Source organism: Cinclus cinclus, chromosome 2, assembly GCF_963662255.1.
Source record: "Cinclus cinclus chromosome 2, bCinCin1.1, whole genome shotgun sequence".
NCBI classification, from domain to species: Eukaryota; Metazoa; Chordata; class Aves; order Passeriformes; family Cinclidae; genus Cinclus; species Cinclus cinclus.
Window position 1 is genome coordinate 62,301,304 of NC_085047.1, and position 144,179 is coordinate 62,445,482.

General features: G+C 37.4%; 1 protein-coding gene across 2 annotated transcripts; it reads left to right on the forward strand.

The window, feature by feature from the left end:
* Nucleotides 1–256: 256 nt before the first annotated feature.
* Nucleotides 257–92,772, forward strand: TDRD3 (tudor domain containing 3). Of its 2 annotated transcripts, none has more exons than XM_062487760.1 (14): nt 257–436; nt 41,299–41,383; nt 45,075–45,140; nt 48,436–48,596; nt 50,672–50,813; nt 55,940–56,011; nt 56,467–56,616; nt 57,334–57,474; nt 58,385–58,541; nt 59,154–59,279; nt 67,114–67,952; nt 69,877–70,002; nt 89,015–89,151; nt 92,510–92,772. In XM_062487760.1, the coding sequence occupies exons 1-13, from the start codon at nt 396–398 to the stop codon at nt 89,132–89,134; spliced, it is 2,226 nt and encodes a 741-aa protein (XP_062343744.1). In that variant the 5' UTR covers nt 257–395; the 3' UTR covers nt 89,135–89,151; nt 92,510–92,772. The 2 variants fall into 2 exon arrangements, with proteins under 2 accessions (XP_062343744.1, XP_062343745.1); XM_062487761.1 differs by having other exon boundaries at nt 89,018–89,151.
* The last annotated feature ends 51,407 nt before the right edge of the window (nt 92,773–144,179 follow it).

Genomic DNA, 144,179 nt, shown 5'->3' on the forward strand with positions numbered 1-144,179 from the left:
TTACAGACGAAACGCGTCTAAACACACTTCCTCGACGCTCCACGGCGGCGGCAGAGCCCTGAGCCGCAGGAGCAGGGCCGGTGCTCCCCGCTGCGCTGCCCTCACTCCTTCCCTTCCCCGCTATGGCGGCGGCAGCTTCCAGCCACCCGCCGAGTCGCGGGCTTTGTTCGTCTCTGCCTGCGCCGCCTCCGCCCCTTCCTTCCTCCTTCCTTCCCTCCACTCCCTCCCTCCCCCCCTTCCCTCCCTCCCCCTGGCCGTCCCGAGTGCCCGGAGAGGCCCGCGGGGCGGGGGAACGAGCGGGCCCCGCGTCCCTCTTCCCCCTCCGAGCGAGTGCCGGAGGTCCCCGCAGCGCCCGCCGGCCCCGAGTGCTGCGGGTGAGCGGCGGGGGAGGCGCCATGGCCGACCGGGCGCGGGCGGCGCTCTCCGAGTCGGGCTGGTAAGTGGGGCCGAGCTCGGCCGCACCGCCGCCTCCGCCTCCGGGGGTGACTCCGAGCGGCGGGGCGGGGTGGGCACTGCCCCGTGTTCGAGGCGTGCGGTGCGGGGGGGAGTCCCCGCCCCAGCTCCGCTCGGAGCCCGTCCGTGGCGGGCAGGGGGTTTGTGCAGCTCCCGGTGCGCTCGGGGCCTGGCGCTGGTTCGCCCTGGAGGGGAGCTCCGGGCCCGTCCCGCCGGCCCCGCTGGGATGGCCGGCACCCCTATCCCGGGGCCCCCCACGAGGCCCCTCGGGATCGGCGGCGGCCTCCCCGCCTGCCCCGGGACCGGCCTCGCCCGAGGCCTGGCGCCCGCCCCGTAGTGCTGGGGTTTTGTTCATTGCACTGCGCGCCCCTGCAGCGAGAAAGGCAAGATAAAAAAGTGAGGTTAAGGTAGGGTAAAAGAGGCGCACATGAGGCTTAAAATTCGGGTATTTTCTGCTTAGTCCCAATCGTTGGGCACACTATCCATTTTGGAACAACGTGTTTCAACAAGTTGTGCTTTTCAAATACCTACTGCAAACACTTATTTGCTAGCCTAGAGGTGAGTTTGCATTGTAGGAAGTTTTTGTTTTGGTTTGGGGCTTGTTGTTTGTTTGATTTTTTTTTTTTTGAAGTGATTCACTTATGAGTCAACAATGACTTTTTTCAATAACTACTTGGAAAGTCTTTCACCAAACCTAACATTCAGTGCTAACTGCTAAAGTACAAAGCAACATGTGCAAAGTTATTTCCAATGGCCTTTTGAGACTATTTCTGCTTTACTGTTTACATTAGTAGTTGTCCTGGATCGTGGTTTCATGTATGTCCAAGATGGAAAAGGTTAAAGTGGGTATCATGTGATTTAGAATAAACCAGGGTAATTTACTCGGAAGGGATCTATGACAGTCTTCTAGTCAAGTTGCATGCTGACTTCAGGGCTGACCAGATCTTGGTATGTTATCAGGGGCACAATAGATTCTTAAACATTTGACTGGCTTGGGACATTGACCACCACCTGAGGAAAGCTCTTACAGAGTCTGACTGTGCCCTCAGTAAAGAAATGCTTCCTTATGTCCAGTTTGGACCCTCCCTGACACAGCTTTGAACCATCCCTGTTCATCCTATCACTAGATCTCAGGTAGAAAGACTCAGCACCTCCCTTCCCACTTCCCCCACTCAGGAGGCTGTAGAAACAGAGCAATGAGGTTTGCCCCTCAGCCTCCTCCTCTCCAATTGAGACAAGCCAAAGTCTTCACCTGCTCCTCACAGGACATGCCATCCTCCCTGTTTCAGGACCTTCACATAGTTTGCCAGTTGTGTGCATGGTAGTCCAGTTAGGGCTGCCCCAAGTGCTGAATACAGTGGAATAATCGGGTCCTTTAATCTCTTGGTGATGCTGTGTGTGTTGGGCCAGCTTTTGCCATGCTACTTTGTGGTAAAAGTAACCAAATAGAGTAATTAGGTGTCCTTTGGTATGCTTCTTGAGTAAGTGTATCAAGATCCAAAATATTGTTGGAAGTGGTACTGGAGTGCACGATACTGTGCTTGCTGGCTATTTCTGAATTGAAACAATCATAACTATTTCTGCTACTTTTTTATAACATTAGCTTATTTAATGTGACTTGAAATTTGCCCCTTTCCTCTTCTATACTTAGACCTGTCTGAAAGTGCAAAAGTTTTCCATAAAAGTAGCTTTATTTTCTTAGTTTGCTTTTATTGCTTCTATTGCCTATTCAAAATGTTTTCACAGTTTTCAGCTCTTGAGTTGTTTCACTGCCTTTTCAGCTGAATGAGTGCCGCTGGTAAATGCCTTTCAGGTTTTGGCAGCACAAATATGAGGTGCCTGTGAAACAATCTGTCCCTCTGCAATGTTTGCTGCCCTTCTTGGGAATGTAGACTCTTGAATGGCTGTAAACACTTCTTATTCTTGCAGTCCTGTAGGGTGGGAGCCAGAGGCTGAAAGTTGATCAGGCAAGTAATGGGCTGATTATCAGGTCCACTGGAATTATGCCTTGACCTAGTTGCATTTGGAAGGGTAGTATAGAAGAGGGAGAAATTAATACATATACTTTTGAGGAATGTGAGGTGGAGTGGAAAAAGAAATAATGATTTGGAGATCTTGCTTAGCTGTGTTCATGTACTTTAAAAAGGCATAGTAACCTGAACAGCCATGCTTCTAACTGCTTTGCTGTTGCTCTTGCTTACGATTTTTCTCATATTATTAGAACTTAGAGTTATTTAACATATCTGTGAGTGAACCTTCAGAGGTATTTAATGTAGTATTATGTGTCTGACTACACATAATTAATTCAATAATGTTTTGTACCAATTTCATTGTTACTGTTGCAGTCATCTGGTGTTGGAATGATTAGTTTTCTAGTACAAAACCAAAACTGAGTTTATATGTTAAAATCTATCCCTACTTAAACTGCAGAAGCACTGCATAGCATGTCAAGTAAAAAAAAAGATGTCCTTGCTTAGCTGAAAATCTGCTGGCTTGTGAAATACTGCCTGTACTGATTGGATTTCACTAAGTTTCTTAATCTTACAAGGTTAGAAGAGTTATGGTAGACACTTGTTTATGTCAGTTTCTGCAACTAGAGTTTACCTTTTATGATTCTGAATTAAAAAGGAAGTTATTTTTCAAGTAAAACAGTAATAAAGTGTAGTTAATACTGAACAATAATTATATATCTATTCCCCTCCCCCAACCACTTATTGTCAGAGTAATCTTATAAAGCTGCCTGGGAATTTGTAATGCTTGCCTTCAGTATATTGATTATATTTTTGTCAGCTTCTGAAAGGTAAAGTAGCCCTACCTAGTAAATGTAACAGTGGTAAATAAAGCTGGGAGCATTTTTTTCCCCCCCCCTTTTGGTGATGATGGTGTTTTATGAAAATGAGTAAAAGGCCCTGTAGTTTGTGCAGAATTGTAGTTTTTCTGAAAACAGATCCCTGCAGCTTTCATTAAAAACCCTCATTTTTTTTGGTGCTAGTTCTTTTTGTTGCATACTACACTGTTCCTTGGAATGAGATATTGGCTCCAGCTAGGGGAGAGATAAGGTGTTTGTATTACATGTCAGTGGAAAAGATATTCTGTCTTGGAAGAGAAGTTCTGTATTAACTTTTATTTAATTATCAAACATGAGGAGGACAGCCAAGTGGCAGAATTACCTTTTGGTATTGTTATAGTTACATTAATGAATTTCAGTACCAGTTTTCCAGTGTTATTATTAAAATATGGACCTTAATGGAGCATGAATTAATGACTCCAGTTTTATTACTGGAAGTAAAGTCCAGAAGAACTGCAGAATACATCCCCTTTTGTAAACAATGAGTCGTGAAGCACTGCTTACTGGCTTGCAACAGATTTTTTGTTTTGTTTTGTTTTTGTTTTTTAATTTCCTAGGTGGCATTTCACAAGAGAATGTGACAAGCCAAGACCTCTAACAGTGTTCCTAGATCTTTGCAGAATTTGGGAATTTACTACCTAGAAATGCCAACATACTGTCAAAAATGAATAATATGCCATGGCCTACAGCAGGTTTAGCCTATGGTTCACAGATCTCAGGTCTGGTGATTGATCTCTGTGGGAAAGCAAGAGGTGCAAACTAGATAAATAAAGATTTTTGTAGTAAAGCTACTTGTACTTGTGAGTTTTGTCAACTAGTACAGTTTATTTTTTTTTGCAGTGTGTAATGCCATAAAAATTAGTAACTCTGTGGCAAAAAAAATCTTGTAACACATAATATATTTTGAAGATTATGTAAACAGTGTTGTGACTATGAAAAGTTACTCCCAGAAATGAAGAGGAAATGGAATTGTACTAGTTGTAGTACAATTTTTGTACTAGAACAAAAGAATACTGCTTAACAGTCCCTGAGAAAATCTTTATATTAATGTCATTGTGGCTGTGTATTCTTTGTAAGTGGAGAATATTGAGTTGATGTACAACAGACTTTTAAACTGAGTTTTTGGTATTTCAGCAAGTGACATGCTGCATACTGGGTAACTCTGGGTTTAGAATTGTTTTGTTTGCATGCGTCCTCTTGTAGGACTAATCATCTGATATGGTCCAAGCTCTAAGGCAAAAGTAGGTGTATGCCTGGAAACAGAAGGAAGTTCTCAAAGGGATAACTCTAACACCGCTTTCTAAGAGCACAGCAGGCATTTGGCAAAGTAGTCAGTTCCAGAATTCTGCAAGATTATCTGCTTTTCCCTCTTGTTTTTTTTTTTTTTTTTGCTCTTCCAATAAAATGTTTCTGGAAATCACAGCTGAAGTTGGTTCTTGCATATTGAGCAAGCTCAGGCAGGAGATAAGATTTTCCTTAGAAGCAAGCATAACACACATCTCATATTTCACAGGAAAGATGCATCTGTTTTGGGATTCTTGAGACTTCTTTTGTGATGTGCAAAATTTTGTTTGGTTGATACGATGAAATCCCAAAATGACAGTACAAAACAAAAAGCCACATAATTGCATCTTTTATTTGTTCAGGTGTATCCCTTACTGACAGATCTAATCAGTTTTTATTCCTGCTGGGTCACAAGTAATGGGTAGTTAGAACTTGAATTCTTCATGAAATTTTCACTCTGGAGGAGTGCAAAAGGTCCAGCATTTTGCATTCTGTTAAAGGAAGCAACCCCAAGAAACTAATACAGAAGCTGTTTTTTTTTTTCTTCTTCTTTTTAAAGAAGATGCTTGGTGTTTGAAAAATAACTGTTACTCAATGGAATTTTTACAACTACAATAAACAAATTTAGTGTTACAATTAAAAGGTGAAAAAAAAGGAAAAAAAAAGGATGGGTAAAATAAGGAGATGGAAGGAGGTAGGGGACTACCATGTTTGGAACACCTCAGCTTGCGGAAGAGAAAACTGAAGGGGGTGAACTTAGTGAGGTTTATATAATCTGCAGGCAGGACATAAAATGGAAGTAGATCTCTTTCTCACCAAATCCTACCCAGTTGTTGCTCACTGAATGCTGCAACTCTACAATTGGAAAGCACTTAGTGCTTATTGGAAGTCAGTAGCAGATTGGTTTAAAAGTGAGTAAAATTTTTTGACTAAGGACTTCAACCAAAGCTTATTTGCCAAAGACAGATGGTTATCCTGTGGGTAATTGTGGTTGGTTGAAAGATGAGAAACTAGATAGATAAATGATTGCTTTGCGTTGGAACAATGTTAGCAGTAGGTTTCTGCTAGGATTAAGGGGTTCATTATATTAAAGAATAGTCTTAAGGAATGACAGTACTTGTGGCACTGTAGCAGTTTGTTGATCTTTGGGTATTGATAAAATCTGAACTAATTGGGTACTTGCAGCAAACTCTTCCAAAGCTGTTGTCCAGTTCTTTCACATGCAAGTGTAGTTCAGTTCTGGTGAATTCTGAATAATGCTCATACAGGGGAAAATAATGCAAACCTGTCAACACAGTGATGAGCTCTAAATTTGCTCCTGTTACTTACATACATACATACGTGAGAAGGGCAGCGGTCAGCTGTTGGGAATTGTTCACAAAGAATTAAATCATTGTTAGGTAATTATGTTCATCAGTGGTGTGCTGAAATCATTAACAGTGTGCGTTAATGCAATCATCCCAGCACAGCAATAGTTTCATAGACACTGAGAAAGTTGATGAGAGGTGGGGAAGATACTCTGTGCTGAGAAGATGAAGATCTTTATTCTAAGAAACAGAGCAATAGGGGGAAAGATGATAGAGATCTCTAAAATCCATAGATGATAAAGAAATGATGAATAGAAAGGAAGAGTAGCTGTTTTTCTTAGGACAAGAATTGGGCCACATAGTGAATCAAACTTGCTACTTGGTGAAAATTAAAGTAGCTTGTCAAACAATGTGTAATTAAATTGTGGAACTTATTTGCCACATGATATTGTGGAGCAGAAAAAGTATGAGTGAGTTAAAATTATAATTAGGAAAAGCCAGGTAGGAATAGTTGCACTGAATACAGAACTCTAGAGGGAAGTTGGACTACCATCTCTAAAATGGCTGATAGCCAGGAATTACTGTGGACTTTTTGCTGTGGATTGCATTCTTGACCTGGATCATCTGCCTCAGGCCACCGTTGACAAAAACAGAACTCTCTATGGCTGTGTTAGACAGCCCTTGACTGCATGAGTTAAAACACCATTTATGTTCTTATTTTTACATTGTTAGGTAAGTGATATCACATCATAGTACTGGCTTGATTTACCTCTTCCTTCAGAGAAATTTTGTCTCTCAGTGTAGTGTAAATTGTATTTTGATAGGGATTTGAGGGAAGGATAGAATAGCAGCATGCTTGATTATTATTTGCCTTTTACAGAAAACCCAAATGAACTTCCAAATGAAAGGGTGAATTAATAAAAGCAGCAGTGTATTTTAGAAGTCTAAAGTTTTCTGAAAGTTAGTATCTTACCATGTGAGCAAAAGTAGGCTCTTTTAAACTTGCATGTTCCTGGTAATTTACCTTATTAGTCAGAAAGCCTGGGTCATCTAGAATGTGGAAATTTAAGGTATTTGAAGTAGATGTGGCATATAGATGGACCAAGTCTCAGGACAAAGACCTTTGGAAAGGCTTCACATTCTGAAATCATGTTATAAGACTCTTGAGACAGATTTTTTTTTTTTTTTTAATCTTCAATTTCTGTGTGTTCGCATTCCCCAGATGCTGAGTACTTGATCAGCAAGCTGGTGGGAGGATAGTTGGTGATTTGGGGGTAAGGTACTGTTATCTTTCATACTGATAACAGAATGATATTCATTAGGATTTTCTATGTGTATATTTTGTGTGCCACTGCTGGTTAAAATAAAGCTTTATGTAAATAAAGCATGTAGGAGTACATAAGAGCAAGAAGCTGTCCTGAAGTTTTAGTTAGAGAGAATTACACTCAGAAACATTGGATATTAAATAGCTTATACATTGTTTTTGTTTTGTTTTGTTTTTTTGTGATTGTCATAGCAAAAAAAAATAAAATAAATTTAAGACTGATTCTCCTAGCTGTGCATATTGTTCATACTTTCAGGAATAGTACATTTTCTACTTCTTTAGAGAAAAAGCAGCATATTTGATTCCAGTAAGAGTAATTCTAATAGAGCTGACAGGAAGAAAGAAAGGCTCTCTAGGGGGATGAATTGTATATGCATGTTTCTAATCACTTTTTATGTACTTAATGTAATGCATAGTCATGAGGTGTCAGATTTTAGGAGGACTGGACAGCTCTAGGACTGATGTACAACCTTTGAGCTTCTTTGCACATTTAAGGAAAAAGAAAGAGGTTTAAATAATCTTTCTACCACTGGTAGGTAATTGACACATGACGGGTGTTCTTGTATTGGCGTAATTTTGAACCCTTCATTTTGGGAAATGTAGCCTAGGTTTTGGAAATGAAGGTGATGGCATTAACTGACAATAAGTGAAGACTTACTGGAGAAAAGGCTGCTGAACTCAATTATTTGTGAGGGAGTGCTGTCTCGGGGCAGTGGTCAAGACTGGCTTTTTCTTTCTTGTTGTTTGTCTCCTAGTGCTCCAGGAACAGCTTGAGCTTCTAGTGCTGTGTCATATCTGAAGAAAAGCTGTTGAAGAAAGCCAGAGGAGAAAAAGCCATGTGTGTTAAGACAGCTTCAAGATACTCTCAGTGGCGTGGCAGCTGTGTCTTTGGCATGGCCCCAGCCTTAGTGTATTTGTGTTCAGTTTAACACTTTGGGGTGGTTGGCAGCTTTTTCTTGGGAAAATGTGAGTTAGAAAGAGTGTTTGTGGCTTGAGAAGAAAAAAAAAAAAAAGAATTTTAAGAATTTTGTTACATGAACAAAGTAAACACTCCACAGTGTTGTGACTTTTGTATGTCAAATTGCTGTTGCCAGTTGGCCTGTTATGAATCATGGAGTGACAAATCTTCTCAAGGAGCAGAGAGCTTGCAAGAGCTCTTGTCCAGCAGTTTCTGACTGCAGGGGCTGTTTCTAGCATCTGCTGTTTTATAGCAGTGCTGCTTGCTGGAAGCTTATCTTATCAAAGTTTGGAGTTAGTGGGGTTATCTTGGGCACATCTCTCTGTGTTACCTGGAAAGTTTGACATTTTTGCATTGCAGCTATTACTGCTAGATAACAGTGTGCCTATGTTATCACTAAATCTCTTCTGTTAAGTAGTTGTTAGAGACTCATGTTCACTTGGTTTTTTCATTCTGCTGAAGTTTCACTGTGTTATATTCTTCTACTAGTATAAAACACAATATGTATCATCTCAGTGTTTAAATACTTCCAGATGTAAATCAGGGTACAGCCTTAAATCACAGGCTAGAAGTGTGCATTATCCAGTACTCTTATGAAAGGCATTAATAATATTATTCTCCTATTTAATGAGGATGTGAAATCACTTAGCTCTGATATTGATGGCAGTGTACTGAATAGGTAAAATACATCTTTCAACAGCAGGATCATCTTGTTTCATGGTATTGCTTGTTAGAATGATAGAATGGAAATTGCCATTTATTATAGAAGCACATTTCCATTTCTTTTGGTTGATTTTGCCATAATTTCTGTTAGGTTCGTTGTACAGTGGGAGCACAGGAGACTTTAAAAGGCATCAGGGCAGTTAAGTTTACTCAGAGTTTCCATGTACATACTATTTTTTTTTAACTGTGATACTGTCCAAGACAGTTTTAAATATAAAGCAGAGGTGAACTTCAAACTACTTTTTGGAATTGTAATGCTAATGAATTTTCTTAGTGCACTTTCTGATACACAGTTGAAAGTACTAGCGAGTGTGAAGTTTTCCATTTAACTCTTATTTGGAGAAGAGCATGAGGGGGGAAAACATGAGTGAAGGAGCTAAAGAGAAGGTGGGTGATTTTCAAGGGTCTGTTTCTGACTGTGCAGAGTAGTGATTTCTGAACAAGGCACACTTTGTGTTCAAGTAACAAGCTGCTAAGTAATGCTGAGAGGATACTTATGTAAAAAATATGATCCATCAAGCTGCTTTTCATTGAAAACAGAATGTATAATGAACACAGTCATGATTCTTGGTTTAAAATCTTACTTAAAATTGTGTTTTTAAATTCACATGTAAGGTGCGATACACAGTCATGTGTGTAGTACCCAGGTAGGTTTTTATAGATTAGAGAATTGCAGTTCAGCTAGTGTAAGAAACAGCCTGGAATTTTGCCTTTTGGCAAATACTTGCCAAATACCTCTGCAACTTTTCTCTTGAGTACTATCTACAATTTTTGATGCAAAAACCCATCAGATTTGTTTGTAACTATGAAAATCAGAGTAAATGAAGGAAGTGGATGTGTCATTGGTTATGCTTAATATTTTAAGCCAAACAGGTTTGGGTTTGTTTAATAGTTAAATCATTCTTGAATATGTAGCATAAAATTATTTCAATCAATGTTTGTGTAATTAAATGATAAATAACGGTTTGTGGTAATCTCTTTCTTAATGGCCAAAGAAATCTCCACTCCGAATTTGGTCTGAAAATTTCTAGCAAACATTTCAGAATTTCATTTTGAAGAACTGTCAAATATAGAGAGAATTGCTATGGAATAAGCAAATGAGGAAACAAGAACTTGAAGATGTTTTTATGCTTGAGGTGTTATGTTTTGTAAATCCATCGAGTTTTCAGCCTTGATCAAATAACTGCTGCAGAAATTTGCAGTTATTGCTCATTTATGATTTTGGACACTTAGGTAAAAAGATTCTCTGTGGTTTTGAGATGGAAAAGATTTCCTTGGAGAATGCTGCTGAGGCTTTATCAGTGTGTAATTTTCTCTAGGTTTGGGAATGGGGAGAAGGAAAGAGAATTCCTTTCTAAACACTACTATAGTCTCTGTTCTGTTTTCTTAATCTATGTTTTTTTGGTTCCTGACTAATCCATGCCACCATATGATAATAACATGAGGAAATGGAAAAAGCTTAATTTAGTCTAGAAGAGTAATTGCTCTTACACTTTAGCTGTGGTCATATTTTCCTCATGCTGATGCACTAGATATGAACTTAGTGCTTTATTACTGCATAATTCTACTCTTAAATGTCTTCCAGTATTTTTTTCTCTGTTCAGAATAATTACTGTGTGTCTGTGTTGTTTGATTCTTAAAATCATAATTTTTATCTTTTAATAGCAACAATAACTGACTATCCCTCCCCTTCTTTCTGCCCCCCCCCAACTTACTGACAGAACAGAAAGTAATTTTCTGTCATATGAAAAGTTTCTGTGACTGACTTTGGAAGGAAGAGAAGTGAAAGCTTAAATTAGAGGATCATTCAAAAAAGCAGGAGAATAAAGAACATACATTGTTCTCTGGTTACACATCATTTGGCTGGGAGGTTAGATGAATCTCGAATGTTAGAGACCTTAATTTAAATATTTTCTCTTCTTGACCCTGCAGTGCCCAAGTACTAAATTGAAAATATTAATTAAAGCTAAGAATATGAAATAAATATTGATAGTGAGCTACTTCAGCACCTGATTTTTGCCTGTTACTTCAAAGAACATTTTCGTAAACAGTATGAAAGGAACATCATTTGTTGTCTTACCATGGCAGGTTTTTTACACTTTATTTATAGCAGTAGTAGTGAAGGGCAGTGCATGTTTTCTCTTGTGCAAAGTGGTCTTTAAATTTTTACTAACTTCGAAAAAAATATTTTCTCTATTACAACTCTGGGTATAACTATAAACATTTCAGTGAAAGAATCCTACCAGTTAGGAAAAGTATGCTCCTGATAGCATGTTTAGACTGCACTTATGAATGCTTAACTTGGTTTTGCAGTAGTTTGGATGATCATCTTCACATTTTTTTACAGTCCTATACTTGGATTTCGGATGAGAATACTGTTGATAACATGCTGATGTTTTAGTTTTTGCTAAGCAGTGTTAATATTGTCAAGGACTTTTCAGCTTCTCACTCCACCCTCCCCATAAGTAGGCTGGTGGTCACAAGAAGTTGGGATGGGACACAGACAGGACAGCTGGCCCCAGTTTTCCCAAGGGGTATTCCATATGGCATGTATGTACACTGACCATCATATGGCATGATGGCCAATGAATATACTAGGGGGAAAGCTGATGAGGGTCTGCTGCTTGACATCTGGCTGGCCTTGGCCTATAGGTAAGTAGTGAGCAACTGCACTGTGCATCACTTAAGGATATATTAATTCATTATGATTATAATTTTTATTCTTTTACTTTTGTGTCCTATTTATCTTTGTTTCCACCCATAAATGTTACTTTTCTGCCCCCATCTTTTTTCCCTCTTCCAGTCTGGATGAAGGAATGAGCGACTGACTGTGTGGTGTTCAGCTACCTGCTGGTTAAATCATGACAGTCCTTTTTTGGCAGCTAGTAGGGGACATAAAGGTTTGAAATAGTAGAAGATCTGACTGGAGCATGTTGAAACAAATTTGTTTTAATTGTAGAGTTATAGAATGACTTGGGTTGGAAGGGACCTTAATGATTACCTAGTTCCATCCATCCCCCTTACCATGGGCAGGGACACATTCCAGTAGACTGGATCACTCAAAACCACATCCAGCCCAGCCTTGAGCACTTCCAAGGATGAAGCATTCACAGTTTCTCTGTGCAATCTCTTCCAGTGTCTTACCACGGTAAAGTTTCTAATATTTCATCTTCATCTGCCCTCTTTCAGTTTACAGCATAGATTTGTGTGTGCAGAGCCGTGTTGTATATCAGCAATAGTTGCTTTAAACGTCTAAGTGTATATATGTTGTATAAGTAACAATACTTGCTGTATATGTTCCACGTTGTGCTGTTCATCACCTCCGGGTGCTGGGTTGAGGTTTTCATTGTGTTGGATTTTGTAGCGCTGGCTCCCGCTAAGGTCGTGGTTGTGAGACAGCGGTGGTGCTTTGTGCTCGCACTGCCGTGATCCCCGAGCTTCGGGAGCCACCTACGGGAACCTGGAATCATTGCACTGTGCCGCTTTCCTTCTCACACAGCCTTGGCTGCAGGGGAGACGCTCCTCCATCTTCCCGCTCTCTTCCAGGCCCATTGCATTTCGGAAGGAACTTGTAGTATCCTCGGCATGTTCAAACCAGCATGTTCCTAATACCGTCTCCTGAATGTGTTTCTGGTCTTGTTGAGGCCAAACAACTATTTAAGACTATGACACAGACATTTGCCCCCGGGTTTGGGTAGCTATGAGTGGTAGTAGGGTGTGTGGGATGGTACAGCCAAATGCCTGGTACAGTGGTCACCTCTAAATTTTGCGATTTCACCCCAAACAAGGGCACGGAGTGGGTGTTTTGTTTTTTGGTGAGTGTGGTGTTTTATCCTGCTGGATTAAACCACAACACTGATGAACTGCAACTGGATATAATCATTGGAAGTCTTTTAGAATGCCACATCGGTGCAGTGGTGTTTTTATAGTTTTAGGAATATATGAATCTCTGTTGCTGTAGAACTTTTCAAATTAATTGTGAACAAGTCTCTCTGTGTGTTCCTTTACATTGCAAGAGTGCATGCCTTCATGGTGCTTACTTTTGAGTCATATTTTGTAAATGTGTCATAAATGTAGTCTTAAAGGCCTGTAGAAATGATTATTTTAGACAAAGTAGAACAAAAGTAAACAGGACACCTTTGCAGGGTTGAAAATAACTGCTCTATATCCAGAAAAAAAATATGTATGAGTTAAAATTATACAGTAATAGTAATAGTAATGTGTATGTTTTAAGCATTGACGACCACAGCTATAAAAAGAAATTACTTTCTGCCTGGCATTTAAGTTTTAATGTACTTCACTGTTTCAGTAGTGATGCTCATCTTTCATCCTTTTCTTCTAAGCGGATTGTAACTTCCTTTTTTGTTTGTGCCAGTTTTGATATATAGGAGGGAGGGATGTGCCTTGGGTGTGTTGAAAAGCTTTTTTTTTTTTTTTTTTCAGTTAGAGCACTTGAATTGATTCTCTAAGAGCAGTACCCACTATAGCAGCTATTCTTGGCATCTTTGTGTTATAAAATTCTGTTTTAAATGTTTCAAATAAGACTGAAGGTATTTTCTTTGCATCTTGCTTTTTGAGTCAGCAAACAGTGGGCATGTTAAGCTTTTATTATTTCTGAAATTAATATGAAGTGTCTTGAAGCAGAAGTAGTCCAGGTCTTTCACGCTGGTATGGAAAACATGCTTTAATAACAAAATAGCCATTAATAATGTTTCCAAGTTCAATTTTGTAGCTTTATGGTTCAGTGCTGCTTTTGTGTGGTAATAAAGTAAGATTTTACAGCTTGAATTGAGAAATATTAATAACCTCATTCAGAAGTACAGCTGACAAGCTAAATAAGGTGATTAAAAATGATCAAATTGATACTTGGTCTACTAAAGATTTAGCCTTTTGTTATTTATATGTAAGAATATTACGTTACATATGCCAGTCTCAATAAGCAAACTTTTAAGTATCCTTGCTGGGAAAAAATGTAGAATTTCCTTTGGGAAATTATTTTTGGGAACTAATTCTTACCAAAATTGTAGGTTTTCCTTTTTTTGCTCAATGTATAATTTTAAAAAAGTTTACTTGGCCAGATTCTGAAGAGGCTATCCTAGTCCCAGCCCTTGTTCAGAGCAGGGATAACTCAAGCTAGGTCACCTTGTTCAAGGTCTTGTCTAGTTGAGCTTTGAATACCTCCAAGGTGGCCTGCTCTAGTGCTTAGCCACTCTTTGGAAAAATATTTTCTCTCTATGTCCATTTGAGATTTCCCATGTTTCAACCCATGTTTCTTGCACTTTCTCCTTTCACTTCACAGCACTCTGAATTGGCTTTGTCTCCTAAAGCTGTGTTCAGATGGTGGGCAGGGCAACAACTTCCTTCTTTGGTCTGTTCTTTGGGATGAACAATAGTGCTCTCAGTGTCTCCTCCCATGAACATGGGCAGCAGCCCCCAAAACACCTCAATGGACTGGCTTCAGGTTGGGGGTGTTCTGTCATAATAGGGACCCCTGGCACTGGACATGTTACATTAGACATGGCGTTGTGCTGTGGGAAGAAAAATAATGACAATTTTTGATTTGCTGACTAGAGTCTTGCTGTTGCAGCCCAGGCTTTACTGCTCTACAGGAACCCTGCTTTGTGTTCAAATTGTTCCATACCGTGAGCCCATGGAGCTGCTTTCTGTTCAGCTACTCCCTAGTCTCGGTGGTTGGAAGGACAAGTATGGCTCGACTCAAATTGTTGAGCTCTGTGATGTTCATTTTGGCCAAGGAATTACTATGGTGGTACATCTTGCATTATTTGGATTTTACTAGCCTGTCATTCTCTATACTCTCCTGCTATCCCTCCCCCAAAAAATATTTCTGTTGTTTTTCTTTTTGTGGAAAGTTGTGCATCTATTTTAAACTTCATTGTGGTCATGTTAATAAAATCTTGACATGCTTATGGCAGCACAAGCTATGCTGATGTGAAGAAAAAAAAAGTAATGTGCTTCTTCATTATATAACATATACTACATGGAAAGCAAGTGCTTTATTATAACCATTGCTAGAATGACTTTTTTGCTATGACTGCTACCTTAATTTCTGATTTCTCTTTAATTTCTGAACTGGAACGTGTGGACACCAGCTCAAAAGATCTCTTCATTTTAAGTGAAGTACTATTTTGAGTTGACTTTGCTACAGGTCCAAGAAACTTAAATCATTCTGTTGATGCACATCTTTCCTTGCTTAGTCTCTACGGGGGATGATCTTCAGCTGTCTTTTACTGTGTTGATCAAAGTTTCTATCCCAGAACTGTCTCTAATCAAGTGGAATAACTTATCTTTGTAGAGAAGCTTGAGAGTGTGACAAACGTGCAGAGATGATGTCTCAGAATGTTTCCCCAGCTTTTAACTACTGGGTTTTTTTCAGCAATTTCCTCAGCTAGATGTTTTCTTTCTAGTAAACTTTTGATGAACTTCTTTTCCATGGATTTGTGCAGTTCTTTCTGGAACCTATGTTAAATTTTAGCAGCCACAGAATAGTGAATGACACCTTCATATGCTGTCTGAAGTACCCTTTTCCTAAGTTCACCCAATTTCCCACCTGCTATCTTAGGGATGGTGAGTAGCCAATCCCTTTTTATCTCCCTAATGTCACTTGCAACCATACGGATATGTTAGATACCCTCTTTGGTCTTTTTTGTGGTGAAGAAACCTAGTCTTTCTAGTTAGTCTTCAGAGGAAAGGTGTTCTGTATTTTTGATCTGCTTTGTTACTGTCAAGTAGAGAAGGGCAGACAGGAGGGAGAGTTTAGGAAAAGCAGAGGAGGAAAAGGATAAAGAAGATGAAGGGAGATACATATTCTATCTCTGCCATTATAGAGGAGAGAGTACCACATGATGAGAAATGTGACGTGATACAGTTACAGTATTATCCAACTTCCTACCCCTCAAAAAAAGTTAAATACCAGCTTATTAAGCTAAGTAGAGTGCATGGTAAATTACATGAAAGTTTCAAAATTGCAAATGTATGGTTTTGCATGGTGTCTTTTAGCCTGTCGTATTCTTGTGATTTTGGGTAGAAGAGTTAGGTGTAAGAGTGACAGCAGTTATTTGCTGTTACAAGAGGTAGGACTTGGCTTGCACAGTTCTGTGAGAATTGGTGGCTGGATGTGGGTATGTTCCTATGCAGAATGAAAAGGGTTAGTGTTATCATGCCATCTTTCTGTGAAGATGATATACCTGTTTTACTGTTTGACAGATGGATGGTGTCACCAGTTCCTACTTCTCAGCTGAGAGGTGGTTATTGCTTGAGATGTCTTATCTCTGCTGGTGCTTGCTTGCCTGCCTACTCCCATCAGGAGTTCCCATAGGAATTTAATTTTCTACAGGATGCAGATGTATATTTGACTATGTACTTTTTAGCATAATACTGCTTCCTAAAGGTTGTGGCACAGACTTGATTTCATTATTTATTAGTCAGAATATTAGAGCATAAACTTCAAAAGTCTTGTAGAGAAAGTAAATAGTCCAGTTTTGAGTCATAGCATCATATAATTACTTGGCTCCATTGATGAGATGAAAAACAAGTTGAAAATAAGATTTTCAGAGCTATGGAAATCTAGAAGTGTGGTTATCTTCAAGTTCCTAATATTGAACTAATTATTGCAAACTTTCCCCTTGACTCCCATGATAGGACTGCTGCACTGCCCTTGGTACTCCCCAGCACCTGTGTACTATCATGCCTTCGTTTCCTTCATGTGGCTTGTCCTACCCCAGAACACATTTGGCTTCCTCTCACGTCCCTCTGCATTTGGCAAGCACCAGCCTGTGTTATGGCTGGTTTGGAACTAGGCGAGTGCTTCAATTGACCAGTTGATCGCTCCTGCTGGAGATGGATGACAGCCAAGTTCTGTTTCCTTTTTCCACAATGCAACTGCTAATTTGTATTTCTTGCTCCTAGCAGGCAGCTGATTTCTGGGAAACTTAGGGGAAACTTAGGTGTCTTTTAGACCTCTCTTTCTTTGTAAAATTTGGCTAAAATTGGCTTGCGTGATTAGAATTAATCTGTGTGACATGGCTGCTGGACAAATGGCGTAATATATAGTCATTGCTTTTCTAAGACTAATTGAACTGCATTTTAAAAACTTTTCAATTTGGTCACTAAAGCAAAAATGAATAAACTAGACTTCATGTGAAATGGTTTATCTATTTAATCTTTGAAGTGTTTACTTTTCCCAAGTACTGAATACAAAAGGAGGGGAGATAAATTTGGCAAAAGTGCCTGTCTCTGCCTTATGCTCATTATTTTAGCAGCTGGAGTGTTTCAGTCTAGGTAAAATGGATACCAGCCCAGGCCCTGGGATTTGAGATGTGTGTTCTGCCTCCTGTGCTTTGTGAATCTGTAATACACACTGTTGTGAATAGTCATTTTTCTTTGATGCCATTCCCCAGTTTATATATAATGAACTTTCTTTGGAGTTGCCTCAGGATCTAAGGAAGTTAGTCTGTGGGTTGGTTTAATTGTATTTTTTTCCCCTTTGTGTGTATTTTAGCATTTAGAGCAAGTTCAACAGAAGGAAGTGACAAAGGGTCAGATACCTAGCCCTGAAATTGTGGGGAGATGCTATGTTTATGCAGTGCTCTAAGATGAATTTTAATTTTTGTGCATGATGTTATTTGGTGTTACAATTATCCACTGCAGTTATTCTTTGCTAGGACAATGTGCAGCTCTGGTAAAATGTTTTTAAATCTCTTCATGCTTTCAGAAGCAGAAACTAAGCTCTTCATTCGAGACAGGTTGAAAGTGACCCTTTCTTGAAATATTGAGGTAGATAAAATTTCAGCAGGTGCAGAAAGGTTTTTATCAGAATTTGTCCAAAATTAAAATGGCTGAGAGGGATGATGTTCTCTTATGATTTATTTTATTGAACATATATGGTTTTTGGCTGATAATTATCCTGCAGATCAGGAGACAGTAATTTTTGATGGGGACTGTCTTCACAGATTCAGCTGAACTTATCTTGATTTATTCAAAATAAGGAAGATGATGGTCCTGAGTCTTATTTTTAAAATTTTACTGCTTCCTAACTCTCATGATGAGGCACCATAACTTGTCCTAACTCCAAGTTAGTTGTATTCTATTCTCCCTGGCAATCAGAATGTAGCAGTTGTGAATTTAACTTCTCTATTTATTCTGATGCATTATTTTGGCTCTCTAACACCTCCCTCAGCTGTCAGAGATCAAAAGCAGGTGTGTACTAAGGTGTTTAGCTCTTAATACTTCAGATGGAAGTAGACTGGAATTTAACTATCTGTAAGGAAAACACAGAACCTGAAGTAGTTGAGTGGGCATGGGTGTGTATTAATGAAGAATGGCAGAATTGCCAGTAATTAGGACTTTCAGTTAATCAGAAGTGCACTGAATAGATAACAAGAAGACGAGTCTCCTCTTATGAAGTTTTTACATGTGCTAACATATTAGATTCAGTCAAGTACCCTAAAGCAAAAAGAGAAAAAGGAAAAGCATTTTTAAAAAGCAGCTAGTTGTCTGACAAAATGGCTGTCATACTAGTTACCTGTTCATGACAATAAATACATGCCTCCTGTTGCTCCATTTTTCCTGCATATCCTTTCAGAACTCCTCTGAAAGAACATCAGAGTGCAGAAAAAAATGGTCATAGTTGAAGTAATGAAAAAAGAAAAAGCAGAGAAAAAGAAAAAAGAAAGAAAAAAGAAAAAGCAGAGACAACTTTACTTATTTTCTCATTTTCTTCTTTGTTCTTCACCCTTATTTCTCCTCTGTCACTATTTTTATCAGCGTCCTTTGCATTTGTGTGTACCAAAGCTTGCAGTTTTCAGTTGTGTGAGGAGTTAAAAGGGATGGTTTTGGTCAAGGGAAAGCTGGAGTGTGTAAATGCTGCTCATGACTGGAGGTGAACATCTCAAGGCTTAATGCCTGTAGAATGCCACTCTGTATCCCAAGGCTTGTTCACAGATTACCCCATCTCACTGCACTGGTAAAATAGGTGGAGCTATGAATGTACTTGTCGTTAGTTATATAAGTTTTGATGATATGTTGTTATTTGCCTAATAGAAGATGGAACGGGAGTTAATTCAGACCCATTAAAATTTTCAGAATTAGGAGCAGAATGTATGAATTTATTTTATGTCAAGAATACTTGGATGTGTGCTATTGTGCATTTTTGTGAGGTGGGACTCTTCACAGTAAATTTTGTGATTGCAGTTGTTAGCACAGAATCATGAATTACATCTACCCATTAACCAAACCTCAGAGGAGATACAAATATATGTGCAGACAGGCAAAATGCATAGCAAAAGCTGGTGAAGAACCAGGTGGTGCTTGGTTGAGGAAGAAGTCTGTGAGTAAAGAGTGAGTTCTCTGATCAAATTGGTATGGGCAAAGCAACTTTGAGATCAGCACTGTGACTCATGGCCATTTGACCAGTCTGCATGAAAGCCAAATTTTCTGTTGTCAAACCATTAACTTCTCACTAGTAAACAGAATAATAGTCTTGCCAAAGTGTAGGCAGTGACTTGATCTTTCAAAGAGTTATGAGTAATATCAGAGAAAAGGGAGCAAATCGTGTTTGTGGAGAGGGATGTGAAAATGGTCTCATGAGAAGCATTTTTTAAAATTTTATTTTTGAGCAGACAATGTCTAGATCCTTAAATCAATAAAGACAAAATAAATAGTGGGCCATAAAGGGTAAGCATAGGCTGAATGTGCAGCAAGACAGAAGCCCTTACTGAGTTGTTTAGTTAGGTATTCACAGTTTGTCAGTGGAATATAGAGAGGGGGAATGGGGTGCCTTCTATTGAATCTCTTCATGAATTATATTAACAGTATTTTTCTCTGTTCAGTGTGAATCGAAGAGCTCTGGTGTATGAAAATACTTCTGAGGTCACAAATCTTTTAGCATGAATATCCATTTAGCATGAATATACCTTTAATAAAATAATTGAATAGTTTGGGTCAGAAGGGATGTTTAAAGGACCTCTAGTCCAGCCCTCCTGCCATGGACAGGGATATCTTCAAGTAGACCAGGTTGTTCAGAGCCTCATTCATGACCCTGAATGTTTCCAGGGATGTGGCATCTACCAGCCTCTCTGAGTTGCTGTTCCAGTGTTTCCTCACCCTCATTGTAAAAAATTGCTTCCTTATATCTAGATGTAATCCCACCTCTTTTAGTTTAAAACCATTAGCCCTTGTCCTGTCACAATAGGGCCTGCTTAAAAGCTTGTCCCCATCCTTTTTATAAACCTTTTCACGTATTGAAAGGCTGCAGTAAAGTCACCCTGGAGTCTTCTCCATTCTGAACAACCCCAGCTCTCTCAGCCAGCCTTTCCTCACAGGTGAGGTTCCATCCCTCTCATCATTTTTGTGTCCCTCCTTTGGAATTGCTCCAGCAGGTTCCAGTGCTTGGGACCCCATAGCTCGATGCAGCACTCTAGGTGGGGTTTCACCAGAGCAGAGGGGCACAATCACCTCCTTCAACCTGTTGGTCCCACTTTATTTGATGCAGCATGGGATACCATTGGCTTTCTGGGCTCTTAGCACGTGCTGCCAATTCATATCCAGCTTTTCATCCACCAGCACCCCCAAGTCCTTCTCAGCAGAGCTGCTTTCAATCCCTTCATTTCCTGCCCTGTACTTATACTGGGGGTTGCTCCAACCCAGGTGCAGGACCATGAACTAGGCTTTGTTGAACCTCGTGAGATTCCCACAGGCTCATTTCTTGAGCTTGTCCCTCCAGATGACATCCTGTCCCTCAGGTGTGTTGACTGCACTGCTCAGTTTGGCGTTGCCAGAGGAGAAAAATGGTAAACCAGATGCTTTGCCTCAGCACAGGCAGTGAAAGTGCTCTTTGTCTGCCTCCCTGTATGTGTTACTGAGTATCTCTGTAACAGTTCACTGATGCTCTCCTCATTTTCAGACAGTGTCTGAGAAAAGACTGTTTTCCATCAGATAGGGAAGGTTAAGAAGTGAAAGGGTGGGAATTCTGACCAGGAATCAAAGCAGAGCAATGGAGAAAGCTGGAGTCAGGATTTTCAGAAGTGTGGATTGCACATTCAGTGCACATCTCTAAATTCTTATCAGAATGAGAACTACTCAGGCCAAAAAAAACCCCTGTAAGTGTTTCAAGCACGGTGTTCAAAGTTAAAGCTTGTAATTTTGATAGTTCTAACTAAAATCTAACTGGGCTCAATTCCATTTTCTGAAAGGTAATGTTATCTCACCTTATGGAAGCCCTTGAAGGCATGTTTTATTATTTAATATTGTTCACTTGGATTCTATGATCACAATATCCTTACAGAAAAAAAGTAGCAAAAAATTAATGTTTGTATTTTCTTTCTCTTCTACATTATCTGTGTCTTTAAGGTAATTTTTGTGTAGTAATACATAGGTTTTGAAAACATGTAGTTTTTCGATCTAAACTATTAGATACATTATTGAGAGCTTAATTTTCCTATTCCTGAATTTTCTATCTACATGTGAAACTAGTTATAAAATCAACTTCAGAAACTGCTAGAGGCAACATAAGATGGAAGAATTTTTGTGGTGCACATAGGATGAAACAGAGCAGAAATTTTAAGATTTTGCATTATTGTTACTGTGAACTGTCTGCATACCATTTGTTGCAAGTTTGAGTCACACAAAATGGAAGTTTTAATGGGTTTGTCTGTTTATTGAGGAAATTAAAAGCAATTTTATTTTTTAAGTAGATACCTGATTTTGTGGAGTTTTACTGTTGCGTGCATTATTTGCTTGTCAGGGGTTTATTTCTTAAATGTTGAGTCAGTGATTTACTTTTTGGTGTAAAAATCTTCTACACTGGACTGTGCAAGCAGTTCTGTGCTGTTGGCTGTTGCGGTTCTGCATGTGCTGAGAGATGGTGACTCCCAGAAGGACATCATTCAGTCATCCCGACATACGCTTTCTTCCTTCTGCCTGTTTCTGGAATCTGTGGCAGCCGTTGGTGCTCTACCTATATAAGTAATTCAGTGTTGGAAGTAGCTGTTTCCTTGAAATCATCCAGATGAATTTGTGTCATATTCCCGAGTCAAAAAGTTCAGACAATGGTGAAGGGTGGTAAAATGGTGGGTTAACTTCTTGGGCAAGTCCTCTACAAGACTGACTATTGTAGCTGTTTCAGTCTTCCTATTAGAGGAAAAAAAAGGAAGCATAGATTTAGTTCCTCCTAAGGACTTTTTCTTTGACTGTCAGGAAACTGGGGCATTTCTTAGGATTCTCAGAAGAGTTTGAATGTGTTTATATGTTTTCTTTAATTGCTGCTTATAAGGACAGAATTTTGTTTTCTCTAATGCTATGATTCTGCCCATTTTGCAGAAGCTTTATCTTTTCTGATAATATGAAAGCTCTTCTTGCAATTGGATTCCAACAGTAGGTAAATACTAGCCCGTGCATTTCAAAATGTAGCTTTTGTGCCCTTGTCTTGATGCCCGTTGTCAGGAATGTGTAGCCTTGGAGTTACGGTCCAGCAGTAGACACAAGTTTAATTCTCTGTCCAAATTTAATTGCCTGAAATTTAGATGCCTGTGTTGAGCTGGTTACTCTTATATCTCCATTAAATTTACAGAAATAATTATCTCCAGAAGGCCATTCATCTCTTTCTAAGCTAGGTGTCCAAGATAAGAAAGATAAATTGCTGTGGTGATTGCAAATGGGGCAGGACTCATTCCAATTCAAATATCCAGCGTACCCTCTACAGCCAGGGTCACTGAATCTCATCAGAACTATTCAGATGGCACTGGTTAATTGCAGAGTGCTTTTTCCTGTTTTTAACTGTCTAGATTTTATTTTTCTCTGTATGTATTTTTTTTATATTTACATTTTTATGTATACATGCTGGAGGTGTCCAAAGAGGAGGAATGAGTCTGGTGAAGGATCTGGGGTAAAAGTCTTAAGAGTGGCTGAGAGAGCTGGGGTTGTTTTACCTGGAGGAGGCTCGGGGAGACCACTCTCTACAACTGCCTGAAAGGAGGTTGTAACAAAGTGGGGGTCAATCTCTTCTTGCAACTATTGAGTTGTTGGACAAGAAGAAAAAACATAGTTTTTTTCCCAGAGAAGGTTTAGGATATTAGGAAAAATTTTTTCACAGAAAGGGTGATTAAAACTTGGAGTAGGCCTCTCAGGAAAGAGGTTGAGTCTCCATCCCTGGAGGTTTTTAAAAGATACGTGGATGTGGTACTCAGGGACATGTTTTAGTAGTGGACTTAGCAGTGTTTCATTGATGGTTTGACTTGCTGATCTTAAGAGTCTTTTCCAATTGAAACAATTCTATAATTTTTTTGTTTGCTTTTGGAGTGTAAGGCCTCTCTTTGTGTGTTTGAAGCTGTGGAGTTTTGGATCCTGTTATTTGCTTCACTTTTTAGTTCTTGAGGTCCAGTTCAGGGGTGCAGTGGTAGTTCATAAAATGTTCCTTTTCATATTTTTGAAGTAGTATTTGTTTTCTAGGTTGGTTACCCATAGTTAAGATGGATGTATGATACAGTCGAGTGATTTAATTTTTTTTTACCATAGCGGACAGTATTAATTGGTTTGGCTTTTTAATTATGTTTTTAATTATAGCATCAGATGCAATATATCACTGTATATAAAATAAATGTGCTTTTCTGTGTGGCATTTCCTTGGAGGTTGTGGAGGAAGATAACAGAGGAAGGACTGTGGTTTTGTGTATGTGATCTTAGCAGTATTTTTGGATGCAGGGTATAATAACTATGTTGCTCCAAATGTTTAGTTGTTGATTCAAAAGACTCCAAATTTGCTCATAAAAGTCCACTTTTTGTCTCTGAATGCTTCCCACCTCAAATTCAATTTTCCCTGCAGTACTTTTGTGAGGCAGAGATGTTGTTATCGCTCTTTTATGGATGGCAGCTGTGGCAGAGGCTTTGCTTTTCCATTGTGAGTGGAGTGGGCAGCGTGCCCACACGAGCCAAGTGCCAGGTTCTGCCAGCGCGAGGGCTCTGCCGTGCTCCCTGATGGGCAGGTGCCTAATGCTGGATGAGGCTGAGGGCTGCCAGGTGTCACACAGCACCCTGGCCTCTGGAAACTGGTGCTGTCTCACATGCTACTACTAGGTGCCTCCATAGACAGCTCTTTAACTTGAGCACGCAAAAATTTCAAGGTCCTTGTTCGCAGGGTACCTTAATTTTTGGCATGTTTCTGTCATTTCTGAATTCTCTAGTTCCCTGTGGAAGCGAAAATCTTCAGTCTGAACTGCAGTTTTTTTCACTATTTGTTGATTACTATCAGCTGGGAGGTAAATTTATTTTTAAAGTAGCAAACTTTGTAAACTATAGCTATTTATACAAAGAAAACATTTTTTACAAACATAGGCTCTTTTCATTTGTAAAAAGCATGTTAGCATTCTTTTGTGTTTAGACTTAAAGCATGACAGCTTGCTTATTGGGTTTGTGTGGCAAGGTTTTGGTAGCTGGGGGCTACTGGGCTGGCTTCTGTAAGAGGCTGCCAGAAGCCTCCCCCATGTACACAGAGCCAGTGTCAGCCAGCTCCGGGACACACCTGCTGCTGGGCAAGGCCCAGCCCTTCAGCGACAGTGGCAGCACCAGAATGGTCAGAGTTATGTAGGGGGGAAAATTACTGTGTCAGAGCAAATAGCAGCCAGAGAGAGGAGTGAGAATGTGTGACAGAAACATGTCTCATAGGTACATGTGCATCAACAGAGATGTGATTTATTCTCTATCAGCGGCTAAACTTTTTTAAAGTCTATTGGCTGGGAGAGTTAAGAGGTGTCGGGAAAGGGAATTTAGCATCCAGTAGATAAAGGGAGGAAGAGCTGGAAGCAGAGACACTCTTTCCTTGAATATGGTGACTGAGTTTTTTAAGGTGTATTATTAGATTTATGAAAAAGGTTTTTCTTGGTGTCTGGGAGTTTTGCTTATTTATTGTTTGAATTCTTTCTGTGGTGTACTAGCTTAGTTTTGTCTAGGAAGTTTTTCTCTATATGTTGAGCCTCTCAGATGTGGCTACTCCTATGCTTAGTGTCTCTTGGCTTTATGGATTGATAAATCTTCAAGAATGCTGTATTTTTGGGTAAAAGTGGGATATTATGCTTTGCCATAGCATGATGTTACCTTCTACTTAGCAGAAGGAGATTAATGTTAGTATACAGCTGCATATCTCCAGCAATGAAAAGCTGTTGAAGTATGCTGAAAATGAATTTGAGTTTAGTTTATGCCCTTGCTGTTTTAGTAGGATGAGAGTCAAAATAGACCTTTGCTGTAACAGAGCTTGGATTAACAAGTGAGCTTTTTTCTTCATGGGTTGCAACAGGGTGGGTTAGAACTGACATATTTAATAAATCTTGGTAAAAAGCTTGACAAATGTATTTAAGGTTGTGAAGCCTCTGTACTTCCAGTTAAAAGCAGGCACCTCCTGGAAGTTTGCTGGGACTGGGATTGGGGAAAATGGTGCTGAATTGCCTAAACAGCTTAGTGTTTGTACAAGCTAAAGTATTTTTATTGCAGAAATATATTCTTTTGTTCAATGAAGGAAAGGAGTGGATTTACCTTTTGTAGCTAAAGGTGGTTGTAGCTGCTTGAACTACCTGCAAGCTGCTCTTTTGATGGCAAAAGCATACCATGTCTCTATAGAAAAGATTGTGACTGCCACTGAGAGGTTCCAGATAATCTTTGCCCTGAATTTCACTACTACAAATAGACAGTTTCCTTTTTTTATTTTTTTTCCCCCCTGGGGAAAAAAGATATATTCATTCTTTTCTATTGTACTGGTACAGTCACCTGAATTAGTCACAGCAAAAATTTTGCTGTAAGATGCTGCCAGCAGCTACTTGGCTGCCATCCCACAACAAGAATAGACTGCATCCAAGTTCTGATGCCAAATCATGTGTGGGTTAACCTTTGTAACCCATCTCAAATCAACACGTGCTGCCTCTGGGGAATAAATCTGGTCTATTTATAGGAATACTCTCCCTGTATTCGATATCTTGCATGCAAACTATGCAATTAAAGCCTCTAGCAGTTGTTGCTGAGAGTCTCCCCACTGTGAGGCAATGTCTGTGAGAAACTACCCTTGTAGAAAGCAAATCCTTTTTTCACCTTAAGATTCCGCATGATTGAGTCATTGAATATGGAAGTATCAGTAAGGTGTCTGTCGCTGAAATAGTGTCGTGCAGGAACAAGTTATTGTTCCTGTCTGTTCACTTTCATTTGGCATGTGACATGAGTGGTAACAGAAAGATGTTGTGACCTGTGGTCCAGGGCGTCATGCGAGGAGAGGACTGTAAACACTGGCACTGTAAGCTGACATCAGTGAAACTTGAGAGGCCATACTTGAATGCCAGCCCTTAACACAGAGTAAAGCTCCAGCCTTGAGCAATTAGCACAGAGGGAAAGTTTAAATGACCATTGTTCTCCAAAATCTTGAACAGTAGGACAAATCTTTTGAGGCAAAGATTGATGAATATTTTGTGTTGTGATTTTGGATTTTTTCCCTCCTGTAAAATTTACATTAGTTAGTGGTGAGAAATATGCCTTTTGCCCCAGAATGGAATTCCTTATATCCCCCTATATTAAAGAAGCATCACAGGGAACAGGTTAAGACAGGGGTCTTAGTCTGTGAAGTACTCTTCCTTCTTCATTTTGTGTCTTTGATCTGTTCATCTGCATTATCTCCATCCAGGGTAAGGTTAAAATTATATGCCTGTAGTTGGGTAACGAGATTACTTCCAAAATGCCTGCTTTTTAATTTATGTAAAATTGAATGATTCACACTTCACACTTCTGTAAATGTGGCAGCAGAAGAACACTGTGAGAAAAGATTAGTGGGCTTCAGCTATTGTTACTGCTCCTTTAGGTTTTTTTTCCCTGTAAAAACGGGAGTCTTAAAACACTCAGACAAACATGGTGTTCTGTAAACACCATGTAAGTAAGTTTAGTAATTTTCGGTGTTTTTGTTATAGACAAACATGTTAGTATGACAAGCAACTGCAAACAGAAATTTAAGGAGCAAGGCATGACAAGTTTTGACAAGGAAAAAAGCAATACTGTCTTGTTTATTTAATGAAGCTTTGGGGTTTTTTTAGGTACTTAGGAGAAAGTGTAGTTTATATACAGGAGGCACAGTTGCGTGTGAGATGGGGGATTACTTACAGTATGAGACAGTGTGTAACCTGAAGGGTTGCATGCACTTCAGCAGCAAGTCTTTGGAATTTAAAATTAGTTTTGAAAAGGGTCTGGAATAGAAGAGAAGCAAATGTATTTCAGTAGGCTTAATGCAGATTTTTTTTGTGGGTGTAGGTAGGAGTAGTCACCTGCATATCATGGGTTCATGAGAAGTAGTTCTGCAGGAAAATATTTTGAGGGTTTTTTTTTTTCTTTTTTTTTTTTTTCTTTTTAATATTCTGTTATATACCTAGAAAGTATGATGCAGTATTATGCTGTTGAATAGGGTATAAAAAGCAGCTGTCCTGGTTGTTAATTATGGAGTTTGTAAAATATCTCAAAAGGTTCTTTCAGCTTGGTCAGTGCTGTAAGACATTATCTGGAGTTGGTGTCCAGTTTGGGTAGAGCACTGCATGAAAGCTGTGTGAGTGGGGAGAAAGGGGGAAAAAAGTCTAAGTAGAGAACTAGGAAACAACATGATCTTCTAGAGAAAGGCTAAAAGATATGGCTGGTTTAGTCAAAAAAGAGAAACCTAAGAAATTCAAGTCTTCAAATATTTTAAAACTGTAGTCTCTTCTCATAGATGTCTGTAATACTTGAAAGGCAGTAATGCTTGAGGCGTGGCCCAGGAATATTTACCTGATTTCTGCACCCAATTCTGCATCATCTTCTACAAAGTACCTTTGGATAAATTTATTTTGCTTGTATGATTAATGTATGTCCAATTCTGAAAATAAAAATAGCATTGAGTAGATAAATTGCCATATGACTTAAAGCCTAGAACATAAATTCTGTATCTAAGAGTGTAATAATACTGCAGTGACATGGAGAATGGTCTACTTTCAGGGAAATGTATTTACGTTGTGCATCTTCTCTCTGAGAATCTTGTGAACTACCCACTTGAAAACTGTCAGGTCATATGTTGGTCATAAAGCCCTGGTATCTTACATGCCTTCTTGCATATTATTATATAAGATCAGCTAATTTTTTTTTTCTGCAGTGTTGCAGTTTAAGAATAAGAACTGTGTAGACCCGTGGGGAAGGGGAAGATAGAAAAGGGGAAGAAATAGAAATGAAAAACAGTGATTAACTCATGGATGTGTTTATGTTGGAGCTGGTTTTCCTTTCCTGCTCTGAATTTTGATTTGGTTAACGGAATTTACTTTTTCCTGCCATGCGTTCATGTTTCAAATTTTTAAATGTTTCCTTTTGTTTTGGCAGAGAACTAATTGTTGTCTTATGGTAGACTTCACTTTTCTATGCAGTGGAATGTCAGAAGCATCACAGCCTCACTTTGTACCTTGTAATAATAATTTAGCATAAACACTATAATTGCTGTATTTACCTTCATTTTTTTTAGCTGGAAAAACATAGTTATAAATTTCATGAATTTAGAAGGCAGTAACATCAGCTTGAGAGCAGGAGGAAAAGAAAAACAGCATTAAATTCATTAAAAAATGTAATAACCAAGGTGGTTGTGGAACTATGTATTGACAAATCTGTGCTTATGAATATGCAGCCCTGAATCTGACAGTGAGATAATGACTTAGCCGTGTGGTTTTATGCCCTATCAAGAGGAATTTTTGGTATTTTTTATGTCATCAGGCTACTGCTGGTAATACTTAATTACTTGATAGCCTTACTATCATCTTTCTCTGCATCCTGATTCTAATCTTGCCTTTTTTTGTGCCTGTCTTGGATAGGAGAATGGTTTCTGAGGATGACAGACCTGTATCTGGTCAAGTTTTTCAGTGCTGACATCTAATTAGAGACATCAGGGATGGTAATATTTGGGGTGGTGTGTGTCATCCAACTCTATCATTTGGTTAATTAAGTGGTAGTGGGAACTTAACTTAACATGGGATGACTGATGGTGTTGGTAGACTGCAATGAATTGCTGTGTTCCTGCCAGGGACTGAACAAAATCACCAAAAAAGATCTGTCCAACTGAATCTCCAAATATCAATTGCAAAATTGCATTCAGATTGTTAAAAGTGGTTTTTACAGCACTTAGAACTTGTAAATGGTACTCTTGGGGGAGAAGAGAACAAATCAATATTGGTGACAAGAAGACTCAATTTCCTACACTTGGCTGTGTGATACTTTCTTACAGATCTGGTTTAATGTTGGAGGTATTATGGATTCTCAATGCCTTCCCAGTTAATTCATTAGTTTATCAAAATGCATGCTAAGTTGCTGTACAGTAAATCACCACTTCATTGTTTCTCTTGTTTATGCTGAGAGCTGGTCTTGGTTAATTCTTGTCTGGCTTTTTATAAGAAGCTGAGGACTCTAATCTCTTGTATAATCAGCTTGGTTACACAGAGGCCACACAGGTATCAGCTGTCTGCTGTATGTCTTATAAAGATTAGTGACTGGGACATTGCACTAGAAAAGAATTGTAACATTTGAAAGCATATGTGTTAAACCTATGCTGAAGCAGCAGTGCAAACAACACTTCATGCTCTCAGAAGGATGGAAAGCCTACCTCACAGAGTGTAAAATGTGGGATTTGGTGTCTTTGTCTTTACCAGTATTAGCAACATACTTTAGATTTATCTTGTAATTAAATATAGAATGTATATGTTAATTAGGTTATTTGCTAAAGGATTGCCAATTCAATTTATAGAAGCTAAACAGCTTTTGATCTAATGTATGAAAAAGCATACAAACAGAACTGTCCAACAACATAATCTATGAAATTGTGTCATAATTCCAGTTGCTTTTAAACCAGTGGAAGTAAAATTAATTGTATGTATATAAAGCCATCATGGAAGTAAGAATTAAGTGTGTTAACCAAGGACAGCATAACTTAAGGATTTTTAAAACTAAGCCTGTGTTTTTGCATCTTAAAATGTAATATGCTAATATGTAATATGTTCAAGAGTTGCAAATTGCATTGAGTCTTTGAAATAACAGAAATTTTGATTCTAAGAAGTCTCTGAAAGTTGTTCTGATTAAAGCTTGTGCTCCAAGGAGGACTCTAGATTAGATCAGCTATGCTGTATCTATCTTTGCTTAGCTGTATCTTGGGAGAAGTCTGTGGATGGAGGTTCTGCAACTAGTCAGGACAATTTGTGCTGCACAGTGTGACCTGTGATGGAAGTCTGTGTTAAAAATTAAGCAACTTGAAATTTTATAATAGAAAGTTACATGCAGCAACACTGTTACTTAGTGATTATTTGATTTGCTTTGTTTTATAATGTTGTGTCTTGTATGATTTTCAAAACAGATCCTAGTATTTGTGATTTGGACTGCTACTGAGCTATGACTTACTGTCCAAAATGACAGCATGTTTTTCATTAATGATAATTAAATTAGAACTCAGGACTGTGCACATTGTGTGAGCTTTTTTTCCCTTCTCATTGTGCAGTGCTTTGTGTTTATTAATGCTGAAATTCACCTGATGGCATATTTTATGGTCACAGAGAGCAGTAAGCTATAGATTTGAGGTGTCATCTACAACTGTATAATCAGCAATTACCAACTTGCTATCCAGTCCTTTGCCTTAAAATCTGTGGTATTCTGTGCAAACCAGAGGAATATATCCAGTGTTAACTAATCCTCTAGAAGAGAGACGACTGCGTTCATACCCTTCCTTTCCCATGTTTTAGTATGTGAGAAAGGATTCTTTCTTCTTGTGCCTTAATTTTCTTTAAGAAGCTTTGGTGTAGGGTCTTGCCAAAGCTATTTCAGCAAGTCTTTCTACCCTCTCTTCCTTGCATCCTTCTGCTCTCCACTCATTCTCTTCATCTTTCAGAGAAGTCTAATAGCTATGGGTGGGACATCTTCCATCTGCCAGAAATGTTGTTTTCCCCCTAAAGCTTCTCAGGAGGCTGTGAATTCTAATCTTTGTTATAGCTTATATGAGTTTGCTCATGTGGGTCTATGTAAATCCTAGGATTTCATGTGATCACCATGTGTGATGTTTTATTGTTTTCCATTCTTCTGGTAGAAGTGTTCATTTAAAACATGTCGGCAATTCTGGATTTTAGTTCCTGTAGAGCTATTGGGTAAATATTTGCTGATCCCTGTGGGGTTTGCTGCTACTGCTGTATATATATTCTATGGCCTTTTATATTATAATACCAATTTGACAAACTTGCTTAGATATGTATTTGAACAAGAACTTTAGTTTGGAGAACTTCCAAATCTCTGTAGATATTTAGTTTAGAAATAATAGAAAAAAGAAAAACAAAACAACCAAAAATGCAAAGAAAACCAGCTTACATAGTATAACTTTTTTTTTTTCCCAGTCCTTTTGGCACTCATTCATTTGGCATTCTTGTCACCTGTCAGGATTCTTCTGTCTGCTTTGAAATGTCTTTATAATTAGCTTTTATCAAATTAATCCTCCTGAATATCTTGTTCAGTCTTTCTTTTGACTTATTTTTTGTTTGGTTGATATAATTAACCTCCCTTTTTCATTTGAAAAATGTCCTTTAATATTTTGTTTTTAAATATGACATTCACTACCTCTTAACTGTTTTGTCTAAGCTGTCAGTAATAATGGCCTTTGAATAAAGTTCTCTGGGAAGTCACAAAAACCTTGAAACCATGTTTATTTCATAATGAAATAATAATGCCCTACTGCTTAAATATAATTTTTATTATTATCAAAGTTTGTGGTTTGTCCTGGGCTTTTGATGTATTTTTTGGACTTGTTTAACCAGCTTATTTGCTCAAAGATTCTGTATATAATGATATGGTGAAGTGAGAGCTGTACTATATATAGTACTTTTTAATCTTCACTGTAAAAAGAGTGTGTAGCCATTGAAGCAGAATAGCGATCTCAGTTTAATTCAGGCACTCCTTGTCTTACATACATGGTAGTGAAATAACTAACTCCTGTGCCTGCATTCCCATGTGATTGATGATTATGGCTCCATTATGGAACTTGGTTGGTTACTTCCAGCAGAGAAAGTTATGCTCTGTGTCTGCTGTGTTAATGCAGGGCTCAAGAAGTGGAAATAAAGTAATGAGTGAGATGGGCAAAAGTTCCTTCTAGATTGATGCAAAGCAGCTGGTGATTTCATCTTTTATTTGGGGGAAGTTCTGTTTGCTCTCTTCCTTTCAATCTCCTTCATTCCCTACTTCCTAATTAGTGCTTTGGATTTTACTATCTTTAGTATGAAAAAAAAAATGGAATGTAAATTACCTGTCAAAGTATCAGTAGATTTTGCAGTTGTTTTAAGTTGGAAAATTTAATGGCTTTTTACTTACGTAGTAGTTACCTTTGCATATACTCACAGTGCTGCTAGTGCAATTTAAAACTATATTTAAAACTCACAAATAAGACCTAAAATTGCAGCAGTTTTAAAAATCTATCACATGTAGACTTGAGAGCTTAATTTGTAGCTTTTTTCCTGACCTTCAGTTATTTCTCACCCTGATTGGAGATGCCAATGAAGAGGTGAACATTACATCACTCAGTGAAGTCCATCTAATTTGAGCTTTTTGAAAGCATAAGTAAATAAATTAATTGTCTGTGCAGCCCTTTCAGAGAGTGCCCTGCTTAGCGGTTTCTTGTCAGTTCAAGACAGGCTTTTCCACATGCATTTCTCCCTTGTCTAGTTGTCTGCTTGTAGAAAAACTGTAGGTATCCTGAAACCAGCTTCTTGTAGACCTGTGTGATGAGACATTCTCCAGTTACTAGGATTTTTGACTCTGGGTCAGGGCTTTGCAAATAATTATTTTGAATTCTTCTGTTGAGAACTGAATTACAAAGGAAGGTTGATTCTGGTTTTTAGTTTTGTGTACATAGCTTTGGTAAAGCACTTGGTGAATGAAGTATATTGTATTTGTGAAAGCAAGTGGAAAGTGAGGTTTTTGATGATGATGTTATTAGAGATGTGTAATGTGGTTGTAAAGGTAAACAAGCTTTATGTTTTGTTCAAGAACCAAGTTTTTCCTTTTTAAATTGTGAAATACTTGTTAAAGATGTGCTGCCAGTCTCATACTCTTAAGTATTCCCAGCAGTAGGAATTTTATGGAAAAAAATAGGCTTAAAAAGAGAACACATCACGCTATGGGAGGTGTGACTGTAAAGACTTCACTAATGCAGCTGTTAAAATATCGTAAAATTCGTGTTCTGTGTGCAAGAACTTGATGAAGAGTGTTCTGAAAACTTGCTTTTGTCAGAGAGGCTGGTGGAGAACCCCAAAATAATACAGGTTTTAGTAATTAGAAAGAGGAGAGTGGTGTGTAGGTCTAGAGAAGTATGACAATGACTGACTGTCAGGCTAACCCAGTAGCAGACTTGCATTTCTCCCTGCATGTCAAACATATTAAAGATTAATTCTAAAACTACCACTGTTTACTCCAGCTTTTACATGCCAATAGTCCTCGTTCTTTGGAAATGGATAAGAGGCTGTTTTGATAAAGGTGACTAAAAAATCATAATAGAAATATGACTTGGAATCCCTTGAGGGATTGCTGGGGTGCCCTCTGCCACTGACACCAAGCAGAAACCTCCTTACCACCAAATCCTGTCTCAGGACTTCCTGACCCAGGGATAAGGCAGCTCTCCTCTCCAGTGTTACTGTAGGAGGGGTGGAAAAAACTCCTTGTTAGGGAGAGCAGTTCCATCTGGGCTGTTTGCCTCTCTGGTGTTGGTAGGAGGGCAAGGAAGTGTCTCCACATCAAGATGGGGTAGGCTGGCCCAGGAGCCAGAGGTTCCTGGAGAAGCACAGTGGGTGCTTGCGTTGGGCCTCACTGTCTGCTGCTGGACTACTGTTGCTTATGCAGTGAAGTAATATTTATAGTGCTTGATATTGCATGTGTTTAGAACTGTAGTGTCCCCAAATGACTGGTCTATATTATCCCATTCCCACTGAAAGTCTCAGGTAGAAGGAAGCTGGGAAGAAGCTACTGCATTAGTGTTGTTAAGGTACTGAGCTTTTGGGTTTTGTTTTCATTTTGGTTTTTCTCCTTTTCCTTGGCACTGAGAATTTCCTTAGGTCGGGATTTTACTGTCAAAACAGATTTTAGTGCTAATTAATATGGATTTGCTTTCTCACAATAAAAAGTAAAAAAAGGTGGGGACAGTAATGACAGTCATTCTGCTTTTATTATGTAATGTAAATCCCAACCTTTTTTGTTTGTTCTAAAAATACACTAACTTTCTTAGTTCATGCTTTTATTGAAAGTCAAGTGTCACAGACATCTGAGAGAGGTTTAGGCCTTAAGTTTTGTCAGCTAGACATCTGAGAACATGAGCTTGTGAATGTATATTTTATGAGTTCCTTTCTGGGGTTTCAGCTTGGCTTGGGTTGGAGATTGCACTTAAGGAAGTGGTGTATTCCCAGGAGTGAAAAATTAGGTAGCTGAGATGCAAGTTTAGCTGCCTGGGGAACTGAGATGATGCAGTGGGTGTGCACCAGTTTTAGAAATGTCAGTAATATTTTAAAGACAGACTTAAATACCTTGGTGCCTCTTAATCTAAATGCTTACCGAGTTGTAACCAAAATTCTATATTTCTCAATGTGCTTTCTGGATGATTCAAACTGGCTTTTGCATAAGTGCACTTAAAACTTAGTGGATTTTTAATTGTGATACAATACAGTCCATTCTGTTATTTTACCATTTTGAGTTTGCATCTTTAAGGAGTGAAATAGGGAAACAGTTTAGATTAAGTTCCTGTAAGGCAATTATAAAAGTAGTTTGTGCTAGGAAGAATGGCTACAGATGGTTCACTGTCAAAACCTGAGGCTACATGAAAACATCTTCTAGGTCATGCTTGATTTGATACTATCATTAAAAACCTGGGCAAAGTACTAAGCTCAAACATGAGATAATGCTCTGTAAAACTGCAAAGCTGTGAGTGCTCAGGTCAGAGTTCAGAGTGTTGTTAACAAATCCAAGAAGTGATAGGAAAACAAAAACATAGTTTATAGCAATAATCATTGGTGTATGTGCAAAATACAGAGGAAGATATACCAAATGTACAAGACAGAAATAAGATATAGGAAGTAAATCTTTAAATGCAATTGCAAAGCAAAAAGGCATTTCTTAATGTGAGAATATTAGTAGTAAGATTGCCAAGAATGTCACTTGAATCTAGGTTTGTCATTCCTTGCAGATGTTTGCCTTGTGGATAAAAAAAAATTGACCCTAATTTTTCCCATTAGTTTTTTTAAACAAAAAGCTCAGAACCTGAAGGGAAGAATAGTTTCAGTTGCTTCCCAGTTATAGTTATGCCGGTGAAAGGATAGGAAAAACTTTCTTCAAAATCAGATTTTTTGTACTTGGATATTAATATCTTAAAATGTGGTTTGTTTTTCTTTTTTAAGCTGCTGTAGTGCATAGCCCCTCAGTGAAATTTCTAACATTTTATGTAATTCCTTTACACAACTGAAATTCAACAAAACATTTTGAAGCCCTTAATATTAAGGGAGTTCCCAAGTTTCTAAAACAGTTGGCATGGCGATAGTGAGCGTTTTTCTGTTATGGAACAACACTGACACCTAGTGGTGGTCTTGTACTACCGCGGTCTTTTAAGATGCTCTGCTTAATTGCTTCAAGTGTTCTCTCTTCTGTTGAGGTGTTATCAAGAAAAATTTGAAAGCTCTCTGCGATTTTTTTTTTCCCTTTGAAAACCTTATCGTTGTATGGCACGATTGTATAAATCTGCTTCTGTAGCAAAGATATGTAAGTGAAAATAGCTCTATAAAATTTACTATAAAACTCAAATGTTGATTTGTGTGGCTGCACTGAATTAGAAATGGTAGTGTAGTTTGTGTTTGATGCTAATATCACAGTGATTTTGTAAGAGTTGCAAATCTGAAATGGATGAGTTTTATAGAACATATTTATTAATATTAACTTTCCTTATTTACTTCTTTCCTTAAGGACAGCTTCTACTTAATAAGATGTTAATGCTAGAGATGGTAAAAGAAAATTGCAGAGGATTTGTAGGAAAATGATCTGATAGAAAAAGGAGAGAAGATTAAAGATTTGTGTTTGTGCATGAACTGTTAATTACAAAGAGAGAAAACATGCTTTTCAAGAAAGCTTCTCATGAAAAATAAATATTATTAGGATAGTTGTTTACCTGGTGGATTTAATTATAGAATAAAGCTCTCATTTAAAACCTTTTCTTGTGTGTGTGTGGGTATACACGTGCATGTTTGTCTGCAGATGTAGTGTTTGATCCAGCAGTATAGAGCATACAAAAAAATGCATCTTGCTTTCATACCGCCAGTTTCTTCTGACATAGGTAATAGAGTAGCAGTACAGAAATCTATCTGTTCAGGCCATATCAGGATGTAATTTGTTCTTTATGAAGTAAAGCAGAACATAAAGCGAGGTAAATAGGAGCATAGGTAAGATTGGTACTATGGTTATATCCCATAGCAGTGGGAAATCCTGAAAAGGTGAATGTGCACCTATAATGTACAAAAGTGGGTTATTAAATTGATGTTATACTTGATATGAAGGAACAGTGGGAAAACAGCTCTGCCTGTCACTGATGTAATACCTTTTGTGTGTATTGCAAAGGAAAAATTACTAAAATATGTTTTTCATAGAAGCTTGTTGAGAACATTTTGACAGAAAAATTGCAGATTTGGATTTATATGTGAATGGTTTATGTAGAAAATGCTGATTCATTATTAATGGTTTTGTTTTAATGTCTCATTTGAAGGTGGGAATGCTGGTACTTTCTAGGAGATTTTTTTGTGATAAAAGCTGTTGCTAAGAGGATTGTACTGCTTCATGTCTCAGATGAATGGAGCTGGAGTAAGAGGGAGGAATAGGTGAGATATCCCTCAGGTTTCAGCAAGCATAATGCAAAAGAAGCGCGGTAGAAACATTTATTTTCCTTACTCTTCTGATCTCCTTTCTCTTGAGAATGCTTCACAAATAACCATCTCAACCATTTGTGGAAGCTTTATGCCCATTTGGTTGTAAACTGTTTGTTTGTTTTGTTTTTTTCCTTCTAATTTGTGTTAATGTTCCAAGGCCACAGAATCTCTATGAGTCCTGCAGGACTACTTGCTAAAATTCCCTTGAAATCAATGTAGTTGTTTTCATAACTTCAATATGTAACTTTTAAGGTTGTTTTAAAATGTATAAGAAAGAAGTGTAGTGAGTGCTTCATTTCTTGGAAACTAAAGGTACTTTTAGCGTATCTTAGTCTGGTTACCAGTCCTCTTAGTGGGAGGTTTTGTTGTGGGGTGTGTTTTGTTGGGGTTTTTTGGTGTCATTGTAAGATGTCAGTTGTCAGCCACTGGCTTGCTTTGGACTTCTCGGAGAGTTTTGTGGACCTTGGCTGCTGTTCACTCTATGCTTCTTGCCCATTTATTTTACCTTTTATTTATTTGCTGTTTCACATGAAGCAAAAGTGCTTAATTCTGAAATGTTTGTTTACAGAAGAAAAAAAAAAGGGAAGTTGATTGTGGCGGCAGCGTTTCTGTGCTGGGTTATTCCCAGTGTCTCCTTGATTTATAAAGGAAGGTTGGGGGAGACAGCTTGGAGTGAAGGTGTGGAGAGCAAGAATTGAGAGACACTGATTGTAGCCCACAGCCAGGTAGATCTTGGAAATTGGGGGACTTATGTGCACTTCCAGCAGTGTGATCTGGTTCATGGGTGGTTTGGGATTGCTTCCTACCAATTGGCAGTAGGAAATGTGTTGGATTAATGTAGTAGAATCACACTGTAGGTCACCTTTCATTGTCTAAGGTCATGGCATTTTGCAAAATGGGCAGAACAGGTAATGCAGATGATCTGAGGCACTTGAGTGAGTATAATAGAGACACGGAGCTGCAGAGCTGTTCTCTGACTCCAGGGCAGGTTTTTACCATCTTTGGTTTTGTTCAGGGTCAGATTTTTTTTTCTTCCTTGATCTAATACAGAGAACAAAGAATTGAGTGGCCTTATGCTGTAAATAGCCTCCCTTCAGCATATCACATGCCCTCATTAACAACAGATAGAAAAAGGGACTCTGAATCCTTCAGAGTCTGGAAAAAGTTCAGGCTTAATAATCCTTATGCTGTGGGGGGAAGGATTTTGCCATCTGAAGAGATAGCTTTGTCTATTGTAACTCCCTTTTCATATTTGAGCAAAGTAGATGTATTTCTTTTCTGTATAAATAAATTTATTTTAAAATTAATTTAATAAAAATATTTATATTTTATTAAATAACTTGTGGGCCTGTAGCAGGAAATACTCAAATCTATAACTTAGTTCTTATGGGGGACTATACAAACAGGAGAAAATAAAATAATTTATTTAAAGTAAGTTTCTGTAAGTTTAAGAAACTATAAACATGCTTGGAGTACTCACTGCTATATGAAGTAAGTCTGTATAAGAACGCTATTATGACAAAATGGAAATGAGTGACTTTATATACATTGGTTTCAAGCTTCTGTTAAAGCAGGAGAAATCTGTACTTTGTCTAAGTCCTGGTGTACAATGTCTCCTGGTTGCAATTTGCTTCCTTGCCAATTTCTGACCATTTTTTACTAAATCTGTAGTTTTGCATCCTGTTGCACAGAAGCAATACCTCACACGTTACTGGAAAGCTCTTTTTTTTCCTCTGTTGAAGTTCCTTAGCAAAAATCTGCTGACAGAACTGTTGATGTGATCTTCTTGAAAGTAATTTTTTTTCTGATCTTTTGCTTTTACCTAATTTGTGCTTTCATGTAATAAGCATCTACAAAAACCAAGCCAACCAACCCCAAGCAATAAAATATCTCCCCTACATTTATATTCACAGATCTTGTTTTTTTTGAAAACTCTTATAATAACCAAGTCAATCAGATTTTTGCTACAAAGCTTTGTTGTTTGCTTAAATCAACATAACAGATGTCCCCAGTGGTATTTCATGATTGGTGTCTGTGAGGTTGGCAGAGATTTTGTTCAGATAGGCAATGTTTTTGCTAAGTGCTGTTGCTTAAATTAGCACAAGTCAAAAATTAGTGGTCTTCTCCAGTGAGTTTCTCTTTGTTCTTCTGCCTCAAAAGCTTTCCTAAATAATGAGACAAACTAAACAGAAAATTCATATATAAGTTTATATATAAAAAGTTATAAACTGAAAATTTTGACTAAACCAGAGTGCTATTTTGACAGCAGTGATTCAGTCTTCACTTTGAGGTGTGAAAGTAAAACATGACTCAGCAGTGAATTTTGTAATAGCAGAATTAATCTTGTCCTATATAGAGAAAGTTTAGTTATAGGTTAGATTCTTGTTTACTCATTCTTTAAAAATGTTTTTCTTTTCTTGCTGGAAAATGGCAGTGCTTATGTTGAAGTGCTCAGCTTAAATAATTCTGTAAGAGAAATGCAGTCCCTCTAGCTTTAGTAGAATGAAGAGTGACTTCATTTGCATTTGGAGCAGAAAATAAGAATCCTTCCATGATTTAGCCAACAGTCAAAAACTCAGCTTATGGGTTTTGTACTCCCCCAGTCCCTGCTGTTCAACTTCTGTGCAGTTTTATGCTGAAGACGGCAGAAGGTAAACTTGTGGAGTTTATGATACTGCTCTTTCTAGGAAGTCGGTTGGTGTAATTAAGCCACAGTTGAAGCCTCGAGAGCAGAATAGTCTGTTGGATGTCTCTGTTTCTCCTGGCACAGAGTGGGAATGATGTTCTGCTTTACCTTCTGACTCCAGCTAATGAGATCTGCTAATGCACAGGAGTTGCCTAAATATTCCCATATCATAGAACTGAAACTTACTCAGCTGGGAAATCCTGTATTCCCATGCAAGCCAAGACATCTTGCTACCTGATTCTTCTCAAGCATCTGTCTTTTATTAAAAAATGGGATTGTTTCTTCTTGTGCTTATATATATATATATATATATATGCAAATTTTTTTTGCCATCTGAATGTTTCATTATTGGCTTTTCTTCTTTTTTGGTGATGGTGGGCTAGAGACTTGGGGTTTGCTAGATCCCAGGGTCTGACGTGATAAATCCCATCAAGTGTCTGGGTTAGAGCACAGCTGGGACCAGTAATTAGTCTGGGAACACTGGCAGGACTGGAAAGGGCAATGTTAAATCACCAGGGCTGGAATCAAAAAGGTCTGTCAAGTGTACTGCCCTTCAAGTATTTTGCTTTGTTTGTGTGTTACACTGTGCATGTTATTTTCTTCAGAAAGAAGTATTTTGTGAAGCACCTAGGAATGTTTATTTTTAGTAATTTTTTAGTACTCTTTGTTTCTTAAATCATTCTTTTATTATTTGGGAAATGGTGATTTCTTGGTGAGTTGTTATTTAAATGTTGAGGAAGAACTGACTGTGTTTAGACTGGGTGTCCATCAATTATTTAATAGTTGCGGTGATGTATTTGAATAAAATGAAGGGCTGTGCAGAAGAAGGCAGGTTACCAGCTGCATAAAATTGAAAGCTGGAACTGCAAATGGGTTAGAGTAGGCAAAATGAACAACAAATGTCACAATTTCTGATCACTCAAGTTAAAATTATCCTTTAAAAAAGTGGTTTTTGAGGGTCAAAATAGGTCAGCCCTTTAAAATGGATTCAGATAATAAATTCAAAACTTAGTGTTCAGATGAACAATTTTATTGTATACTTACAGATTTTTTGCAGAAAGATACTGATCCTGCACTACCACCATCAATATCATAAGTACTTTTTCCAAATGTGATTGTGGAGGAGAATTTTTATTCTTATTTAGCACTTTTCACCATATTTGACTATTCCTGCACTGTAATGCGCTTCCATTTTTACCGGTTTCTTTGTACCCCAGGCAACCAAAATACGTTTTATAGGATGGTAGTGTTGTGTGCCCCAGCCCTTGAGGGATTAACTGTACAGCCTTGCTCTTTACAAATAGATATGCTTGTGCTTTGAGCAGGATGGAAGTTGGTTGTTTCGGTTTGATTTGGTTTTTTTACTTGCAAATGCGCAAGTGAAAATATGCTTCTTCCATCAAGTAAAAGTCAAAGGTTTGAAGCCAGGTTCCTGTAATTCAGGGGGTGGTCATGAGCAGCACAGTGTCACCCTGTTTGTGATGGCTCTGATTACTCTGTAAGTGCAACTTCCTTTTTGGTTTGCATTTTTAAAAATTTTCTTCTGTATAGAAATTGTGAAAGAAGAAATAGTTTTCTTAACCTCATGTCAGTGTAAGGAAACTGATGACATTTAAGTAATTTTTCAAATATTTTTTTTTTTATCTATGCTTCATCAGTACAAAAGCCAGGAGCTAAAGACAATCTCATAGACAGAAGAAATGTTTGTCTCATTGATACATCATGTGATATTCTAATTTTTTTTTTTCTTTCTTTAACAGGTATCTTTCAGATGAAGGAATTGAAGCTTGCTTAAGTTCATCTGAAAAAGTTAATACAAATGATATTATCCTAGTTGCCCTTAATGTAAGTTATGGTAATGAAAAGTCTTTTTCTGAGAAATCATGCTAAAAATGATAGGTCTAATGGCTCAAGTATAAGTTTGTGTGTCTGACTGAGTGTACTGTTGTCTGTGTGATTTATGTAAAGGACAGAGTACTTATCTCTCTCCTTGCCTGTGTGAATTGTGAGTTTTAATTGGAAAGAATATCTATTCCAAACTGCAAAACCTGTAGGAGAAAAGAACAGATTTATCAGTAGGAAAATGTGTTTTTGTTTATGAAATGTAAAACTAAAGTCAAACTACAAGCAGTAATACAACCAGAAGTGCTATGCAATGACACGAGTATGAACTTTTGGTACAAGTTTGTTGGGATGAATGAAACAACCTTACTTTGTCTTCTGGACATGATACTTCTTAAAGCGCATTCAGAACTACGTATCCAGAGTTGACTACATATTTATGTAATAAGAACCTGGGGTTTTTTATTTACTATAGAAATCTGGATTAGTAGTCATAATTTTGGCAAAAAATTAACAAGGAGTATACAAGATAGAGCAACATCTTCAAAGCAATAAGCCATAATAATTTTAAGGAGAAAAGCGTGCATGTAAATCCCTGTATTTTAGAATTCTATTATATACATTGTAGATAAAAATTAATAACTCTGCTCACTTTCTTAATTAATGTATTTGTTACTTTAACATATTTTATCAAATCCATACTCAGGTGTTTTAAATGCTTTAATATAAACTGTACTTTATATGGTTTAATATAACATAAAAGCTATACGTAGTTTCAAGGGGGAAGATAATGTAGTCAAGTGCTTAAGAGAAAAGTATTCTTCCTTGGCCAAATAATAAAATAATTAAATTATTTGAGAGTTGTTGGGGATTTTGTCTACCCTCAAGATTCAACCACTAGATGATTTTAGATGCTCTTGAAGAGTGTTCCCTCTGCCCCTTTCACTTGCTGTTTAAAGCATGTGTTCAGTCACTCATGTATGCAGGCACCAGTTCATGTAAGAAATATGAAAAGAATTAAAGCAAAATTATAATGCAAAGATGCAAAGAATGTAAAACAAAACATCCAGAAGGCAAGCATTTGATTTCTGGACCAGAGCAGCATACCTATATATTTGAGAATACATTGCTGCTTTATACAAAACCCAAGTAAAATACTTGTGTGTTGCTGGGCATTATCCTGCATGTAATCATTTGCTGGAACAAGTACTCACATGATCATTTGTGCCTGTGTTGTTTTTTCAGGTTTGTTTGATAGATAATAAAAATAAACCAGAAATGTTGCACAAGTACTCTAAAGCCAGAAGTAATGGCTTATCACTTTTTATCCTAAAGTCAGTTGCTTTTGTGCCCAGAAGATTAACTTGTCTGTTGAGTAAGTAGAGGGTAGCAGTGTGTCTTTAATGGCGGAGTAACAGTGAATTTATATTCCTATTCTTACAAATTCTTCCTTGACTGCTAGAGGCACGTTTCAGGCAGAAGAAATCATGAAGTCACCTGACCTTTTTTGAGTGTGTGTGTGAATTGCTTAAATAAGTGTGAAGTAGACAAATGTATCTTCAGTCCTTCAAATGTTTTTCTTCTGTCTAAGAAGTTAAAAAGAGTTTGTAAAAAAGTTGTGTCCCCTTCCTGCTGCACTGATTGCAAAGCTGGAGACTTCACCAAGTTCAAGTCCTGCCTGAGCAGCCCAGTGGCCTTCTGTGATTGGGTGACTGCATCAGTGGACAGGGGAAGGGCTTGATGTCATTTATCTGGTCTTCTGTAAAGCCTTTGACATGGTCCCTGAGAATAGTTGTCTTTCTAAAGTGGAGAAAGATGGATTTAATGAATGGACTGTTAGTGGCATAAGAAAACAGTTGGACGTTCCCATTTAGATGGTAGTAGTCAATGGCTCAGAGTCCCAATGAATGTCAGTGACAAGTGGTGTCCCTCAGGCATCTGTATTGGGACCAGTGTCACTATATATCTTCATTAATGACACAGATGAAGGGACCAAGTCCACCCCCAGGAAATAAGCAGATGACACCAAGCTGAGCAGTGCAGTTGATGCACCTGAAAGACAGGATGCCATCCAGGGGCACCTGGACAAGTTCAAGATGTGGGTGCATGGGAATCTCATGAGGTTTAACAAGACCAAGTGCGAGGTGCTGCACCTGGGTCAGGGCAGTCCCTGGTGTCAGGGGTGAACAGATCAGAGCAGCCCTCCTGAGGACTTGGGGGTGCTGCTGGATGAGAGGCTGGACATGACCCAGCCATGTGCACTCAGAGCCCAGAAAGCCAAACCTGTCCTGGGCTGCATCCAAAGCAGTGTGGCCATCAGGGCCAGGGAGGGGATTCTGCCCTCTGCTCTGCTCTGGTGAGACCCCACCTGGAGAGCTGCTCCAGGCTCTGGGGTCCCTAGTGCAGGAAGGACATGGACCTGTTGAAGCAAATCCAGAGGAGGGACACCAAGATGATCAGAGTGATGGAGAAGCTCTCCTGTGAGGAAAGGTTGGGAGAATAGGGAAGGTTCAGCCTGGAAAAGACAAGGTTTAGGGGTGACCTAATTGTGGCCTTCCAGTGCCTGAAGGAAGCTTCTGAGAAAGATGGAGAGAGAGACCTTTTACAAGGACATGTGGTAAAAGGACAAGGGAGAATGGCTTCAATCTGAGAGTAGGGCTTAGGCTAGATATTAGAAGGAAATTCTTTACTCTGTGGGTGATGAGGTTCTGGAACAGATTGCTCAGAGAAGTTGTGGATGCCCCATCCCTGAAGTGTTTAAGGGTGGGTTGGATAGGCTCTGAGCAATATGATCTTAGTGTACCCTGCTTATAGGAGGGGAGTTGGAACTAGATGTTCTTTAAGGTCCCTTTCAACCCAAAACATTCTATGATGATTTTATGATATGGATATGGAACACACAGGAATAGTTTATAGGAGCCTGTGTGCTATTCAGAGATACACAACTTGCAGATGAGTTTCCTCGGATATACTTAAGTTGGAAAACTCAGTGTGCTTCCTTATTAACTGGCTATCTTGTGTAATGGAGGATTGGGCATTTATTCCCTCTGTAGATACTTAGTATGAAGGTGCATTCTTAGGATTTTTTAAATTTGTAATTTACCAGTGTTTCTCACTGAAAACCAGAATAAGTAAATTGTTTACAATATTTCAGATACAAAAATACAGTCCTGCTCAGTTCTAGATCAGGGTGCCAGAACAGTAGGCCATTGACATATATTAATAATAAAATATTGTTGAAGTTCTTATAGTAATTACATTCAGCACATTTTCTTTTGAAAGAGTTGTTTATGGTCATAGTAAGTAAGGATTTGTGCATGTAAAAAGGCACAAACTAAAAATAGTTCAAGTGCCAGATGGAGAGCAAAGAAAAATGTTTTACCTCTATTAAACCTCAAAGTTATGTTTAACCACTTAACATTGCATAGTCATTTGGTTTTCTCTATTTAAAAGCATATTTATGAAAGTTGGAAAATGTACTAGAAACAAGAATATAATTTAAAAAGCAAAATAATTTATTTTATAAACTCTTGAGTTGTTGAATGTTTTATCACACGCAGGAGTGGATTTCTGTAATAAATAGTTGTCATTATGGAAAAAATGCTATTATTTCTCCTATTTTATGTTTTTAGTTTTTTTTTTTTCAAGTGCATATTTTAAGTTAATGTTTTCTTGTCTTCTCTAATAATTTCAGACAGATTTAAGAACGATTGGCAAGAAATTCCTCCCCAGTGACATCAATGGTGGAAAGGTGGAAAAGGTAGACAATATTTTTACTTCACTTTTCTGTATTCTGTGATTTCTGTGTGATGACAGCCTTCTATGACGTTAGTTTGGTTTTGTCATTACTTCGCATACAAAAGCCCCCAGTGTTTGAATATATTATAGTCTAAATGTAAGAACATAAGCTCCATAAAAGAGGAGTTTTTGGGTTTTATTTCACAACTTTGAAATGCTTAAATAAAACTCTGAACTATTCTGGCAACTTCATTTGTTGCTGGAAAGTCATTTAACTTGTTTGGTCTTGACATTGCATCAGAATTTCATTTTTTCCCATCATTATCCTGAGAGGGCAACAAAGCAGGTTAGAGATAAATTGAAGTAGTGGCTTGATTCTAATACAGGATGATACATGTTCATGCTGTGTTACTTGCCCACTGACATCCATGGCTATAGCTATGCACTTTACGTAAGTTTCTTATGGCTGTGTATCCTACAGGTTATGTAGATAAAGCATGTTAGATGGTGTAACACTTCATATGCTAGAGAAGAGTATTATACATGAAACTTGGGTGTGCTATGTTTTAGTGCATGTTGTGTGTTTAAGTAAAAATGAAGTTTGTACCCTTCTGTACACCCTTCCTGTTTTGCTCCTTACATGTGATTCAGAGTGAATAAATGAAGGAATTTTATTTTAAACCTAGCGGTGCTTCTCACTTCAATTCTTTATTCCTTACTTCAAATAATGACAGTATAGTACTGGTATGAAAGTTCTGGGGAAACATATTTCTTTATTTACTGCTGAAATTCAGATAGTAGTAAATTAAGGTGGGTTTGTTTTAAGAAAGCGAGATTGGTTGATGAGAGAGTCTGTTAAGAGTTGTTTGGATTTGTTTTTTCTGTTGTCTAAATCGAGTGGTCACTGCTGCAAGTACAGACTTCTTCTACAAGAAAAAAAAGCACAAACATTATCGCCATTTATGCAAAGCATGCTTGAGAGAGAGAGTCCAATGCAGGATCGTGGATTTTAGCTAGGCAGCAGTCTGTGCATGCAGCATATTGCTTAGTAAACTAACTTTATTGGAAGTGTTTTATTAACTTTATCTATATTCATAGATCCTTAGAAAAGTATTCTAAAAAAGCCCACACCAGACACTTGCAAGCCATTTCCTGGAGGATGATAATCCTTCAGGTTTTGGAAAGAATTACACAGAAAAAATCTGCTTGAGAAGGACTCCTATCTATAATTTTTAGCTCAAGCTATTAGATAGTAGCTGAATCCTTGGTTTCTTACTATAATTTCCTTTATTTGAGTAACATAAAGCAAATCTGATTCCTTAATCAGTGCTGCTGTTTAGCTTTCAGCGTCTGCAAATACATTATGTTATAGAGCTATGTGTTTACAAAAAAAGAATATTTGCTTTATAGGAGAGGAACAACCTCTTAGTGTAATCTATTCATAGAAAGTAATTTGTTTCAGTGAAAAATAGCAATTATGTGCTACTATTGTTCCTCTCAACCAAGACTGATATCAGTATTATTTGTGTCTTGAGAACCTATGATGTATGTCCATCTTCCATAGAAAAAAACCTTTAATTATTTTAAAAATAACTTTTTATGCAACTATTTGCCTATTATAGTAGGCAAATAGTTGCATAAAAGCTGGGAGAGTCCTAGTATGAAACATGGGTATATGAGCATTAATAGATGGTTATCAACTTCAGTCAATAATACACAGAACTGTTTCATTCACTCATTTAATATCTGTGTTTTGTAAGAGTTTAAAAAATCAAAATTACCAGTATTAACCACAAGATGGCCACATTTGCATAGGATTTGGAAAAACTGAATCCTCCCATTTCCATCTAGGTGACTATATACCATAAAGATACCTTAAGTATTTTTGAAGGAATTAAAGCCCAAAGAAGACTATAAAGTTACAATGTATAATTCAATAGCTGTTTCATTTTAAGGTATTACTAGTTTTCTTTTGAGAACTTGTATCACTACAAGGGAAACATTAGCTGAAGAAGAAGCATTCAGAAAGGATTTAGGTTGTGATCTCAAGAGTTCCTTTCTGAGTTCTGGCAAATTGATGGTAAGCAGTTCAAAACATGAGGTGCCAGCAATTTAATTCCTGTTAAAGGTTTAATCGTATGCTTTCTAATTTGTGTTTAATTGTTTTTTTGATTATGTTTTTTTCTTTCCTACAGCCTTTTTTTTTTCTTCAAAATGGTGATAAGATTTATTGTTCCAGTTAAAACTGATCTGTATTTAAAAAAGCCTCTTTCAGTGAGAATGATAGTTACATCAGATCTTCTGCTACCATCATAGTAAAGTTACTGTGTTCCTGTTCTCTTATAGATTAATTTCTCTTCTTTTTTATATGCTTACTGGTTATCTGCTCTCATTTTGTGTTCTTCTGCTTACCTCTTTTTCTTCAAGGTTAGAAGGTGGTGCACTGTGCACTTCTTCGTCTTTTTGCTGTCATTTGGGAGCTACAGACCAGTTGAGCATCCACAGACAATTTTTTTTTCAGAGAAATTAAAATGACTTAGCTATAGCTGAAATGTGATAAATGGTTTAGGTGGTTGTTTTGGGCCTGGGTTTTTCAGGTGGGTTTAATTTGCTTTATTTTAGCGTTTTTTTATTTGTGGTGGGTTCTTTTAGGGGAGGTTGTTGCTCTTTGTTTGTTTGTTTTTTGTTTTTTTTTGCTTGGTTGTGTTTTAGTTTTTATCTTTATCTTTTATTATTTTTATCTTTTGTAACATAGACTGTTGTGTTTGTAGTTGTGTGTGTCCATTTTTTTTTTTTTACATAATCAATAGACAAGTGATGTCCCTTCAGTTTGTTATGTTTTAATTGGACCGTTGTCCAAAGAAGCTGTATTTCTAGTTGGTTGGTACAAAGCAGTTGTACTTGAAATTTCCTCTCGATTGAAACAGATAGTCTTCTAAGCTGTTTTTTCTTTGTTGTTGTTGTTCTTCAGAAGTCTTTGTCAGTGACACTCTGTAGTGAAATCTTATCTGGACTCCATACTGTGGTCGAAGTGATAGTATCTCTGCTTTTGTTTGTTTGCCTCCTCAACTATTTTCATTCACTTTTTTTTATAATTGATACCTCAGAGATGTGTGAAGCATCACAACTGTTTCTCTGAAAAAGCCATCTTTATCATGCTTTAAAAGACAGAGTACATGAGTGATAAAAATTCAACATGACTTCCTGATCAAATTGCACTTTGCTTTGCCTGGGGGCATCTGTTGGTGTGTCTAGATATTGTAGTGTGTTTGCTTAACAGTTCTAACACTTTTGTCTTTTCTGTTTGACTTATCTAGCTGGAAGGGCCATGTGTCCTGCAAATACAGAAAATTCGCAATGTTGCTGCACCAAAGGATAATGAAGAATCTCAGGCTGCTCCCAGAATGTTACGCTTACAGATGACTGATGGACACACAAGCTGCACAGCTATAGAATACAGTAACATGTCAAAAATAAGGTGAGCAACTTTCTTTTCCATTCCTTTTTTGATACATGAATATCCTTGAAATAGTGGAAATGTCCTTAGTAACTTATTAAAAAAAAAAGCTTGACAAAGGAGGCTTCCTTCTTGGATTTGTATATAAAGGAGAAATTTAAATTCAGCCTGCAAAGGTTTATATAAATGTAATTTACAGTTCTGTTTATGCTGAGCCGCATAATGGAAGAAAGTGGATTTTTGCAGCCATCTACTGAGTTGCAGTTTTGCAACACACAGCATTTTGGGGGTGTATGTAAACTTGAGCCAAATTCCCAATTTTTGGTAGCAGCAGATCTTTTGCCTTACCCTTTGTAGTAGGAATGCCACGGGCTTGACAGTCCAGTGCAGCTAATGCTGCTTAACCATGGGCAGGCCTTTAACTTGGTGATTTCTTCAGTTAAAAGTGAAGGATAAGAGAGCTGATTACTGCTGAACATGGGGATGTTTTGTGTGTTTGGTTATTTAGGTGCTTAAAACACCTCTCTGGTGTTTAGTCTGCAGAGTCATGGTGTGCTCTGCACTCTTCTAATTCAGATAACTTTGGTTTAAAAAAACCCCTTCATATTCTGTCTTTCTCTGTTAGCCGCAAGAGTTATAGATATATGGTTAAGTTTTGAATGTCATCTTGTACTGTTAAACTGTTCCTTCTGAGCAGGAGCCAGCTTGCAGTTTAGAGTGATGCTGTCAGAACATTTAATGATATTTTAATTTTAGCTTGAGCCAGCAGAACTTGGAATATCATATTCCAATGTGAATATAAAGAGAGCAATAAAGGAAGGCAAACAGACTCCTGTGTAAGTAGATTCTAGATCACACAATGTTTAAAGATGAACACCCAGTACAAGACATAATTTGAAAGCTTTTTGATAAAATCTCAAAAGTGTTAGAGAACTCACCACTGTAGTAATGTTGTGAGCTCTTCTTTTTACGTAGCGTTTAAAGATTTAATTCATGTTATGTGCAATTGTTTCAGGTTTGATGTTGGATTATATGCTGTTTCAGTACACTGTGTTATTTTAAATAAATAAGCACAATTTTCTTTTAAATTACAAGTTTTTCATGACTCTGGTTTCAATTTACCCCTTTCCCTTTGTCTATTTTATTTTTTTTTCTGTATTTCTTTTCATGTCTATTTTTTAACTTCATTTTACCTTTATCAGAAGAATCCAAAAATCCATGAACTTTGCTAAGGTTAAATGCCACTGGTACTGTAATTGTCAGACTCCATTATGAATGTTCCTCACCATGTGGTATGGGCCTGTGATTGCAACAGTAGCTCTAGCATATTTTAAAGAGATTATTGTCTCTCAGTTGAAAGGTTTTAACTGGCGGTGTCCTGTTTCTCACAAGAAGAAGTAGTTTCCAGATTGCACTGCTTGTGGTATCTTTCAATTACTTATTGGAAATACGTGATTCTTTTATGCTTCTGCTGTTGCTTTTCCTAGGGTAGATTCACATGAGAAGAAGATAAGGTGGCACCATGTGGAAGCTGATGAAAGAAAGTATTCATGTTTTTAAATTTTAGAGTAGTGAGAGAAGAAGAACTAAGAGATGCATGATTTTTATATTTATTCTAGTACAGTCCTAGCTCTTAGCAGTGTGTAGAAGGGTTGCTTTCTACTAAGTTAAATGTATTAAAAAATGGATTATTGGAATTATTGTTTAATTATTTTGAAATACTAATTATTTGGAAATCCACTCTTAACTGTAAATATGAGGAACCTGCCTTAAAGTCAGTTGTCTAAGAATATAATCCGATGGTCAAAAAAAATCCTATCCTTAGTTTGGTATTATGAAATTAGATACTAACCAAAAGACAATTTGCTAATATTAATCTCTGTTAGAATCTGATTTGCAGTATGGCATTTTTGTATAACAGGTGGGAAGTGTTCCAATAAAACTATTGAAAAGTACTGTGCTTTTTGATGCATTTTTTTTTTTAATATGGCATATGAAAATGTTGGAATTATAATAACAGCAGTTTTTTATATGTTTCTTTGTGACAGAATATTAATAAATGTATTTGAATTTTTTGACTTTGTTTCTACCTCTAGCCTGAACACTCCACCTGGAACAAAAATTAAGCTTTCAGGAATTGTTGAAGTGCGAAATGGATTCTTGCTGTTGGATGACAGTAACACAGCAGTTCTTGGAGGTGAAGTGGAGCATCTTATAGAAAAGTGGGAATTACAAAGGGTGAGGTAACACCACTGGAAATGCTTATCTTACAAGTTACATATTACATTTAAAAACATCAAGCTTATTCTGTTTACTGCAAACTTTTGTGTAATAATCTTTTAGAATTGTACTGTCCAAATAGTTTTAGGGCTGCAGAAATGTATGCAGGTAGATCTTATGTATAATGTTGCAAATTAAAAAATTACATGTGATCTGTGCATGGGAACTGATTCCTTTCTGCAGGGATTGAAAGCATTAATCAAACATATTACATTTATTTTGGTAAATAGTCATGGGTGGTTGCTTTCTTAAACAGTGTGTTTAGTACCGAAATACTATGGTATTGAGTTCTGCTTTCTACAGTTACTGTCTGCAGACTGTTTTTTTGAGGCAAAAGTAATAGAATAAATGCACAGAAAGCATTGAAGTTGGTAACCTTTGTTACGAGCACTGTATTCCACCTGTCATCAATACTTTAGATACATTGTGGTTACAAAGTCAAATTGGAGATTTAAAATTCTTCCTACACTGCATAAATATGTGCCAGCTCCTTTCCTTTGGTTTCTGTCCCGGTGGAAGAAAAGTGGCTGCAGGAACGTTTTTTCATACTTTTTCTCACGAACAGGTGGAAGTTCCTAAGGCAGGAGTTTTGACCCTACTACCATTAGTCCCAGATACTTGCCAGATTAACTATTGCTGCTACAACCATGCATATCTGTATATTTTTGCATCCACATCTCTGAAACAGCGCAGCTATTTATGAGCATGATGGTTAGTTCTGTATGAAGTACTCATTTTATTGTTGGTCCTGTGAAGTTGAGCTGAGTAATTTTTGTTAGGACTAGCCTTCTTTAGTGTTTGGTTTCACTTAATAGATTTTGGCAAACTGGGCCAAAATTAGCTTGAATTTTAGAATTATGCATTCTAGTAGATTCTGTTTGGCATCCTTCAGCTTTTATAGCTGAAAATAAGGGTTTTCTTAAAACACAAAAACATTCTTGGTTTTAAATGAAGCTTTCAAAATCAAAAAGGTTCCGGGGCCAACGGCTGAAACATCCCATTTTATGATTTTTATTCTTACTTAGTATTGAGGCTTATGAGTTCTCTCTTCAGTTAAAAATCACTGACTTTTAAGGTAGATGGGGCAGAAGAGAGAACATGGAGCTAACGCATTCTTAAGAATGCTGTGCAATTTACAAGACAAGAATAGAACTGGTTTGCTTTCTTGGTGATATTTTAGACAGTCTGTTTTCGTATTTCTTCTGCCTGGACTTCAACAGGTAAGTTTTGCTTTATACTTAATAATTGGTTTTTGAAAACAGGATCAAGAAATAACTTGGAACAGATACTATTTATGTAAATACAAAAAGCAAAGAATTTAATAACCAAAGGCATGCTGCTGACCACAGATTTCAGCACTTGTTAGCCAGTTTGCTTGGCTGTATGCAATATGTTTGAAAGAGTGGTAGGCACCACTGATTTGCTCTGGTAAGATACAGAAAGTTACCTGTTGCCTGCTGCTAACCCCTCAGCGCTGTGGTTCTCAAACTTTTGGAGTTTGCCAGAGTATTGTTTTCTTTTTCTTGTTGACCAGCTCACAGTACATGAGCGTGGCCATGTCAGAAAAGCTGTGAGTGACAAGGAATCAGTTTGGACAGGTGAAACACTGGAAATTGTAGTTCCAGTTCTATATCTAGACTGACAGCTAGACAGATATGGCTCAAACAAATCTCTAGAAGCCAGATGCTACGTGGTTAGCAGTTTCCCTATGAACATGATGCTTCTATCCTGTTCAGAAAGGTTTGTAGAAGAGTACAGCTGACAAATAAGCTTAATTGCTAAAATATCTGAGAGGTGATCAGGACATTGCCACTCCCTGGCTAATCTTGCCATGGAAGCTTAAATAATATGCTGAATTGCGTTTGTATAAAAAGACATAAAACTTTCATTTGTGTATCTGTTTCAAATTACTTGTTTTGAAGCTAGTTTTTTATTTTTGAAGACAGTTTTATGTTTTCTCTCCACTACAAAGTCTGAGATTTGTTAATTTGGCTTCCTGTGTAGATTATGAAATAAGGGGGTTTTATACTTAGTATAAAGTTAGTGTTAAGCCAAATAACATTATGGAACTTTAGAATAAAATTTGTTTATCCTCTCTTAAGGTATTGCCCTTGCACCTACTTGTCAGCTTCTACTTGTTCGGTTGTATTACTGTTTTCTTCCATTCAGAACAGTGTTTGAAATTGCTTTCAGGAGGAATCAGGTTTTAGTAATAAAAGACTCATACTACAATGCAGCATATGTGGAATGAATGCAGTATTATCACACTGCGTGAGGAATAAATGTGCTCTTCCTTGTAGCATTCAATTTTATCATAAAGTAAATTCTTGCCTGGAAATTTCAGGTCTTTTTAAGTGGCCCTATTTAAGCGACAGTAAATAAATAAGGAAGGAGTAAATGAGACTGTTACTGTGATTTTTTTTTTTTTTCTAGACTGTTTGGAAATATAAGGTAAAGTGTCAGGGACATCTTTAGGAAAAAAATACAGTTCCAAATAATTATTTCTTTGTGGTGTTCCTCATGTTCTGATGATGACTGATGTTCCAAACATGAAGGATCACTATCTGTAAGATACTGCTGGTACTCTTCTTATGAGGGAAGAATATTTTGTTGCTATTGAACAAAACACCAGACAATATATAAGTGAAGTCTGAAGCAATTCTGCTGAGGTGAGACTGTTTGGCAGGCCCTTAAATTTTTTTGAAACTTAGAATTACAGATCATCTAAAAGTAAAGTTTTCTAGTATACTTGAAGATTTTTCTGTTTTGGTGAAGGTGAGGCTAAATATTGAGATTATGTAATGGGAAAATGTATACTTCAAAATACATATACAAAGAAAGGTGAAGGTACAGTAGTACATAATATCTAGCAATTTCATATTGTAAACCTTAGTTTCTTAAGAGATTCTCTAGGAAATATGTTTTTAGTATCATGATCCAAATAGAGCAAAACAGGTAAAAGAAGTACACTAAATGGATTTATAACAAAGTTTATTGTAAATGTTAGTTACTGCTGAGTTATGAGGAAATTTAATTGTAAGTTAAAAAAGATTGTGTGTGTGTGTTGCCAGTTTGCTTTTTATTTGGTGCAATGTGAAGCTTGGTTTCTAAAGCAGCTGCTCTCACTTCTCAGCAGAAGTAGGTATCAGGGCTCTTATTTACCATTAGATCATTAGAATTCTTTCATTATGGATAACAGTTTCATGCAATAAATTGTTGTGATTCAAAATTTATGTGGGTAAATAGGCAGTCAGTTTTTAAGGGCTTTTTTGCCATTTGACCAATTGAACATTTGAGCAGTAGATTGGAACAATCTTTTTCTTCTGTGTGATTTCTTGATTCTGATTTGGGAAAGAAAGAAAAAAGTGAAAATTCAGCATGCTCTTCCTGATTATAGGACATGAATTAATCCAATGCTTGGGTTTTTGTCTAGTGTACAATTATTTTTTTAAAATTATAATTTGATTCAGTGTGGGAGTTCATTCCAAAATTGACTGCATTTCTCTATGTACAAATAAACAAGCAAACATATAGAAGTGCCAGAATAAGGGTTTATTGCACCTGGAGTGCCTGCTCTGGGGAAGTGAAGTGGCTTGGCCATGAAATCACTGTTGCACTGTGCTGCTTCAGTTAATAGGTACAGGGAGGTGTGAGCGTGCTACAGTGATCAGCTCTTGGTTAGCTTATATTTCTCAGGCAGCATTTTAAGTGAACTGATTGAAACTAAAGCAGGAACATTTTATGATTTCTGCACTTCTAAGTGTTTTTTTGAATAATTTATTGAATACTTTATCAGTGTTTTTTTGCTTCAAGGCATGAGAAAAAGGATTATTCTCTTTTTTTTTCAACCTGAAAAGGAATTAATAACTATAAATGATTTAGAAAACAGTCTTTGGCTCCTGAATGAAAGTAGTTAACTTGAAAGGAGTGGACCAAAATTTTAATTTGGGTATGTATTAGCTAAGTTAATCTATTATTTGGTTTAAGAAATTCTCTGATAGTGGTTTAAAGCTGATTCATGTTTGTACTCCATTTATCACATGATGGATTTAAATCAATTCTACATCAGGGTAAAAAATATATAGGTAAATGTCATATATATCCTTAAATAATTAAGGCTGTCTCTGACAACAGAGTGTATGTAGTCATGCATGAATGTCCATTGAGTGGAAAGGACAGTGGGAAATGAAGATAATAAGAGATACATTATAGGAAATGCAGTTTTGGTGCATTTTAACAGCATCAAGGAACTGTTCTTTTTTTCCTAGTAGCACAGCATTTTGTTTCCAGCAGTGGCAAAAATGAGATTGTTTTTAGGGAGAGATCATAGTCTGAGTGCTTATACAGCCTTGGCATACAGAATTGCTGTATTATATCAGGGGATACAATTCTGCCTAATCCTTTCTGTGTTTGCTTATGTATGGGATCATGAATTTCACAGAATGGTTAAGGATGGATGTCATCTGGCTCAGTCAAGGCCACCTAGAGCCAATTGTCCAGGACAGTGTCCTGGCAGCTTTTGAGTATTTCTAAGGGTGGGGACTCCCTAGCCTCCCTTTCTCAGTCACCCTCATAGTCAAAAAAGGGTTTTTGTGATGGAGGGAATCTCCTGTGTTTCAGTTCTGCCCATCTTAGTGGGCACCACTGAAAAAAGAGCCTGTCTCCATTGTGCAACCTTCCCTTATCTAGGCTGAATTGGTCCAATCCCTTTTTAAAGGTGCTGTGTACCTTTACAAATCTCTACTGGCAGCAGGTTCATTGGACATTGTATGAAGAAACATCTGCTGCCTATTTATGTGCTGCTTTGTTCTATTAGTGTAGATTTTGTTATATAACTGATTTTTTTTTTACATTTGTTCTATGTATTGCCTTAGTGATTATGCAAAATTCCATAGTTTTCTTTGTTTCTCTGCCTCTCCTCCAACCCTCTTCTTAACTTAGATGAACTAAAATTTAAAAATACTATTTTCTTTTCTGCTTAAAATATTCATCATGCAAGTTTTGTGTACTTTCTGAAATAGAGACATTTATCGTATAATCTGGTTTCTGTTTGCAATTTGTTAATTATCAATTTTCTTTTACAGAGTTTGGCAAAACACAATAGGAGTAACATTGGAACAGAAGGTGGTCCTCCTCCTTTTGTACCTTTTGGGCAGGTATAGTCTACTTCTCTTTGTCACTTCATAAAGGTATATGTATTATGATTAGTAGGTACCTTGTTCCAGTTAGGTGAAGGCTATCAAAACACCTTAGATCTCGATAACTTGGATATAAAAATTATTGCTGTTAAGAAAACAGAACTGTATTAATCCAGTCTCCTTTTTTTCCAGTTTCCAGTAACATTTTTCCTCTCTATTTCAAACTTAACTTTATTTAGTGTGTGGAGCCTTTGATTTTGCTGGTAAGATCACATAGGCACTAATGCAATTCCTTCTTAAATGCCAAAGAATTTGGCAAGAATCAGCAAATTTCCAAGAATGATCATATTGTTTATCTGAGGGTCTGCTACTCTTATCGAATAAAACTTGGGTGGGTCTTTATTCAAATGAGAGCAGGCAGAAGAATTAAAAATTAATTAATAATTAATTAAAAATTTCTGTTGCATTTTCAGAAATGTGCATCTTACGTGCAAGTGGATAGCAGAGACCTTGATCGCAGAAAGACTCTGCAAATGACAAATACTGTGAAAACTGCTGCAGACAATGATGAGTTTGAAAAGCAGAGAACAGCTGCTATTGCAGAAGTAGCAAAGAGCAAAGAGGTTAGAATGCATGTGTTACAGAATTTTGCTTACTGTTATTGATCTTTTCTTGTTAAGTATTTCTCTCTTAAATGACAAATGCTTTCTGATATTTCCATGCTTATAATTCTACTCCTGCACCTTTAAAAAGATAAATCAGACTTAGAGTCCTTTTGAATTAGTGGCTATGTTCTCTTTTTAATAAAGCTAGTAAATGTATCATAATGTTTTATTGTAGATACGATTTTGCTACCACTACTAAAAAATGAGGGCTTTACAATTTTGTTAATAAGATTTAAGTAATAAATGCAGGTTATCAGTTTTCATCTGCTCTTTTTAATTCTCAAAACCCCCATGATTCTCTGAACTCAGTCTGAAAAAATAGCAAAGAAATTTAGTTCTAATGTGTCAGGTTTTTATGTTCTTCTTTGGTCTTCTTTTTGGTTTATTTCTCAAATTGCTTAGTAAGTTGTAACAGCTAAAATTATATACCCTTTTTACAGCCTCACTTGAGCACAGGGGAAAAATATCCTAACTAATAAATAGATCTTTTTCTATGTGTATAAATTAATGTTTTATTTATTGACCCAGAGCAAAATCAAAAAGCACCCAAAAAAAACCCAAAAAAAAACCCCAAACCACTGCAACAAAAGTACTGCGCTTTTTCTGCTAGCTAAATATTGAGGCTTCTTTTCATTATTTCTGTTTGCTGAAATGTTATTTTGTGCTTATCTAAAGACCAAGACATTTGGAGGAGGTGGTGGTAGTAGCAGAAGCAATCTCAGTGTGAGTGCTGGAGGGAATCGAAACAGGGAACTGTTCCAGAAAGAGAAGATAGCTAAACCAGAGGGGAAGAATGAAGGTGTCTACCGAGAACTGGTAAGGTGGAAGACGTTAATGGAGTCTTAAATGTGTAATATTAAAAACAAAACCCCAAATATAATAAGAATAAAATCAAAATAACTAGAGGAATTATGACTTTCCTTTTGAGGTCTGCTTAGAATACTTATGGTGCTTTTAAACCTTACTGAGATAGTTATGAGTTTCACTGTGATTCTGGACTAAACATTTATTCAGTAAAATTTTAAGTATGTATCTCAGAGGCTAGATTCCATTAGGCTTTGGGTTTTGTGGGCTTTTTGTAGGGTCTTCATATGGCTATTTCTGAACCTGTAGACAGAATGTTTTATTCATGGGGTTCCTGTAAAAATGGTTTTGATTGCAGCTGTTGAAGTAGTTGGGTGACTGGTATGATTTTGTGCAGGTGCAATGTTATTTTTTGTCCTTAATGCTTTCTGGTTCATGTTTTGACTTTTTGTCATCATGCTCTATGCAGTTTGGAATAACGGAGCCTACATTTCTACAGAATTGTTTGCATTTCTTTGCTGTCTTCTGTAAAACCTCTAGCCAATTATGTTTTAAGAGGTAACTGAGTATTGCATTGTCTGCAAAAGTTGTGAAAGGGTTCAAACTGGAACAGATGGCTAATTTTGATGCCTGTATTATTTTGAGATATTTCTTTTAGTTTTCACATAGACTAGGAGAATTTGTGTTTGAAAGCCCGTAGTAGTAGAACTGAAAACTAATGATTAAAAGCCATACTACTAATAAAAAGCTCCCCTGATTAGCTGGTTCTTTTGAGATTTTATGCAAAGATTTTATACAAAACTGAAATATTATAATCAATTAAACAATAGTTTCAATTAAAAACTGAGGAAAAATTAATTTAAAATCTGGTGGATTTATGTAGTGTTGTATTTATTACTTTTGTGTGTACCTTTTATTTTAGGTTGATGAAAAGGCTCTAAAACACATAACAGAGATGGGTTTTAGCAAAGAAGCAGCAAGACAGGCGCTTATGGATAACAGTAACAGCCTAGAGGCAGCACTAAATTTTCTTCTGAGCAACAGTAAACAGAAACCCATTCAGGGACCACCACCTCGAGGTAAAGCTTGCAAGGAGATGCTTAAAAACTGTTTACAAGCCAAAGAATTTGTGTATGGTGGATTACTAATGTAGTTACAGAAGAGCATATTTGCATGTTGTTTTCCTGCAGGTCAGAATGCATTGCAAACCTGAAAGCAAATCCCTAAGAAAGGCTTCTGTGTATTGCCAAAATTTTTGAATTGGAAGTCAGATATTTAATGAGCCTTAAATGGGAAATGTGTATCCTAGAATCACAGAAGAACATGGGTTGGAAGGGACCTTAAAGATCATCTTGTTCCACCTCCCATACAGAGAGGCCACCCACTAGACCAGGTTGCTCAGGGCCCCATCCAACCTGGCATTGAACACTTCCAAGGATGAAACATCCACAGCTTCTGTGGACAACCTGTTCTGGTGCCTCATCACCCTCATAGTAAAGAATTTCTTCCTCACATCTAATCAAAATCTCTCCAGTTTTTAGTTTAAAAATGTACTCCCTTTTCTTATCAGTTCCTTTCCGTGACAGAATTTTTAGACAGAAAAGACAAACTTTTCGTAAATCAAAGGAAAGCATGTGTGCGCTTTTTTTATTTTTTCTTGCCCACTCACAAAAAACCTTTAATGCTTACAGGTAAGGGGAAAGGCCGAGGCCGAATAAGACCTGAAGATGAAGAAGAGCTAGGAAATGCCAGACCATCTGCACCAAGCACACTGTTTGACTTCTTGGAATCCAAAATGGGTACTCTAACAGTAGAGGGTGAGTTACTCAAGTGTATGTATCTGGAACAAATGCAGGATAGTATAGGTAGAATTCTTTTTCCTAACTCTGTCATCTAAAAGTTGATTCCTAGAATTTACTCTACTGTCAATCATCCAAAAAAAAAAAAAAAAAGAGCACTTGGAGAATTATTTTCTCAAGAAAGGTCAAATAAGTTGTTCCATGGTGGTTAGTTGTCTAAAACTCAGCAATTTGAAGTAAGGTGACACAAATCACAATTTGTTAATCTGATTGTATTCTTCCTGAACCATGAGTCTTCATTTTTGATATCATGTCTTCACTGTATTTATCAAAAATCTAAATATTCAAAGAAATGACTTTCAACTGCACCAGCATTCCTCATTAGCTGATACAGTTTTGTAAACTGGTCAGGTAATGAATATAACCACATTTTCAGAAAGCAGAGATAGGGAATGATGTTTGAGATATTTCTTGGCAACTCATTTTACTTAGCAAAGATGCATTAGATTTTTTACAGTGAGCAGAAATGAAAACAGAGGTAGTGTTTTTGGCTTACACTGCAAACATTGATTTTTCTTTGGATACATTTTGTGCTTATATTGCGATATTACAGAAGGCTTTTATGTTTAACTGCGAGATATTTTAAGGAATTTAAAAGAAATAATCCCTGTGGGTTATATACATTTCTTATTGTCAGTGATTTTGCAGTTAGTAGGCACTTGTAGTTTATCAAGACTCATGAAATGAGTGAATTGCTTTTTAAAAATGATACTACTGTTTGCTTAGGGGGACTTATATGATCCTCTGGATTTAGTACATGTATGTGGACAATAAAGCATAGTGTTATGTGACTAAAAAAGTAGATACATTTATTATATTTACTTCAGTTTATAACCTTCAATATTGTGTTTTAAAGATAAATACACATCACTTTCATGAGTTTTTTCCTCTTAAATAGAAATAAAAAGATTCCATAAATGTCATAAGAAGAAAAACATAATCCTATTAAAACTTTCTAAAGGTTTTATACTCCTTCAGTTACCAAAAGTTCTGACATATTTCCTAGCATGACACACAGGGTTTTTGCTTTTATGTGTTTTATCACTATGTTGGTTTTTCTCGCTTTATCTGAGTAATCAATATGTAATCCTGTGTACTATTCCTGAACCATGCTTTCCCGAAAAAACCCAAACCCAACTTGTTAGTGTTTTTTAAGAGCTCAGAAAGTTTTCTGATTATTTTGTGTAATTCTTTTCAGTCATTCTGCCTTTTTTTTCTGAAAGAAGTAGATGATGTACTTTCTAAGGCTTTGAAGTGGTTGCTTAGTTTCATGTTCTTAGCTTTTATTTTCCTTACTGAGTGTGTATAGTCCATAGGATTGCATCTCTGTTTCTATACCAGGTTTTACTTTTGCTTGCAGCATCTCTTAAATGGATATTTCAAGAAAATCATAGACATATTTTTTTTTTTCTTTTATTACTTTCAAAAGTGATTTTTTTCCTTGCCAAATTTGAGGAAAACTGCAGTCTGATTAATTCAAACACATCCTTAAAATCATATACTGAAAGTTTGTTTTCTGCCATTTTATTGCCTCTGCCTTTAAAAATAATTTCAGTTAAATTCTTAATTATTACTTGTCTTAAGTTCCATTCAAGCTGAGATGACAGGATTTTTAAAAGTATTTGCTGAATGATCTCTCTGTATATCTGTCAGTACTTAGTGCTGTGAGCTCTTCATTCAGGGAGTCTGCATCCAAATGTCTGCAGAAAACAGGATATATAGATACATTACTAGTACTCTTAAATTTAATTTGATCCTGTCATCTGTGAGCAGTAGAGACACGTAGTTTCTGTTAGAATTAGAAAAGTATTTGTCAGAAATGAAAGGCACATTGGACAAACTGATTGAAACAACTCCAATATGTAATGTGACAAAGCCAAGAATGTCTCTTCATTGATTTTCCTGCACAGTAATACACTAAGGAGCACCCAGGCTGGCAGGTTTTTCTCCATTTATATTCACCAAACATTGTGCTGTACTACATATAAAAGAAGATAGATTGTTCTGCAGTATTTCTTGCTGTCCTGTATGGTCTCTAAAATCTCATCTTTTTTTTTAGGTATTCAGAAAGAAAGGGGTTTGTAGAGGGACAGTGGTTTTGAATAAATGAGCATGCCCCTACTGTTGCATGTTTGTATATGACCAGGAGCAGATAATTACCTGGAATGGCCATATTTATCATGATTGCAAGCATTAAAGCCGTGAACACTTCAGACAGAGTGTAATTCCCTCTAAATGACTAAGATTCAATGTAAAGTCCTACTAACAAAAGGTGGTTTTGCTGAACTGAGCTAAATAATTTTTAATCCTGTACAACACCAAATTTTCTTCAAAATCTTATGTTACCTGGGGAGAGAAAGTGAAAAAAAGAGTTGTTTCTCTTTTCAAGTACACAGAGGATTGATTTGCTTTGTGCATCCCTCTTTGTTTTTCTTATCTACTGTTTCTAATTGCACCTGAACCCATAGTAGTGTGGAGAATTTCTAAATTCACTTCTGGCTCGGCAGTTCTATTGCTGAACAAGAACTGCAGAACTGTTGTTGAATTGTTTTTATTTGATTTGGTACCTTTTCATAACTGTATTTAGACCAGGTAGAAAAATATTTATGAATTGAAATACCTTTGTATTTTTTAGGAGGTAGTTATATTCCTTTTAAAAGTTAAGAAAGCACATTAAGTTTCTTGTTGTTCGCTGTTTAATTTTTTTTTAAGAAGTACATATTGTTTATATGAAAGCATGTTACTGTTTTGCCCCATAAGTGATATCTTGTGATGGGTTTTTTATGTTTTATCTCCCTTTTCCAGCTAAGGAAATATTGTTTTAAGTAAATAGAGCTATCAAAAGTAATAAATACCTGACTCCATGATCTGCTAGCTCTTTAACTGTAAAGCATAGAATACTTTTAACATACTTTATTTAAATGAAATGCAAGGAATTAAAGCAAACATATCCTTAGCTTTAAACAGCATGTTTATTTATTTATTTGTTTGTTACTATGAATGGTTGGTGGCACCTACCAAAAAATTTCTGTGTTGAAATTAAGTAGTTTGAATTTTGGCAAGAGAAACCTCCTGACTACAAGAGATAACACAAATAGTAGACAAAATTGCTTTCAATTATCTGCCTATGTTTGCACTTGGTTAGTTTCTGCTACTGAACACAGAATATTTTTTCCATTAATCTCCTTATTGTTTTCTTTTGTTATGAGGAGGAACTCATCTATCTTTGCCAGCTTAAATAAGTAAACACAAGGATTATCAGAGAGAGTAAGATGGTACCAAGAGCTCTGGCTATAGTGTTAAGGAATAATGAACATTATTCTTTATCTAGTCCCAAATAAATTAAAGGTTTGAAATAAATTGGTAATGCTATGCAATGTAATTAACAAATATTTGTTTCATTTTGTGGTCAAACAATTTATTTGAATATCTGTGAGTGGGGAGGCTTGGAGGGGAAAAAAAAAAAAGAGTCTGACTTCTTGGAGTTAAAAGAAATTTGTAACATTTAAGAATCTGCCATGCAGTAGTCATGTTTTGAACAAGCACAGTACGCTACTGACAAGAGATCCAAATTGAATAATATCATATTTCTTGTTCTTCTAAAAATTGAACTTCATTCAGAGCTAATTGTGATTATCAAGAAAATCACTTTTATTTGTTGCATTGGTATGTTAGCATTGATGATATATGTTGCAAGGCTTGTACTTTTATTTTGTCTTTAAATACAAAAGAGACAAATATAGTAAATTTTATACACTTTAAAGAATAATAAAAAAAAATATCAGTTTTTGTTTGAGTCCTTTAATCTGGTTAGTTAAAGTTTGTAGTGAATACAACCTAGAATATTTTGGATTTTTTTTGTCCACTTTTTTATCATCACTCTTCTCAGCTTGTATTAATTTTGTTTCAGCAGAAACACACACTCAGGTCCCTTTTCTTCAGTGTTGCTACATTTTAGAAAGAATTATATTGATATTTATTTAACTTGACAAAGCTATTGAGTAATGGGAATTTTACTTCAGGACACAAATTCTGTACAAATGTATCACTGATTGACTTTCAATTTTTTAATCTTTTGGCCAGTATAAGATAGAATATGCCCTGGAGGTAGCTGTGGCAAAAATATACTTCCATACAGTTACATAAAAGTATTATTCAATTTGAGAAGAGAAACCCAAAACATTGCCACAAGTGTAGGAAGGGCCATGGTCATTGAATTTAACCACATTATTAAAAGTGATTAAATCCACAGGAGAGGACCACGGGAAACCGTACTCTTGAAATTCCATTGTGCATTGAGCAGTGTTTTATAAATTGTGTTGGCTGGGACTTCCAAGTGCAGCAAGTCCTGCTGGTTTCTTGTAATCAGGGGAGTGTGATTGGTCCTGTATGGTCCTCTTCCATCATCACATACAAAAGCCAAAATTGTGAGGTTTCCAGACTGACAAATGCTACTTGTCATCTCAGAACTTCCAAGCAGATGACAAGAACCTTGTTATTAATTTTTAAAGGTATTTTCTCGTAAAGAAACTTTAGAATCCTTTCAGTTTTTTGGTGATCAGGCCTGACAGCACAAATACATGAAGAACCAGTACTATTCTCATCTGGCTTTTTTTATTGACTACCGTTGACAAAGTTAACGTTTACTGTTCCTTGGCATTTTCCATTTGAGAGTGATTTATACTTGGATGTCAATGAATCAGTTAATGTGCCCTGCTCATTCAAGTCTGCCGTGTATGATGTGGTCACAGGGAAGCTTTCAGCGCAAGAGCTGCACCTCTGTAAGAAACATAAGTTTATTGGATTTTGCATAGCTTGAGGTTAGAGGAAAAAAGCCATGTGTTTAGTGATAGCCTTTGTAGGTCACAGTAAAGAGACCTAGAAAAAAAAACATGTTCCCTGTTTTGAAATTCTGTAGTCACTTTACCTGCTGTATTATTTTAATTTTCCACTACTATTAAAAAAAATCTGTAATCAAAGGATGCAACACGCTTTCAAATCAGCTTGTTGCTTTTATGTTGTGATCATGTTACGTTGTGTGGACAGTAGCTAAAATTACTCATTACATGCTATGAAATTGAATAGAAATTTCAGTAAACTTCTTTGAATTATACAAGAATATGTGATTTGCTTTCCTCGAGGCTTTAACTAATCTTAAACTAACTGCTTTGCCTGCATTTGTGTTGCATAGAGTCCTTTTATGTACTAAGTACTGTCACTACCCATCTCAGCTCAGGAAATGTTTATTCATTTAGAAAAAGGGAAAAGGACAGCCCATAAGAGGAAACATATTGAATCTAAGTCAAACCTAAAATCCTGCCAGCTAGGAGAGTATTACCGTGCCCAATACAGTAATGAACCTATTTCTGTTTTTTTTTTTTTTTCTGTTGGAACAGTGTCTTCAATTTAACAAACTTATTGTTACAGAATATTAAATAAGATGATTTATAGTGAATTAGGTTAGAGTTTTATACACGTTTTTCTGTAATGGTGTGTACAAGGGAGTAAACATTCAAGGGTCATTGAAGAGTTCAGTCATTTCATGTGTAATTAACATTAGGAACAGACCTAGGAACCTAGGTTGGGCATAGGAGAAGTGGAAGCCTGAGCATTTTACTACCAGAAGAGAAGAGGTATAAATTAAAAATGTTGGGAAAAGAAGCTGTTAATTAATGAATTAATTAGGAAGTTAAATCTTTCAAGATGATATGAAGTCTGCAAGATTGGTGGTATACAGAAGTGGAAAAGTGTAATGAAGATATTTAATGCAAAGTTACAGATAAAAAGTAAAAAAAAACCAGTAATTTCATGTCTCATTTATAAAGGAGAAATAAAGAGGTGTAACTTTAAAGGTTTTACACTAACAAAAAAAAAATCCAAAACAACAAAACCCTAATTATACAAGATTTAAAGTCATCTTTGCATTTTTAAAAAGAAAATGCATATTTATGAAATTCTCGTATCTTTCTGAGTAGTATATATTTACATATTAATGCATTTAAAATGTGATGGGTTTCAAACTAATAAATTATAGAGTAAGATGTATTTTTACCAAGATTATGTTCAAGCTAAGCCTTATGTATGCTTATGTCATGTTGAAAAACAAAAACACTAGGTCATTTTAGTAAAACAAATGTGGCTTCTAAAAGTTATGCTACATCAAATATATGTAAAAATTGAGCTAGATTCTTATTGGGCAATTTAGTAAATTAAATTAATAAAAATTCTGTGAGCTACTACTAATAATGTGATACTTGAAAATGTTTTTCTAACAAAAATAAACCAGGTAAAATTTACATTTTAATTTTAACTTTCCATCTATCATGTATTTATGAAAGTTGATACTTTTGCTCTCAAGTATCAGCATTCATTGTTTCTGGTAGTAACAGTCCTTTCCATGGGAGTGCATGAGAGCCTGAGTGGACAGTCCCACTAGGCCCATGCACACACCAGGCTCACAGACACCAGCAGAAGAATGACACCTCTGCAGCTGCCCACATGGCACAAAATTGCTCATGTAAACATGAATCCCTTTAATGGGTTTAGGTTTTCCTTTTCCAGCAGATTTAAAGTCTGCTAGCAGATCGCATACCCAGCCACCAACATGCACACACTCCTGGCCAGGAGACCCCTGACTTCAGACACCTCTGGTCCAGCTTGTTGGCTGGTACAGCCTGGAGCTCTTAGGAGAGTTACATGAATGTACTTTATATAGTTCTGGCCACTATGTGAGCCCAGACCTGGAGTCTCCCTGATAGGTCTTCAAGACCCATGGTCTCTCCAGTATTCAGCTGCCAAGTCTTCCTTGTCCCAATTACCAACTTATCCTACCTCAAATTTGCCAGTAGATTTAAAAACATGTCCCCTCACATACACAACAGAGAATTTAGAAAGAGAATTTAATGAGGAGATGAGACAGGTTACAGTGATCATGTGCAGGACTGCATTGACCAGGAACTTACTTATTTGAAGCTTTCCTGTTTAATCTCATTTCTCCTTTATTTTCCCTTGGGTTCATCTTCAATTCTTCCCTCCTTTTGTTCTTCACCTAAATAACTCATTAAAAATTCCATGTTTGCCTAAAAAGCTCATAATTCCATAAAAAGTTTCACAGATACCCACAGCTCTCTTCCTCTCCAGCAGGCCATAGCATGTTTCTTCTTTTTAGTGATATTCATGTCTTAATTTTCATCAGTTAAGAGTTCTGGTTGAAGCTCTTAAAGGTGATGCTTGAGCAAGTCCTATTATGGCTCACTGATCAGAATCTCCAGAGTCTTGTGCTTTGCTATTCTTGTTATCTGCATTTCACCAGCTGTGTTCATTTTATCACTTCTGTTTCTTGCTTTTTCTCTTTTATCCTGAATAGTTCTTAACAAAGTATTTTTACATAAAGTTTCAATTCAGATTAGAAGTATTCCCTTTTCCTACTCATTTTCCTCCCTCCTCCTTTCTCTGTCTTGGAATTCTATTTTTCTGTCTTAAATGGTTCTTACTCGAGTGGGTTGTTGGTGTCCATAGGGAGGAACGAGTAAACTGAAATTTATGCCTGGCTTTTCTCTTGCTCATAGGTGGTTTGGTTCTAAGTACAGCCCAGAGTAGTGTATGTTTTTCAATAACCAGGAATTGCAGTTCAAATGTGTCTGCTAAATTCTCTGTTTGTACCATTCCATTTCCTTGTCACAACGGTACATATATTTCTAAAGAATACTGTTGCTTTATTAGAGTATGAAACAGTATTTCTAAAATGTATTTGTGTGAAATATGTTAATTGAAATATTTTTTTTCTTTGTAGAACCAAAATTGCAATTTCAGCCAACACATCAAGTACAGCACAAAGTTATGAATACAGAACAAAATGGCATCAAAGAGAATCATTCAAGACACGTTTCTCGCAATGACATGAGACAACCAAGAAATGAGAAACCCCCTCGTTTTCAAAAGGATTTTCAGAGTTCAAGGCAGGCTTTGGAAAGTGGTGGGTTACCAAGAAACAGAGGTCCTGAAAGGCACAGCTCTTTAGAACACTGGACAGATGAAAAAAATAAAAGTGACAGACATTATCCTAGAAACGATAGGTCAAAGGATTTGGGTTATCCCATAACCACTCACCAGAGTGATATTACTTTCAAAAAAAGGGATAACAATATGCAAAACAGAGTAGGAAAAGGAGTGTCTTTCACAGAATTCAAGGAAAATTCTGCCGCTCAAGATGTGACAGACAACAATAACCAGAAACGTGGGAAAAGGGAAAACCAAACACACAGTTCTGAAAATTTTTGTGATAGGAAAGCACGAACAATAAGTAGTGAAGCCTTTATGGTAAAAAGTGAGCAACATTTTGGTGTTAATAATGATTACCAAAATCCCAGCAGGACTGATAATTTTAGTGCTGTACCAAATGGAGATGCTGAGCATCATCAGAAAGGAAGACGAGTAGGACCTATCAAATCGTCAGGACCCACTGCGATCCCATCTTTTGATGATAAAATGTTGTATTATAACACCGGTCCCAAAAGGAGAACTGGGCCCATCAAACCAGAGAAAATATTGGAACCATTGAGTCACATGGAGTACGGAAAAATTTGGAGACCAGGGGATGAATGTTTTGCTCTTTATTGGGAAGACAACAAGGTATGCCTTTGCCAAATGAGAAGTATCTCAAATTGTACCTTTAATGTAATGAGATATTTAGCACAGTACTACAGAGACATGGCCTTTGTTCATAGTTGTGTGGTGTGTTTTTTGCCTAGCTCAATGCTTGTTTTTTATATTTATGACATATGTCACTTATAATCATTGCACCAAACTTTTTAGTGCTTAAATCAAGGCCTTGTTTCTCTCATGTAGGTGGAGTTTAGGGTGACTTAAGCTCCTCACTGAAGCATTTGACTTAAGTGCTGAAAATTTGATGGGATGAATATGGATCTAGGTGCCCATATTATTTGATGAGGAACAAAACCAGGATGCTGTGTTACCTAGAATATCTGTAATGGTAGATGTGTAATACCTTTTTCTGGAACAAGTCAGCACACAGCCTTTAGCAGCACAAAGGAAGAATAAAGTCTACAGGAACGGGGCTGTAAAAAACCTGTGCCAGTTTTCTTTCAGTCATTAAGCAAAAGGCTTAATTTTGATTAGCACTTGTATGCTATTAGCTAAAGAACTTGTGGACAAATTAATTATGCTGCATGATAGTTTTGTATTAATGATTTTTTAAAAGTTTAAGTAGTTTATTTTCAGCTCTTTTTCCCATTAATAAGATTTCTCCTGCAGCAGGATATTTTGCTTCTTTCTTCTCCTTTGCTAAGAAAGTTTTAGACTGTTTTCTTCGATTTGTCATCATCTGTTCAAGAGTTCTCGGCCACTCTTCATGGGCAGTTTCTTTGGGTTTTCACCCTTTTTGATAAACTGGGAACTACTTAAATATTGTTGTTCTTTAAGTATGTTTTATTCACACCTTTTTATGCTTTTAAAATTTTTTTTTGTTATGTTTACTTTATGTTATTTTTATAAACATTTTCCTTTTTTTTTTTGGTCTGCTTTAGCTCAGCAGCATAATTTTATTTTTCTCTTTTTTGATGGTATAACTAAAAGGAATGATAAACCTACAGGATTTTTGATAGTGGCAGCATATAGTCAGTTGACTCTCTTAAATAGGAATATGTAGCTTGAGTGGGTGGATTAGTGTGAAGTATAATGGCATATTACTGAATTGTTTTCTATTTTAAGAAACATACCTGCATTACTGTGAAATGAGATCTTGAAAATTTGGAAAGTACACACCTTGCAAGATAAATACATATGAGATAATTCCAGACTGTTATGTATTCAGCCGATTAGAGGATGTGTTTTGGGCAGTAACTGATTTCTGGGTAGTTAAAGTAAATGCTGCTACTCACTTCTAGTACAATTTTGAAATGTGATGATAAAACACAGTACTGAGCTTAACCATGTTAGAGGGCAGTGATTCCTTTGTGTTCAGTCAGATAAAATGATTGAATACCTTCAAGAAAGCTATATTTGCATAAATGTAAAAAACCCGATTTGTGTTTAGAAAAAGGATTTTATGAAGTGGCAGTTTTATCATATTTTAATCATATTTTTATCATGTTTTATTATGCGATAAGATAGGTATACAAATATGTACATGCAAGACATACCAGTATATGGCTGATAAGCACTTACAGATGTATATTTTAAGTAAATATTTTACAATAGTATTTCTCTGTATACAGCAGCATTTGTGTTAGTGATGAATTTGTTCTGCTTTGAGAGAGATGAAAACAGGTCTTTTAAATGCTCACTCTACTTAAATAAGCTGTATATATTCTCAGTGAGTACTCTAAATACATTCTGCCATCTCCTTGGAGTGTGCTGTGTGGAATTTTAAGGTATCTGGTTTCATATCTGAAATTCACATCCAATTTAAAACAAAATATAATACTGACTAAGACTAAGTATATTTAAACACAGAGAAACACATGGAAAGAAAATTGTTAAGTATTTGTGGTATTTCTGGTTGTATTTTGTGACCTTTGAAAATTTGTCTTTTAAGTTCTACCGGGCAGAAATTGAAGCTCTTCATTCTTCTGGGACAACTGCAGTTGTTAAATTCAGTGATTATGGAAATTATGAAGAGGTGCTTCTCAGCAACATCAGGCCTGTTCATGCAGACACATGGGTATGTGATAACAAATTGTATTAAAAAATATAAACTAAGTAATCTGTACAAAATATGTAACTCTTAGGCAGTTAATGCCTACTCATGCAAAGAATGCTACCTACATGTGTAGAAAAATAGTTGCACAAATACATAAACAAAATCTCAGATTTTAGTTGTGTATTTGAAACCTGATAGACATGTATTACAATGTGGTATTCTTCCTGTATAAATAAATTGCAATTGTATTGTTTGAAAATGAATAATTGATCTGTCAGCCACACAGTTTTATGCATGTTTTCTCTCTTAAAAGCTGTTACTTACTCTATTCAATCCAATCTTTTGTTTTATTTCATGTACATTGTATGTTGTTCTGTAAGGGTTAGGAAACAGTCATTTAAAGCATATGTTCTGAAGCTTTTCACTTCATGTGTATGTATGACTAAAAATAGACATCTGTATCCTTTTATTTTGTATCATGATTTTATTCTTGTTTCAATGATTTCTTCTCTGCCAAATATTGTAGTGGTCATGTATGCATCAAAATCTGTTTTATGAAATTTAGAATGTATTAGCCTTATGGAAGCTGGAAATTTCAAAAGGCTTCACTAGTGAATATCATGGAAGGAGAGATACATTTTGATTAAAAAAATATCAGGAATGCACAATTCTTTGCTGTTTACTCTTACCATAAAACACTGCACAAAAAATATACATCTGCATATTGATTCCTTAATGTTGAGTTGACTGTGCTTATTTTAAGTTCTTATTTTGGGTCATAGAACCATGTTTCTACTGCTGCAGAGGCTGAACAGTCAACTCCTGTTTCTTCCCAGTGGTCTTCTATCATGTATTGTTGCCTGTAGCTCTCAAATCCCTCTGAGATGGCCTTTTTGTATTTAAAAAGATACCCGAAACTCTTCCCAGCTGATGCACTGCTGTTTGTATGAAAATTTACCCTTTCCCCCCTGCTTCTTTTTGTCCTGCTAGCTGACCTGTAAGGTGCTAGTTAATTAGTGTATGATTGTATTTTTTTAACCTTTCTTCTGGGTTAATAAGCTAATTTTTTTTCATGTGAGTACAGTTTTTTAGGAGTGGCTTTTATTTTACTTTAAGCCACTGAATGTTAGCTCTCACAGTCTAAGAACTAAGTCTCACAGACCTAGTATTAAGACTAAGCTCATCCTGGTAGTGAGGTGCCATTTCCTACTTGATGCTAGTTGTGAGGCAGTGATTTTCCCTGCCTCTTCTGCATATGTGTGACCATGTGTTCTTCCTCATCGCTCTCCTCTCATGTTGGATTGTCAGTCATGTAGCCACAGAATGAGTTGAATGAAATGGACCACATTTTTGTTCTCCCTGGTTAGCTCATTTTATTTCAGAGTTAGTTTGTTAAAGCTGACACAAGGGTGGGACAATGGAGAGGTGATTCTGACAGTAAGTACCATAGTCCTGACATCATGCTGCATCCTGATCGAGTCATTGAGGCTTCCTCTATTGTTACTGGAGACAAAGAGGTATTTCCAAGGACTTTCAGTCCATTCAGAAGTGAAAAATATCTTTCTCAAGGTTCTTTTTTCTTTCCAGATAGCCTAGTTGAATTATATAAATTCAAACAACAAATTTTCAGGTCATTACAGTTACACAAGATAGATACCAATCAACACCTTCACAGTAAACATCATTTGAATGGGTTGTTTTATGACAAATTACTCTTTTGTTGCTCGAAGGTCCTTGAAGCTATAGGATTTTTGCAGGAGAAAGTTGGTTAGGACCTACCTCTTCACTTCTTTGTGTTTGGGTGCTAAGCATAATCCTTATTAAGCATTTGCAGTTCTTAATCACCCATTGATTTGGTTTGTCTTTTAAGCTGAAAAGGTTTGTCTTGTAAGCTGAACAGTGTTGGTCATTTTTCCTTGTCTCAGTGCTGTTATTAATATATTAATCTAGACAGTATGCATGAATGCAAAAGGAAGTTATCACACCACTTAGTTCTTTGACTTAAGAATCAAGTAACTTGGTTGTATTTCCTCTTGACAAGAGAGCAGAAGAGATTTTAAACTGACTTCAATAATTACTTTTCTTTCACTGATCAATGCTGTTGGCCTCAAGGAGCATGTATTACCGGAAATATGCTGTTTTTTATTCCATTTGTTCCAGATAATTTCCAGATAGCTAAGTAAAGTCCCTTTTGCTTGGTACATGAGTGCTGGTCACTTTTTAAACATCACCTCCTAAAGGGACAGGAGCAAGCAATTCCCAAAAGTCAGAAGGCAAGCAGGTGAGGCAGAGGGCTGGCTTGGCTGAACAGCAGTCTTCTCTTGGAAATGTAGCAAAAAAGGAAGATGTATGCCCAGTGGAAGCAGGGTCAGGTGGCATGGGAGGAATATAGATATGCTGCTTGCCACTGTAGGGAGAAAATTCGCGCAGCTGAAACACAATTTGAGTTGAATCTGCCAGAAATGAGGGGGGCAACAAAAAATAGGATTTTCTCAAATATACTAATGGGAATAGGCATTGTAAAAATAGCAGCTGATTACAGGACGAGGATGGTCACCTCACAAACAGGGACAAGGCACAGGGGTTTAGCACATTCTTTGCCTCCATCTTCAACATGGATGATGGACCAAGGCAGTCTCAGTACCCTGAACTAGAGAACCATGACTGTGAGAATCATCAACTCCAAGTTGACACTGGAATTTTGTGGGATCTGCTGGTCCAGCTGGATCCCTAGAAATCTATGGAGTTTGATGGGATTCGTCCAAGAATCCTCAAAGAACTGATATAATCGCAAAACCTCTCTCAATGATTTTTGAATAGTTTTGGCAGTCTGGAGAGGTCTCAGATGACTGGAAACTGGCCAACGCTGTTCCGATTTTCAAGAAGGGCAAGGAGGACCCTGGAAACTACTACAGACCTTTCTGTCTCACTTCAGTGCCTGGTGAAATAATGGAAAAGATTATTCTAGAAGGTATTGAAAACACCTGGAGGACATTGCACTCATCAGTCACAGCCAGCACAGCTTTGTGTGGGGAAAAAGTCCAGCTTGTCAAACCTTATTTCCTTTTATGACAGGGTAAGCCATCTAGCTGACCTAGGAAAGCCAGTAGATGTAATTCTTTTGGATTTCAGTAAAGCTTTTGATGCTCTTTCAGTGTCCTCCTGGACAAAATGTCCAGCCCACAGCCAGATAAACACATCATACAGTGAGTGAGCAGCTGGCTATCAGATCAGGTGCGAAGGGTTGTGGTGAATAGGGTGACATCAGAGTTTTTGTGGCCAGTCACAGAGTGGAGTTCTGCAGGCTTCATACTCAGCCCTGTGCTCTTCAACATCTCCATTAACGATTTAGCAGTAGGTCTCAAAGGAATAAGATTGCCAGTGACACTAACCTGGGAGGAGCTGTTGGCTCCCTTCAGGGTAGAGACACTCTTCAGAGGGACCCAGACAAATCAGAGGGTATTTTGGGTACTCACCAAATGTCTGAGTTTTACACAAGGACAAGTGCTGAATTTTCTGCCTGGGAAGTGGCAACCCTGATTTTGTTTATACACTAGGTAATGAGAGGCTGGAAGGTAGTGCTGCAGAAAGGGACGTGGGGCTCCTGGTCAATGGCAAGTTGAGTCACTGTGCCCTGGCAGCCATGAGGGCCAACCATGTCCGGGGGGCATCAGGTACAGAATCATCAACCACTCAAAGGAGGGCTCTGCTCTGCACTGGTGTGGCCTCACCTCGAGTCCTGTGTGCAGTTTAGGACACCACAATATAGGAAAGACATAAAGCTATTAGAGAGCATCCAGAGGAGGGCAGCAAGCATGATGAAGGGCCTTGAGGGCAAGCCTTGTGGGGAATGGATGAGGTAATTTGGTTTGTTCAGCTTGGAGGAGACTGAGGGCAAGCCTCGTTGGGGTCTTCAACATCTTCACGAGGGGAAGAGAAGGGGCAGGTACCTATCTCTTCACTCTGGTGACTAATGACAGGACCCGTACCTATGTCTTCACTCTGGTGACCAGTGGCAGGACCCAAGGAAGTGGCATGAAATGGCATGAGTATGAGAGGATATCAGGAAAAGTTTTTATCAGGAAAAGATTACACCAGGGAGTAGTTGAACACTAGAACAGGCTCCCCAGGGAACTGGTCAGAGCACCAAGAGTTCAGAAGAGTTCAAGAAGCATTTGCACAGTGCCACTCATGCACATGATGTGATTCTAGGGATATCGTGTGCAAGGCCAAGAGTTGGACTTGATGATCACTGTCGGTCCCTTCCATTCAGCATATTCTGTGATTATACGATTCTTAATCTTTCTTAGCTGTCTGTACTGAAAACTTGTAGAAATATGCTGTATGTGAGTTCTGATGCCCTAATTCAGACTCCTTTTTGAAAGAGTTGCTAATATCGAGAGAAAATATAATGAACTCTATTAAAGGCATAAATTTAGCCTATGTCGTAGAATTGATTGTTCTTTATTGTTTGTTTGAGTACTGTTTGTTTAGTACTCATCTTAAATTTAATTATTTGCCCAACAAATATAAATGGATGACAGTGTACCACTGGGAGGAAGAAAAAAAGGCAAAGCAAAATATTGGTTATTCACTTGAAAGAACAGCAAAAATACCACAGTGACCTTATTTTGATGGCATTACATATTATTTAAGCACCTCAGCTTCTGGTCTGCTTTTGGAAAACTTTTTAAGTGATTTTTGGTTTGTTTGGTTTTTTTGCGGGTTTCTTTTTGCTTTGTTTTGTTTCCTCTTAACTGTAGATCAGCTCTGCCTCATGTTCTCAGAATACATTGTGCTTACCACCTTCATGAAAAAAGTATAGTAATTGAGTGTGTGCTGTCCATTACCCAGTTTGCCCAGAGTTCTTTTAAGTTTTCAGTCTGTCTGACACCTTATATGCAGCTATTTATCTTTCTGATGGCTAGAAGTAGAAGATAATACTGAGTTTTACATGATGTAAACCAAAAAGATAGTGGGGGATTTTTTTCAATAATCACATACAATACAATATAAATACATTCAAGAACACTAGAACTGTTTGTTTTTCTTAGTGCCTGAAAAATATATCCTAGGTATGAAATTCTTAAATATTTTTAATAATAAAACTGCATTTGGATTCCACTATTCTAGAGTTCTTATAAGTGTCCTGTATGTAACACTACAATACTGTATTCCACTAGTTCCCTTGATGCAGCAGGAGTCACTTAAAGTATTTTAATCCAAATAAAAAACAAGTTACTGAAATGCCATTGTAGAAGTATGAACTGCTTGTTTTTCTTGTAAATGATGTAAAATTATACTAAAAACTGAAAAGCATTGAAAGGACCTTCCTGAATCACTTAATAATTTGTTCTGTGGAAAAAAAGAAAAATAAAGTCAAGATAATACTTTAAACTCTAAGTCTTAATTTTATTCTCTAATTTATAGGATGTTTTTCCATAATAAATTATGAGAATGTTTAGTCTAAGTGTTTATCTTGTGACATTTTTCCTCAAAGCCAAGTAAGTCTTTGCTTTTTCATTCTCTATTTTCGTAGTAATGTCATAGGCAATTTCCACCCTATTTACACCACAATTACCTTTTTGTTTTGGTTTCTATGGCTGTATGAAGGAATTAAAGCACTTAGTGTTCCCTATGTATGTATATAGTTTCACTTTTATATGTTATGTCCTTAACTGATTGTTCTCGAAACAAAGTGGAATTCTTACAGATTCTTTCCTTACAATTATTCTAATTCCTTAGGAATTCTAATTACGAAGTGAAGCCTATAGTTTAGCTTAGCTTCCTCTTCCTGCAGTATCTTGCACTGTATTTCTGCATGAAGATCTAAGAAGACAAAAATTATTATTAAGGCATAAATATTATACGTATTCCTGGTTTTTCTATAGTTTGTTTTGTTCTGTGGAGACTGAAAATCCACTTTGCAGGTTTTCTCAACTCATTCCTTCAGGATGAGCTGAGGAAGGAAAATAACAGGATCTTGGATTTCAGTTAATTCTTGATGGTAGACAGTTCAGAGTTCAAGTTTGATAGTATTTTGTCTTGTCAAAGAGCTTTAAGAGCTTCTCTGCGTGTTGAATTACCTTAAATTGCAATTCAGGACTTAATCATACCTGTCCCATTTCAGGTAAGTGAAGAGGTAAAGTCTTGTTCGTTTTCTGAAGGTGTTTGAACCTCTCCCCAGCAGTGTAAAGAGCAGTGCTGATAACCACTAAATGGTAAAGGGCTACAGCTACTTCTTTAAGCTGAAGAAGACTTTTGCCTGCCTGTTTTATGGGGGTGTTAAACCCATTCAAATGTCTTTATGACAGGCTAATAACTATTTGAAAGATTGTTTCTGTTTGGCTCTCAGGTTTTGATGTCCTCGGCATCACACTGTCGTCTTTTTGTGTTGTGTGTAAAGCCAGAAATCTTTCCCACTGAATAATTAAGTAGGTGCAGTAGATAAATGTGTCCTGGTTGGATCTCTTATCTAGCTTCTGTCCTCATTGACTACAGAAAAAACCAAAGCAGGTAAAAGTGTACAGTCTACTTAATCAGTTCTAGGACTCCTGTAGAGAAAACGTACCTGAGCATTACATCAGAGAAGACTTTGATGTCTTTAATTTTTCGGTTTCTGTGCTGTTAGGAAAATCGCTAGAATACTTTTACAGTTCAAAATAATTCAGTGACTCCATTTATTAAACGAAGGCTGAGTGTTTTGGACTACTTATCTTCCTGAATGGTGGTGGACATTTGTTGAAATGAATCTAAAACACTACTAGCATGAATTTAGTTTCCGCATATCCTTTGGCTTTATGAAAGCACTTGAGATGTGAGTAGTAATTTTGTTGGGATGTGCCTTACTTTCCATTTTATCAAGCTGTGGTGATTTCAGTTACCCACGTCCTCCTTGGCTGAAGAATTGCTTTTCATATTCTATCTTATACTTTTTTTCTCTTACCTGAGACTTTTTGTACTCACTGGAAATATTGCCTTAAATTCCATTGCATCTTTTACAGTACGCCATCATACATGCCCTAAACACAGTTAACCTTCAGATTCTCTCAAGATAATTCTTTATGTAATTATTTATTTCTGTAGCCTTCTTTTAAGGGGAATTATTTAGAGACAGACTTTTTGGAAAACACTTTTCCTGTTCAACTGCTAGTAATTGTTTTTCTTTAGCACCTTCATCCTCTGAGAAGCTATATAGTTTTGCAAACTTTAACTTGTATCAGTGTTGGAATATATAGACAGACTTCATGATTTAGCTGTTCCTCTGAAAGTTACTAGCCCTTAGCTGAAACATGGTAACTGACATTGAAAGGTGGTTAAAGAACTGCATTTTACTTTTTAATAAACTGAAAGGAGGCAAATTTCAATTGAGGAGGTAATTTCTACCAAGTGGGCATAAACCAGCGACTTTCAATTTTCTGCTTGTATCATTAGGTATTGTAAAATATATTTGAGTCTTCACCTTGAGCTTTTCATATTCATCAGACTATGAAATATTGTTACAAATTATTACCAGCTATACAAATCAGATTAAGGACATATTCTTCTTGGCATTTACAATTATTGAAAATAGTCATGACAGTTAAAGCAGCACACTGGGAACATTACACTATTCTTCTCCTTCTCCCCTGGTTATTAACTGTAATGAATGACAATTCATTATTTGGAGACTGCATATGGCCTCTTTCCTTGGGTTGTTTATTTTGAGACTGTTCCTCACTAAATATCTTGTTTTAAACTGAGTTGCAATTTTGTTTTGCGATAGCATAGCTTTACCAGGTTAAAGTATAGTTTTTGATCCTGCTCTAGTGTGATTAAAGTTCTTCAGAATCTCATTTTGAGAATTCTGAAAGATTTTATTTTTATTTTGATTTTTCTGTATTGCCTGTTTTGCAATTAAATATGTTGAGTAAACAAAGTTAATTGTGTAAAAGTGTCTGGACTGTTCTTGCCATCACTGTTTCTCTCCTGGTTTCCCTGTCTTCTTCACTTTCCTGTGTTCTGAGTTTGTCCACATTTCATAGGTTAATTAAAATGATTTTAATTAGAGAGGAAATTAGAGGAATTGGTATAGTATTCCTGACCGGTTGCTTTCTAAGGAAGGGAGACGTGATACTGTTGGTTTGGTATTGTAGAATACAAGTGATGATGGATGTAATCTGTGGAGTATGTGGGGTTTGTGTGTGTGATTCCAGATCTTTCTCATTCCTATGTATACAGCACGTGTTGAATAGATATATTACTTAATGTACTGAAGTTTCCTTATACAGGAATGGTTAATATTGGAAATATTGGAAATATAATTGGTTAATATGAAAAATGCTTGAGCAATTTTCTTCATTGTTTGATGGCCTGCAGGTATTATCAGTAATAATATCTAAAAAAAGAAATCTTTTATAATATAAGAACTAAAAAAGGAAGTTTACTGTGAAGGCAGTTTTTTTCAGCAAAGTGTTTGTTTTTCTTCATAAATGTTAGAACATAAGAAATTACTCTTTTTGGATGTTTTTTGGGGGGATCAGGAGAGAAGGAGGAAGTTTGGGGGAGTTGGGCTCTTGTACGTTTCTTGTGGGTTGTATTTTTTAGTGTGTAAGAGAACTTTGCCAAAGGGGAACACACGTTTCTCTAATGAGAGTGAACGTTGGTTAATAAAAAAGCAGTAAATATATGATGGCTATACAGAGGGTCTTTTAATCCGTATTTTGTGTATTTAATGTGTATGTCACATGTATTGAACATCAGATAGGATAGAATCTTCTAACTTTCCAACCTGGAAAATTTGGTTATCCAGTTGGATATCAGGGACTATCTCATTGCTCAGTTCAGATTCTCCTATTCTTATGAAGTCCTTTTATAATTGGTCTTCTCTTTTTGCGTTGTGTGTTTTTGTTTTGTTTTGGGGTTTTTTGTGGTTTTTGTTTTTTTGTTTTGATTCTTTTTCCCTTGGTGCCTAATTGGAAGTGTTGCTTCTGACTTTTTAGTGAAAATCTTGAGAGCTTATTTTATGAAGGCTCAAGTTGATAAAATCTTCTGCAGAAAAGGTTTGCATAGTTATGTAATAGTTTCCTATTTGAATTTATTCCTTCATCTCTTTTCTGATGTGGTCATTTTTGTTCTTCCTCTAGACTATATGTTCTCATCTAGGACATCCACTGTGAGTCACAAGGCATATAGGAGTAAATGAAAGCAGTGGTGTTATTGCCATGCTCTTTGCTCCTTTCTTGACAGAGCTCTCCCAGTGTCCTGTTTCAATGTGAGACACTGCTGATGAATGTTCTTGAATGCTCTACTGCTGACAGTAAAATTTTGCAAGATACTGGATGCAGACTTGTGGGGTTTCTCTTCTTGCTTCCATTCCTTCCCTGCCCATTCCAGTCTCACTTCTTTTCCCTGTACAGATAATCAGCCTCTTTTTGATGATGTCAGACACTAGGTTACATCAGCAATCCTCACAGCTGGGCATTTTGAGGCCCAGATGGTGGAAATCACATCATAAGTCACAGAGTTTCATCAGTGTCTGGGGAGAGGAATGAAGCTGAGTCCCTACTGGGAGAGCTGAATCTTCCACAAGTTCAGGCCAGTTAAAGGAGGGAGCTACTCAACAAAAGTTCATCACTCAACCTGGATATGGACTTCCTTCCATATCAAAGTGGGAAAAGAAATACCTGTGAATGTGAGTAAATTGATGCTATGGGGTTATTATGCAGTGGTTTTACTTTTACACATGGAAAAATTTGTAGGTTTTTTTTTTTTACTTTGTTCCTAACTTATTGTGTAGATGTAAAGATTATTGAAGATTGGATATTACAGTTTTAGGATAATAGAGTTGCTTAGGTTGGAAAAGGCCTGGAAGATCATCAAGTAGAATCATTAGTCTAGCACTGTCAAGTCCACCACTAAACCATACCCCTAAATTCCACATCTGCAGGTCTTTTAAATACTTACAGAGATGGTGTCTCAGCCACTTCCCTGGACAGTCTGCTCCAAGGCCTGCCTGACCAAGGCTTCTGTGAAGACATTTTTCTTTATATCCAATCTAAACCTTCCTTGGCACAACTTGAGGTGATTTCCTCTTGTCTTGTTACTCGTTACTTGGGAGAGGACCTTGACCCCCCTCCTTTGCTACAGCCTCCTTCAGAGTAACTGTGGAGAGTGATAAGGTCTCCCCTCAGCCTCGTTTTTTCCAGGCTAAGTACACCCCTAGTTTCCTCAGCTGCTTCTCATAGAACTTGTGCTCCAGGCCTTTCACCAGCCCTTCCACACTCCAGCACCTCAATGTCTTTCTTGGAATGCAGGGCCCAGAACTGGACAAAGCACTCAAGGTGTGTCCTCACCAGTGCTGAGTACAGGGGGACAGTCACTGCCCTGCTCCTGCTGATCACCGTTGCTGATGCAGTCCAGGATGTCCTTGGCCTTCTTGGCCACCTGGGCACACGCTGGGTCATGTTCAGTTGCTGTCAACCAGCACCCCCAGGACCTTTTCCACTGGGCAGCTTTCCAGCCACTCTGCCCCCCAGCCCGTGGAGCTGCCTGGGATTGTTGTGACCCAAGTGCAGGACCTGGCACTTGGCACTTGAGGCCTCATACAGTTGGCCTCAGCCCATTGATCCAGCCTGTCCAGATCCTTTGTAGAGTCCTGCTGCCCTCCAGCAGACCAGTGCTCCCACCCTGCTCGGTGTCATCTGCAGACTGGCTGAAGGTGCACTTGATCCCCTCATCCAGATCACTGATCAATATATAAGCAGAACTGCTCCTAGTACTGAGCCCTGGGGAACACCATTTGTGACAAGCCACCAAATGATCTATCCTGTAGCAGTATAAAAAGTTCCTCATGTTTTTAAGCATATTTTGCCTATCATCTTTTAAACCTGCCGTAGAACTTGCAGGATGACAAGGTCTATTTTTATAAAGTCATGGTTATTAGCTGAAATATAGGTGCAGTTCAGAAAATTTTATTTTAAAATATAAAGCATATAAGGTATAAGTAATGCAGAGGTCCTGAGCTTCAATTAAGATGCTCTTTTTTTTTTTTTTAATAGGGCTGTTCTGTGTTGTCACATGGGCAGATTCTGTTTCAAGACTTTAAAGTTGCACTACCTGTATGCAGGTTTTTTTTAAAATTTTTATCTAGGTGTTGGTTTATATATATTTCTTTATTTTTCTGTATATTTGTGGAAATAATTTTTGCCATGTTTTAGTTTCTAAGGGTTTTGTGTGCAGTCAGTCATTCACAAATAAATTTACATAGGTGTTTGTTTACTATATACACCTCTGGGTGGGACTGGGAGGATTCATGTGTCAAATTCTGTCATGGATGAGGTTGTGCACACAACCTTCTTTTTCACGTAAAACATGACCAAAATTCTCTTATTCCCTGTTAAGATTTTGATAGTAATTTTGTGTCCTAACAGGAAAGCATTAGATAATTTCTCATGGCATCACTGAGTGTTTTCTTTCTGAAATTTATGTTGGCAGAATTTTCTGTTTGCATGCTAAAACAGGTTCAGCAATGCAGCAAATACTTCCCTCACCACCCTACCCTCTATGGACTTGTACAGTTTTTATCACAAGTGCACTTCGTGCAGAGAAACTGAGTGCTGATTTTGTTTCCCCAGTCTGTGCAAGTATTCTTTTTTCCTATAGTTCAGGATACTGTCTGTATTACCAGCCTGGCAAAACCACTTCCATTTTGTGGCTTTTTTCTGTATGAATGGAGAAAACCTGATGTATCCACTAGTTCTGTGTTAATTTATATAGAATATCTCTCTTTAATGTATCAACTTTTCTTTTAGAAATTGAAAATAAATTTTTAAATATTTATGATTTGATATTGATACTGCTCAGTGAAGAAGCTTTTCCCTAGTGAACGGGATATGGTCTGAATGGCTTGTAAGGAACATATGTACTTGTAAGGAACTTTTAAATCCATTAGTTTTTCCTGTATTGAGAACACAGTGACAAATTTGCAGGGAAGTACCTCTATTTCAACACAAACTGCAGAGTAAGAGTTGCAGGTTTGTTTCCATGTGTGCGTTTCCAGAGGGAATGACTGCAAGTATGAATGTGCAATACCTTTAAGGGGAACCAATAAGCCAGCAATATGTCTGTGGGATAATCATGCCCCAGGCTTACATTATCCTAGTTTAATGGAAATATAATCAAAAATTTGTCTATTTAGAAAATGAATGAGTGCTTAGTTTCCACAGTTGAAACAATGAAGTACAACGAAATGTCTGATTCCAAGTTAACTTGTGTTGCTTTTAGTTATCTCAGAGTGTGTAATTATTTTCCTCGCCCATCCATTTATTTTCCATTTCTTGATTTTTTTTCTCTGAAAAATCCACTAGTTTTCTGCTGCTTTCTTTCTGATGTTTATGGCTTCACTCAAAACTCAGGTTGTGTATGCTTTTAGTGGAATACTTTAAAAATTAGCTGGTTTTGAAACTCAGGTTCTTTATATTTTTAGCAGAGGAAAAATTAGATAATTCTAATTAACACTAATAGTGTATATTAATTTTTTTCAGGATTACCAAATCATTTTATTATAAATATAGTATCTTTAATAGATGTGTAATAAGTTATTAGTTGAAAAATTGCTGGTTCTGAGAGTACTTTATAGAATTTTACAAAAACCTGCCATGAAAATATTAAATTGTGTGAGGTTTGGTTAATGAAAGTCAACAGAAAATATTTATTATAAATAATTTATTTCAGATGCTAAGGAGAAGACTACTCAGGGAAGGGTCATCTTGCAGTTATTATTTGGGACACGGGAAAGCAACAGTTATGGGATAGTTCCATGCCACTTAGTTCTGCATACCATCACATATTTACTTGTCGCCCATCTGTGTTCAGTGGACAAAAAGATATCCTCATAAGGATAATTTCCTTTTTCTGAGTGTAAATAAGGGAAGCAATGGATATATGTTTTATTGTTTTTCTTTTTTATTTTTAATATCATTACAGCAAGTTTGTTGTAACATGTGGTCAGTAGCTGTTGAAATTGACTGCTTCTACATTGGGGAAATATTAACTGTTTTCCTCTCTTGGAAAAAAGGCTTTGCACAGAGCTTGAAAGTACAGTGTAGCGCTTTATTTGTACAGTACATCAAAATCTCATAGAATTTGAGAACAGTGAAGGAGAAAGATATCACTAGTATGGTAGGTGAAAAATATTTAGTAAATGAGTAGGGATTATTCTGGCTGTATACAGAACAGCAACAAATAGTAATTGGGCAATTGCAGTTCAAAATCACAGGGTTTTTTTAGTAAATCATACAGTACTATACAGCAAGTCAATTTTATACCTTTGAGGACAATTAAATTTCCTAACAGTTGCTGTAATACATTTGACATTTCCATTTCTGTCACCACAGTTTTACCTAATACACTATTTCACCGGAGTGAAGCCAGGGCTAAAAATTTTGGCAAAGCTATTGATGATTTAGACATAAAAGTCAAACCAGAGTTCCCTACGAAGGGCTATACATGCAGCATGTATGGGTTTATGCTCACATATCTGTACTAATTTTGTAATGCTTGCAAAGTCCGATATGCAGTGAGGTGCTTATTGGGTCGTGAGGTTCAGGGAAAAAAAAGTCAGCATCTGCAGGCTTACAAAGATTACTCTGGGAGAAGATTACTCTGTGAAAGGAACTGATATTTTAGGTAAGAAGCCTATCTTGCAAAGAAAATTGATGAAGAACAAATATGTTGAATTATTCTGTAATAGACACTTCAAAAAAAAGTCAGTGGTTGCTTAATACCCTTGAAGTATCTACACTCATCATGCTTCTGCTTTTATTTACATTTTTTGCACCTCATTTGATAGTAATTTTTGAAATTATGGCCCAAAGTCTCTCTAAAGTTGTATAACAAACCTATTCCCCCCACCCCACCCCCACAAAATCCTGCTTCATTCTTAGTTATTATGGAGTTCAAAGAATCCATTTAAGTATGCAGATAAAGTAGAATTCCCAGAGAACACTGTAGACATGTCAACAAATTATTTTTTTTCTTGCAAATATAGGATATATAATATTATGCATATAAAATAATTTAAAAAGTAATTACATGTGGCCATTTCTAGAATACTTGTGAATTTCTCAATGTGGCCATAGTACGAGTTTTCTCTGCTTTTTTTGATTCATCTGGATAATCTTGCAGTCTATTTTTGATTGATCCAAGCACTGGTAAGTAGAAAATGCAAAAACCAAAACAAGTACTCAAGGAGTTCAACACTGCATGATTAGGCAAAAGAAGCAAAATCTGAGAAAGGAATTTAACTGGGAAAAAGCAATTGCTTGGTGTTTTAACAGCAGGAGACAGCTGTTTCCCCCAGAGTGGGCAGTGCAAAAAGGCATTAAATCTGGATCAGGAAATGGAATTTGAAATGCACATGAAAGAAAAAACATTTAGCAAAGAAGCCAACACTCTTTGTACTGAACCAGCAAGTTTCCTATGCATTCAGTGTGTGGGTGAAGTTAAAACTACAGCTTAACTGAAACAGAGGTTTGACACTACCGAAATGGAAAATATCTTCTGCTTTCTTTGCCTTCTGTCTCCTCTTCATCCATGATCTCTGGCCCCACACTGCTTCTACATGCTGCTTCTTCATGCCTCCCTGCACAGACTTGGGTGTTCCTCCCTTAATAGCCCACAGAGAGCTATAATTGAAAAGCTGCAGCAGAAGTGCCTAGTGAATGGAGCAGAATTTTCTGTCCCTAAGCAGTAATAGAGGTAACTGCTTTGTAAGGGGCAAAAGTGCAGGAGCTGATCAGCTGTGACTTGGAACTGCTTCCTAAATATACGTGAGCACAGCATTCAGCAAAGCTTTTCTATCAATGCATAAATTCTGTCTGGTTGTTTACTGTAATCCACCTATTCATTCTCACAAGTTAGGCAGTACATATTCACCTCAAATGACTGGGCTTTTTTTAAAAAAGGACTCTAAACAGTTCTTTTGAATGCAATGAAAGAAGTCTTGCCGTTGAAATTCAGACAGAATGCTTTTAATGAAGAATAAATTTACTCTGCTCTAATAGTGTTCATTTGAACAATAAATTGGTTGTTGAATTGTTTTAAATGCTGGATTTATAACTGTATTCTGCATTAAATCCATTGATTTTTTTTTTAATGTAAAAGCAGGCTAGTAATCACTTGTCCGGACTGAAGTTTCTTGCTGTTTCACTAAGCTCAGCTGGTCAAATATGGTGGTGATACAAGCTTTTCAGAGCATATGGGTCAAAAATATAAGCACTGGGTCCCCATTTTACCTTCATTTAGTTCTTCCTTTTCTTACGAGATGGGAAAAAAAAATCAAAAGTAACAGCAGTTTTTTTACAGCAAAACATTAAATGGAAGATGAATTTTCAAATTACTTATCCTTCCCTGCTTGTCCTTTTGTTTAAATAGCTAAAGAAGGCTGGCATGTTCCACCCTCTCTCTTCGTTCTAATCTGTTAGTGCAGAAATTTCTTTGTGCATTTCATTGTTTGCATTGTGAACCTTTCATTGCTTTTTGCTATGGATCTGTCAGTTTTTCTGGTCTTTTGCAGTTGTGCTTAGTGCTATCATTTAATCTCAGTGTTCACAATCCGAGGTGGGCATTGTGTAAGTACTAATGGAGTCCTGTATCCTGGAATTTCAGATAAATAATGAAAAATAAGCTGAAATATGGAGATAATAAAATACATACATGTTTAGAGCAGTGTACTAATACAAAGCTTCTACTGGTGATAGAAGGAGAGTGAAGATGTTCTAAGGGAGATTCATGGTCACTTTTGCTTTATAAAATGTAATCTAGATCTTATATGGATAAGAACAACTTAGAACAAGTCACAAACAACTGATAAACTGAAAGCAAGCAGTGAGAAAGACTGGAAAAGTATAGAGTTGATGGCAAGATATGTGACCTAACTGACTGCAGTTAAAATGGAAGAAGTATAGACAGATAAAGTTTTTTGGTTGAAGAGCAGAAAAAACAAGGAAGTGAACATAAGATACACACAGTTCTGCCTACTAACAGTGCATGCTGTTCCAGAAAACAGCAGTTTTTAGTGTAGGGTGGAAAAATTTTAAAATAAAGTGAGACTAAAGTCCATAAAACTGAATTGTTTATTTAAGGTAGTAAGAAATGTCCTTAAAATAGAAAAAGGATAAATAGGCTGTGCCTGTTTTGTTTGAACAAGACTGAGAGTGAAATCTTAACAATGTAGGGAGGGTGTCCAGAGGATGGAGCCAGGCTGTTCTTGGTCTAGCCAATAGAACAAGAGACAATGGACAGAAACTGATGCACAGGAAGTTCCACTTGAATATAAGGAAGAGTTTCTTTACTGTGCAGGTGACCACACACTGGGATATATTGTCCAGAGAGGTTGTGGTCTTTCTCCCACTGGAGATATTCAGGAACTGTCTGGACACAATCCTGTGTTGTGTGCTCTGAGGTGACACTGCCTGAGCAGGAGGCTGAACCAGATGACCCTCTGTGGTCCCTTCCAACCTTTTTCTGTTTTGTGATTCTGTGGAAATGAAAGGGCAATAAATGGTGAAAGATCAGCAGTAGTGAATTGAGGTCAATGATTAAGAAATTATGACAGAAAAGAAATTCAATTACTTGTAAGAATTTTTTTGATAACAATTTTCCAAGTAATATCTTTATTTTGGAGAACATTAGATCTGTTTAGGATCAAATGTGAATAGGTAAGAGCCAAGAAATGACAACATGTCACCTGACGAGAAGATGGCAGTGTTCAACAAGACAGTCAGTAACTGTGTGTGGAGCCACTGTGCATAAAAGGAATGAGGAGGGAACACTTGAAATGTGTTATGTTACTCATTTGTTATTGCCAGGCACTGCTCACATCCACATTATTCAGAGCCTCAAGAAAGTAAATGTGATTTCACATTTCACTCTTGCCTATCGCAGTAAAATTTCTTAATTTGGAATACATGCATGTGAAGCTTTTCATTCACTGTGTAAAGACAATTACACCAAAATAGAAGTGTGTAAGACAAATACTGGTTTTAATTTGGCTTTACTGAGTTTAAAAGATCAACAGCATTAAATTTGAGATTTGATGCTGTAGAAATTTACTCTGATGTGCTTATCCTCAGAAAGAGGTTGGCTATTACAGTTGAGATGCCATACACTGGACTATTTAATTTCTGTGCTATATTCAGCATATTTCTTAGTCTGCTGAAAGAGCTGAAGGTATTTAGACCACTTCAGGCATTTTGATTACTTTTTAACATTTGCTGCTGGTGCAACGTGCATTGTCGGTGATGGGAGATGATCTCATACACTAAGTTGAGTGTTTGTATTAGGGCTAGCAATGTTGCAAACTGTGCAGACTTTTGTGTTAGACATCTAATGCTCTTGATTTTTTTTGGCTAATCAGTGTCTCTGAACCCCTTTATATGAGGGAACTTATTGTACTTGAGGTGGTAAAATAAGCACACTGAGAAACATTTTATGGCAGAACTCTGTTTCTCAGCCTTCAGCTACAGTGAAACTAAGAGGTATAAATCAATTATGCTGTATTTAGTGCTGAAAAATCTGTTTTCTTCCACAGTTTTTTCAGGCTCTCTGTAATGCTTAATCTGGAAATATAGTTGTGACCACAGATATGCCCTGTAAATAGGAGGCCTTACCATGAGGAATGTGGTTGTTTGTAATTGTTACTTTAAAAATGCATGTTTATTGATATTCATGCTAATTCAGAGAGTTTTCTTGAGTAAGATCTCACTTTTCACAACAGAAAGAAACTTAAGATGTGGGTTTTCCTTTCTGTTGCTTAAAGTGAAATATTTTACTGCTTTGACTTGCTTAATCTGTTATATGCATGCTGCACTCTGACAGTTCCTGGGTATTGGAATTGTTGACGAACTTCTAATGAATCATTCAGTGCTCTTGCTTTGTGTTGTTTTATGTCCCTGTGTTGTGAATAAAAGGGATTGAGAGTTACATATCCAGTACTTTTCCCCAAAAACAAATTTCTTCCAGCAAGTTTCCAATAGACCTGGTGTCTGCTACAGGATAAAGATATTAAAGAAATGAAATCAAACTTGTTTTTCTGAGACAGCATTTGACAATTATACTCACTCTCAGGAGCTTTTTCTTTTTAAATTTTTTTTCGGCCTGTAATTTTTTCTTTGATATAAACTCTTACACTCAGTTTTTTTCTCTCTCTTCAATGTGTACCACCTTCAAATATTCCACTAGATTAATGTTTTTCCATGCAATATTTATTGACCAAAATAAATATGTAGTTATTTTAATCTTTGTAAGTCATTCTCCAGTATCTTGATTATTTTAATTTTTTTTCTTTTTTCACCACTAAATTCTATATACCTTCTGAATATCTTTCTGGTATGAAGATGCATAGGAATGGCTGAATATTGCAAATACATTTACCTCCCCTCTCATTATTCAGAACGTATATTTATTATTGCTGCACATAGAAAATGCATCTCTAAATTGTTCACTCTACTTGTAGGCTTTTTTCACTATCACTGCGTCATAGATTTTTATCTAGTGTTTCAGATGTTTGTGTTTAGCATGCATATTTCCAGATGCTATTCCTTGTAATTATGTTTCCTAATTCTTTTATTTCATTCCACACACATTTGTGAACTCCTGAAAGCTGATATCTCTCTTGCTCTGGCAGGTTGTTGAGTTTACCTTGCTTCTTGAGTTTTTTGCCTGTATGACTCTTGGAAAATAATTTTTATTTAATACTTATGATTTTTTTCCTTCCCTGCAGATATTTAATAGCTTCTGTTGCCCTGGGGATTGAGTTTTGAGATTTTCCAGTTTGATTTTCTTAGCTTTCCTAGGCTTGAAAAGCCCACTCCCATACCTCACTTATTTTATGAAGTGGTCATCAGCACAGAAGCAGCAGTTGCTATGTGTGCATGGATTCGCCTTTCCATGTTTGTCTGTATATGATGTGTGTATGTACGTGTGCATATACCAACTCATGTAAAATTCATTTTCCACCTCTTTCATTTAAAACAATGCTATTTACCCACAGGAGGAGGAAGAAGAAACGTATGAGCAAACTCTAGAATTCCGCAGAGGAGGTGATGGTCAGCCACGGCGGTCCACAAGACCCACTCAACAATTTTATCAACCCCCCCGAGCTAGAAACTGATTAATAAGGAAAGAAAGGTAAATATAAGGTATGGGTGCTTTATGTATTGGTTTAGATTTCAAGATAAACAAATCTGGATTGTTCTGTACTCTTCTTAGGGATATTCTTATATTTATGATAGAAGTTGGATATCTCTGTTTCTCTGAATTTTGTGGCTTAGGAGGACTTAATATATTTGTGGGAAGAGGGAAAGCAAACACTTCAACAAATAGCTTTTGACTTTGGCTTTATGTCAAGACTCATGTCATCTCAGCAAGTATTTTTCTGATGCTTTTTCACCTGAGAGCAGCAGCAAGATTGTCTGATTCACATACATTAGACCAGCTTATTTGAAAGAAGCAGCTGCAGTCCCTGCTGAACCCAAGACTGCCCAGCTCTGCCCGAGATCCCCTATTCTACTTCTTATAAGACATTTATATGAATAAATATACTTTCTGTTTTTTTGCTTGCATGAGAAGGAGAAATACAAAATCTGTGAATTCACCATTAAATAAAGAGGTGCAAAGACAAAGAATATTTATGATACTCTTGAAAGAATCTTGAGGATATACTTCCATCTATACTTTATTAATTATCAGAAATTAAGGGATTATATATCATCCTTAGAAAAGAAATCTGCTACATACATCATAAATTTTAGAAGGCCAGCCAGATAAAGCAGTTACAGCAATTTCACAGAGCATATCTCATAAACTGTGCTGCTTTCATTTCACTGGTTGATCTTCTAAATCCCTAATTTACAAAAGACAGTCAAAAGTCTATGCTGACTAAAGAAAGCTTTGGTAAGTCACATGATATTTTATGTACACCCACATTGTGTCTTTATCTTGAATCTGATTTTTTTTTAGCCACTTTATTTTTACCAATCTCTTTTTTGTTCTTTTCATTACTCCAATCCTCCACATTTTGTTGGCTTAACATGTGCTGCTGATCTGTCTACATTTTGATATTTCTGATGTGCTGTAACATATGATTCTACTTTTTACAGTACATGTTAAAATATATTTTTCATTTATGGCAGTACTGGCAATGTAAGAGAGGTGATAATTGTTCTGTTTTTGCCAATATAATTTGAATTTCTATTTTAAGTACATGTATCAATCACTATTAGTAAACATGTCCTGAGAGAGTTCATGCAGAAATTATTCTGGAATATGCACTGAGCAGAATTTTAACCAGCACAGTTGGCCCTGGGAAGTATCAGGGTGATCATTTGAATTAGAGATGTGAAGTATATGCAGCAGTTAAAGCCAGGATTTTTTTTTTTTTTTTTTATCTTAGGCAATATTTTTGGTATTCTCTAATTTTACAGTATAAGTCTGCTTTGGTCAGGTATGAGGCACCAGGGACAGTGGTAGCAATTCCTGTATCTCAAGAGCAAGTTACTTGTTGGCAGAAAAGGAATAACTTTTCTAAGGTGATTTTTCCTTGCCAGTGTTCCTACACTTTGCTTTAAAGATTATAATGGGATCTTGATATAACTGGACAGCTGATCTGGTATCAAAACTTACCTGGGAAAGAAAATAAGCCTTCAAAGCTTTTCCTTTCTGTTGGGCTTTCCTAAAATTAAGTGGTTGGTGTAATCAATTCTTCACTGATTTTAAATGGAGGCAGAAAATCAAACAGTTCTTTTCTAAATTTTTTTCAGCTTACCTAGACTTGTACAACAATGTAGCTTTAATGTCTTGACATGTAAAAGTTCAGGAATATTATATGTTGGTTCCTAGAAGTGGATTTCTGTATGGATTCTGCTTCCTTTTCATTTTTTAGATCTTTTGAGAGCATGGTATACTGTTCTTATTTCAAGTTTTTAATAATGTGTTAAATGAAAACAAGATTTTTCAGGGAATTTTTAGGGGTCCATTGAGACTAATTTTACCACAATTTTCCACTGCAGGATGCTTTACCTCTTCAACAGACCATTTATTAGTGACACATTTACTTATTGAAAGGGAATATCACTGTATTAAGTAACTGAATGGCTTTTTCCTCAAGAGACGGAAAACCATTGATGATTATTATTTTATGTTATGAATTGGTCAATTCCATAGAATTTTAATGTTGTAGTTTTTAAAATTTAAAATCCAAGGTATCTTGTTCTCAAAGGCAACTTGATAGCAAAACTGGAGTTTACTGGCCATGTTTGTATTGGGTATGATAGGGATGTGCCAAAGATGAGCATGAGGTCAGAGTATCAACTCATACCCAAAACCTTTTAGATCTACCTGTGTAATCTTACATCACTTGACAAGGAGGCCTTAGTAATGCAGTGGTGCAGCAATGCAAAAATGAGGTTGTACTGCTTCCTGAATGAGTGTTCAGCACAGACATTTAGGTGTTGAAATTGGGCATGCACACCTGGAATTAGTATTACCAAATAATCAGTTCAAAATTTTTGTCTGTACTGCAGGGGGTCTTAAGTGGGAGGTGGTTCAAGATCTTAAAATTCTGAGTTGTTTTTTAAAACTGGAATTTGGATCATTGGAGTTGTTCAGTCTGGGGAAGAGAAGTCTCTAAAGGGATATTGTAGTATTTCAGTATTTGGAAAGGGGACTTCTAAAAAATATGGAGAGGGACAAACACTGCAGACTTGAAGGAAGATTTGACCTGGTGATTGTTACAAAGACAAGAGAAGTAAAGCAGAAGTATGGGATAGTCAGTACCTCACTGTGGTTGCAGTTGACCTAGAAATTATCATTTATTAATATCCAGCAGTGTGAGGTGGAGAACACTAAGTCAGCATTTTATCAGAGGGAATTTTATGTGGGTACGAGTCAAATACTAGGTTTAACAGGTCTGTAAAATAAGATACTCTTCCTAGAGAGTTGAGATACAAGAATTAGAATCTAGCAATAATAAAAATACATCCTGAGGTCACATCTTCTGTATAGAATGTCTTAATAGTCTGAAATCGAAGAGGAGCAAATGATAAGAAATGAGTGTTTTGAAGGGTCAGACCTTTTCGAGGAGATTGAAAGAACCTATGAGTGTGAACCTATAATAAGTGCTTGGTCTTTATATGCTTTTTGGGTCTTCCTTCACTTCATGACAGAACTAATCTACACCTTGTCACATTTGCTATAAAATCTGTATTGAAGTCCTTAAAAATGGAGATATTGTGGTTTTGTGAGAGAGAAGTCTTTACCAGAAAGTGTTTGTCATATGACCGATCATATTTATTGCTTTGAAGTCTCCTGATTGATTCTTCTTTAAAAGAATTGTGTCTCCCTGAGTACTGAAAAGCAGATATCCACTCTCTTGGAGGAAGAAAATGAAACGACTGTGAAACCTGTGTTGCACAAAGAGCCCAGGGATGTGGGGTACTTAGAGTTTCTTGAGTGCCTATATTTTTTGTCCTTACCTCTTGTATTTTAGTTTTTCGTTTAGAAACCTTCTTGGAGTCGGGGGGATTTCACTGGAAGCTCCCAACTTGCTGAACACTTCTTCTAGAAGAAACTCTGGGGTTTTCCAAGCAGCAGGATGGAACAAAGAAAGCTCATGTGAGCAGAAGGAATTTGGACCTGACACCACAAAAGACTTTTTTAAAATTCTTAGTTAAATGAAGCTGAATACTTTTTACATATGAAAGAAGCAAATTGTCGTTGCTGCCATCAATAAAACCACAGTGCACTATTCTATTCTTTGCCTTGTATTCTTTTTACTGAGCCTCCATTTTTAGTTAACATAATAATGTATCATGATTTTTTTCTTAATTTTGAACTGATTTTACTTCTAATATTGCTTCTAGTAAAGTAAAATTAAAACATATTTTCTCAAAAGCTGACAGGATTGGGCATTTAATTTAGATTTTTTGGTTAATTTCAGCAAAACGTTCAAAAAAATTCAGCTAATTGTACAGTAAAATTCTGAATAGGTTTTTAGCTGTGTTTTCTGTGTTTGTTTTCCAGAGCTGCTGAAGGAGAAATTACAGATTTGCTTATTATGTTTTTCGTGATCTGTGACCAGAGGGTCAGAGGGGAGAAAGAAAGAAAATAATCAGTTTCAATGGACATTTTCTAAATAATTTCTTTATAGGAATATTTATATTAAAGAAAAAGAAAAATTTATAAGAGGTACAGAAAATTAGTTTAAAGAAAAAACACTGAAATATGCACATTGGTATTTTAAGCATAAATATGTGTATACGTGCACATGTGTGAGCTGTTGGATAGTATGTACTTTCTTGTAGTTTTAAACTATGCTTTTATTGCTTCATATTACTAGAATTTTTTCAAATTTCATTGATGTTTGAAAGAATATTACGTCAAACTACTTTTCATTCTAAGCTGTATCTTTGAATCTTACGTGATTATGACGAATAATTGAAATTTCACTATTTCTTTAGCAGAGAAGCACTCAAAATCTAGGTAACATGTAAATCCCCTCTAAGCTTTATGCTGATCATTTAAGACTGAAATAGTATATGTGTTTTGAGGTAGTTTTGTAAAGATAGAATTATACCTGAGAGATGTATTGATGGTATAAATTGTACAGTTAATTCTCCTGAATTTCTCTCATGAGTGCTCACACAGAACTGTTTGAATAGAACCTTGTTTATTTGGATGATGAGAATTTTTATATTGAGGATGTATCTGCAGTACAGAATGTGGATTATTGTCTGAATGCAGCCAAATCTTACCAATCACGTAAATTTTTGCAAAATAGTAAAGAACCAAATGGATCCTAAGCAGCTTCTTCATAATTACGATGAACCTTACTAATAATTCTAAAGAATTTTGGAAGTTTTAAACATAAGCTGTACAATGTTGAAGTTCTTCACTATCAACTAATACACAACCAATTTTATGAAGTTTGTTACATTTACATTAGAAACCACTTTCCAAATAGTATGAAACATCCTAGTCAGTTCTGCTAGATTGTACCAGCAAATAAATAAACTGTAGCTCTAATACATTGCATGTTGGATGCTTTGCTTCCAGAATTATTGCTAAAACCATTGACAGCAGCTATTCAGCTTCATTAAGTGATGCAGCCATAGCATTGTTTTAAAAAGCAGTTTTGACTTTTCTTTGCAAATAGGATGTGCATTAAACATGCCTTACAGTCAGTGTACCAAAGCAACTTCAGAAATTAAAATAAATTTTATGTTATTTTGAGCTCTCATTCTTGCTGTGAACTAAGTCATAAAATAAAGAAAACTACAGTCTGATTTAGTGAATTTTAAAAAATAATGCCTAGTTATGAAATTTTAAGACTTTAAAAATACAAAGCAGCATTACTCTGTAGTGGCTGTGGCATTCTGAGATTATGGCATGTATGTAGGCAAATGAAATATCCTTGAGAATGTTGCTTTTCTTTGTGAAACAGTAAAGATTATTTCCTGGTCTTTTCACTGGGGCCATGGATCTGCAAAGTCAGAGTAAGCAAACAGCTCCAGAGTCTTCTTGAAAAGTCATGTAGTCTTTGTATGTTCTATGATTATTTTCTGCTTTGGCTTCAGTTGACATAATATATGCTGAAAGCTCTGCCTTTCAGGATTTGAAGAACTGTTGTTTGAATAGTTGAAAACTAATTGCATCAACCTGTTTTGAAAAGCAAGAATTCATACATTCATGCTTAATGATTCCTATATCTGGAAACAACATAACAATAAACTAGGTAGGTATATAAATTGTATTCTTGATTTGCATAGTCCATCAAAACAAAAAATACAATAATTTGCCAGTCATACTGTAGTAATGTTTGCATGTACAAGAACAATATTAATTTACTTACATTTTGTGTTCAGAATAAATTACTGTGTCTAGATACGTCTTCAAAACTGATGTGAAAGTTAACTTCTAGTTCATCAAAAGCAACAGCAACAGCAAGCTCCTGAACTCTGTGTGGTTAAAGGGTGTTAAGGAGCACTGGATCTTGGTCATCCACACTGTTTATTTCCTAGCTTGATTTGCGGCTCTGTACTGGAGTGTTCTTGGCTCGCTGTTGTTAAGACAAATCTGTCACAGAGGAAGTCTGCCCTTTGCAAGGTGGACATGAGCCAACCTGTGCTTCTTCACCTGTGAAGCAGCAGGTCCCTGTTCATGGCTTTCCTTTGCTAGGACTATAGATAGAGCTTTTGAGAATTTCTGTGTTGAAATTAGGAGTGCAATTCAGATGAGGTGTTCTTCTTGCCTTGGACTTGTGTACAACATTTTTATTTAATGAAAAAAGAAAAATCAGAATTTCTTGTTTAAATTATTCTAAGTTATATGCCAAGCTGGTAATACTATCATTGACTAGGATTTTTTTTCCTCCTTTATATTCATGAGAGATAAAATAATTTTGAAACAAAAAGTGGAAATGTTGTTATTTTATCTTACAGGTTTTCAGAATTTTGTATTAAAATCTGATTGAAAATGTCATGTTTGCATTTAGAATTCTTCCTTGATCTAACAACTTCTGATAGATACTCACATGTATATTTTAATACAGCTTTTCTTTTTGTCACAAGCACATACTTTCTTTTTAAGTCTTTGGCAACAAATATGCAAAACATTGTGGGGATGACTTGTCAAGGTCATTCTTCCAAGAAACACTTCTGTAATTTTCTCCGCAGAGTCTCTTGGCTTGAGCCTTATGCAGATGAAACTTGTTAGGAATATGGCTTTCCAAGGCAGTATTAACAAAACATATTTTCATTGGGATGCAAAATGTTGATATCACAGGAAAGACAAATCTTATCTGTAAGATGTACTTGGCATTAGATACATGAAGACTTAGCTTGAGGTAAATCTAAAGGGATATTTGCAAGAGAACTTCCAAACAGCCAAAGTAGCTAATGAACATTGGTAGCTGAAATAATCTGGTAGTGTAGGGTGTACAGTCCCTTTTTAGCATTATGGTTGGAAGGAGCTTCATACAGAAAAATCTCCAATGCTTTTATGCAAGCACAGGAATATATCATTTGGAGTGATTCTCTATAGATGCTTTATTGAAGAACAATTCTATTTCAGCTGTCTCCTCATCCCATGACTTGATCCAACTCTAGTAAAATGCTGTAACTTTTTTGAGAGGAGCGAAAGCCTGAAGAATGACCAATTGCAAAATTAAGTTCAGTTTAGCTTTCTGCTGGCTATAAATTATTGGGGTATTCTCTTGGGGTTTTGTTTTCTTTATGGAATGTTTTTGAGCGACTTGCTGTAGGAATGCAGCTAAACCATGGAAGGTACGCCAAACTTGTAGGCACTGATCTTCTTATAGCATGGCATGCATGTGAAAAGCTTTGTGGTGATATCCTTAAAAACAATGGGAAACACTCATAATTACTCTGATTTTCAGTATTTACTTCATATCACTTGCTTATATTGGCTTCTCTGGCTTTTAATTGCAATTTTGTTCTGAGAATGATTCAAAATCATGTAAAGGGATAGAAATTATATCAACAGCTTTTTTTCCCCACAAGATTGAGAGGCCATAAAGTCAGTTTCCATGCAAGCACATGGGCTGTTGATGGACATAATTATATCCTGGAAATTATGATATTATGAGTGTAACCAAAATCTAGTATATATTGAAAAAATCTTGCATGTATTCAAATAAGCAGGAACTGTGGGGAGACGAATGATTAGATGTGTAAGACCAATAGAGAACAATACATTTTCTAAACAGAATTTGGCAGATCCTTCTATGGAAAAATTTTATAGTAATTTCATAGTGCCTTGCAATTTTTCATGCGACTTGACTATTTCTAAAAATAAATCTAATAAATCTTATCATAAAATGAGTGCATAGGTAAGTTTCGTGCAGAAGATATAAATGTAATATTCAGGCAGTTTAGTTTGTCATGGGATCTTGAATGCTTTGTATTTATACATGTGTTTCTAAACTGCAAAGATTAAAGAAAATAAATAATATTTTATATTTGTTTTATAGTCAAAATAATCCCAGGCATATTTTGTTAGTCATTTGATGAAAGGCTGTGCCTCTGCTAAAACAGCTATAATCTAAATTGACTGCACAAATTTAAGTCTCAATCTAGCTTTATTTGTGCTGAATATCTTTTCTGTAGCTATTTAGCAAAGGTACTTGTTTACAATAATAATGAAACTGAAAACCAGAATAAAGAAGGAATGCTTATCTTTTTGATAAGCCATGAAGGAAATCATGGTTTTTTTTTTCATTGGGGGACTAAACAGCATGTACAAAGTCCATATTTTCTGTGCTATTTGAATGTAAAATAGCTTTCTTCAAAGTTGATACGATTTTTTTCTCCAGTCTGCCAATTAAAAAATAGTTTAGCCCAGTGTAATCCATGGGATAAGACAGGTGATCTACTCTGACATTTCACAGCTCTTGCCATATCAATCTTATAATCAAATGCTCCCAATAATAGATATTCTTGATGGCCAGGTACAAAGTGTGGGTTTTTGTTCCAATTTATTGTATTAAAATGTTTATCAAAACTTGAATTAACTTTTTACTCAAGTAAAAAGTTTTAACTTTGTAAGTAAAAGTTTTACTGAAGTACAAGTAAAAGTTTTACTTTTAACTTTGTCTCAAAGATGAGACATGTTATACTGACTTTCGTCAGAAGTAGAAGCCACAACTCAGTTTCAGCGTACTCCAGCTGCAGAAATGACAGTAGAATTCAGTTGTGCTGCTCCATTTTGTTTCATTGCTTTACCTTTGATCTCTCATTTTCAAAAAGAAAATAAATTCTTACAGCTGTACATAAACCACTGAAAATGGACGCTGATGTGTATTACATCTTTAGAAAGAAACAGAAAATTGCAAGATTTGTGAAATGTGAAAACTTGTGGCACATATCAGCCAAGAGGCTGTTTATGCTCTGTGTATGTGGTATTGGGCATTTTTTTTTCAAAATAATATATATCTGCACAGTTCCTATATAGAATTATAGTATTTGAAAACAATTTATTCCTGTATTACATTCAGTCAGTACCATGTGAGGAACCTGGCTTTCATTGCCTCTGGCACTGTAGCTTTCTAACAGCACTTTGCAAGAAGCCAGACAATGATTGGGAGTATCAGATAAATATTGACCAAGAAGTTAAGATACTGATGTTCGTGTGTGAGCTCTTCCAAACATAATGTGAAGAGCTGTACTCTGGAAGATGTTGCAAAGCTTTGTTACAGCTTAACAAAGCTGGGGTTTTTTTAATTTAAATGTGGTTAAATAGCGGTAGAAGGTGAATGCTGTATCATTAATGCATCCTTAATGTGTTTCAAAGTGCAGTTGTGCATACTGCACAGTGAACAGTAACAGTGAACAAGGACAAGACAGGTGGAAAAATAACTTTTAAATTGTTGGGTTTTCCTGAGATATATTTTTTCTCTTACTATATATTTACATACATCTGTGTACACAAACAATGGAGCAGGAATGCTGGAGCAGCTATCTCAAAACTTTATTTCATCATAATTATTGGTCTCATTTTACAGAACCAAGCAAAGGAGATGGGACAGCTTCAGCTGCTAGCACAGCAGACGAAGTTCTCTTTGTTACAAAGTCTTTTTAACAACTTTCTAGCTGATAGGATAATATTAAAAGCTGACAAGTGTTTGCTCAGGCCAATTAACAAAGCTGCACATGCATCTTGCTTTGAACAATGTTTGCCTGTAATAGCTTAAAACAATGGTTAGAGCTTCATTATTAAGCTTACATATTTCTACTGTCTTGCTTAACATATTTAGCTCACAGCCCTATTGTTTCTTGTCCTTGCATCTTCAGCAAGAAGAAGATGCATCTTGCATCTTCAGCATTCTTGCATTTCTCCATCCTGAGATATGCCTTCACACAGCTTTCTGAGAGTTTTATACCTTTTCTATTTCTCACATTAAATGATGATATGGTAACATTTTTTTCCAAATAGAATTTGTCATCTGAAAAGTACTTAGCATTTTGAAATGCACAATGTAAATATTTATAGAAAGAACCTCAGATTTAAGATGCTTTGAATTTGTCATCCATATCAGCACCATTTTTTTCACTTCCCTGTTTTGCAGTAATGTGATTCTTTTGAGGCAGGTGTTAAAACGGTGTTTAACACTGTTTGCCTGTGGTGTGAGGTGCTGTTGCTTTCTAGTAGACCAATAAAAGCAGTCTGCCACTGGATTATTATGTATTTTCTCTTTCCAGTGGTGGTTAGAGATACCAGTAGCTATATATTGTTTCCTTGATACAATTGGATGCCACTGTTATTAAGGGCAGACCATGTAGTGTCTTTTGGAGGAAGTGTAGGTCTTATGCTGAAGGCCAGCCAATCTATATAACTGAATTTATGTGCTTATCTGACCAAAACCTTGACATCTCCTCCTGTAATTTTTGTACTGCCTATAGTGGAGAAAACACTAATGAATGATGACTCACATTGTTTCTTTGTTATGCGCAATTATGGTCTGTTTAGGCAACAAGTTCTCAAGCAGTCCATGCATTTCTCAAGAAGGTATATGTTTCAAGTGTTTGGGCCACAATGTTCACTTGGGTTATTTCTGCTCTGCAGTCTGTAAGCTGTTAACCACCGCACTTGTTTTTTTTGGTTTTTTGTTTGTTTGTTTTACTTTTCCTTTACTAACAGAACACCTACAACTTTAGTCCAATGTAATACAGAATACTAATGATAATCGGTTTAGATTTTGTATGTTGGCTTGTTTCTTGACAAAACTTCTACTGTTTCACAGGGAAAATATTCTGGTTTAGGATGGACTGGGAAAGAGTAATATTACTGTGTACTTTTGTCTCAGATCCTTTCATCAAAGGCTGCTTATCACTGCTACTTTGCATTTTAATATTGTATTTTTATAGGCAATTTTGACTTTGATCACATAAGATGTAGACTTTTATCCAGATATTTTTTCAGCAAAGCAAATAGCACTCTCGTGAGACCTCTGCATATGAGGTCTTTGTTAACTTTTTTAGTGGACATTGATTAACTTATCCCTTTGATAAAGTTCCTTAGCTCCTGAAAGCACTTAGCTTTAATTGCCTATTACTTCTATTACCAGAGTGTTCCAGAATTTAATTGCCCAGAAGGCTAAAAATCTTCTAATTACAAAAAAAAATTTCAATTATACACACTTGTGATTGTGTCACTGTTGACCTTCACATGATGAGAGCTCTCATCTGACCCTTGAGGTATTTTTCTGAACTGTTCTGAATAACAGTGTGGAAGAACAATATAATGTGAATCATTCTCGATAGCCATTTGCAGTTGGTAGCACGCTGTCACAGGAGGTTCTGTGATTCACATGTCCTTCATGCTTAAAATGTATGCAGCAATTTCTAGTCACTTATGTGTATCTTCATTGTATTGATTAATACTTTAATCTTATCATTTTGAGTGCCCTTCTTCTAGTGGGCAGGGGAAAAGACTCTGTGGTGTTACAGCACGTTAGATGGGACCTCAGGAAGTGCATGTCTTGGTCAACCTCCTACTCAAAACCGTGTCAGCTGTAAGATCAAATAGGGCTCACTGCTTACTGCTCAGGGCTTCATCCAGTCAGGTGTGTGGAGGAAACATTCAGGTGTGTGGAGGCACACCTTTCTGTGGAACCTGCTCCAGTGTTTGACTCACTGTCCTCAGGGGAAAGAGTCTTTCCTTTACATACATGAGTCTGTTCTACTTCAGTATGTGGTGGTGATTTTCTGTCCTCCTGTTGTGCACCACTGAGGAGAGCCTGACTCTGTCTTGATAAATCTTTCTATGGGAATAGTCCCCCAAAAGTTGTCTTCTCTAGGCTGAACAGGCCCCCTGCTCTGACCACTGCTGTAGCCCTCCAGTAAACTCTTTCCAAGTTATTGTATTCCTTATATTTCCAAACCCAAGTTCTATGTGATATTCTAGTGGGGTCTAATGAGACCTGAGTAAAGGAGGATGATTTCCCTTGATCTACTGTCTGTGCTCCTCTTGATACAGCTCAGAATACTGTTGGCCTCCCTTGATGCCAGAGATATCACTGGCTCATGTTTAACTTAGTGTCTACTGGTATCCACAGGTCTTTTTTTCAGAGTCCTCCCTCACCCTGTACAATTGAAAGGGGTTCCTCCTTGACAGATATTAGACCTTTTATTTGTCCTTTGTTTAGTGAGATTCCTGTCAGCCCATTCCTCCAGCCTGTCTAGGTCCATCCAAGTGGTAGCCCTGTCTTTGAGCATATTATTTTGTTCTCTCAGCCTGCCTCCAGTTTGGTATTTTGCAAACTTTAACAGCAACCACTTCACTGACTTTTTCAGGTCGCTGATAAAGTGATAAAGATGTTGAAAGGGGCACGTTCCAGGGCATTCCCCTGTGGTACTGCTGTTGTTAGTGGCATACAGGCCAGTAGGTTTGTTGTCCTTCTGCAGACACATAGCATCTCAGCACTCGGTGACCAGAGATCACAAAGGAGCATTGGTAGGACAAAGCTTGGTTGATGTACTAACAAGAGGTAATCAGGTAGTTGGGGGCTCAGTCTGTAATCATCTGTGCTACAGAAGGCAAGTAAACCTTGCTCAACATGGCAGATCTGCAGTAAGACTCTGTGGCAGGGGCTACCTGTTACTACAGCATACCATGTGCTATTTTCTGTTTTAATTACAGTTTCTATGAGGTTTTTTTCCCAATCTTAAAATGTCTTGTCTTCTTGTAAAATATTAGGAGTATCCAAACCCAGGCTATTTTAAAAATTATTCAAAGTCAGAAAAGACAAGGTTGTAATTGTGATGGAAAGAGTTACTTGTCTCCAAGCCTGACTGATCTTGCTGCTACTGTGAATTTGCTCTGACATGTTTCTAAAGTACTTTGACTCATACTGCATGTATGCCAGGTGACTGTCACTCAACAGAACAAAACCATGCTCTGCTGGCAAATATTCTGTGTCACTCTGGTGATGTTTCTTGATAAGGTGTTGACCTGAGTGGTGGTTAAACTCCACCTTGAAAGAATGAGCGCACCTGATGCACAAACTCAGATAGTAGCAACGGAGCCTAAGGTAGAAGAGGTTACTTAGATGTTGTCTGTACAAAGCAACTTTTTAAATGCTAAATATACTCTTTGGAATGGTTTGAAGTTGGGCAGGGATCTCTGCTGGCAGAGATACATAATGTGATATGGTAGGACCCAGAAGCAAAGTACTCTAGTGCTGTCAGAATAAAATCTCTCAGCTAGCTACTTATGTTTCCAATGTAGAATAGAAATGAGTGTCTTGGACAATGACTGTCAGGACCAGGGGTAGCCTTGGGCACAAGTTTAACAAAGTCTGATGAGCATTGGCTTGGCAGCAGAGAAACTGGGCTAATGTGTCTATTCCCAGCAGTGGGACCTGAGGAACAGGGAGCTCCAAACTGCCTCCAAAGAAAGTTGAAACTGTACAAATCATGAGGGGAGGCGTATCCTGAAGTACCCATTTAATGAAAAAAATGTTTGTTTCCTCCAGATTTGCTTTCAATGGGTATTGTTTTATTGCCAGCAGTTACTGGCAGGCACTGTAACATGTATATCTGTTTATCCCATAAAACTTGGAATAGACTGTGCTGGTCACTGGGTAATCTCAAAGACTGGAATATATAATTTTTTATTAGTTTACCACATCACTTTAAGTACATCTCTTACTCTGTATTTGCCTGTGGCCTACAGAATTAAAGCATTACCTGAGGATTTATGTGAGAATAAATTTTTAAGAGCCTACATTTATTGAGCCTTTTTTAGTCCAGTTCCTCCAGCTGCTTATTTGAGTGTTCTAAATATGAAAGTTGTTAGCATATTTAAGGCTTTACTTTGCATGGAGGTTTATACTGTGTATTCATTTATTGTGAGTTATGATATGCTGTGAAGATAAATAACCCAAAATACTATCTGAAAGTCAACATCTATATGTGTTTAATTGAAGGAATTATGAAGGAGAGACCTCAGCTGTGCTTGACAAGTTCAAAAATTACTTCCAGTTTATCTAATGCCACATAATATGAAATGAATAAGATCAAATTATAATTCTATGGCTCATTGGGTACATTTAATTAATATCATTGTACATTCACCTAAGAGCTGTCATTTAATACTTATATTGTTGGAGAAATGCACGACTTGGAGCCTAGTGGTGCTTACCTTTTCAAAGAAGAGCTATTTCTAGGACATAGTTGTTTATGAATATCTTAGCACAGGTAAACATGAGCCCCGACTACGTTGAAATATGTTCTCTGCCAAATAACATTTTCCTTCCTGAGTAGTTATATTGATAGAAATCCCCCTACTGCAAAGTCTTATCATAATTTCAAGAATCAGTCCTTTTCCCTTATGGAAACAGGTACACAGTAGTATAAACGCTATGACTCTACCAGTGTAGCCAAAGCAGAGTGATTTTTGTTTGTGTCCTTGTGACATATGTCCATGTCCTCTGTCATATGAGCATCTTGGTCTGCTCTTGAGAGTGTCTTGGGTGATGTTTGAAACAGGCTGGCTCACCAGATTCAGGGAGCATTAGAAGATACCCAGTCCCAGGTGGTGGGTGCCTCTGCCCTGTGGGAAAACAAGGCTTTGTGCTACTCTGCAACACGCACTCTGCAACAGACAATTCCTTTTGAACACCTTTAAGTCTTAAAGACTTTTTTTTTTCATAGTGCAGAAAGATACTGTATTAGGCTATATAGTGTGATAGAAAAAACATACCAAAAAAAAGAATGTCACAATTGCAAATAAACATCCATCTCAAAAACAGTTTATGAACTCTGCAAATACATTGTTGAAATCATCACTTCTTACATGACATTAAAACTTTTGCTTTCAGAAATAACTTCTACTTGAGCTCTTGGGTTCTAGCATCAGTTTTAACACTGGTTATGCTCTGGTTTCATACCATTGGTTTTGAATTGTGGCTTCTCTGATGTTCTTTTTTGGATATTCTGCTGTTCACTGTGATTTATAGGATAATTTTCTTCTTCTTAGGGTGTAAGATTTCTCCTCCTGCTGATATCCCTAAATTTCAGGCTTAGATATGTTAAAGGTAGCTGAAATTTAGGTTTGTCAAGATATAGAGAAATATGGATTAGAAAGTTTTCTAGTCTGTATAGTAAACATTTCTGAAAGGAGATCTGGATGGCTTTTGTACTCCTCAACTTAATAGAGGTCAACTTGAATGACAGGAAGCTCACTGAATTTATATGTTGATTTAGATTAGTGCAAAGTTCATATTTCTGTGGTGTAAGATAGATAAGTAGATAAAAGATAGGTAACTTTTTTCTTAAAGCAAGCAAGGAGACAAAACCTCCCCAAAACCCAAGAGGAAACCACACCAATTTCCTGCAATGTCTTTTTGTGGATTCTCCTTGCTTTTTTGACTTTAAAATATATGTTATAATAAAACATTTGAAATTACCTTTCTGTGTGTGCTGTGCTCAAAATACAGTAAAAAGGTATCACTAATTATGAATGTTGATAGATTCACTACATAAGCTTATAAAACCAGAAATATTTTACCTCTGATCTTTTACTTACAAAATGACTGCTCATATGAGAAGCATTGTATGAGAACTTATTTTAAATGTTTAGTTAGGAAGTGTTTAATCTAAAACTACAAAATCCCTTTCTTTTTCCCCTAAGATACACAGAAAATTGACAAAATGTTCCTCATTCTAGTCCATGTTTTGAGGGGCAGAAGAAAGGGGTCATGTGGACAGAAAGCACTTATAGTCAGGCAAATATATAGGTTTTGCCTCAACCTTCTCAACACAGTGTGCTTCACTTTTCCATCTTTGAGGGAAAGGTGATATAATGGACTTTCAGAAGTCAGTAAAGAATGGATCCTAATTCTTCAGTGGTATTCATGTTAAGGATATCTAAGCTGCTGTCTCTGATGTGTGTTCTTCAAAGTGCTTATGTTGATTACTTGGATTTTCAGCACCTCTTCACAGTTTTGTTATCCTCTGGTAATTACTTTGAGAAACATCCAGGCAATCTTTCAAACTGAATCCCTCCAGTTCTAAATGAAAAATATCTAAATTGAAGTTTCTCAGACTGTACAGAAATCTAAGAATAAAGCTTGTTCATTAGGGGTAATTTCAAGCAGATGCTACTAACAGTGATGGAGAGGAATATGTCTGGTAACTGCAATTTCCTTTTTACCTCAGATGATTTGTTTCTGTATGGCTTTGTAAAGGCATCTCACTTCTGGAAAAACTTATTTGAAATAGAAGGTACAGAAACATGAAAATATCAATTGGATTTATTTCCAATTTCAGTTATATTTACCTTTTTTAAATAAATGCAATATGTAATGCCTCTGTCCATACTGGCTACAATTGCATTGTGTTATGTTTCAACCAGGGATGCCCATGATTCAGTCTGTAGCCCTGGTGTGTTTGTGTCTGTTGTATATTAGAAAGCTCCTCCCAAATCCTTGTGTATTCTATGGTTTATGGCTCATCTAAAAATAGTCATTGTCTTCATTGCATCAGTTAAAATACAGTAGTTGCCTTTTTTAATTGGCTTATATTTCAAGGACATTTTGTGTCTTTTGCTGTCATTAACAAGCATATTGTTGTTGATTATCAGACCTGGATTTAGGTAGCAAATTTAACAGTTTCTTTGGAAATGTGAATTGGTAGCGCTGATCTACAGAGCATAACAACAATGCTATGTTGAGGGCCATCCCTTCTTCCTCCCTGCCTCCTATCCCAGGGGTGGAAAATTAATAACGCAAGCCAGCATTTTGGATATTCTGCCAAGAAAGAAAAAATACTCAAAACGTCCACATGGAGCTTATTTGTTGTAGGGTGTGCAATTTTGGGGAGAAGGCCTTGACTTTTCACAGGAAGTTTTAGCTTAAGTTGGTACTGACTGAGTGAAGCACTTGAACTTCTCAGATGGAGTTGTGTGAATTGCCAGGTAGAAGCAACTCTGGCAATGTGGTTGGCATTAGCTGCCCAGCCAGGGACCATATAAGTGCATGGTAGTTGTGATTCCTGCTGTTAGTACAGCCCTTACCATGGGAACTCAATGGTGGGTTGTGTTTGGAGGCTGTACGTTCCCTGGCTGTTCCTCTTGTGGGGCAGAAGGCCCTGGTGGATGGCCACAAGGCAGCTCTTACAGGAGATTTCTGTGAGTATTCTGCTTTGCACTCTCTGTGTTTGTGTCACTGGACTTGTTAGCCTGAAAGCTCATAGGAAGCAGTGGAGGCTGACTGGCTTTGCAGAGTGGTTTACCCTCCTAAAGTGATGTACCTTACTGTGAAAGGCAAGACTGTAGCAGAGGCAGTGATGGACAAAATGGCATCACATGAATAAATATATGTGCTAAAATGTCTCTGTGTCCAGCTGAGGTGTATACTACTGCATTGGGGTGTCAGCTTGAGTGGTCAGTATTTTCATAGAACATTTTATTTTCCTTGCTGTTTTATTTTTGAACACTGATTCTATTTGTGATTTAACGAAAGTTTAATCAAATGTAATTGCTAGTTGCTTTTTCAGTCTTACATTTAAGATTGTTGTCTTTTCTAGTAATAGAGCAGTAAATCTTACTGTGAGTGTGTTTATTTTGCTTTAGTATTATAATTTCCAGGCAACAAACACAGTTTGGATAACTTGCAGGTTTTTGTTGAATTTGCCTTTCTCTATTTTCCTTCTCCTTCTGTTCTTAGAGAGAAGGTACTTCTTGCAGACCACTGCAAAAGTTTCTGGTTAAATGGATTGCAAGTATGAAATTTACTTGTCCTATTTCCATTTATATTGCACAAGGAATCTATTAATCTGTTCTTTTATTAGTTTATAAAATAGAGTGAATTTCAACTACAAAATACTGTTTTTCCCACTGTCTCTCTTTTTTTCATCTAAAATTGTTTCTCTGTTCCAATTTTCTTTTATATTGCAGGGGAAACCTTGCCTTTTGTTTAATATACCTTTTCTTGTCTGCATTTGAAGGGAGATAATTTAATAAATTTTAGAGTTACAATCAAGTCACGCAAATGGAACTGAGTAAGAGAAGAGAAGATTTGCTAAGTTGATTTTATTAATGTGACTATCCAAGTTGCTATGAGTTTCCAGACATTTAGTTAGTACCTCAGGCAGCATACTCTTTTCAGCTTTAGGTATTGTTCTCTGATATTTATGAGGTTTAGGGTGGCAGATGTGCAGGTCAAGATCCAATTCCTAACATGCCACACACAGAGATCACACTAATAATAAATTTGCAGTTTAATTTGACACAAAATAAAATGCAGTAACATGAATGTACAAAGAATTTAATCAGATAGGAGTAATATTCCCTGGAATTCCTGTGAACAAAATGTCCCTCACAATTGGGAGATGATGCCATTACAATTTAAAGAGCCTTACAGCAGTGATGACAACTAAAGGTAGAAGTTTCTAAGAACATTAGGAAAATAGAAATAGGGTGAAGTATGTGTCTGAAAGGCAGATTCACTTTCTCATATGAATAAAGTAAGGATTACACATATCCTCAATGTCTGTGAGTGGAGTCAAGGTCCTTGGTGCTGGTCTTGGACAGGTTGTTTTCCATCCTTTCTTCTTTTCTTCTGCTTCTCCGTCTCCTGACACTTTTGCTATGTGCAAACTTTATATTTATGTGAAAACCCCCTGATTCTTATGGAGCCTTGTCAGATTCATTTGTGCTAAAAAAGGACTCTTAACCTGCAAGCTGTGTTTGGGGCAGTACCAGAAGAATATAAAAGACAATCCTGTGTTGAATCAGGACAGTGGCATATGGCTTCTTCCCTTGTGGGTGGAGGGGGAGGTGGGAATGGGGTTTTCACCTTATCTGGGATTTTGTCAGGGCTGGATCATCAAGAGCTACTAGCTCTTGCCATCTCCTGTGTACTGGCAGTTGTCCACAGACTGAGGCTATAGCATCATGCCTGAAGGAGAATTGCATGATCCTTCCCATTCCAGGTCCATTGCTGGTATTTCCATTCCTGAGCTAACACAGATAGCATCCAATTGATACAGAAGGTGATAAGATTGACCTATGATCAAGTCTATCTACTCTATTGCTAAAAGCTGCTGGCTGAGCACGCCCTTAGACATGGCTGGGCAGCACCTCAGTGGACCAGTGGATCTGACCTTCAGTTTCAGCCCATGTGGCTGAGTCAGTAAACTGGGTGCAAGCCAGGAGCTTTGTGTTGTTGCTGGTTGTTTGGGGATTTTTGTTTGTTTTTTTGTTTGTTTGTTTTCTTCCTTTGCATGTACAGGACTTGGTTCTCTTGGAACAGGACTTAGTTCTCTTCCAGCTATAATGTTCCAGTTTGTCAAGTTTTCCAATTCTAAAGGAGAAATTGCAACAGATTGAATGTAATTATGGCAAATAATGATGAGTAGAACAGCTTGTTGAAGAGGAAAGTGCATTCTTATTGAATCACTCAGAAATTTATTAAGAATGGGGTGATGATGGGGAGGAAATTATTATAGGTCTGTTGCTCACAGGGATGACAGAAAGGAATTAGGGTTATGGAAAAGAGTGTATGAATCCATTGTGTGAGTCTCAGAAAGGGGAATGGCTCTGTTGACTGACAAATAGGTGTACAGCTGATGACAGTCAACCCAGGAGAAGTAACTTTCAGTTTAGAAGTTTCAGAGTTCTCCATGTTAGGTGAGGAAATCTTTGGATAAAATAATCCTTAAGAGAGGTTATTAGCCAAGAAAGAGGATCTGCAAGGCCTTGTTTTATCATTTAAAGCAGAACAGTGAGCCCTTGTTACAGAGGCAGCTGGTGGTATCCTGGGCTGCCAACAGGTCCAGGGAGGAGATCCTGCCCCCTGTGCTCAGCACAGATGAGGCCACACCTGGAGTGCTCCATTCTCCTGTGGGCTCCCAAGTACAAGACCTATGTGGATGTACTGGGGAGAGAGGACAGGCAAAGACAAAGAAGCTGATGAAGGGACTTGGATAACTCACATCCCAGTGAGGAAACACTGAGAGAGGTGTGACTGTTGAACCAGGAATAGAGAAGGCTCAGGAGGATCTTTCCACTGTGTACAAAATACCTGCAGGGAAGATGCAAACAGGATGAAAAGGCCAGGCTCTTTTCAGTGGTGCCCAGTGACAGAACCAGAGGCAATGGGCACAAACTGATGCACAGGAGGCTCCTTCTGAATGTCTGGAAATATGAGGATGACTGATCACTAGCACAGATTGTCCAGAGAAGTTGTGGAGTCTCCATCACTGGAGATATTCAAAGCTTCCTGGACCATGTCCAGAGCAGCCAGCTCTAGGTGACCCTGATTGAGTAGGGATGTTGGGCCAGATGACTTCCACAGGTTCCTTTCACCCTCAACTACTTTGCAGTTCTGTGATTTTTTCAGAAAAGAGAGTCATTTTCCTTGACAAAATAATTGGTAAAAATGCCCTTTTTTCTTTTTACCCCTTCTTCTTCTTCTCCGCCCTCCCCCCCCCCAACCCTTGTTAGAGTGGGGGAAAAAAACGTTGAAACTTTTCTTACTCTAGTGGTTAATAGGAAATAGAACTAGTTTAATACAGACTAAAATGCAATCAAAGTGGCCAGAGGGATGAATAATGAGTGTGTGATGACAGGAATAGCAGCAGCTTTTGACCTATGTAACAATTATAGCAGCAGTTCTTGTTCTGCCTAACAGCTCCTGGGAAAGGGAGACCTTAAATGGGTGCAAGGACATAGGGACACAGGAATCTGCAATATACAGGAGAGTATTCACAGCAGTGGATAAATTTAAATCTTCCTGCTGTGCTATCTATAACTAGCCCTGAAATGGATTATCCATTTAGGGATAGATCATTAATGAGGAGCATGAGATTCCTAAGACTATATAACTGTTCTAGTTTGGTTTGAATTAAGATAAGAAGCCTTTGTGAAAGCTGCCGATGATTAAGCACAAAGTTACTATATCTTGGATTTTAGCCCTGCAGGAGTGACTAAGGAGTTACTAAAGAGAGCTCATGAACCCTGTGTCTGAAGATAGAGGTGAATTTTCTCTGAAGGAGATACTGCAAGTGACCTTAGAACAACGGACCTTAGAAAATCTCTCTGGGTCTTCCCACAGGGAGTCTGGAAATGAGATTGTTCCAGTTGGATGCTGGGCCTGAGGATGGCAGCAGTAGTGGTAGAAATTCACCTGAAATTGTACCTACACAACAGACCACCAGAAGTCTCCAGACTCTTAGGTATTTCACTTGTACAAAGGGAAACTTTTACACATGTGAAACACAGTCATAGAAAATCCTTTAAAGATTGAGGAAAGTGTCTGGAATTACTGAATAACACAAATAGGCTTAATTGACAATAGATTGAGAGTATAGACATGTAAATACTTATTTGACAAATTTCAATCATTCATTTAGGGAAAAAAAAAGAGTTTGTAACAAGGAATCAGTCTCATGTACAGGCTCAAATTCAGCCTGTCATGTTTGGGCAAAAAATGCATTTATCTTCCAGCTGTTCTGGTCTTTATTCTGTATTCCATTTCTCAGAGATGGCTTCATTCTCTATGAACTGCCCCTGAAGCTGTTCTTGCTTGTGGGTACTCACCCCTACATTTTTTATTTCTTGTGTTGGAACGTAGAAGAACTGAAGAACTGCTTTTTGTAGGTTTGTTTTGTCTTTTTGTTTGTTTTTAAGAAAGATCCACTTAGCTGAATGATGCCTAAGGAGTTATCTTCTGGGCTAGGAGAAATACACAGTTGCTAAATCTGAGTTCTCTTTCCTCTTTGCTGTTGATCTGAAAGTGAAGGGTAATTCACAACTCTTTGCCTGTCTCTACAGAGTCAGGTGTTTTCATCTTCTGTGTTTGTTACCTATGGAATGAAGACGATCAGAGAAGGCAAAGCAGAAGCTATGCTGCTGGCTGTGGGCTGCTGCCTGCAGCCCTTAGCAGTGACCAGTGAGCTGTTCCCTTGTGCAGGGCTCTCTGGCTCAGCTGCAAAATAACCTTCTCAGGCTGAAAGTAAAGCCCATGCAGACTCTCCATCTGATTTGAAGAGTTCAGCAGGGTTTGTGTGAGAAGCTGATTTTAATTGCATAATAATTTGAACAAGCACATAGTGATTTCTGTGTCATTGGATCATTAACTGAATGCAACAACAAATTAATATAAATTGGTTATGAATACATGTAGGCAGAAAATTAGGAGTTACCTAAATTATCTTTGAAACAGCTGAGCAAAATACTCTTCTCAAGTTCATTCTGAGCCCTGCAGAACTTGCCAAGGACTAAAACAGACCCCCAAGTGTCTTGAAGGTTATGGATACACTTAATCTTGATTCTACAACTTAGCACGAGAGTCTATTGTGACTTTCCTATCTCAGGACTCTTCTAGCCACTCTCCCTTCCTGGCAGTGGCTTTCAGCTTCAAGATCTGCACAATTCAGTAAAACCCCTGCTAGCTATTTGGTCTCCAGTCTTTGTCTTGATTCAGCTGAACCCCTGGATGTCAGATTAGGACATAGTAACTGTAGCCTTGTTTCTGCCAGCGCCTCCTTTCATCCTAGCCATGTTGGTCTTGGAGGACCTAACTTTTTTTACTCCCCAGGTGTCCAGTTCCTAACCCCAATGTTATTTAATTCTAGGTAGACTACTGGCTAGATCACCTCTCCTATTACAAAGACCCCTGACTGCTCCCTGGCCCAGATTAACAATGTGTAAATTTAGTTTTCTCTTGTTGCTCCAAACACCAACCTAGTCATAATTCTGACCATAATCTGAATATCCTGATTTCATATGTCAGTTCCTTGAGTACAATTACTAGAACTGGAAAGACTGATCTCTCCCTGAGTTACTTGTCCCTGATGGTGCTGTGTGCTGTGGATGATTGACTAGGAAATGGGTGTCTTCCATTCCAGCCTTATAAAAAACTAAGTTCTTAGACAAACAATCTCATGTTTTCTTGGCAAGGTTCAGGGTAAAAACTCTTATTTTAAAAAATCAGGTATTCTCTATTCTCTCTGATGTGTATATCTTACAAATCCATAACAGATTCCAGTTCCTCCTATCCCAAGTCATTAGAGTTTCTGCATAAGGCTGGAGTTAGAATTACGAGGTAGTAATAACTATGAAGGTTATAACCATCATACAATGTTTTAGGGTGGAAAGAACCTTAAATATCTTCTAGATCCAGCCCCCTTGCCATGAGTAGGGTCACCTTCCACTACACCAGGTTGCTTAAACCCTGATCCAGCCTAGCCTTGAGCGCTTCCAGGAATGGGGCAGGGAGAAGTAAAATGTACAAGGGCTTCTCTGGCTGCACTGAAGATGTGAGTCTATGGACTTAAGAGTTTCAGATCAGTCCCCAGACCTTGTTTCTTCACAGCAATGTGGGCTTCACTTTTGTATATATGTTTAGATGTGCACAGAACTTCCAGCTTCTTTAGAATTTTTTTTTTTTTTTTGGTAAACAGGGAAAGGTGTGAATCTTCTTTGTAGGGTTAAGAAAGGGGGAAACACACCTAATGCAAGAAGAGTAGGAAGGACCTATCCAACTGAGGCACTCACTCTAACTTTGTACCATGGTGGACCAGAAGTTTGTTTTCCTTGGAGTGCCAGAGCAGGGGCATACAACGTTTCTTGTTACACCTGGGATGGACAACAACCAGAGCAATTGTTTAAGTCAAGGTTGGGATTAAGTTTAGGGATCAGGATCTGAAGTGATTGGTTTATTGGTGGATTTTGGAAGTTTTGCAGGGGTAAGGTGGAATTGTGTTCCAGAGGTGGAGTTAACTGTGGGATGCTGTTACAAGATGAGGGTTATGTTTGGGTTGGGAATACCATGGGATAAAACCTTATGTCTGCTGAAATACTGAGGTATCCTGAGGGAGAGGGGGACATTAAAGAGAGGTGAGATGAAAACAGATATGAAAATGAAATTAAATTCTTTTAGATTTGCATGTGTCACTTCAACTCAATTTACATATTTCCTTAAAACTGAACTACCACCATAAGTTAAGGGTATTTTCCAATTAATAGTCCTTGTGCACTTTACCAACCATCTGTAAATGGACACAGAGGTCATATGCAAGCCATACAAAACACACTGAATCTCTCTACTCTTGGTGAGGCAGAAGCTTTAGAATAATGCTTGTTTTGAAAAAAAAACTTAATTTGAGTTTTTCCTGCATCTTTTATGTAACAGAAAAACAAAGACAAGTTTGAAAGAATGAAATACAAGGCTTAATAAAATCCATGTGGAGACTGAGAAAAAGATCAGGTAGCTTGCTCCAGGGATGGATTTTGCCTATTCTATAATCAGTGATGACTTTTCTATCTCTGCTTTGCTTCCTCTGAGATAAAGAACTGTGCAATTTTTTTTCTACCCATGCTGTGTAGTGTATATAGTATGATTACATTTCATCATACAATGAGATTCCACACTGTTGTAATGTAATTCTGACGTAGTTTGTTTTTTAATCACATCCCTTTACCTTTTCAAAACGAATATCCAACTATGGTTGCTTCAGAGGAAAAATCAGCAATTCATTAAGGCTTGCCTGAAAGAAGAGTATGATCTTTATCTCAGTAATGTGCATGACAAAATTTAATGACTCATTTAAATATTTTTCATTATTTTCCACTTCTTATGCAATGGGAATATAATTTTGGAGTTGACAGAGAGTGAGGTAGCAGGACTAAACCAGAAAACCCATTTATAAAACACTTTTTACAGGGCATCCTATCTCAACAGGTAATTTTCCCTTTCTTGAGATGGTCAGCCTTACTGATGTTAATTTAGCAATCACCAACACACTTTTTTAAATGGGTTGAACCAGTCTTTTTGAGTTCTTGTATAATGGAATCTCTCAGTGTGCTGAACTACTGCAATTGTTGAAATAGTGGTGTTTGCCTTTATCCCCCTCTGTTTTCTGTGCATAAATTGATGGTTTTCAGCTGTCCAATGGGAGAAGGATATTTTCCTTCTATAGTCAAGGTGGAGCTAGTGTCCTTCAAGTAGTACACGGGTAAGGGATGGGGGGGCAATGGACACAAGCTGCATCAAGGAAAATTTTAATTGGCATTGGGGGAAAAATTCATAGACAATCAGATACTGGAAGATGTTACCTCAAGAAGGTGTGGAAGATGTTTGAAAGCACTCTGAACTCAACTGGATAAGGCCCTGAGCTACTTTATCTAAAGGCAAAGATTCCTTTGTTGCATGATCAGACCAGATAACCTCCTTACGACCCTTTCAACTTAAATTAGCGTACAATACTCACCAAAAGTAATCATGATGCCTGTGCTGACTAAGAACTGACCTTATCAGGCAGTACTGTCCCTATTTTAGCCAGCAAATTACTTTACCTGATAAAATGTGCAGCATTTTCTAAGTCTAGAGCTGTTACCTGTAGCACATTAAAGCTGTCAAAGTTGATGTAAGTGCTCTGTATCTCCTTAGTCATTGCCACTAATGTGCAAATTAGTGTCTTTTTCCTACCACATCTGTTTTTTGCAACTCGCTGAGGAGGGAACTGATAAGGATGGTAATTTTTTTCAGCTGGATGAATCTAGGTTGTACTGTCACATATTTGTAGGAATAAATAGGGGAGATTCAGCCTGAGACTAGTGAAAATCTCAGTCCTTCAGCTTATGAAAATACCAAAGAATTCAGTAAAGCCTCCTTGCCATAGTTTGCCTCTGCTTTTGATATTGCCTTTTTCACATGGCAAATTTTGATCTAGCATTGGAATCCAGGTTAGCAACAGGGATGATTCATGTCTTATGGGCATTTTCTTCAAAGTTTAGTTCAGTGTTCTAAAAGACAAGAAAAATAAGGATACTAGAAACTTTGACTGTAGCAGTTGAGGCCAATTCACATACGTGTTTGTAGAAATAAAATTATAAGACTTTGGGGATCAGTCTAACAAAATATAAAATTATGTGCATTGGCCTACATTTCCATTTAAAACTAGGAATAATTGAAAAAATGAAGCTGGGCAGAAATGATATAATAACGAGTTTATCACTCTATGCTGTAAATTCTTGAAGCATTGCCTAATGTGTAAGCAACCATAACCTTTGGGGAAAAGAAATAGGGCACCCAAGGCTTTCTTGCCCTTGTCTCGGTTTTGTGGTATGGCAGTGGGGAGAAGCTGTAGAGAGAAAATCTTGTAAGCTGAGTCCATGCATTTATTTTTAGTTTTATATGAGGCATTTTCTAATGGTAAAATGTCCTTGAGGTTAGGAAGCCTTTTTTTTTTTCCCCCTTGGCACAGACAAGTTTCTGCATTCCAATTTTGTTGTGATATGCTCTTTGCAATTAATAATAAAGCATTTTGAGAGGAAACAAGGGAAAGCAATGAGACTTGGGAGGCCAAGTTATTAACCCAGTGTTATTTCCCCCTTATAAGCACCAAATATAGTCTAGAGCACACAGGCACCATTAAGTTTATCCCTTAGACCACAGCCAATTTATTTCTACTACAAATTTACTCTCATATAAACTCTGTGAGTTCAAATTATTTCAAAATGCAAAAACTTGCAGGAAAGTGGTGCTAGGATGACTGGGGAATGGAGAATCACTCTTTCAGAACAAGTTAAAAGAAACAGGCTTGTTTAGGCAGCAAGAGAACATCTGATTGCGTAGCAGAAATATATCCAGAGTAAAAGGTAAAAGCTAGGAATCAAGAGTTAGAAAAGAATGGTAAAAGACGAGTAAGATGTATTAATTTTTCCATGGCTAAAGCAAGATTGGACTCCAAAAGAAGGTTGCTGACCTTAAGAAGGGCACAGACTTGGGATGAACTTGCTCAAGGTGAAATAGATTGGTTGACTCCATTAGAAGACACTTGATTTAAGAGGTCCTGCTAATCTATATCCAGGGGAATTACAGAAGAGTATGGAGCAGTGTGTGACTTTTCTTATCTGCCTCCAGAATCTTCTGCAGTTTAAAGAAGTTTCAATCACTATGAGAGATTTTTCTTGCCTTTGATACATGGATGAGTATTTGTTCTGCAGAGAGTGTGATTTAAGCAGTAAAATGCCATTCACAGGTGCTAAAAAATGCAAAATTGTATTTTGTTTTGACAGAAAGCTTTTCAGGAGGTTCATTTGATTAAATCAGTCATTATCTCTAGACCTAAGATAATTTCCTATTTTTATTCCTGAAAACTCCAAATTACTTTTAAAGTATTTTAACAATATAGAGAGAATGCTATTTGTCAGTTTCACTGGGACTGAGCTTGTCTAAGTTTCTGAGCTTGTAATTTTTATTATCCTCTTCTCCTTCTTGCCTCCTGGCCTTTCAATAGGAAAATACGTTTCCATGGATGTAGTATTAGAATGACTTTTTCTACTTTTAAGCTGGTTTTGAACTGCTGAATGTGGTCATATCACTGCTTATTTGCAGTAGCTTTTCCCAGACTGTAGCTTGCTACTTTTTGATTAACTTATCTCCTGGGATGCAAATATCCATTTGTGATCTTTCTGTTGAAAACCTGCCATGAACTTGATCTTTCTTCTGCTTTCTAATCCTTAATTAAGCATATTGATATATTGTTAGTAGGGATGATAGCCTCCTGTGGAATAGCCAGCAGCAGCACTGATTCTGCTGTTATATTTATTTATGAGACATCACAGTACAAGGAATCATCACTTTGTTCACTGAAATCTTTGTAAATTAGGAAGAATTGATCTCCTTCTTTGCAGAGAAGTTGTATCATTCCCATTCTGATTCAGAGAGAATCTAGCTCAGAAATAGGTAGGGGGTGACCTCAAAAGTTTGGAGAAAATTAGTAGGTGAATTTGGTATATTTTTTAAAGGATTTCAAGAATAAATGAAACACACCAGGGCAGATTCTCAGCTGGTGTAAATTATTATCACTCCACTGAAGTGGGTATAGCAAAAGCAGTTTAACCAACTCACAGTCCCTCAGGTGTGCATTTCTTTCTTGTTTTGCTGCTGATTTTGAAATGAAAGGACTCCAAGTGAACCTTTGGACCAAATTATTCTGTTGGGGTTGGAACAGGTCACAAATAAAATAAAGAGTACAGTCGAAATCCAAACCTTTTCCACATGAGTTATACCCTAATCATGGCTTCATGCGCTCTCAGAATCTGATTCCCTGCAGCCTTTCTCCTGCTTCTGCCTGACCCTGATCTGGAATTAAATTGTTATCAGAATCACTGTAGCATATGTTGTACTACTGTGTATATCAAATAAAAGTTGGAAACTTGGCATATTCAAGACTGGGAATAATCTTGTCTACCACAGAGCACTTTCTGACAGCAAGCAGTTCATCCAGTGAGAGCACCAGTATCTTCCAAATGCTCTTAAAAACAGGACCTCATCTTAATATTAATAAAGCCGTGAAGTATTAAGACAACATACGCTATAACTGTGCAGTCTGCAAGTAAGTTAACTCTTTCTAACAGTACTGATCAGATTTCCTGATGATGAAGCAATGCTTTGTCAGATGACTGCCTCCTCATTATTCAACATGGTATTGTCAGGTTTGTGGCATACTTTATGTTTGAAACATAAAGATGGGGAATTTTTTTTTCTTGAAAGAGAAACCAACAAAACCAAGCAAATTATTTTTGTCTTTGCTGGAAAACATTTTAAAAATGATGCTGCAAACCATTCAAATTTAAGTCTTAAGTATATGAATTCTGGCAAAACTGTTCTATTTGCCAAAAGAAGGTGTTATAGTTTGGGTTTGCCAACTTAAATATATTTACCTTTCATTGTGAAATAGAATTAGAAGTAAAAGCAAAGCAGGCATAAAACATAACAGGGGATAAAGAAAAACTTTATTAATAACACAAAGGGAAAATAATAATAAATTCAGAATAGATCTTCAGACTGCCCTCTCCTTCCCCTTTTCACACTTTAACAACATACGATGAGACACTTCAGTCAATTTCTTATTTAAATAATCTTTTTCAGTTCACTTTAGGGAGAGGGGTTTTTTTCTTTTCAGCTATAGGGATCTTTTTAAGAGAGGAAAAAAACCCAGTTCTCTCCTGACTCCACTTTTTCATGAATAACAGCTGTCCGGGATCTGCCGTCATGAAACTCCTCCCACTTCACAGCCTTCCCAAAGCTGGGTTGTGGGCCATGTTAAAGTCATGGGGTATTACTTCTAAGGATGAGCAACTCAAAGGCAAAAGTTCTCTTCAGCTCACTTTTCTCTCTTAACACTTCATTCCCAGGAAGAGAGATCCCCCTTTTTCCCTCGGGGCAACGGATCTTCCAAACACTTTATACCTCACCCCACCCCCCATGTCTTTCTCCATGGTTTAAAGGAATTTTTTAGTGTAGTACAGCCTTATAACTTACAAAAAGATTTTTCAGCCAAGCTTCATGACGTCTCCTCATTCTCTGTCCATCTAGAAACTTAGCTTTTGCTTCATTTACTTTGGTGCATCATTTCTGTTCTTCTTCCTCTCACCCAAGGAAGGATGGAAAATCTGTAAGTCTTATCTGAGCACTGGAAAAGTTAAAATCTCACACAGAAGTTGCAGGGGCTGTGCCAGGCCATGCTGGAGCTGTGTCAGGATCTCAGGGTGCCCAGGCCACGCCGGAGGGGCAGGACGAAAACCGCAGAGTCCATGCAGAGGAGAAATGGGTGCCAAGGCCGTGTGTCCATGGCTTTCCCCCGGCGCTGCCCGCCCCCAGCTCCAGCCGCAGCCCGGGGGTTCTCCCTCTGCCCTGCCCAGCACACAAAGCCCTGGGGGCTCTCCCGAACCGGGCCCGGCTGCCTCCCCCCAGCCCGTGAGGGCGGCCGGGCGGGCTCGGCCACCCCAGGGCTGCTCCCAGCCACACCAGGGGCAGGGGAGGGCTAATATCTTGGCAATGGGTTTGTCTTCTTTTTGGTTATCGGGGCTCCTGGTTGGAAACGGGGCCCGGCAGCCTCCTGAGCCCAGCCCTGCCTGGCCTGGGCCGCATGAGAGGGACTCGGGCCAGGTCGGTGTTACCTTGTGAAAGGATGGAAATGCAAGAGGAGCTTTCCTGGGGTTTACTTGCTTCAAATGTGATTCACAGAGCAAACTGAACTTCTCCAATTGGTTTCTCAGGCTGTCAACAACTAAACCACTCTCCAATTGGTGCCATCAATTCACAGAGGAAGTTCTCATGGAGAAAAACTTCCTAGTATGCCCTCACCACAGGTGCCTTCAAGGTACAACTAGCACAAAAGGTGACTTTGGGATAAATTAAATTACCTTCTAGAAACATATTTTTAAAAAGAAAGTTCATACTTTTTTATTTTTCATGTAAATAGTTTATAGAACTTAAAATACGTACCTAACTTAGTACCCTGTTTCTCCACTTAGTGTGAGAAATGCTTCAGTGAGCATAGTTCTCTGCAGCAGGGCAGCCTGAACCTCAAGTGTGTGGTGAACTACTTCCTTCTGGTAATTGCATTTTATAGGGGTGGGGCAGCTCTATGTATACCCCCCAGGTAGCAGGTAAAGCCAAAATATCATTCAGCAGCATGTGACAACATGATTTCACCAGATTCTGCCAAATTTTAGGAGGAAAGATGTTGAAATTCCCGGTTGGTCCTTAAAGGCCCAAACTCCTCTATGCCCTGTCTCCCTTCCTTGAGCACATGCACATGACAGGTGTGTTCAGTACCATAATGAAGTTAAATGTTTTCAAGTTTTAGCCACAGTTCAATGATGGGTTTTGCCCCAGGGATGCAGAGTCTGCATGTGTGTACATGCTCGTTCCCTGCTGGGTCTGATAGCAGAACAGGGCTTAGTTCCCCTCTCCTGCAAGCAAAGAAGTTACTCTGTAAAATGAATCAGACAGTTTTTATTGTGAGATTAATGTAAGAATTAACTATTCAGTGTGATCTCCTTTTTATAAAATGCATATATTTACTTAAATTTCTATTTAAAACACTCTGCTATAAGAATTAGAAGTGCTTACTCTCTAAAGTACTCTTCTATTAAAGTGGATGATGCCTTAAGTTTTAGCTTTCATATTTTTCAGATTCTGTACTGCCTTAGTGTGTAACTCTGAACTTCATACAAAGTGTTAGCAAGTTCTCTTCACAGTTTAGTTAGACAAAACAATCCTTTCGCAGCCTGAGAACCAAGGACATTGCTGCAGCTTTGGGCCCAAAAGTAAAAACAATGACAAAGCAATCTGGCAGGATGGGACTTCATGACCTGAAGCTGTAATTGGACAATTAACCCCAATGTGCAAATGGACCAAAACTTAGAAAAGTGTGAAAACTTGCGACCATCTTGTGTCCATCTCGGGTCCATTGTGGGCAAGCAGCCAAGCTCTTGTTCTGCCCAACTGTATACTTTGAAAGCCTTTTAATAAATACCTGCCTTATTCCTTTAATATTGTCTAGCCTCTGTTCCAGGTAGCCTCTCACAGGCATCATGGGAAGCTATGCAGCATAGCCATCCAGTAGTAGCTATTAATTATTCTGTAAACTAAAGCTGTGGGCAGGAATGTTGTTGCAGGCATGTGGTGTGAATATGATAAGAAATAGAAACTTCATGTTATACAGTGAAGTAAGGCTCTTTCTTTTCCTCTATAAATCAATTTTTTAAAATTTCCTTGGGGTTTGTTTTAGTTTAGAATAGATCATTATATAAATATTATTTTAAATTTATTCTAGTTTAATACTAATAAATTGATATAATGCTGATGTAACCATTCATTTTACATAAGTTAGTTTTATAGATATCAGTGAAAGAAAAGCTTCTTTATTCTTTCTCTATAATTACAGTGATCACACTATTTTATTTTTCCTGTATTGTGAGTGTTTAAGCACCAAACAGCTTGTTTCAACCTTTGAAAATTCAAGCCTTAATGAAATATTCAAGTACAATCAGTTCTAATTCTTGCTGAATGGAAAATAATGAAAATGCAGAACAAAACCCTATTTTTCCTCTGACTTCCTAGTAATTAGTTTTTGCCTTCTTTTTGAAACACCAATGTCCTGCCTCTTTGCTCTTAGAATTTAACAACATTTTCATTGTTTTACAAAAAAATACAAATAGACACTGGCTTAGTTTCTTCAGAGTTTTTGCATTTTAAAGATATAGCATTAAGGAATAATTTAGTATGCTTTTCTACTTTGTAAACCATGCAATTTAAACTACAACAGAGGTTTTATTCTGATGCTGCTTGAATATACTTGTACTTTATGTTGAAGTCAAGAGGATGTCTGCATGGGGGCTGAGCACTTAAAGTTTTGTGATGTGTGGTAGTGGAAAGATTTATATTCTGAAGTGACCAAAGAACCTGGAGATCAAACTGAAATCTGTGGAATTATAGGAGAAAATTTTAGGAAAACTTCATGCCTCCAAACACCTGAAAAGCAAACAGCCTCAGATTCTGTTTCTTTGACATAGTTTGTCCTTGGATATTTAAACACAAACTCCCTTCCCAAAGTGCGCATGAGGCAAAATCAAATTGAGTGGGAACAGATTGAGCAGTCAGAAGTATGAAATTTGCTCCAAGATAAACTATCCTCATAGGAACATTCGTCCCTTGGGCTATGGATGCTGTAAATTTACCTGGTAATGCCAGCTGACTGAAACAGTCCCTGGTTATTTCTTGTGGGCGCTTCCCTTGTTGCTGGAGATATCTCTAGTGGCTTAGGATCTCAATTTAGGCCTCATTAAGTGCCCTGACAGAAGAAGGATAAGAGCTGATCCATGCTTTGATCAATGCTGATCAATGTTGGCATTAATCCACAGGCACTTCTAACAAAAAAGTTCTATTTTCTCTGATGCTGTTCTGACTCATTACAGTTAGTGGCCTTTCCTGAGAAATGCAGCAGTGGTTTTAAGAAATGAGGCGAGGACTCAGGAATGAACCAGAGGAGAGCTGGCTGGCTGTGCTTTGAAGCTTCTCTAGTATTTATGTAGTTACGTATGTATGCAGCCTGTTTTCTTCTGCTCTGAGTGAATTTATTTTTAAAAACTCTCCTACGCAGCTGTTTCTCTGTCCTTCAGCACAGAGCAGGTGTTCTGGCCTCGCTCTGCAGCAGATCACACAGTGATTGGCTTAACCCCATGGCAGACCAAGGTCTTAAGCTTGTGCTCCTCCAGCCTGGAAAAGAGGAGACGGAGTGTGGAGGCCTGTGGGCCTGCTAGGGGACTTCCTGGGGCTATGCCCTGAAAGAATGTCCCCATGACTTTAACCTCTCCCATGGATTTCTGTGACATGCTGTCACTCAACCCAATGCCACTCCCCCTGCTGGCTGTTCAACCCCCTGTTAACCATATGTGGTCAGGGTTCTAGCAGTTTCTTTGTTCTTTGTACCCTCATTGGTCTGTTCCCCTGTCTGTTTACCCTTGCGTTTCCCTATTGGTCACTGTAATCCTTTTCCCGCCCACATGTTCAGGTGATTGGTTGTTGCTGTTGGCACCGCTCCTCGTGCCACTATATAATCCTGGACCCTCGACCTCTCCTTGCCTTTGTCCCTAGGTCCTTTCAGTGTGTAGGTTAAATTCCCACTGGAAACCTTACGAAGACCCTTCCTGTCTCTGCTGCTTTAGTTAACTAGCTGCTGCGTGTGAGTGTGGTGTTTGCTGTGTGCTTGGTGGAGCACTCTCCTCATGGGGATGCTTCAGGATGGCTGCAGCAACCTACCATCTGCTCGCACTGCCGCATGAGAGGAGACCTCACTGCAGTCTGCAACCTCCTCATGCAGGGAAGAGAAGGAACAGATACTGATTTCTACTATGTGAGAAGAGCAAGTAATCACTGGACCCAAGGGAGTGGTCGCCTGAAATTGTGTTGGGGAGGTTTGGGTTGGATGTTAGTGGAAGATTCTTTACTGACGTGGTGTTTGGGCACTGGAACAGGCTCCCCATGAAGTGGTCACAGCACCAAGCCTTAACAGAGATGACAAGCTCTCAGGTGCCTGGTGTGACACTTGGGGATGGTGCTGGGCAGGGACTTGGACTTGATGATCCTTGTGGGCTCCTTCCAGCTCAGCACATTCTGTGATTCTGTGATCTGTGTAGCAAATACCAATGCACTTTCTGCAAAGCTGGAGCCAGAGGCGCTGGAGGAACTGAGAAATCGCTATGATAACCATGTCCCACTGGAGGGCTCCCCAACACTTGCAGTAATCCTCCTCTTTAATGGCTGCCTCAGTTCTAGGGCTGTCTCTTCCCTGCAGTGCAGTGCATTGCAGAGCTGCTCCCCTTGAGCAGAAGAAATGGGTTTTAGAGATGGGTATGTGTGTGTGTGTGGGCACTCCTCTGTGGGTATTTTTAATCACTGCCCTCAGTATTGCTATCAAGAAACTGATGCGCTAAATCACCTTAGTATTACTCTTATTCTGAATTTTGTGTAGATTCCTCAGTGAGGTTGGCTAAATATCTTTGCTGCTTCTTAACTGATTTCAGCTTTAGAATGATAATGGCAATTACTCTGGAATTGTTCCCTTTACTGTACTTCAGTTTTCAATAGAAGCCTTCAGTACAGTCCAACATCTTAGAAATACTCTAAAAGGAAAGCGGCTGCACTTGAAGTTGACAGCTTTGCTTTTTCTCAATTGTGTTGCTTTTAATGTAAAGTTAAAATCATTGTTCAGTTTAATTCGTGAACAGTTTTTAAATTTCTGTTGAGATTTCAGGTGGTTGTTGAGTCTTGAGGAGTCAAGTGCTTTAGAAGGATACTCTTAACTGGAAAACTTAAGTGATTTCACAGAAAAATGCATGAAAGTGAGTGGTCTGTTTTGTGTGCAGCAATGCAATAGCTTTCTGCAGTTCTCTGTTTCATCTGAAATTAGTTAGATGAGGCAGAATGAGTGGGGAAAACAGTAATTATAAATGAACTTTTGTGACTATTGTAACAGCTGCTATTAAAAGTGTTAATTATTGGCAATTTAATTTCTTTACAAATACATCATTTTCAGACTGGGTTTTATACTATCTTACCTTAAAATTTAGCTGATGTGCCCAGTTACTTTTGAATTTGTGGTTTTCTTTCTTCCTGCATCAGTTGCACAGTGTTTCAAAAGTCTCAAATTTTAAGTTGATTATAAATATTCACTTCTTGAAGAAAGTCTTGTCTTTTAGAGATTGCCTGAACCTGTTGTCACTGACTTAGATGATGGATGAGGACTTCTGGGACTGTTGACTCTAAATCACAATTCTTTCCTGTAGAAGATCACTAATAGTTTTCAAATGCATGTTTTTAATCATAGTGACAATTTCTTCTAAACCATCTTACTGGTCCATCTTGCTTCTTACTCCATAAAGCAACTTTGTGTAGCCTTTTACTTTCCCCAGCCCACTGCAAATGTTGAGGGTTATTCTGGGATTTAAAAATAATTACTCTTTTTAAGGTGTTTGTGTATTACTTGAGAGGGGCTTCAAGTCATAATTAAAAAAATCTCCACTTACACGAATAATTGTTCAGCTGTGAGGAAAATTATTATTGGTGAAACTCCCCTATTCAGCCCAGTTCTTAACCAAAGCATATTGTGTGAGTTCATGTGAATTAATTTTGATTCATCCTTCTTAATGCTCTACTGATATTATTTACTTCCAATTTGTCCTGACGAAGGAAAGTATGTACAAAGTACAATGAAGTTATCAAAATGTTTACTGCTCTTCCCTTAAAGAGGAAGCAGTCTAGAGAACCATTCTTAATTATTCTGAGCATGGATATATTAAGATTGTGTATTAAATAGAGGGCAATTTTAGTACAATGATGAGTATCATCCAAAGATGTTGGAGCACTGTTCTATATCCTATGTGCTTTGTAATTTCCATTTTATCCTAGTAGTCCACTAGAAATGCAACATCTCATGTTGACAGTTGGAGAAGACTACCTGTGTTTGGGAACTCTGTTGAAATTCACACTGCAATAAATGTACCAGGGTTCTTTTACATTAGAGATGTTGTACTGTCAGTGAAGTGTAACATGCAAAACAATATTGAATAGACTGTGCAGTTTACAGTTTCTAAGCTGCACAAAATGTTAGGTCTACAAATATATTTTAAAAGACAACACCAGCAAATATTTAAAAATAATTGCAAATTCTTCAGTGATGTAGACACATTAACAAAGGAATTTTGCTGAGGCAATTATAATGTCTCCTGCTGCTCTGCCAAAAGTAATAGCATCACACATGAGACCTCCCAGTGTTTGCAGACCTCTGCAGTAACTGGAGATTTAAGATCTAGAACTTGGAGGTGTGGGGAAAAGATGTTGTAAATAACTGCACAGGTTTAAAATCTAAGAGGATGACTGTGGTGCTCTATTGCTGCTGGCCTTTTCCAGGATCACTTGCCACTCTCTATCAAAGCTTTGAAATGGCTTTTATTTGTGAGTACTGCAGGAATGTACTGTAATCAAAATATTCAGGTGAATGCCTCTTGATGTGCTAGCTGACTAAAGACATAGTTTTCAGAGCTTAAAATATTCTGTGTATCCCTCCAAGAGTTGATGGTGTCACTTAATTTACAGAGCAAAGTGGGGAATGTCTTTCAAGGTATCCTGGCATCATCTTTCTGCTTTCCCTAAAAGGCTGATTTTGTTGCCTGTTGTCTCTGGCAACAGATGTCTGAACATCTCATGATACCATTCTTTAGAGGGATAGTAGGGCATCTTCTTTGGGATCACACAGGCAGTGACCACAGAACTGGAAACTGACATTCCTTGCCTCCAGCCCTGTGTTACATTATTTTCCCTGCTGGCAGGAATACCATGTGTATATATATATAAGTAAGGAAATCCTGGTAAGCTATTTAAAGCCAATTATCTGTCACTTTTATATACTACATATATTTCTCTGAAATTAAGAAGGTATTCAGAAATGTGAATTATTTTAGAAAGCTGTTTGTTCTTCATATGTTGAAATGTCTCCTTTTTTATTTTTGAATAAACTGGATTCAAATGTTGATTATGTCAAGAAACATTTCTGCATTTTCTAGCTGAGAATCAGATGATGAGAATATTGGAAGTGTTTCTCTGCAAAAGTGAAAGTATGAGTTTTCTTTGAAATTTTTCTTCAATGGTTATTAAAAAATAAGCAAAACATGCATCTGTGTTTATCCATACTTTATTAGTCATCTTTAAATGAGAGAGTTAATTAAAAAAATTAGAGAATTACTATCTTAAGATCTACCTAGACAGAATGCTTGAATCATGCCTCTTTTGTATGGAGTTGCTTCATGGGTCATTCTGTTTTCATTCATATGAGTTACAATATGTGAACTGAAGTGTGACCTTGTCCAAAGCTTGTGGGTATTTGGATCTCTGTTTACATCTTAGGACTGTTGATTTTACCTGAAGAAGGTTTTTGCTTCTTCAGAGGACATAGAAATAAATATTTAGATGAGTTCAGAGTGTAGTGAATTTTGCCATTGTGTGTGGACAAAATCTGACTATATGGATACAGATGTCAAAGTACTCTTGCTCCTACTCTGTATTTCTGAGCTGGGGATAAATGATCATGTTTCTCTGACTAGATTTTGTCTTCACCAGCACTTTAGCTCTTAATAGGTTCTGAAACTGTAAAAAATTTTTTTCTTATTGGAGTTTCATTTTATAGGAAGACATGGTTACATCTCCATTTATTTTTTTGACACTGTTAAAGCAGAGAGTTGGTCCAACTGTGACTCTATCAGCTGTAAACAATTCTCTTTGCCTTTGGCCAAATTTTAGTCTCCTAATGTTTTCACTTTGCCTGGAGTGAGTCACCATGACAAACAAATCCCTGAAAATAAGAACATATAATGGAAAACTGACAAGACCCTTAACAATAGCAGAGCCATGGGCTTTGGTATAAACAACATAATAGCAGAGTGGATTTGATTGTCATCCTGAAATTTTTCTCTTTTGTTGTATTTCTTGTCCAATTGCCTGCATGACTATTTTGCAGCAATACTTCCTGGCATATTCCAAAACCTATGGTTATTCATTGGCAGGCTCCTGCCATAACCCAGCAATAAAATTGGGATGGTAACTGCTCTTTCCTTTAAAACAAAGTAAATATAGAGAACCAAAACTGGCTATGGGATAAAGTACTAGTTAAATCAAGCCTAAACAACTACTTCTGTGTGATGTGCTGGGATATTGAGGCTTGTCAGCATGGGGGGGGGGCTGTGAGAATGCCTAGCTGTGTGCTAATGAGTCACAGTGTGAAGCTTAAAGAAAAACACAATCCCCTTTCTCCTCCTCTTCAACTCTGTGTCTTATTTGAAATGAAAAGATGCTGGATGAGATGACCATGGTACAACTCAAAGACAGTCTTCATCCCCAAACAGGCATCTGAGCTTCTGCATTGTGGTGGGTTGACCTTGACTGGACACCGGGCACCCACCAAGTCATCCTCTCATTCCTCTCCTCAGCTGGACAGGAGCAGAAAACAAGATTTAAACAAACCTTGTGGGTTAAGGTAAAGGCAGTTTACTAAAGTGGAAGCCAAGGTCATGCCCATACAAGCAAACAAAAAGCCCAAAAGATTTTGTTCTCTACTTCCTATTGGCAGGTGTTATCTGGCAACTTCCTAGGAAGCAGGGCTTTGGCATGTGTAGTGGTTACACCAGAGAGAAAGCATCATAAATAAAAAATGAGTAACAAATAATGAATGGCCCCTACTTTGTCCTCCTCTTTTCTGTTAGCGTTTATAGCTGAGCAGACACTGTATTTTATGGAATACTTTTTATTCAGTTTGGGTCAGCTGCCCTGTGTCCCTTCCCAAGATCTTGCCCACCCTCAGCCTGCTGGTGAGTGTGGAATAATGGGGAGACATCACTGATGCTGTGCCAGCCCTGCTCAGCAGCAGCCAAAGCACTGCTGTGTTATCAGCACCTTTCCAGCTACCAGTGCAGAGCACAGCACTGCGAGGGCTGCTGTGGGAAAATGCATTCGTCTCAGCCAGAACAAATACACCTGTACAACACATTGGGCAACCAGCACCCCTAAGAAGCTTTGCAGAAGGAAACAAAGATGCAGAAGAGAGGGAAGTTGTTTTGCATTAAGCTGCCTACTTCTGGTCTATTAAAAGCCTCTCGTTACTTTTCTACTTCTTTCTTTCCTGACCAAGGGCTCTGAACCTTTCTTTTGCTGTCTCAGCTGCTTGAGGCTGGGAAGGACAGTGCTTTGACTGTGGCTTTTCTTTTTAAATATTTGTAGTAGTTCCATGTCTATTGCCTTTCTCCTAGTTGTAAATGTATTAATTAAAGTGCTCAGGAAAAATCCAGTCCTATGTCATTAGCTCATGAATATTAAGATCACTGTCCCTATGGAATAGCATGGATGTTCCTATTGTCCTCCAAAAGAAAGTAGATCTCTGTTTTGCCCCAGCCCTAAATAAGGATAGCAGTGCTGAATAAAGATATAAGGTTTTATTCATGGGCCCCACTTTAGGTATTGCACCCAGCCAAGGATCCAGGAATAATTCAGAAATAATTTGACTGACAAGCTTGTAGGGTAAACTTCAGGTAAATGCTTCTGGTGCTTTGTGCTACTGCTGCAACGCAGCCACAGAAGTCAGTTTGAAATCTATAGTGCTAACATAATTGCCAACTTTTGTTTATATGCCATAGGCTAAACGGCTGTATTTTGTTATGTAATAATTAATGAGCTTTTCAGTGCTTTGTGTAATGTGTGGAGGGAGAACCTCAGATCCCTGGAGATAGGGATGGGAGAGAATTCCTAGACTGGATTATCTCCATTAATTCTTTCCTTTATTCATGTTCTCAAAATTACAGTGCTAATAAATTGGAAAGATGAAGATTCCAGACTTGAGGAGATTCAGGTCATACTGAAATATATAAAATGTAGATTTATTAATAGAATTTGCTATTTTCAATAATATGCTCTCATACTTCACCTGTCCTTGACCGAGTAAGATACAAAAAAAGTCCCATCTGCAGTTGTTGTGAGGTTACAATTCAATAGATAATCCAATTATATGCCTTTCTGAAGCTAGGTCAGGATCACATGCAGAATTGTATTGATTACATTTTAGTGGTAGCACTGTCATGGCAGCAGAAAGGCAAAACACTAGTTGGCTACCACAGAGCAGGTGGGTTTCTGTGTGATATATTGCAGTGCTGTGAAGAAATCTTAGGCAGTTTCAGTGGTTGCTGAGTTATTTTTGATACCCCTGAAAAGTAACAACTTAATCACCACTTTAACTTGTTCACTCTATGGTTAGCTTTTCTCTGTGCTGGTGCCCTGTCTTGAGGCTGTGCATTTTATGGAAGAGTTCTGATGAATGTCATATCTGTTCATGTTGGGAGAGTTCCACAGGTTGAGAAGCAGTGAAAAACCTCAATCCTTTATGCTAAAGACGGAGTGAAATTTTAGCATTGAAGTGCAAGCTTGTAATCCACTAATCTTCTGTCTGATGTGAAAGGGTGTGGGTTTTTTTGGCCAGTACCTAAATCTCAAAAATTCCCTGGAATGTCTTATTCTTGGTTTTCATGATGATGCCTGCCACTTGCCAAAGAGGAGTAGATTCCAGGAAATTAACTTTCTGGTTATGTTTCCCTTGTTAAAATGTTGCAGAACAGAAGCTGAAGATGTTAATGGTGTGAGAGCATTCATACTTAACCTGAAAATCCCTCCTCCATGTGATGGGAATCATAGTTGCATCTCCCCAAAATTGCCTTAGCTATTAGGCAGTAGTCCACTGGAACAGACAATATTTTCTCTCCTACTGTTGAAGGCGTTCTGATGTGAAGGTAAAAAACATCAGGGCTCTTCTAATCTATCTGTCTGTTCCTCTTACTTCAACCTCCTACTTCAAATCACATCTCCTCTTTTTTCTTCTAATGCCTTTTGTCACTCGGTTTTGTGCTCTACCTTCCAAATGACACCGTGCACTTCAGAACATTATGTGGAGCAGAGTGCCAAGGAAAGAACCATGGTTGGAAGCAATGATTCTGAAGCTGTAATTCTGGGAGTATCAAAGGTCTCTAAAGGCTTTTCTGAACTTATGTGAACAAGATGTCTTAAGAATTGGAAAAGAATAAAAAATAGTGACTGAGGATGCTAGGAAGGAACTCTGTGATTTTCTCTGATTAAGATGTCTGTAGAATGAAATGTTGGCAGATTTGCTGGGCTGAAATAAAAGATTTGTTCCCTTATGCCTTCTTTTCTGGAGTTACAGGGCCATGGTGTACATTGCTAGAAGCTATCATCTGGGTCCAAGAAGGAATGCTGCTCCTCCATGGTTGTCATCATCTCCCCACAATATCTGGAAAAGAGTATTAAAACAATGAATACTCCGGATAAGTTTTGTTAGCTGCTTATGGAAATGGCAGTGCTATGCACTTGTATATTGCAAATTCATAGAAAACTACAGTATATTAACAATCTCTTTGTGGCAGTGAAAGTGATTTAGCACTTTTTCTAAAATGCTAACCCCCCCCCCTCAAAAAAAAAAAAACAATTAGGGTTTTATTGTTTTAGGAGTTCAGGGTTCAGTTTTAAATTTGAGGAGTTTGTTCATAACTGAGCTTCATGGAATTCTTGATAGTTTCTTTCAAAGAGGGAAGATGAAATTACAAATTCCATGAAGCACAGAGTATCTTGTGCACAAACACATGCAGAGAAATATGTAAGTGTGTATATATGTGTGTGTATACTTCTATACATGTGTACTTTATAAATACCTCTGTATGTGTCTGTATTTATACATATATTTATACACATACACTCTTACATATACAAATGCGTGTTTTCCCCTTTCATATTATAGTCAGATTTGTGCTGAAAAAGTATTTTGCAAATCTTTTAATGAGATAACTTTAAATTTTTTGAAATTGAAACTGAAAATATTTTAAAAAATGAGAACTTATTTACTATCTGAGAATGACATTAACATGCCGCTTAATATTGCTTTGATAATGTTCAAGAGACTTGACGTTTTCACATCAAAATAAAGAGATATTTTAACATTTACTGGACATATTAGCAATACAACATTTGGTTGGTTATGTCTGAGGACTGTATGCAAATTGTTTTGATTTAATCTTAAAATTCTGTTATGAAATAATTTTCTTTAATGTTGAATTTTAGTAACTAAAAAAAATTCTTATTCTCTATTACTATTTTTTCTACCTATAGTGGATTATGAAAGATCTTTTGGAATTGTAACCTATACAGGATCCAAGAGCCTAGTACATATTTGATTAATTTCATGTGATGGACTTTAAAAATGTGTTCCTAGGAGGGTTCAGATGATGGAATAAAGAACCTTTATCTCTCTTTCCTCTTTAATAATACCATGCATTATGGCACATGCTCAGAAAAGTAATATTTTAGAAAAAAAAGGAAAAAGAAAACTGAAGATTGAGCAGTAATAATTTCTGTTCACAGCGCATCTCTTGCTTTCCATTCAAAGCTAAATGGCCTCATTTTCTTGAGTATCCAGCATGAATGGTTCAGCAGGCTGTGGCTATGAAATCACACTCTGCCTGGATGCTTTGCAGCATGAAGTTGGGTCATTATCTGTTTAATGTATTCAATCTCATGGGTTAAGGAGAGAGAAAGACAGAGGCTATGATGCTAATCACTGCAATCTCCTCTAGAGAAATAACCTGAGAAGTGGTGGGCTCTGCTACATGTCTGCAAACAGAAACAAATCTGTGTGCTGAGATTAAAGGTGAACGGGTTCAAAAAACCATGGTTGTTTGCCAGAGAAGGTCCTGGTTACAGCAAAGGGGATCCGTGTAAAGACCTTTTGTTACCCTCTGCTGTGGCTGTCAGCTATCCATCATATCATAACTTGAAGGTAATCACTTAGAGTCTCAAAGATTAAAGTAAAAAGCTTACATCAAAATCCAGCAGCTTTACTGAGAAATCAATTGGAAAGCAGAACTCCTAGGCACTGAATTCACTCAAACCAGACTGCAGTAGTCTTTATTGCCTGCCTGCAGGTTCAGACTAGCCTTGTGTTTTAAGTCAAATAAGGTTCTCTTTGGGAAGGCCAGCATACTCTTTCTGGCAAAAAATCTCATTCTTGTCCATTCCACCATTTGGATGTAAAGAAGTAGCTCCAGGTAAAACAATCAATTACTCATCTCCTTCAGTTTAGTTTAGTTTTTAGTTTAGATTATTTTACGTAATGTTCATAAGAGAATGCTTAATGATTTTTCCAGATTTTCAAGATACATTCTACAGAAGGGTGGGAAGAATATGATCTTTTACAGACAGTTTGCCAGTTTTTCTGTGGCAAATGCAAATATTTAAACCTCTTGGTTGTGGGGTAAAGCATCTGTACTTAGTCCTCAGTGGGTAAATTGTTTGCTTCTTTGCATTAGATATTTTAATACATGCATTGGGACCACTGTCTCATCATCTCAGAGGGACCGGTAACATTAATTGAATTATTTGTGTGCAGACATATCAAAACTCTTTTTTTAATTAACTTGTTGGTACTGGTTACTATATTATTTTAGGCTTCAGGGGTTTTTTTGTGTGTGTGTGGGTTTTTTTTGTTTGTTTTTTTTTTCCTTTTAATTATTGAATATGTGTCACCTGCACAAAGGGAATTTATTTAAGGATTAGGAAATACTGTCCTTTACTTTATAATTTTGTGCCACTGTTCACAGGGCTAAGAGGACTCATCATGGAATGCAGATGGAAGAGCATTTTGGTATTTAAGTGAAACTTCTTACGGATATTTTAAGGGAATTGTTACAATGTGTGAGGCTTATATGTGGACTGTGGAGCACTGCTGTGGGGATAATAGAAGGGTTTAAAGGACCCCATTGAGTGTATTCAATTTGCTTGCCAGTAGAGTTGTCTGACAGAACCTTGTGCTTAATTAACACAGTTTTTTTTTAAAAATGCAACTCTATTTTTACTGTATTTGTGAACAAACTCTCCATCCTAGGAGTGCGAATGAATTTAAAACTGGACTAACCAGTGAGTAGGAAAAGAGATCTCAGTGACACCAGCTGGAGTGAAACCGTGAGCCTCCAAGGGCTCACAGCTTTGTGCATCCACAGCTGGGAGACCAGAATATCAGCTACTGGATAGATTGAGTTTCTAGACCAGCTACTGGAGGGATCAATATTGCGCATGCAGCTATAACATATTTATTTATAACTGCATGTGTGGTCATCTGTGGTGTTCTACCGACAGCTTTCATCCTTGATCAGCTGGAGTGGCGGAACAGGGCTCCTGTTTCTGTCCAGGCTGCCTGTTTGTGTGAGGGTTGTGCTCCCTTCTGCGCTGATCTGTGTAGTGTGTGAGTGCAGATGTATCTCTATCTGTTTGCTGCATAAGATGCTTTTATTCTTACTGGGAATGACTGCTGAACCATGCTGCTGGCTGGAGATGGGCACATAGAGTGCAGCAAGCTTGCAGCTATCAGGCCATGGGGTTTGGCAGCTTCTAAGAGAGAGCTCCAGTCTGAGCTAGCAAAACCCTTTCTTAATAATAATAATAAAAAAAAAGCATACGTGCTAGAATCTATTACTGCCAAACAGGATTAAACCTCCTGCTTGTTGATGGTGGTTTGTTCATATATCCACTAACATTTCTCTGTAATCCTTAGAGACTTTACTTAAGACTGCCTCACAAGCTATTTTCATAGAATAAGCAGACTTTGAAAAGAGCTGACAAGCAGAAGAATCACAAGTCATAAACCATAAAGGAGAACTCACTTTAAGCTGCGTTTTTTTTAAACAGTAGAAAAAGCAACACTTCTGCTTCTTTATGTTTGATATTATAGCAATGATCACTTTGCTATTAAAAAGTATTACTGCAGCTGGGGAAATGACTAGTGTAGGTTCATTCTTTTGGGAAGGTTTGGGGCTGGAATGGGAGTCTGCATGCTAAACTGTAGGATCTAGTTTACATGTTTCCTGGGGCTAGAGACAGTTCATGTTTCCATGAAACTGAAAAAAAGTTAAATTGCTTTTTCTTTTGAAGTACAGTTGTACTTCTCTTGCTCTACCTTCACTTAGACATTACCAGGCACAGAGAGAAGGCACCCGTTCCAAGGACTGCTGAAGACAATGCCTCTTCTCAGCTTAGTAGGCAGATTAATCTGACTTTTGTAGAGAAGTAAAAGAACCTTGCTGTGTTCACAATGCAGAGGATTCTACTAGCTGTGCCTTTTTGTTTAATGTGGTGCTATAGAAATTCACTGTAGATTATATGAACTTGTATAATTTTAAAGCTCTTCTAAATCTTACCTGCAGTGCTTCTATTCACGGTATGTGTGTACTCTGTGTGGTGCTCTCTGGGTGATCTACCCACCCGATCTAGTTTATTAAGCAAAAAGAAAATTAATCAGGAAAAGGATGGTGTTAAAGAAAGCTTTGCTAGATGGTACAGAGCCAAAGGAGAACAGCCTTAGCATGGCCTGGAGCTCCTGGTCCTGCTCTCCTTTCAGCACTGCTGTGCCCACCCCTCTCAAATGCCTTGCCTTGGTCCCCTCCAGAATGCCATTGTTGTGTGCCTTGGTTTTTTCCTTTTGACTGATTCTTTGGGGCGCCCAGAAGAACATGCCTTTTTCTCTTTTGCACAATCACAGGTCTGAAGGCAGCATGCTATCCAAATGAAATCTATCTTTGTAGGACTAATTACCTTGCATGAGGAGTCGAAGACATAGTTTCTCCCTTTCTCATTCCTGCAGCACACTTCTTCCCACCACTTCAAAGAATAGAAATGTTTATAATGGTTCATGTAAATGTGACAGGTCCTGGGCCAACACAGCCCACTACTTGCTGAAAGTTGGTTAGGCTGTCAAGTATGATACCATGCTCTGGGCTTCGCAGTCTGCGTACTTAACCATCTCTACTGAGAGTGTTTCATCTTCCTTCAGCCTTGAATTTGTCTAGTCACAGCTTTCTTGCCTAACATCTTCCTACCCATAAAATTATTAACTAAGAAGTCATGATCTTTACATTAATCTCCCAGTTTCTCTTCTACCAGGCTCACAATAATTTTTTTGTCTTTTAAATTTTTGGCACTGGTCTAATTATTTTCCCTCCGCTGCCTCCTCTAGTTTTCTTACTTTTGTAGTCAAGTCAGTTGGCTTCCTGGACTATTACACTTTTCTGCATTGAGGGGAAACTGGTTGCCTCTGATATTAGAGGTAGACCAGATATTTTTGTTCTTATTTTTTTTTCTCACCCAGGTAATTCCATAAACACCTCTTCAGCAGCTTCTAAGTTGAAAGGGTCAAGGTTTCCATGTGGATGGAAAATGTAAAGTCTGTTTGGTCTTAGAAACTCTCTTAAAGCTTTCTTAGTGTTTATAGAATATTTCATGTTTTTAAACATTAAAATTGAGATCACAGCTCATAGAAAATTTTAGCTGGAATTGTTCTATTTGTTGAAGTAATACAAAGCTGAATCCCACATTTTTATAATAGAAAATGTTGCAAAACTGACTCTTCTGATCTGTTACAGTCTTGCAGGAGCTGTGATTCCATATTCATTTAATTCTCAGCTGGATTAAAAATTCTCAGATGAAGTAAGTTCTCTGAGGGGCAGGTAACTGTTACTCGGTTAAATTGCCCAGGGAAGACAGGTTGTAGCAAATATGGAAAAAAACAAAAGCAAAACAAATCCAAATCACTGACAGTTGCCTCAAAGGACATCTGTCTTTGAATGAGGGAAAAAGTTGCTAATTTGAGACACAAGCTTACTGTGATCATTTAGGTAATTACATTAAATTATGGTTAATGTAAGTAATTATAGTTATTTAGTTATGAAATAATTCAGCACACAGTTAGACTCAGCCATGAGACATGTTTGCTGTCTTGCCCACAGAGAGGGAATACACTCACACAAATTGTTGTCTACATCTTGTGTAAGCCACTACATCCAAATCTGGCACAGTGTTATTCACACAGCTAGGAAGCTCATGGAATGACAAGTGACAGAAATGCAAAAAGGAAGCTATGTACCTTGCCTTCTATCCAATGAAGCTTTGTCCTGGGAGTACTTTTTCTAACATATCTGATGGTGTTTAAAATTCCTATGTGCTGCTCTGCTTTTTTTCTTCTTTCCTCCAGACTATTATGCCACAGCATAGAATTTCCCCTTATCAGGATATTTTTTCTAATAATCATTTAATGTTTTAATTTTCAATAACATAATTATATGGCTTTTTTCTTTTCTAATTATAGCTACAGTTTTTCTTATCTGACTAAACCAGAGAGGATTATTTTCTCCTTATTTCTGTGATGTGATGCCTCAATCAGAATTGCATTGCCTTTTTTGTTTCCTTGCCATATTACATAGTAATCTAATTTATTACCAATTAAAATATTCGGGACTCTTTTGGGATCAGTGCCTTTCAGGTTCTTGTCACCCAGAAGCTAACAGTTAAATTATTTTTCCCACATGTATTAAAATCTAATCCTGCAGAGAGACTTACATAACTGCTTGTTTTTATTCTTTTTGAGTATTCTTATTGGAGCAGATAGGACTACTCAGAGTGCATAAGAACATGCTTGGAATATCAGGCTTTTATTAAAATTAATCTTGATTAAAAGTAAAAATTATGTAATAAAATAAGCTTCTAAGTCTCTTAATGCTTTGATGAACAGGTGTTCATATTTTGTCTTAGTCAAATATGTTATATCAAGAATTTCTGAATAACACCAAAATGAAATGTTCAATTTAATATGTATTGCTTTATCCTAAGAATGTTTTATGTTTCTCAAGGCTTTTTTGTTCATTTGTTTGTTTTGTTTTTTGAAATGAGAGTGTAAATTTAGAGTTCTAACAAAAATTCTGATTTTTTTTTTAAGGACGTTAGAATAATTTTTTCCCTCTTCATGCATTATTTAAAACAGCCAGATGCTTTGGGTATTCTGGTTGCCTTTGGAAGGAAACTAACATTTCCAATTTAGGTTTATAATTTAAAATGAAATATCTAGGTCTCTCATACTTAGTGTACTTTATTGCTTTCTGTCTGATTAAACGCACTAGAGTGAATTATCCTTACAACTCCCTAGTTTGGGTCTCTCTAATATTCTAGACTACTTTGTTGAGATATATTGTCTTCATTGTCTCTGAGAACTGTCAGTTCTCCACAGCTTGGGAAAGTTTAGTATTTTTGGCCCCGTTTCTTTTTTAATTCTTTTCTTGCTAAAACCTTTTGATATGCATTGGCTCATCCACAGTTATTGGATTCAAAGCAGGACTTACTATCTGTGGCCCACCTTATACAATAGAATTGAATCTGTTCTAGCAATGGTGTCTCTTTTCTCTAAATCTCAGAGTTTATGTGAAACTGATTTATAAGGAAGTGTGTCTGCACTCATCCTTGCTTTGCAAGTCTCTACAATGTATGTATAGTAGAATGTTTGATGAAGAGACAAGGATGAAAGGATTTTCTGATGTTTTGTTGTGCTGCTTTATAAGAAAGTCTAGAATAGCTGAAGGTTAACAAATAAGGGACTCCCTTGGGAATTTTGATAGTTCTTTGGTATGTCTCAGCTTTTACTTGTTGAAACACTTCGGATAACCAGGTGAAGAATATGACAACAGGAAATTGAACAAGTTAGGTAACTGGTCCTGAATCCAGAGATTCTATTTTCACTGAGATTATGAAAAGTCAGCGTATGAGATACAGATGAAATCTCTTTCTACTGACCTGTTGGCTGGATTTTTTATTCTACCAACTCTGCCTGTGGAAGGAAACAAATTTTTTATCTTCTGTTCTCTTTGGAATACCTCAATCAAGCGAGACTTTTCTTTCAAACATTCTTGTTTTTCTACCATGCTGATCTGGGTTCACTCTAGAGAGAGTCAGTGATAGATTATCAAGGAAGTCAGGGTACTGGGTAGAACCAGTTCTTACACTCAGTCTTGTAAAAGTGTTTATGACTAGGACAAGAAAGACAAAATGTATCCCTACTGTATCAGCGTATCTGCTAACCAGCAGTAGCCTGAGGAAGTCACAATTTGGTATTTTCCAGAATATTCTTTCAACTTCCAGTTGTTAATGACAGATGGACTTGTCATGATGTCCATGTTGGCTAGATTGAGGGGTGTCTTTGTATTTTATAGCTCTTGGTAATTTTTTTCTCCAATGATGTTGTCCTGTTAGTTTTCAGCCTACCTAGACTTTTGGCATTGGTGACTCTCAGCAGCAGCGAATTCTTCACCATGGAGTCAAAGAGAGAAGATAAAAGGATGGTGGTTTATTTCTTCTGGCACCTCCAGTTTAAGCAAGCTTTTCTCTTTCTTGACAAAACTCTTGATTTTCTCTCTAGGATGTCAGCATCTCATCTCTTGGCACAATATTTACCTTCAGTTCTACTGCTACAGTCTTTTCTATAAACACACCCACACTTTTATACATCACTTCCTCAAGGACTATTCACAGGACGCACAGAACTTGCCATGCTTTGGTGACCAGCATTCACATTCCATCAGCTCTGTCTGTCCAGTTTTTTTTCACGTCAGTTTGCAAGCTTTGGTCTATCAGATCAAGATATCCATCAGATGCTGGATAAATTCTCCTGAATTCAGGGCAGCTGAAGGAGAAATGAGGCAGCTGCTGGCCCTGCCCTGTTAGAGACACGGTTATGTCACTATAATTCAAAGCCAATTGCTTCCTTCCTAGTGCAAAACTGTCTCTGTGAGCAGACGGACTGAAAGTGGAATTTGCTTTTTATTATTTCAAAAATAGCAATATATGGGTGTTTTAGGCCAGACTGGCTTGGACAGAGCTGCCCAATTTTAGGCACTTAATCTAAGACTGTTCTCACTGGCCTCTCCCTGGTCAGCAGAGTTAGTTAATCTGCTCAAAGGACCTCTTCTATTTAGGCTCCTCTTCCAAATTACTCTGTAGAAGCTTGTCTTTTCTACTGACTATAAAGAGAGTGTGAGGAAAGTGGAAAACTATCTTGAACATTAAAATCTGTTTAGCAAAATTAAGCATAAATAAGCGTAGGCAAAGGAGGACATGAGGTGTTGAGCATAGCAGAGAACGGGAAGCTTTCAAATGCATTATTTATCTGATCTGGGTTACTAGTTATGGGATGTAAGTCTAGTAGTACAGTAATGACTAAAACTGGCTCTGAGATTTTTGTGTAGTAGCTCATGACATGGTGTCTGAAATCCTTCATCTGGTTCTGCTATGCAGTCCAGAATGGGATCTATCGTGTTAGCATACATTTGAAATATTTTAATCACGTATAACTTTGTTCTCTGCTCCCAGCAAAACACCATGTGCTCTTCTTTTCTGCACTTGTAAGGTAAAAACTTCTTTGAAAGCAGAGCCCTCCTTGTTTGCTGCTGTCATACTTTGATATTCTAATCTCAATTCTGCCTCCTTTATCCTTTTAATAATTCATTATAGTGTAATTTATAGGTGGTAGCAAAAAAGTGAGATCATAGCACAATGACAATTTAGAAAGTTAAAGTTTAATTACTATTCATTCACTGTACATTAAGTCTCCTGAAAGAGCAGTATACTGGATTGATTGTTCTCTATTAATCTGTGTAGGAGAAAAAGTTTAAGCAAGTACATTCGAGCTTTGTTCTGACTTTCAACATTATAGCATGAATTAGCAGTACTATGTGATGCTGCAGATAGTATATGTGCTATTTTTATTGACACAGTTTTTTGGTCTTTAGCTTTAGTTTTCTTATTGCCCTTTATAATCACTGGGCAATTGGTATGAAAAAAGTAAAACACTCAAGCCCACAGAGAGACATTTTAATGGGATAAATTTTTTACAAGGACAAGCTGATCAAAGGCACTGAGAAAGAAAATTTGAAATGAGGTGCGTACCTCAAATCAAGAAGGCAATAATTCTGCAGTTGCCTGGTGATGTTGGCAGGAGAAGACATGGAACTTATTTCTTTGTTAATTATATCTTTTCTCTAAGTAGCTAAAAACTTGATATTGTTCATCTGTGAGTGTCCCAGTGAAAAAGCTCTCCTGTCAAGAGAAAGAATAGCTAGAAAATAGACAAGAACTGCCTTGTAATTCTGTAATATAAGAAAATGTAGTACTTAAACAATATGACTCAAAAGCTCTCAGCAGCAAGATACACATTATTTCAGTTTCTTTATGAAGTTATGCAAACCATTATTTTTGTGTTTATAAGGCCTCTGCACCTTCTACTTACTGCTGTACTACTGCTATTTGGCATTTCTGGTCACTGCTATGGCCAGCTGAAAAGCTGTCTGATGGAAAAGACCTGGGGGTGCTGGTTGATGGCCAGATGAACATGAGCCAGCATGTGACAGGAAAGCCAATGGCATCTTGGCCTGTATAAGCAATAGGGCAGCCAGCAGGATCCGGGCAGTGACTGCCCTCCCTGCTGGTCCGTGGTGATGCTGCACTTGAATCCTGTGTCCAGCTCAGCTTGCTGCAAGGACAGTGCTGGAGTCCCGAAGGAGGGCAATGAAGCTGATGAAGGGTTTGGAACATAAGGCTTATGAGGAGTGACTGAGGGAGCTGGGGGTGATTATCCTGGAGAAAAGGGAGGCTCAGGGGACATCATATTTGTTTTGGGCAGAAAAAGCATCACACTTCGTTTGTGCAAAGGTATACAGAAAGAGAGTGTCAACTCATTCAAGAATCTAGTTAAGGATTTTTTTTTTTTTTAATGGATAAAAAGGAATAGAAAGTCAGCTACTGGGACCAGTGGAGTCTCATCATTAGGTACTGTAACCAATGGGGATTTCAAATTTTACCCACTGGGGTAGGAATGGTTTGTGTCCTGAAAATCAGATACGGGGATACAGGCATGAGAGAGGTTATTGAGGGGCTCAGTGCCAGTGACTGGATAAGGACTGCAGACCACAGCCTTTGTGCTGAGTGTCGTCTCCTGGGGCTGTCTGTGCCTGCCCCAAACAGTGTGTCTGGGGTGGGTGGGTGTGTGTATTTCCCCATAAACCCTATGGATGACCTGGAGAGTAGAGGGGCCTTGGGTCTGGGCAGAGGTAGCAGGTAGGTGGAGGGTCTGTGCTGGTATTTGGGAGGATCTGCCATTGTCAGGTGCCCAGAGGACAAGTGTGTGAGTTCTGTGCATGTGTAGTGAGCACCCAGTGAGACCAGCCCCTGAGCCAGAGACCCCCGGGAAGGATAAGGAGGCCCAGGATCTGGACAGGGCTGTTGGCCAGGCAGAGGGACCATGCTGGTGCTCAGGGCATCTGCCAGTGTGTCTGTGCTTGTGAACCCGGGCAGTGTGGGCTGTGTGCTGCACTTGCACCTTCCGCCTTTGCCTGCCCGAGAGGAGGAGGGGACGTGTCCCTGTGTGCCCGTGTCTGGTGTGCCGTGCCCATGTCTCAATGTGGGGGCAGAGCCTCATCTGTGTCTCTGTGTGTGACCATCTCTGCTTGTGTCTTCTGTCCTGATTATATGCTCGGCTTCACTCTTGGCTGAACCTGCAAAGGGGAACTGCAGAAGATGCAATCTTCAGCCTGGCAAAAGGTCTCTGGGGTACTGGGCTGGGCTCCAGCAGCCAGACAGGACAGGTCTTGAGCCAGGGTGGCTAGGGGAGATGACCACTCTTAACTTCTCTTAACATTACAAGGCTGGCACTTGTGTTAGTACAGGCTAAGCCAAATCTATTGAGTGTAGATCGGCAGAAGCTGTGTGGAGACACCTGCATTTCCTCCCCCTCCTGCTTCAGGTTTTGAGCAGGAATAAAACTAAGGTGGTCTTTCTCAGCCAGGTCTCTGTTTCTGGGTTGAGCAGCAACAAGGATAGGAGCTGAGGTTTGGGCCAATTTTGTTTCTGTCTGATCACTATGATCTTTTGCTTTACATAGGGCCTTCCAGACAACCTCCCAGAAGCAGAAGGAAGAGTGCTCTTATTTTCCAATAAAGATGAGTTAAAAACTGTGTGGAATTACTATTCATGAGCTTCCTCTCTGGGGTGGTCAGCTGATAGTGTGATCTGATTTGTTGGCCAGCAGCATTCACAGAAAACATCTGGGAACATGCTTTGTGGGCTGGTTTTGGTCTGCTGTCCACACTTCAGTCATCCCTGCTCTGCTACCTTATGAGTAGGAACTATTATGTCTCAACTAAGCCTATAATGAGGAATGGCTATGTCAAAACATTATCTTTAAGGACTAAATTCCTTTTTCATCCTTGAACATCCAATTGCCGCTAGAGACACATTTCTGTTGTCTCTAGCTTTGCATACTTGTAGTGGTTTTGGCACAACAGACTTTAGAACACCAGACATTTTTCCAAGAAGCTGCATGAAGAACTAAGTTTTCCTTTGTTGAAGTATTTTTTTTTTCATAAAATTAATTGCCATCTCCTTAAACTGCTTTATATCCAGCACCTGAGTGAGAACATGTTGCAGCTGGAAATCTGGAAAAGGTCATTTAGCTGGAACATTTGTTGATAGGCATTTGGGGATATTTTGGTGATACTTAATGCTCAATATATAACAAATAAGACACCACCTTATCATATGAAGCTGCCAGAAGTGAAAGTCCATAGAGAAATAGGAAACAGAGTTGTAGTAAGTGAATCATCTCTTTGTCAGACAGTAAATTAATTGTTAAAATCTTTTACAGACTGCTTGAAATGTCTAGCTGAGTATTCTGCAGGATGCTTCAAGGAAACTCATTTCTTCAAAACAGCCCTTACAATTGCCCCTTAATTCAAAGATACTTAGAGTATGCTAAATTGTTCTCTGAAAATAAAAGAAAAAGGAGAAAAGGGAAAAAAAGAAAGGAAAATAATAATAAAAAAAGAAATATTATAGGAGAACAAGCAACTTAGAAGCCTTTGGCTTTCTGTCAATGAGAAGAGATTAAATTTTCCTCAAGGAATTAACACATTGATGGGGCACTCTGTACAGCTGAATCCTAAAGAATATATTAATAGTACAGCAATTTGTGATCTGCACAAATAAGGCAACAACATTTATGCATTGTCTCCTGGGATGGCAGAGAATGCTGCATGAATTGCTTCGTTAGTATGCATTATTATGTGAACTGGTTCCCTTGTGTAGCTGTTGACTGTGACTGGCAGGAGGTCTAGAAAATTATACATGTATGGGTCGCAGAATGATTTTAATTAAATATGGCAAAACCCAAGAAATCTAAGTTACTTTTGGAAGTAATATCATTCTATTGATAATGCAATGACACTTTAATGCAAATTTCAAAATATTTTGCCTAGCAATTAATAATTTCAATCTGCTGACATACCTATTAGAGCAATGTAGATACATTTAGTTCTGTCTGAATTTTATTTTTAGAGGTTCCTTTTCCTACCAACAAAAAAGCCTTTTATTTCACAATCTTTGTGATACTTCTGCGTGAACTTTCTTGAGAACTGCGTGTCATGTGTATGCCCATGTCTATTTATTCTGCTTCTAAAATCATCCTTCCTGAGTTAGTCATTTGATTAATTCCTGTGGCAGTTGTTTCTGAGAATTTGCTAACAAATATAAATATGAGTCATCTAGAAAAGAACACGAATTCGTATGGCATGTAAAATTTTGAGTAACAATTATTGCATGCATGTTTTAGCACTTTATGCTGTTATGATGTGCTGACTTTTACTTTTAATCAGCATTTCAGAACTTTTCTAACCTAAGTCAGGGTGAAGTACATGTTGTAAACCTCTGCCTGGAGGACATTTGTTCAGGTATGCATACATAATTATGTAAATATATATATATATATACCTACAAATAAATATGTGCATATATATATGTACATGTATACATGTATTTTTATATCTTTAGTGAAGGGAAAGAATTTTAAAGGACTGCCTTATTCCTATTCAAATTCACTATGAACTTTTCTTTTGTCATTATATTTCAGCAGGAGAAGGCATAAGGTCTCAGAGTGACTTCTTTGCAATTTAAAATTAGTCACGTACCTCTAAGAGCTGAGGTATAATCATACCTTTGACTTTTCTGCTTTCATCACATTGATTTTCCAGATAGAAATTGATTATGTAAATCAAGTACTTCAGCTTATTGGTTCATATCAGTATTTTTATTTAATTACTCTTTGCAGCATTTAAAGGAACATTTTATGAATCTGCACTGAAAACTGTACCTTCATCATCCTTTATTTTCCACACAATCAGTGTTGCTGAAACACAGTAATGCGCCACTTCCCATGGCTAATTTTTCACATGGAAATGTGTCCTACTGTGGTCATGCATCTATCTACACTCTAAGATAGATACAGCCAATGTCAAGAATTCCACTAGACTGTGTTCTGTCAATTGGTATCTGTCAATCTGTCAGCTGAAGCTTGAAACATGACTGAATGTGCTCCATG

Excerpts from the sequence above, each read along its gene's own strand:
- TDRD3 (XM_062487760.1), top strand. The coding sequence starts at position 396 with ATGGCCGACCGGGCGCGGGCGGCGCTCTCCGAGTCGGGCTG. Across the intron at positions 56,617-57,333 it reads AAGTAGCAAAGAGCAAAGAG|ACCAAGACATTTGGAGGAGG; the intron begins GTTAGAATGCAT and ends GCTTATCTAAAG. Across the intron at positions 70,003-89,014 it reads CTGTTCATGCAGACACATGG|GAGGAGGAAGAAGAAACGTA; the intron begins GTATGTGATAAC and ends ATTTACCCACAG.